Source organism: Callithrix jacchus, chromosome 12 (assembly GCF_049354715.1).
Source record: "Callithrix jacchus isolate 240 chromosome 12, calJac240_pri, whole genome shotgun sequence".
NCBI lineage: Eukaryota > Metazoa > Chordata > Mammalia > Primates > Cebidae > Callithrix > Callithrix jacchus.
Genome location: NC_133513.1, coordinates 37,992,408 through 38,136,586, shown reverse-complemented (window position 1 = coordinate 38,136,586; position 144,179 = coordinate 37,992,408). Strand labels below are relative to the sequence as shown.

The 144,179-nt window shown below is 40.0% G+C and overlaps 3 protein-coding genes and 3 pseudogenes across 4 annotated transcripts; 4 read left to right on the top strand and 2 right to left on the bottom strand.

Annotated features, from left to right (window-relative positions):
- Nucleotides 1-17,935: 17,935 nt before the first annotated feature.
- Nucleotides 17,936-19,490, top strand: OR13A1 (olfactory receptor family 13 subfamily A member 1). The gene has a single exon (XM_002756112.5). It carries the CDS (start codon nt 18,050-18,052, stop codon nt 19,049-19,051), a length of 1,002 nt encoding a protein of 333 aa, XP_002756158.1. The 5' UTR covers nt 17,936-18,049; the 3' UTR covers nt 19,052-19,490.
- Nucleotides 19,491-34,689: 15,199 nt separating this feature from the next.
- Nucleotides 34,690-95,062, bottom strand: LOC103791130 (serine-rich coiled-coil domain-containing protein 2). Its single transcript, XM_078345293.1, is given in 21 exon segments — nt 34,690-36,081; nt 37,590-37,752; nt 46,831-46,997; nt 47,890-48,003; nt 48,768-48,819; nt 51,653-51,688; nt 54,791-54,891; nt 61,384-61,418; nt 63,011-63,058; nt 63,429-63,488; nt 63,885-63,944; nt 64,328-64,387; nt 72,462-72,535; nt 72,538-72,657; nt 73,867-73,957; nt 73,959-74,043; nt 74,045-75,318; nt 84,032-84,129; nt 85,638-85,746; nt 91,682-91,779; nt 94,846-95,062. Coding segments are annotated over 10 exon segments (1,845 nt in total). The 5' UTR covers nt 75,280-75,318; nt 84,032-84,129; nt 85,638-85,746; nt 91,682-91,779; nt 94,846-95,062; the 3' UTR covers nt 34,690-36,081; nt 37,590-37,752; nt 46,831-46,997; nt 47,890-48,003; nt 48,768-48,819; nt 51,653-51,688; nt 54,791-54,891; nt 61,384-61,406.
- Nucleotides 89,468-95,698, top strand: LOC118146254 (uncharacterized). The gene is made up of 4 exons (XM_078346850.1): nt 89,468-89,531; nt 94,551-94,714; nt 94,853-95,405; nt 95,568-95,698. Exons 1-3 carry the CDS (start codon nt 89,468-89,470, stop codon nt 95,303-95,305), a joined length of 681 nt encoding a protein of 226 aa, XP_078202976.1. The 3' UTR covers nt 95,306-95,405; nt 95,568-95,698.
- Nucleotides 95,699-96,813: 1,115 nt separating this feature from the next.
- On the top strand, nt 96,814-98,179 carry LOC144578634 (SERPINE1 mRNA-binding protein 1 pseudogene; annotated as a pseudogene).
- A 21,875-nt stretch (nt 98,180-120,054) lies between these two features.
- On the bottom strand, nt 120,055-121,550 carry LOC144578633 (nucleolar protein 4-like pseudogene; annotated as a pseudogene).
- Nucleotides 121,551-131,379: 9,829 nt separating this feature from the next.
- Nucleotides 131,380-133,286, top strand: LOC100411572 (KIF-binding protein pseudogene; annotated as a pseudogene). Its single transcript, XR_624447.5, has one exon. The product of XR_624447.5 is annotated as a KIF-binding protein pseudogene (transcript).
- The last annotated feature ends 10,893 nt before the right edge of the window (nt 133,287-144,179 follow it).

Sequence of the window (144,179 nt, the reverse complement as noted above, 5' to 3'; positions counted from 1 at the left end):
TAAACAAACAAATACACAAGCAAAAAGAACTATAAAAACCTCTACATTTTAACTTTGTTTCCATACTTTTAAGATTACTGTTATTTATGTACCATATTATACTATCTATGTCTTGAAAAGCCATTGTAATTTTTTTAATCAGTTCATCTTTTTCTGTTTCTACTTAAGATATAAGTAGTTTACGTACCATAATTACAGTGTTAAAATGTTCTGCATTTTTTGAGGACTTACTGTTACCAGTGAGTTTTGTACCTTCAGATCATTTTGTATTGCTCATTAATGTCCTTCATTTCAGATTGAACTCCCTTTAGCATTTCTTGTAAGACAGGTCAGGGTGTTGACGAAATCCTTCAGTTTATTTTATTATTTCTTCTTCTAGTGCAAGTCTATTGTTCATTCCCTCTAGCAATATTTTCTTACTGTTGTTATTATACTTTTCAACCCCAGAATTTCCCTTTGGTTAATTAATTTTTGAAAAAAATATTTATATCTATTATTGGTATTTTTAAATTGATAAATTATCATCATGCTTTATTTTTAAGCATGTTTTCTTTTAGTTTTTGAACATATTGATAATAATTACTTTGAGTTTTTTTCTGCTATTTCTGACATCTTGACACTCACAAACTTAATTTCTCTTGCTTGCCTTTTTATCTGGTGTATGGCTCTGTCTTTTCTCTATCTCTGCTTGACTCGTATTTTTTGTTCAAAACTTGTTCTAGCCACTCACAATACTCATTTCTGCCCCCCTCATTATGTTACTGTTGTTTAATTGTTTATTCGTTTACTGGCCTGACTAGACTATACAGTGAAGTCTATTTCCTCCACAATGTGTGGCCTCTGATGTTGCTCCTGAGGGAGGCACAACATTGGGCACATTTTCTCTCAAACTGGAATTTCAGTGCCTTTAGTAGTGCTCTCTTTGTCTCTTTCTCTGATCTGTTCAGTTGTTTGCCTCTGGTATAATAGCCAGCTGTTAACTTCCAGCAGTTGCTAGATAATTGCTCTTTTGATTTTGACAGTTCTTTTTAGGGGCATAAATTACTCCACAGTCTGATCCAAACATATTTGGTTTCCTTTGTAGGAGAAGTTTTTAAGACAAGACTTTGATGTTTGTTTTAACTTCAGGAAGGCTCTTCTTAGCTGTCTCTTTCTTTGATTTTTATTGTATATTTCTAGCTGGTTTATGGTTTAGTTTGTTGCTTTCATTAAGCTGCCATTGACCTATTAATTGCTTACCACCAAAATATTCATTGTTTTTGACAGTGCCCTTAGGCTTGAACTTCCCCATGTTCTGTTCCAAATAAAGTCTGTCCCTTTAAGGAGACCTAGAGACTTTTCTTCTTATGGCCTACCTCTCCTCCTAGGCAGGTCCTCTACTCCCCCTACTACTTCTACTGCCACTATTTTGTAGGTGGTGGGGACAATGTCATGCTTTTCTCAGTTGTCTTCCCTTCTCTATGGGTGGGGCACTGGATGGGGCAGTAGTTTCTGTTTTTCTGCCTTTTCTGGAATGGAAACTTCACTTCTGCCATAGAATCTCTGCCCTGTGAGTGTAGTGGAGTGAGGACACTCAGCATCAGTATTCTTGGCTTACTGCACTAGGGATGGAACTTGTGCCTTAAGAGTAGAGGCTGAGTGGAAGAAGGAAGCTTCAGATTCTTGGTCAAACTTTCCTGTAATAGAACTTCCGCAATATAGAGCCAGAGATAGGGATGGGAATGCCGGTGGTCTACCCTAGACTGGGAGCTGAGGGGAGAGGGGACCCTGTTCTTTTGGCTGCACATCTCTGGAGGGGGGTTTCTGTTTCACTGAACTTATTACAGGGTAGGGAGGAAATGAACACCAAAGATTCTCACTTCTCTCACTGAGATTGGTAGGTTTTCTTGGATTTCTTCATTTGCTGTCTGCCCTTAGAACAATTTCCATATACTCCAACATTTTTGTTTGTTTGTCTTTAACTTTCACCAGACATTCTATAGAGAATGTCTGCAGAGCTCTTCAGGTCGTCATTCTATACGTGCTTGTCCCATAATTGATTTCCAACACTTACAGAGTGAATTCCCCCTTTCAAATGAAATCCTGCAAGGAAGCATATAAAAGTGGTGATTTACTGGTTGAACATAAAGTGAACTAATACAACACAGGGGTGATTGACTTTTTTCTTGTTGTTGTTTCATGTCCTGCCTCACTCTCATCCTCCAAGCCCTCGACGTAGAAGAGAACACTGTTGGAGAATCATTTACCTTTGGGTTGAAGCACCATTCTGTGCATTCACTCTTCACAGACTTGCCCTACCCATCCTCATCCATTCCCTGTTCCACCCTTCCCACACATATCAGTCAGGGTGCCATCAAAGGCACTGAACGATGAGGATATGCATACATATGAAGAGATTTACTGCAAGGCATTTGCTGACATAATTGTGAGAGCTGGCTAGGCAAGTATGAAATCCATAAGGCAAACCACTCAGAAGGCCCGGCTGGAAACTCTCAAGCAGGAGCTGATGCTGCTTTCCACAAAGTACATTTCTTCTTCCTTGGGCCCATTCTTAGGGCCTTTCAATTGACTGGTTCAGGTCCACTCAGATAATCCAGAATAATGTCCTTTAAATAGAGTCAACTGATTATAGAGTTTAATTACAACTACAAAATACCTTCACAGCAATACCTAGATCAGTGTTTGGTTGAATAATTGAGTACTATAGCCTGGCCAAGTTGACAAGCAAAACTGACCATCACACTATGCTTTAACCACTGTGAAGAGCTTCAACCATGGTCTTTCCCTAGTAGTTTACAACTTCTCATTCCCATGAAATCCTGGCACATTTCCTTCCCTTCATCTGGAGTGCTGTTAGCCTCCTCCTCTGTGTCCTGATCTCCTCCCGCACAAATGTTGCTTCTTCCATGGATCCCTTCTTGACTCAGGCAGAATGAGTTGCTCCTTTTCTGAGCTCCCAGGACCTTTGTTCAAGCCCGGATTTTGGCACATCATCACTCATCCCACCAGTATTTGCTTCTGTCTCCATTCCCCCACCATATTGAGGGCAGGGACTATGTTTTATTGGTCTCCAGCCTGATGCCAAGAGAAAGGTAGAACTGTAAATGTATCCTAGTGGGTTAAGTTTCCAGGGAGCCTACAACTTGCTGTGAAACTATGGCTTTTGTGGTTGGCAAAGCAGACAGGCAGCATAAGCCTAAGCTCAAAGAGCAACCCTAAGTTCCCCCCCAGCTGACCGCATGATCTCCTGACTCCCAGAGTGGAACTTGCTGCATGTCCACAGGAAGCCCTGGAGCCACTGCCCTGTAACTGCAGCAGGACAAATGTACTTCTTCAGCAGGACAACATAGCACTGGTCATTTTGCTGGTCAGAAAGTGACTTTCCTGACAGTCATTTTCCTCTAGAGGGTATCTTGTATGACTATGTCTTCTTTTGGCCAGCTCCAAACATTTACAGCCTATTTCAGTTTCTTCTGGCCTATTTACATAATTAAACAGAATTAAGCCCTGTCTACCACTGAGAACTAAAAAGAAAAGCTTATTTGTTGGAGATTTATAGAAAGAAAGAAAAAGAAATTAGTTGTCAAGATGCTATTTTCCCAGCTCTGCCTGGGACGGAGGAAGCTCGTAGCCCTGATAGACTTTCCCTTAGGATGGATGTTGACGGCTCCTCCCCGACCACTGCTTGTTTAGTTTTCATCTGTTCTATCCTGGGAAGAATCAGAAGAGGGATACCTCTTAAGGTGTCTCTGTAAGTTTGTAACGATACTGCTGAAAAGGTAATGAAATGTCGATTGCAGTTTCTTTTTAAAATTTTTTTATTTTTATTTATCCATAATATTTGCACATATTATGGGGTACATGTGACATTTTGTTACACACATAGAATGTGTAATGACCAAGTTATGGCATTTAGGGTATCCATTACTTCAAGCATTTATAATTTCTACATGCTGGGAACATTTCCAATCTTCTTGTCTAGCTATTTTGGAATATATGATACATTATTGTTAACTATAGTCTTCCTACTCTGCTGGCAAACATTAGAACCTAAACCTTTTATCTAATTGTATGTTCGTAGCCAGTGAGCAACCTTTTTAATACCCTCCCACCCCACAACCATTCCCAGGCTCTGATAACCATCATTCTATTCTCCATGAAATGCACATTTTTAGTTCCCACTGTTGTACCTGAGCGAGTGAAGGAATGTGCCACACTCTGAGATTGAATTATGAATCCTTTATTAAGCTGGTGAATGAGAATGGCTAATGCCCAAAGTTCTCTCGGCCCTGAAGAAAAAGTTAGGTGGCATTTTACACACTAGTTTTTTTTTTTTTTTTTTTTTTGAGACGGAGTTTCGCTCTTGTTACCCAGGCTGGAGTGCAATGGCACAATCTCAGCTCACTGCAACCTCCGCCTCCTGGGTTCAGGCAATTCTCCTGCCTCAGCCTCCTGAGTAGCTGAGATTACAGGCACATGCCACCATGCCCAGCTAATTTTTGTATTTTTTAGTAGAGACGGGGTTTCACCATGTTGACCAGGATGGTCTCGATCTCTTGACCTCGTGATCCACCTGCCTCTGCCTCCCAAAGTGCTGGGATTACAGGCGTGGGCCACAGCACCCGGCCCCAATCTTTTAAAATTTGTTGAAACTTTTTTTTGTGGTATAACATGTTATTTATCATTGGGAATGTTCTATATGCACCTGAGAAAAAGATATATTCTCATTTTGTTGAGTGGAATGTTCTGTACATGTTTGTTAGCACTATTTATAATGTCAGGTACTCTATTTCCTTATTGATCTTCTGTCTGGTTGTTCTAGCCATTGTTGTAAATGAGGATTTGAAGCCCCCTACCATTATTATGTTGCCTATGTTTCCTTTCTGATCTGTCAATGTTTGCTTCAGATATTTCTGAGCTCGGTATTAGCTGTATACGTATTTGCAATTGTTATCTTTTTGAATTGACTTTTTGTTATATAATATCCTTTTTTTGTCTTGTGACTATTTTTGACTTTAATTCTATTTTGTCTGATATCAGTATAGTCACCTCTGCTTGCTTTTTTTTACTATGCACATGACATTTACTTTTCTTTTTTCTTTTTTTTTTTTCATTTTTAGCATATGTGTTTCTTAGATCTAAATGACAGGATAAAGTTGGATCCTTTATCCTGTTGCTTGTAGATAGGATCCTTTTTACAAGGCTGGATCCTTTCTACAAATCCACTTTCCAGTCCATACCTTTTGATGCAGGAGTTTAATCCATTTAAAGTAATTACTGATAGGGAAGGACCTACTCTTGCATTTTGTTATTTCCTGTATGTTTTGTAAATTTTGTTTATTCCTTCTCTTACTGACCTCTTTTGGGTTTTGTTGAATTTTTTTGTGGTGACATGTTTTGATTCCCTTCTTGTTTTCTTTTGCATATATTCTATAGATTTTTTTATGGTAACCATAGGAATTATAAAAAAATCTTAAAGTTTTAGTAAAGTATTTTAAACTGTTAACAGCATAACTTCAATTGCATACAAAGACTATTTCTTCAAAGCTCCTACCTTCACCTTAGGTTACTTATGTCACAAGTTATATCTTCATATATAATGTATGTATTAATATAGATTTATAGTTACTTTGAAGCTTTTGTCTTGTAAATTCTGTACAAGAATTAAAAGTTCATTTATGTACCAAAATTGCATAGTACAGTCTCTATATATGTCCGTATATTTATCTTTACTGGAGAGCTTTATATTTTGTAAGACTTTATGTTACTGTTTAGCATCCTTTTGTTTCAACTTGAAAGGCACTACGGCAGGTCCAGTGGTAGTGAACTTTTCCAGATTTTGTTTATCCTGGAAAGTCCGATTTTTCCTTTATGTTTGAAGGATGGTTTTGCTGGATATAATATTTTGGTTGAATTTTTTTTCTTTCAGCTCTTTGAATATGTTATCCCCCTGCCTTCTGACTTGCAATATTTCTGCTGAGAAATCCACTGATAATTTTAGAAAGGCTTCCTTGTATATGACAAGTTACTTTCTCTTGCTGCTTTCAAGATGGTTTCTTTGTTTTTGACTTTTGACAGCTTGATTATAGTGTGTCTCATTGTGGGTCCCTGGGTTTTCTTTTCTTTTTTTTTTTTTTAAGCTTGGCTCTGTTCCAATAAAACTTTATTTTATTTTATTTTATTTTTTTAAATTTTTTATTGGATTATAGGTTTTGGGGTACATGAGCAGAGCATGCAAGACAGTTGCGTAGGTACACACATGGCAGTGTGCTTTGCTTTTCTTCTCCCCTTCACCCACATTTGGCATTTCTCCCCAGGCTATCCCTCCCCACCTCCCCCTCCCACTGGCCCTCCCCTTTTCCCCCCAATAGACCCCAGTGTTTAGTACTCCCCTTTCTGTGTCCATGTGTTCTCATTTTTCATCACCCACCTATGAGTGAGAATATGCGGTGTTTCATTTTCTGTTCTTGTGTCAGTTTGCTGAGGATGATGTTTTCCAGATTCATCCATGTCCCTACAAACGACACGAACTCATCATTTCTGATTGCTGCATAATATTCCATGGTGTATATGTGCCACATTTTTCCAATCCAGTCTATTATCAATGGGCATTTGGGTTGATTCCAGGTCTTTGCTATTGTAAACAGTGCTGCAATGAACATTCGTGTACATGTGTCCTTATAGTAGAACGATTTATAGTCTTTTGGATATATACCCAGTAATGGGATTGCTGGGTCAAATGGAATTTCTATTTCTAAGGCCTTGAGGAATCGCCACACTGTCTTCCACAATGGTTGAACTAATTTACACTCCCACCAACAGTGTAAAAGTGTTCCTTTTTCTCCACATCCTCTCCAGCATCTGTTGTCTCCAGATTTTTTAATGATCGCCATTCTAACTGGCGTGAGATGGTATCTCAATGTGGTTTTGATTTGCATCTCTCTGATGACCAGTGACGATGAGCATTTTTTCATATGATTGTTGGCCTCATATATGTCTTCTTTCGTAAAGTATCTGTTCATATCCTTTGCCCACTTTTGAATGGGCTTGTTTGTTTTTTTCCTGTAAATCTGCTTGAGTTGTTTGTAAATTCTGGATATCAGCCCTTTGTCAGATGGGTAGACTGCGAAAATTTTTTCCCATTCTGTTGGTTGCCGATCCACTCTAGTGACTGTTTCTTTTGCCGTGCAGAAGCTGTGGAGTTTCATTAGGTCCCATTTGTCTATTTTGGCTTTTGTTGCCAATGCTCTTGGTGTTTTGTTCATGAAGTCCTTGCCTACTCCTATGTCCTGGATAGTTTTGCCTAGATTTCCTTCTAGGGTTTTTATGGTGCCAGGTCTTATGTTTAAGTCTTTAATCCATCTGGAGTTAATTTTAGTGTAAGGTGTCAGGAAGGGGTCCAGTTTCTGCTTTCTGCACATGGCTAGCCAGTTTTCCCAACACCATTTGTTAAACATGGAATCCTTGCCCCATTGCTTGTTTTTGTCAGGTTTATCAAAGATTGTATAGTTGTATGTATGTTGTTTTGATTTGCTGTTGCAATCGGCTTGCCAATATTTTATTGAAGATTTTTGCATCTATGTTCATCATGGATATTGGCCTGAAGTTTTCTTTTCTCGTTGGGTCTCTGCCGGGTTTTGGTATCAGGATGATGTTGGTCTCATAAAATGATTTGGGAAGGATTCCCTCTTTTTGGATTGTTTGAAATAGTTTTAGAAGGAATGGTACCAGCTCCTCCTTGTGTGTCTGGTAGAATTCGGCTGTGAACCCATCTGGACCTGGGCTTTTTTTGTGAGGTAGGCTCTTAATTGCTGCCTCAACTTCAGACCTTGTTATTGGTCTATTCATAGTTTCAGCTTCCTCCTGGTTTAGGCTTGGGAGGACACAGGAGTCCAGGAATTTATCCATTTCTTCCAGGTTTACTAGTTTATGTGCATAGAGTTGTTTGTAATATTTTCTGATGATGGTTTGAATTTCTGTGGAATCTGTGGTGATTTCCCCTTTATCATTTTTTATTGCATCTATTTGGTTGTTCTCTCTTTTCTTTTTAATCAATCTGGCTAGTGGTCTGTCTATTTTGTTGATCTTTTCAAAAAACCAGCTCTTGGATTTATTGATTTTTTGAAGGGTTTTTCGTGTCTCAATCTCCTTCAGCTCAGCTCTGATCTTAGTAATTTCTTGTCTTCTGCTGGGTTTTGAGTTTTTTTGATCTTGCTCCTCTAGCTCTTTCAATTTTGACGATAGGGTGTCAATTTTGGATCTCTCCATTCTCCTCATATGGGCACTTATTGCTATATACTTTCCTCTAGAGACTGCTTTAAATGTGTCCCAGAGGTTCTGGCACGTTGTGTCTTCATTCTCATTGGTTTCGAAGAACTTCTTTATTTCTGCCTTCATTTCGTTGTTTACCCAGTCAACATTCAAGAGCCAGTTGTTCAGTTTCCATGAAGCTGTGCGGTTCTGGGTCGGTTTCTGAATTCTGAGTTCTAACTTGATTGCACTATGGTCTGAGAGGCTGTTTCTTATGATTTCAGTTGTTTTGCATTTGTTGAGCAGTGCTTTACTTCCAATTATGTGGTCAATTTTAGAGTAGGTGTGATGTGGTGCTGAGAAGAATGTGTATTCTGTGGATTTGGGGTGGAGAGTTCTGTAAATGTCCACCAGGTTTGCTTGCTCCAGGTCTGAGTTCAAGCCCTGGGTATCCTTGTTGATTTTCTGTCTGGTTGATCTGTCTAGTATTGACAGTGGAGTGTTAAAGTCTCCCACTATTATTGTGTGGGAGTCTAAGTCCTTCTGTAAGTCATTAAGAACTTGCCTTATGTATCTGGGTGCTCCTGTGTTGGGTCCATATATGTTTAGGATCGTTAGCTCTTCTTGTTGTATCGATCCTTTTACCATTATGTAATGGCCTTCTTTATCTCTTTTGATCTTTGTTGCTTTAAAGTCTATTTTATCAGAGATGAGAATTGCAACTCCTGCTTTTTTTTGCTTTCCATTAGCTTGGTAAATCTTCCTCCATCCCTTTATTTTGAGCCTTTGTGTATCCTTGCATGTGAGATGGGTTTCCTGGATACAGCACACTGATGGGTTTTGGATTTTTATCCAATTTGCCAGTCTGTGTCTTTTGATTGGTGCATTTAGTCCATTTACATTTAGGGTTAATATTGTTATGTGTGAATTTGATACTGCCATTTTGATTCTAAGTGGCTGTTTTGCCTGTTAGTTGTTGTAGATTCTTCATTATGTTGAAGCTCTTTAGCATTCAGTGTGATTTTGGAATGGCTGGTACTGATTGATCCTTTCTATGTGTAGTGCCTCTTTTAGGAGCTCTTGTAAAGCAGGCCTGGTGGTGACAAAATCTCTGAGTACTTGCTTGTTCGCAAAGGATTTTATTCTTCCTTCACTTCTGAAGCTCAGTTTGGCTGGATATGAAATTCTGGGTTGAAAGTTCTTTTCTTTAAGAATGTTGAATATTGGCCCCCACTCTCTTCTGGCTTGTAGTATTTCTGCCGAGAGATCTGCTGTGAGTCTGATGGGCTTCCCTTTGTGGGTGACCCGACCTTTCTCTCTGGCTGCCCTTAGTATTCTCTCCTCTATTTCAACCCTGTTGAATCTGACGATTATGTGCCTTGGGGTTGCTCTTCTTGCGGAATATCTTTGGTGGTGTTCTCTGTATTTCCTGCAATTGAGTGTTGGCTTGTCTTGCTAGGTGGGGGAAATTTTCCTGGATGATGTCCTGAAGAGTATTTTCCAGCTGGGATTCATTCTCTTCGTCCCCTTCTGGTACACCTATCAAACGTAGGTTAGGTCTTTTCACATAGTCCCACATTTCTTGGAGACTTTGTTCATTCCTTTTTGCGCTTTTTTCTCTGATCTTGGTTTCTCGTTTTATTTCATTGAGTTGGTCTTCGACTTCAGATATTCTTTCTTCTGCTTGGTCAATTCAGCTATTGAAACTTGCGTTTGCTTCGCGAAGTTCTCGTATTGTGTTTTTCAGCTCCTTTAATTCGTTCATATTCCTCTCTAAGGTATCCATTCTTGTTATCATTTCCTCGAATCTTTTTTCAAATCTTTTTTCAAGGTTCTTAGTTTCTTTGCATTGATTTAATACATGATCTTTTAGCTCACAAAAGTTTCTCATTATCCATCTTCTGAAGTCTAATTCCGTCATTTCGTCACAGTGATTCTCCGTCCAGCTTTGTTCCCTTGCTGGTGAGGAGTTTTGGTCCTTTCTAGGAGGCGATGTGTTCTGGTTTCGGGTGTTTTCCTCCGTTTTGCGCTGGTTTCTTCCCATCTTTGTGGATTTGTCCGCTGGTCGTCTGCGTAGTTGCTGACTTTTCATTTGGGTCTCGTTTGCGAATTCAACGCGGGCTCCAATCCTGGGTTGTTCTCACAGCGCCATCTTGAGTCCCCTCTCCGGGTTTTCTTTATCATTTTTTTTGTTCATATCTTCTGGTGATGAATTCCTTTAACTTTTATTTTTGTAGAATATTTTTCTTCTTTATTTTTAAAATATTTTTACTGAGTGTAAAATTCTACATTGACAGTTTTTTTTTCAGTACTGCTTAGTGTTTCTCTATGTTTTCTTGCTTACACTGATTCTATAGAAAGTCTTCTGTAATTCTGATCTTTGTCTCTTTGTACTTAATATGCCTTTTTTATTCCGACTGTTTTTAAGATTTTATTTTTTACTGATTTTAATCACGTGGCTTGGTGTGAGATTCTTTGTATTTATTGTGCTTGGGGTTAATTGAGCTTATTAAGTCTGTAGGTTCATATTTTTCATTACATTTGGTAAAATTTTAGCCATTATTTATTCAATTTTTTTTCTGTTCTCCTCCCATTTCTCATGCCCTTATGGGTTCTAATTATATGTATATTAGGCTATTTGAAATTGTCTTACAGCCCACTAATGCCCTGTTCTTATGGTTTTTTTTTTTCATTTGTTTTTGATTTGACAGGTTTATTATAATTTCTTCTAATTCACTAATTTTTTTTGCAATGTGTAATCCACTGTTAATCTAATTTAGTGTATTACTAATTTCAGGCATTGTAGTTTGCATCTCTAGAAATTCAGTTGGTCTTTTTATATCTTCTCTGTCTCTATTTAATATGCTAAGTCTTTTCTCTAGCTTCTTGAACATAGGAAACATAGTTATGACAATATTTTGTTTTATTTCAACTTTTATGTTAGGTTCAGAGGTACATGTGCAGGTTTGTTATATAGTAAACTCATGTCACAGGAGTTTGTTACATATTATTTTGTCACTCAGGTACTAAGACTAGTACCCAATAGTTGTTTTTCTGTTCCTTTCCCTCCTCCTACCCTCCACCTTCAGATAGGCCCCAGTGTTTCTTGTTCTTCTCTTTGTATGACAACTATTTTAATGACTCTACTAGTTCTCTTACTTTTGTCATTTCTGAGTTGATTTTAATTTAATTTTCTCACCAAGGCTATATTCTCCTACTTCTTTGAATATTTGGTAGACAAAGTATGCCTAGTATGGGAACTATATCAAGACCCTGTGGCAATATGAATACCTAAAAGAAAATAACAGTGTTTACCAGTTTGCTCTGAGCCTTTCTTAGCTCTTTAGCTTGTTTCTTAAGAACCTGAACAGGGTGGGGCTCAACCAGGACTGAAGTTAAAGATGTAGAAAGATTGAGGTGAGAAGGAATGAAGTTGAGGAGCTCTGATAGGGTGATGTTTCTCTTCTTAAGCACATAGGAGGCAAGCCAAAGATAATATGATTTGAAGGTTGAAGGAGAATGTCTTGAGAAATATGAAATGTACCCAAGGCTATGGCTGGGTGAAAGAAATAACTGAAAAGTATTAAAAGGATTTCTTTAATAGCCGGTCCTAGCTAAGGTTAGGGCATAGGCCTAGGAAAATTAGACAGTGGTATTGCTCAGGCAGGACTCCTCGTAACATTCTCTAGATCCCTAAGTTTTCTCAAGTTTCCAAGCATTTCCTTAGCCGGCAAGCCATCTCACAGCACAGATCCTACTCTCTTTCAGTCAGTCATTAAAAAACTCTGCAAAGCATTCTTCTTCATTAAACAACAACTTTTGGGGATCTGCATAACTTTTCAGGGTTCTGACACTTCGTCATTCTTTCTGACCTCATAAGGATATTAGAACTCTTAACTTTGTGTCCTTGATTTTCTCTTTTAACTTTCAGTACTAGTCATTTGCTTGTTTACCTCTTTCACTCTCTTCTTTTCACTTCCACTCTTCTTGTTTAAGTATACAATCAACCCTTTCGTCTTCCTCGAACCTCAGTTCTTGGGAGTAGCATATACAATTCATTCTTCCAGTCTTTTTACCTAAGTCCCTTTTCTCTAGTTCTCTTGCATATTTGTGGCAATTGTTAGTTTTCTTTTCCAAAAATTCATTCTCCCTTTTTCCTATACATATATCTTTCCAGCTTGACCACATTTCCCACTTTCCTGGCAGTGAGGTGAAGCAATTTAATCAAATTATTGTCCATAAAATATGAGCAGAAGTTATGTGCACAATATCTGCCTTACTTTCTTAAAATAAATGACTTTTTTGAGCTTTCTGTATTGTTCCTTTTTACAAGCTAAAATGTTGAGGTTATGACAACTTTTATGGTAAAGAGAATCATGGCATAGGAGATCAAGAATCATGGATTGAAGAGGAACCTAAATTCCTTAATGATTTAATGGAGCACTACAGCATCAGTCTGGAAGCTACCCCACAACTTATGCATGTTTTCAGATTGTTGAGCAAATGAGAGAAAATGAAGCCACCATATATTTGGGCCTCTTTGTTTTAACAGTTTAGCTTTTAACCTAACACATGTTTATTCCTGAATGTTAACATTAACATCACAGGAAGGGAATGCCTTGTTCATGGAACTTTTATTTTGTTGAAATAAAGGTACTCTGCTTGGGATTAATACTGCCGAGGCAGAATTTTTTTTTCTATAATTATTTCTATCGATGACCCATTCGTAATGAACACTAATATGGTTTCTAAAAGTGATTAATCTACATCATCTTGTTTAGTCCTTGCCAAAATTCTGAAGGTAGGTATAATTATTCCCATTCTATGTGTTAAAAAATTGGGATTCAGAGAGACTATGGACTTAAACAAATTTATGCAGCTATTTAAGAAACAGAGCGAAGTCTCTAAGTTATTAAGGAACTATTTAGTTTAGTGCTGCTTAGGAAAATTAGAACTGTTTGAAGTACCTTTTAATAGTAAACTCATAGATATTTAGCCAGCTCTCTGTTTGCTAAATAATATGGAAGAAAAAGCATATATCTACATCGATCCTGAATTGGGAGAAGAGAAATAAAACATTGCCAACCCCCTTTATTGTGTACTGTGACAAGGCGGTAGGGCTTTTTGTTATTATAATTGAGTCTGGGAGAGGTTAAGAGATTCACCTAAAGTCACATGACCAGTAACTTTCAGAGATTTTACCCTAGGTCTGGAAACACTCTGAAGCCCATGTTATTGCCTCCAGATCCTGGTGGGGAACCCCTGAATGTGACAGAGACTCAGCAGACAGAGTGGTCCTTTCCTTCCAGGGAGTCAGGGAAGTCTTGGTAGAGGAGGTAGAGTTAGATCTGGGTACAATGTGGATGAAAAGAGATCATGTTGGGATAAGATCCAAGCTGTGCATGAGGGATAGCGAGAGGCCAGGTCTGTTAAGAAGGGTGGTTTATACAGAGGAGCATGGAAACATTTGCTCCATGCCTCATCTTCCATGGATAGTGGTCCAGAAATGCTAGCTGCCTGACTGACACTTGTTCACTCTGAGCACCTGATCCTGGGTCTGCCCTGCCCCGGATTCTATGAGCTGGGACTGAGAATGTGTCCTGCTGTCCCTCCTCTCCTACTTTGGTCTACACCCTTTTCTACACATTTGATTTGGAAATCTGAATTGGCCTTTCTGTGAACCCCAGTGATAGACAAGTCCCCAGTAAAGAGGCACTTAATTGCTCCTTCAGGGTCCACTTAGAGTAATAGCTGTGAACAGCTCTCCCTAGTGTGTCCCATGGGCAGTGACAAACATTGCTAAAGATGAATCACAAATTCTTGGCAAGGCCATCATAAATATGAGAAGAAAACCTTTGTCCCTTCTAGACTGATCTTATCACAGGTTGCACACTGCCTCAATGTTGCCATGTTTCCATTCTCAGTTGTGCTTGGCAGAGAGAGGACAGCCATACACAAAGTCTGGTCACTCCATAAAGGTGAAATCGTTTTTTTTTTTCAAGGTAATTATGAGTCTTCTGAGGATGGTAATTGAGTGACATTTAAAAAATGAGGAAAGTTCTACTCCTAACTCTCTCTGCTTAATTTGCTTATATAAAAGACCTAATGGTTTTTGCTGAGTTGACCCAGAGTCAGTAACATTTGAATAATTCTCCCTGTGTGTTATTACCATTTGATCAGTAACAGAACAGCAGGGTAAATGGGATTCCAAAGTTGCCTGAGAGTTTAGGGTTTGCATTCCACACCCCAGCCTTAAATATGATCATATAAATTCTTGGTTGATTTTTCTTTTTCATGGCTTTTCTTTGACATTTGATGGGGCTGGATTTATGGAGGCAACTAACAAGTTACACAGCAACAAATTCTGGACTGTGGTCCCACAGCCTTGAACCTAGATACTAGCTGTGTCACTAGTATGCTGTGTGACCAGGGTAAGTTACTTAAATTCATTTATGACTTTCCAAATCAATAAGTTGGACAAGGTCATCTTCAAAATGTCTTTCAGATTTAAGCCTGAACATCTGATATTCTGGCATGTTCTGATTTTTAGTTTTCTGTTCTTGGAGCATGTCTACAATATAAACGGCTACCTTCATATATAATAAAAGGACATTAATACACTCTGTGTATTTAACATTGTTTTATACACTCTGTGTATAAAACATTGAGTTTTAGAGAAAACTCAATGAAATTACCTTTTTAATTTCAGAGATTTTTAGGGAAATTATTGTTATTCCTTTAAAGTGATAAATATCATTCAGGATGCCCGTTTACCCGACTCAGAAGCTTGAGTGCCAAAGGGTTTGATAAATGTGGAAAACAACCACTGATTAAATATCCTCTTGGCCTGCCGGTGAGGTGCCCTTGCATTATCTGAATGCAGCATGTATTTAAACTTGCCAATTGTTACCTGAAATTGTGTTATTTTCACTCACACACTTAGTAATAATCTTGTAATGCTTGCTGAGAATTGAAGCAAATGCCCTGTGAAACTCAAGGGAGCAAGGTCTTTGATATTTTCAGAAGAAATGACTTGCTGAGGCTTTCAAGAGATCTTTTGGTCATTCTTGTGGAAAGAGAGAGGGAGCCCTGATTTTTTGATCTTACTATTGAGTGGTTGGTTGAGAAGACTATTCTCCTGTCCTGAAAATCACAGTGAGTGGGTAATTGCCAGAGGGTTAGTTTGTTCCCTGAATGTGAATGTGTTTATTGAAATTTCCTTGTGATCAGCAACTGTTCAAAACACCCATTTGTGTTGCTTTTTTTCTAATCTCACTGTGGAGCTGAGTTAAGAGAGAGATTGGCTTTAAGGTTTCCTTTATAATAGGTTTTCTCGCTCCAGGAAGGATACATGACAGGCCCTGCACACTGCTGCTTGGTAGGCATTCAGTGATGGATGCGTTTGCCATCTCCCAGGTACAGCTGCAGTTGTGCTGACCCTGCTGTATTTGCAGTGTGCACTTGGAGTGCACCATGATCTTGTGATGTGTGGAGAAATCTGGTGGCTAGAATTCTAGGGAGGAGGACATCAGTGGGAAGTGCAGAAACTTCACACTGGGACATTGATGAAGGAGATCCAGTTCCATCCCTAAGTCAAAAAGGAGTCACTCACTGGGCCATCACAAGAGCAAATAAAGTTACAGTTATTTCTTCAGATTCACAACTCACTCTTTTTGTCCTAAACAATAATGAAATCAGTTAAAGCATATTGTGTTTATTACATCAACTCAGTTATTGAGCTGTTTTGACACCTTGCTGCTGGAAGATACATAGATGAAACACCATCATTTCCATTGATTCTGACCAAATCCCACATTCATACAGCCTTATTGCTCCGAGTCATGGGGATTTTATGCTCATCTATTCAAAAAACTGTCTTTACCTTATTAAAAGGTGATATGACCTGAACTTGAGGTGATGTTTGGTCATTTTGTGTAAACCTTTTAATATTTTAGTGGTAAATACATATCTTGAATTTTGACAAAAACAGAATTAAATGAACATATTTAAAATGGACATCTTCCAAATCTTCATTTTAAAAATAAACATATTCCAAATGTTCATTTTAAAAATGAACTTAACTTTTAATGAATAAAGAGTTGAAAAGGCAAAACCAAATGTGCACTATGCTGATTTTATCTTGAGCAGTACAGAATGTGCAGTATCTTAATATAAGTCATTCTGCTGTTATTCATACTCGCCTGTTCATTAGCATTATTTAAACACACACATTTGCGTGGCAGGGGGCTGGGTGCCAAGAAGGGATGTCCAGAGATAAATGGGCATATGTGTTAATCTTATAGGACACAGTCGAGTAACCTGATCAACCAGTGATGTGTATTGGGTTCTAGGTTAGAAGTCAGTATTTGAGGGAACACAGAGGAAAGTTCTTTTCTTCCCAGGAAAGGGATGCCCAGAAAGAGGGGGCTGATGATGACCCTGGTTCATGAGAAAAAGGGCATTCCTGGCTGACGGAGTAGCAGGAACAAAGCCAAGAAAGCCCGGAATAACTTGCATCAGCCCGTCTGGGAGTGCAGGGCATGGCTGGAGTTCTGGCTTTAAGTTGAGTGGGAAGAAGGACTGGAGAGGAGGTGGATTCAGGAAAAGTCATTGGGAGCATTTATTCTTTCAGCGATGGGGAGTCCTGGAAGAACTGTTGTAAGAAGGATCATGTGTGATACATCTGCCTTTTAGAGATGTCATTCTATAGAAAAAGTAGAAAATACAGAAAAGCAAAGATCAAAGAAGTGAAAACAATCACTGTTCAAGCTCTGGTCTGGCACTCACCAGTTGTTTTACCTACAGGTGCATATACAAACATGCTTTGAAAATGTATTTTTATTTAAAATTTTTTCTATCTCAATTTCAAAGGGAACAAACCTGCTTTTTTTTTTTTTTTTTTTTAAAAATGAGATTCTTTGTACACATCATTTTAAATCCCTTTTCATTCTCTCTCTTTTTTTTAATTAAAAAAACTTTTTCGAGGCAGAGTCTCACTCTGTCACCCAGGCCAGAATGCAGCTTAGTGGTCTCAGCTCACCACAACCTCACCTCCCATGTTCAAGCGATTCTCCAGCCTCAGCCTCCCAAGTAGTTGGGATTACAGGTGCCCACCACCACCATGTCACGTTAATTTTTGTATTTTTAGTTGAGACAGGGTTTCGCCATTTTGGACAGGCTGATCTCAAACTCCTGGCTTCAAGTGATCTGTTTGCTTCAGCTTCCCAAAATATCATTCTCTTTTTAAAAGCATCAATAAAACACTTCCAAAGCATTATTTTGATAGTCATACAGTAAATTTATGTTACATCAATATACCATAATATACTCATATTTGAAGGTATAAATTGTTTTAAAGTTTCACTATTATAAATAGTGCTGCTCTGACAACTTCAGGATGCTTTTTAGTATTTTCTTAGGATAAATTTCTAGAAGAGAAACTTCTGACTCAAATGGAATACATTTTTAAAGGCCTGCATCTTTGCAGCCCTTCTGATACTAGTCTATATTATGCTTTTCTATCTTTGTCAAATCATGGATGATCAAGAATGGATCATGGATTTAATTTGCACTTCTTTGAGGCTGAATGATGCTCATGAGTTTAACTGGCCAATTGTATTTATTTATTTTATAAGCTGAGTGTTCCTGCCTTTTTTCTTTTGTAATATTGGGGCATTTATCTTAATCAACATGCCCTAATGCATTTCTATCATACATGCTGTGATGGGAGGTATGGAAGAAACATGGGAACAGCCTTTCTCAGGACATCTTTTGTTTCTCCCACTAACTCCAAAATCACATGAAGCTGTGGATGGAGATTCACCTGATAGTCGCAGAAACCCCTCCCAGCCCAGGGACCATGAGTAACCAGACACTGGTAATTCATCCAGAATACCGGGTGCTCTTATTTAGCTGTTTCCTCTTCCTCCACTCTGGGGCCCTCACAGGTAACGTTCTCATCATCTTGGCCATCACCTTCAACCCTGGGCTCCAGACCCGTATGTACTTTTTCCTGTTCAACTTGGCTACTATGGACATGATCTGCACCTCTTCTATCATGCCCAAGGCGCTGGTGGGTCTGGTGTTGGAGGAGGGCGCCATCTCTTACCGGGGCTGCATGACCCAGCTCTATTTCCTCAAGTGGGCTGCATCCTCAGAGTTACTCCTCCTCACGGTCATGACCTATGACCGGTACACAGCCATCTGCCACCCACTGCATTACAGCAGCATGATGAGCAAGGCATTCTGCAGTGGGCTGGCCACAGCCATCTGGCTGCTCTGCGCTGTCAACACGGCCATCCACACTGGGCTGATGCTGCGCTTGGATTTCTGTGGCTCCAGTGTCATTACCCATTTCTTCTGTGAGGTCCCTCCACTGCTGCTTCTCTCCTGCAGCTCCACCTATGTGAACAGTGTCATGATTGTCCTGGCGGATGCTTTCTATGGTATAGCGAACTTCCTGACGACCATTGCATCCTATGGCTTCATCATCTCCAGCATCCTCAAGGTGCGGACTGTAGGGGGAAGGCAGAAAGCCTTCTCCACCTGCTCTTTCCACCTCACAGTGGTGTGCATGTATTACACTGCTGTCTTCTATGCCTACATAAGCCCGGTTTCTGGCTACAGCACCGGGAAGAGCAAGTTGGTTGGCCTGCTGTACACCGTGCTGAGTCCTACCCTCAACCCCCTCATCTATACGTTGAGAAACAAGGAGGTCAAAGCAGCTCTCAGGAAGCTTTTCCCTTTCTTCAGTAATAACTTCTATCTTCTGAAGTTCTTATTCTTGGAGATTGCAGTTTAGTGAGGTCTGATGAACAAATTTCTGGACTGGGAGGCAAATAGACTTGTTTCTTCTTCCCCAGCAGAAGTGTGCAATGGATGTGCTGGGAGTTCTAGTGCCCCAAGACTGAATGATGGGGGTATTGTCATAGGTGTGACCCAGCAGCTTCTGAGACACAGGATCTCATGGTCTGACCCCATGGTGGTGTCAGTGCTGAGTTGGCAGAGAAACAGAGCTCCCTTGGAGGAGAAGCGTGTTCCTTGTGTTTTCGACTCGTAGCCATATCAAACGTTTTCCTTTTGTATGTACAACACTTAGGGTATAAATTCTAAAATCACCCTCTGAATTTAGGTGTGTGGGTCTAAAATGTTAGGCAGGGTTGTCAGACTAAAGCATTGTTTTCAGGTGACCACTGGCCTCTAAGAACCCTACCCACATTATCTTACCTCAACTCTTTCCTCTGAAGCCACTTGGACTTCAAAAATAGTTTGATTTTAATGCAAACGGTTATTTCTGTTTTTCTCTTTTCTTCTTACAAACAGTTAAGAGAAAATGTACTATTAGGACCACCCATTGCTTCCAGGGTAAAAACTCCAACTTTACCACCTAAAAAACAGCCTGAGATTTTATCGCTCCTTGACTTTGTTCTCAGATTCTGAGTGTCTGACTTACCTAATTGGCCTGGGGCAAGGACATCTTCCATAAGTCAGCTCTTATAAGTCACATGGCATTGTAATAAAGCATTGCTATCCTTCCATTGTTTCTCATAAAACTGGGTGGATGAATCCTCCATGTCTAATGAAGGCAGGTCTTGTGCTTGTGCTCCATGCTATTAATAAACTGCACTGAGAGTAGAGTTTGATATTTGATTTAGAAAGGATGATTCTTCATCCAGTATTCTCATTATCATTCATCAGAAGCTCATTGATTCAAGTATTTGATGAATTGTGGCTGTTGTGGCTTTGGCACGTAGATTGTTACAGACAGTTTAATCTCTTCTAACAGAGTTCTGACTCCCAAATAACATATTGAAACCCTCAGAGGTCTCAGAGACTCTCCAATAAACAAGGCTTTGGAAATGATCACAAATGACTCTGTGTGATTACTCATAGATTTTCAACATTAAATCAAGAGTATTATTTATAGTGTTATTCATCTTAGTGTTATTTATGGTGTTATTCATTCTTATCATTTTTTACATTTTCTATATTTTACAACAGATTTGAAAAATAAAAAGCAATTAGACATGCATTGAGAGTTTAAGAGAGCTTTAGTAATTTAGCAAAATAGAAATAAGACTTGATTGACATTCTTACAAAGCTGGTATCTAATTAAACAGACTTGCACCCATGATGATGAATATTAAAAAAAAAAGGCATAAAGAGTGTTGCATTTCAGGGGATCTGGCAAGATGGCCATATAGGAATAGCTCTGGTCTGCAGTTCCCAGTGAGATCACCATAGAAGGTGGGCGATTTCTGCGTTTCTGAGGTACCCTGTTCACCTCATTGGGACGGGTGAGGCAGTGGGTGCAGCCCACAGAGGGCAAGCAGAAGCGGGGTGGGGTGTTGCCTCACTCAGGAAGTTCAAGGAGCCAGGGGCCTCCCTCTTGCAGCCAAGGGAAGCCATGAAGGACTGTGCTATCCAGCCCAGATACTACATTTTTTGCATCATTTTTGCAATCCACAGACCAGGAGACTCCCCCATGTGCTTATACCACCAGGACCCTGGGTTTCAAGCACAAAACTAGGTAGCTGTTTGGGCAGCCACCAAGCTAGCTGCAGGAGTTTTGGGTTTTTTTGCCCCCATTGGTGCCTGAAACCCCAGTGAGACAGGACCATTCACTCCCCTGGAAAGGGGGATGAAGCTAGGGAGCCAAGTGATCTTGCTCAGTGGGCCCCACTCTCATGGAGCTCAGCAAGCTAAGAACCACTGACTTGCAATTCTCGCTGCCAGCACAGCAGTCTGAAGTCAACCTGAGATGACTGGCTTGGCAAAGCGGCTGTGGCCAGACTGCCTCTCTACAGTCCTCCTCACTGGGCAGGGTATCTGAAAGAAAGGCAGCAACCCCAGTCAGAGCCTTATAGCAGCCCCAGTCAGGGCCTTATAGATAAAACTCCCATCTCCCTGGGACAGAGAACCTGGGGGAAGGGGTGGCTCCTGTGGACTTAAATGTTCCTGCCTACTTGCTCTGAAGAGAACAACAAAAGGATCCCGACAAGGAGGATTCGCCCTGCACAGTGCTTGAGCTCTACTAAGGGAAGACTGCCTACTCAAGTGGGTCCCTGACCTCCATGCTCCTGACTGGGAGAGACCTTCCAAAAGGGCTTGGGAGCTCCAGCTGGCATCAGGCCAGTGCACCTCTAGGACGAAGCTTCCAGAGGGAGGAATAAACAGCAATCTTTGCCATTCTGCAGCCTCCACTGGTGATACCCAGGAAAATAGGTCTGGAGCGGACCCCCAGCAAACTGCAGCACACCTGCAGAAGAGGGGTCTGACTGTTAGAAGGAAAACTAAGAAACAGAAAGCAATAAGATCAACATCAACTAAAAGAACCCACACAAAACCCCCATTCAAAAGTCATCAGACTCAAAGAACAAAAGTAGATAAATCAAAAATAATTATCAATTATTATTGATAATAAAAGACTATGATGGAAAAATTTGAGGGACATATGTAAGGATTAGAAAAACACACTTTGTTCAGCTAGCAGAACCCAAATTTTGTTCACCCTACGTGTATATAAGGATTTCCATACAACTTTGTGTAGGCTTGTTTTTCTCATATTTGCAATATTCACATTGCTCAAGGAACTGACAAAGCAATACCAATGAACTGAGTGACCATCACTTTTTTTAGCTTTTAAAATTTTTAAACCTTAGTAGTCTGAGATAGTGGATCATATTTGATAATCTACTTTGAAACAAATGGAAAAAAAGGTTTTTAATACCTAATTTTAGATTGCATTCCAGCCTGGGCAATAGAGCAAGACTCCTGTTCTCTCTCCCCTTTTCTCTTTTTTTGTTTTTTCTTTCAAGACAAAAAAAAGTATAGCCAGTTAATGTAAATATTGAAATTGATAATCTTCTATATAGTTTAGTGAAAATATGTCCAAATGGGTAAAAAACGTGAAACTTTAGAAAAGAATCATCCTACAAAGAACCAAATGGAAATTCTATAAATTAAAAATCCAATATTGTAAAGAAAGAATTATTTGTTGGGCAGATTGAACAGAGAAGAAAGAATGAATGAGTCCATAGAGATCAATAAAAACTATCCAATCCAAACACGAGGAAAAATTTAAAGGCCTCTAGGAACTGTTTAACAATACTAAATAATCTAACATATATGCAATTAGAGTAACAAAAGGAGCAGATATTAAGACAAGGGAAAAAGAAATGTTTGAAAAGATTATATGCAGAAGTTTCTTCAAATTGATAAAAGACATCAAGAATATTAGAAGCTTTTTCTTTTTCTTTTTTCTTTTCTTTTTTTTTTTTGAGACAGAGTCTGGTTCTATCGCCAGGCTGGAGTGCAATCCCAGCTCACCGCAACTTCCGTTTTCCGGTTTCAAGGAATTCTCCTGCCTCAGTCTCCCGAGTAGCTGGGACCACGGGTACGCACCACCATGCTAATTTTTTGCACTTTTTAGTAGAGACGGGGTTTCACCATGTTGGCCAGGATGGTCTCTATCTCTTGACCTCGTGATCCACCCGCCTTGGCCTCCCAAAGTGCTGGGATTACAGGTGTGAGCCACTGCTCCTAGCCTAATTTTAACAATTTTTAATGGTATGATTCAGTGGCATTAATTACCTTCAGAGGCCATCTTCAGAACCTTTCCATCATCCCAAACTGAAACTTTGTAACCATTAAACAACATCTCCTCATTCCTTCCTTCCTCCAGCCCCTTCACTCACTGTTCTGTTTTCTGTTTGAATTTCACTACTCTAGATACTTTTGTAAATGGAATCATACAATAATTGCCTTTTTGTGTCTTGTTTATTTCACTTAGCCTATTGCCTTCAAGGCGCATCCAGTTGCAGCATGGGTTAGAATTTCCTTCCCTTTTAAGACTGAATAATCTTCCCAGTGAATGTCTTTACCGCACGTTGCTTATCCGTACATCTGCTATGGACGTTTGGGCTGTGGGGAATAATGCTGCTGTGGACACTGGTGTGTAAATACCTGTGTGAGTCCCTGCTTTCAGTTCTGTGTCTATACCTAAAAGTGGAATTGCTGGGTCAAATCATTCTGTGTTTAATTGTGTGAGGAACTGCCATACTGTATCACAGCTGCTGCGCATCTTACATCCTTCTAGCAATATGTACCAGGTTTCCAATTTCTCCACAGCCTGGACCACCCTCATTATTCCGTTTTTTTTCTTTTTTTTTTGGTTGGTTGGTTGGTTGGTTGGTTTTTTAAAAACAGGCACCCTAGTGAGAGTGAAGTTGCATCTCGTTGTGATCTGCATGTCAGTGATGACTAGCAATGCTGAGCATCTTCCTGTGTGCTTATTGGCCATCCATAGACCTCCTTTGGAGAAATGTTTATTCAAGTCCTTTGAATCAGGTTTTTTTGTTGTTGAATTGTAGAAGTTCTTTTTATATTCTAAATATTAAACCCTTATCAGATAAATCATTCACAAATATTTTCTCTCATTCTTTAGGTTGTTTTTTCACTCTGACAGTGTCCTTTGGTGTTTTTAAATTTTGATGTTCAATTTATTTTTTCTTTTGTTGCCTGTGCTTTTGGTGTCATAGCCAAGAAATTACCAAATTATTGTTTAGTTTTAAAAAAATATGTTATTTATGTGATCTTTTGGCTGACACTTGTCTCTAGTGATTGACGGCTCTTCTTGAGGGTGGCGTTTTAATATGCAAATTTGATGTCACTCTCCCAATCTCGTTCCGTGGCTGCCCTTTGCTTCTAGGCCACCGCGCTTGTCTGGCCTCACTGCTGCTCTGGCCTCTACCTTCCTCTAGGGCCTCTCTTCTGCTGCCTCCTGCTCTGACTACAGTGGCCCTTCATCCCTCAGTGCCCTTGCCTGGGACCTCAGTACCTGCAGTTCCCTCTGCCTGGAATATGGCAGCTCCTACGTTTCCCTCCCAGCCTCCACCTGGTGCCACTGCTCCTTCTGATGGTGGCCCCTGAGACCACTGGTCAGTGTGGCCTTCCCTGGACCTGCTCCTAACTCCCCTGTACTCCTCCACACTCTTCTCCAGTAAACTAGTGGCACTCAATTGTGCCGTCCAGGGACCCCTGGAAATTTCATGACCCTGTCAGCAGCTGGGTGAGGTCCAGTCAAGTGTGTTTCATGACAGTATGGAGACCTTATTGACTTCTTTTGGCTGGAAGCAGAAGTGTCTTGCAGGGGGACAGTCCGGCTGTGTTAGATGTGACAGCTTACACAACAGAGGCATTGCAACTTTTTCATTTTTTTTTTTTTGCTTCGGAAAATATATCTCACAAAAATATGTGACTTATGTTGCCAAGTAATGGGATTGCTTCTATTATTTTAAAATAAACTAATAAATCTCTTAAATGTTTCTCAGTTTTATTTTTTGTTGTTATGGTTCATTTTCTTCTCTTTGCCCCAGCTCTATGAAGGTATAATTGACTGTGAATAGCCACTGCACTACAGCCTTGGCAACATGGGGAGACCCCATCTCTAAAAAAATAAAATAAAAAAGTTGTCATATAGTGACATCAGTTTTTCTTGAATCATAAATCCTATTAGAGTCTATTAGATTTGTTTTCCTTGTAGATATCCTGCACCCACATAAAAGCTGCATTTTTTCTCTCTCTCTCTCTCTTTTCTTCCTTCCTTCTTTCTTTCTTTTTTCAGATAAGGCATCACTCCCAGCTAGAGTACAGTGGTGAGATCTTTGCTTATTGCAACCTTCACCTCTTGGGCTCAAGTGATCCTCCTGCCTTGGCCTCCCAAAGTGCTGGGATTACAGGCATGAGTTACTATATCAGGCCAAAAGCTTCATTTTCAAGACAAGATAAAAAGGTATTTGGCAAAAAGAGCAAGGTTTCACATCTGCTGGCATGGCTGCAGTCATTGTGAATTTCCTTTTCTTTCTTTACAAGGGTTCTTAGGCTGGATCATTTATCTTGAAATGGTGGGAAACTGCAGCTGCAGGCCTTCGTCTACAACACATGTCAGTCAATCCACCTTTCGCTTGTACTGCCAAGACTTTTCTCTGCTTCGTGGGAGCACATCCAGCATCACCAGTGGCACTTTGCATCCCATTGTGTTCTTCAGGTTTGCGGTGTTGCACTAAACATAAAAAATACATAAGAACCACGAAGGATCATGCTTCACTGTGATACACAATCTACAGGAGAGACCGGTGCTCCGCGGAGACGGCTAGTGTCACATGGCAGTTGGAGTGAACACTCTCGACACGAGCTTACTACAATGGTAGCAGGAGTGGCGGTAGAATTACTCCAGTGGTACAGTGTGCTCCCATTAATCTGTGCAGTTAGGACTTAATACTGCACCTTTACATTTGTTTATGTTTCTCTTGACTGAATGGCACCATGTACCATGTTTGTGTGCATTATCTGTTTATAATAGATTTCTTTATATTTTATGGTAATAAATGATAAAAATAAACTAGCGTCCACATATATTTCATGCATATTCATGACATATCTTTTTCTTTATTTTTCCTTTTTTTTGAGATGGAGTCTCACTCTGTCACCTAGGCTGGAGTGCAGTAGCGCAATCTTGGCTGACTGCAACCTCTACCTCCTGAGTCCTGGTTCAAGTGATTCTCCTGCCTCAGCCTCCTGATTAGCTGGGATTACAGGCACTTATCACCATGCCCAGCTAATTTTTGCTTGACATACCTTTTTCTTAACCTTTTCAATGTTTCTAGAATACAAGGTTCATCTACAAGTTTCTTCAAATGGTTACAAATCTCCAAAAGATGTTTCAGGATCTTTATTGAAAACAACCTGGGCCAGGTGTGGCGGTTCATACCTGTGATCCCAGCAATTTCAGAGGCCAAGGTGGGAGGGTTACCTGAGTCCCAGAATTTGAGACCAGCCTAAGCAACATAAGGAGACCCTGTATCTATCTAAGAAGATTTCATTTAGAAATTTTTTTAAGAAAATAATCTGTATATAGATGGACCCATGTAGTTCAGACTTGTGTTGTTCAAGGGTCACCACTGTACATGTGGTGACTATATGAAACAGATGACAAAAAAAGTTAGTCTTATTTCCCCATGTGATCCCATTATAAAGAGGTGTTTAGATCTGAGAATTTTCACACATGTGAGGTTCCACAGTCAGGATGCCGAGGAGCGGCACCCCGCTTGCTGGAGTCCAGCCCTCCCCACCAAATCCTGCTGACTGGTGATGCACCTTCCATTCCTGACACAGAAGTTCATATGAGTGAAGACACACAGCATGGGATCTTTGTAACTGGTTGCTTTCACTAAGAATCATGTTTTTGAGCTCCATCTCCATTGCGCTCTGTATCAGTGGCCTGTTCTCTTCGATTGTGGAATGGTGTTTGCCTGCATAGGAAGACACAGGTGGTTACCCCTTCATCAATGGGAGGACGTGTGGTTGTGTCCAGATTTGGGCGATTATGGATGGAGTTGCTATAAACATTTGTATAGAGGTTTTCATGAGAACACAATCTTTCCTTACTGCAGAAAAAATAGCTGTGGGACTGCTGGGCATGTGATTTAACAGAGCTGTCAAACTGCTTTCTGGTGGCACCTCACTATCTCATTAGGGTTTGATTTGCATTTCCCTAATGACTAGTGTTGACAGTCTCTCATAGGGTTACTCTCCTCCACATAGAGTGTCCTCTTTGGTGAGGGTCCAAGTCTTTTACCCACTTTTGTCTGGATGATTCTCTAACTGTTGATTTTGAGAGTTTTTGTATATGTTGGATACTTTCTTTGTTGGATGTGTGGTTTGCAGATATTCTCTCCCAGCCTATAGCTGTCTTTTCAGTGTCTTTTGCTATATTGTTTTATTTTGATCAAGTCTAATAATGGATTTTTGCTTTTATGTGCACTTGGTGTCTTGTCTAAGAACTCTTTCCCTAACCTCAAGTTATAAAGATTTCTTCCTATGTTTTCTTCCAAAACTTTAAACACACACACACACACACACACACACACACACACACACTGGAATATTATTTCACCAGATAAATGACCTCCTGTCATTCATGGCAACATGAATGAGCCTGGAGGACATTATTAAGCAAAATAGAAGACACAGAAAGATCTTCTCATTCATATGTGGGAGATAGAATAATTTTGAACTCATGAAAGTGGAGAGTAGAGTTTGGGCATTAGAGGCTAGAAAGGGTAGGGAGGAGAGAAGGCTGGGGAGAGGCTGGGTAACATACAAAATTACAGCTAAATAGGAGGAATGAGCTCTGTTCTGAAACACTGTAGAGTGAATGTGGTTAACAAGAATTTATTGCAGGTCAGGCGCGGTGGCTCACGCCTGTAATCCTAACACTTTGGGAGGCCCAGGTGGGTGGATCACCTGAGGTCAGGAGTTCAAGACCAGCCTGGCCATCAGGGTGAAACTCCATCTTAAAAAAAAAAAAAAAAAAAGAATTTATTGCATAGTTTCCAGAAGCTAGGAGAGAGGATTTCAAATGTTCACAAAGCAAAGAAATGAAAATGTCTGAGGTGATGGATATGCTAATTACCTGATTTGATCATTTACACATTGTATACACATATGAAAATATCACCCTGTATCCCATAAACATATACAATTATTACATGCCCACTAAAAAGGAAAGGAAAGAATTAACTGTCACAGAGATGAGCCCAGGAGCTCATAAACAGCTTTCCAAATTCCCCGTCCTGAACTCCTCACATGCGATGATCTCCCTGGTCCTTGCCAGCTCCTAGGAGCTCATCTTTTCAGAGCGCCACCCAAGCAAGGGGATTATTTACTTCACTCTACACCATGCTTGCCGTGACCATGGCGTCAAGCAATAAAAGGGCAGAAAGAGTGAGAAAGCAGTGGAGTATGCCCACCTGCTTAGGCCATTGCTCTACTTATCAGAAATGAGGTGCCAGTGGGCTATGAATACTGAGGCACAAGAAAATGGAGTAAAGAGAAAAGAGTTTCTTGCACACTCTCTATATGGTAGGGGACTGACCCCTGCTCCTCAGCCAGATCAGGAAGGCTGTCCTGAGCCCTGTCTTCTTGCACCCAAGTCCACTTTCGAGTTCAGACCTCCTTGAAGACAGACTGGGAGACACCAGAGAAGGGAAATGGTAAAACTCAATGCCAGCTCAGTGTTACTTAAAATTTTTTTGAGACAGAATTTCACACTGTCACCAAGCTGCAGTGCACTGGTGTGATCTGGGCTCACTGCAACCTCCATCTCCCAGGTTCAAGCCATTCTCATGTCTCAGCCACCTGAGTATCTGGGATTACAGGCATGTGTCACCATCCTTGGCTAATTTTTGTAATTTTAGTAGAGATGGCATTTCACCATGTTGGCCAGGCTGGTCTCAAACTCCTAACCTCAAGTGATCCATCTGCCCTGGCCTCCCAAAATACTGGGATTATAGGCGTGAGCCACCATACCCAAACCCTAGAACAGTTTTTCTTCTTTTCTTTTTTGCTAAGATGGAGTCTCGCTCAGTCACCAGGCTGGAGTGCAGTGGCATGATCTAAGCTCACTGCAACGCTGCCTCCCAGTTTCAAATGATTCTCCTGCCTCAGTCTCCTGAGTAGCTGGGACAACAGGTGCACACCACCACGCCCAGTTCATTTTTGTATTTTTAGTAGAGATGGGGTTTCACTATGTTGGCCAGGATGGTTTCGATCTCTTGGCCTCTTGATCCAGCAGCCTCAGCCTCTCAATGTCCTGGGATTACAGGCATGAGCCACCATGCCTGGACAAGATTTTACTCTTGCATTTTAGATGTGGGAATACAACACTGTCAGTGGAGATGTATTCCAGTAAGAAATATAAGACATAGGATAAAATGTATTCGTAGAAATTCTAATAGATTTGATTTTAGTTATACTCACCCATAGTTTTAATCAAGATAAAACAGATGGCAGGAGATAATTATTTAGCTTTGCCAATATAAATATAACAGAAAAACTAATTGTCATACTTCTCCCATTTGTTCCATTATATTAGAACTTTGGACAATGTTTGATACTCTGTGTTATACTCATTTTCTTAAATTTTATTTAAAACTTTAAAAATAATTACTATTATTTTTTGAGTGGTCGCACACACACCTGTCCTGCAGCTGATCTTTCTGAGACCCATCCCTGCCACCTCACCCCCAGCTGGGAAGCCAATGGAATTTGGCCCCAATAAGTTTTAGTTCAGGGCCCTAAAACTAGCCTCACCTGAAAGGGACAGAGGAGTCTGGGAAGTCTTCTTTTTCTTTTGAAAGAAGAGAAGGAAAGAAAAAAAGAAAAAAGAAGTGAAGGAGAGGAAGAAAGAGGAAGAAAAAGAGGGAGAGAGAATGGGAATATTGCTTTATTCTAAAAATGGGTATTAATAGTGGCCGATCAATATTTTGTGTATTTAAAGTGGAGAATGTATATTTTGTGTATTTAAAGTGGAGAGCTCTGTAAATATTTATTGTTTACTTGTTCCAGATCTGAGTTCAAGTCCTGGATGTCCTTATTAATTTTCTGTTTTGTTGAGTCTAAATCTCTTTATGGGTCTTATGTATCTGAGTGTTAGGATCGTTAGCTCTTATTGTTGTATTGATCCTTTTACCACTATATCCTTGTTGCTTTGAAATCTATTTTATCAGATGCGAGAATTGCAACTCCTGCTTTTTATTTATTTTTGCTCTCCATTTGGTTGGTAAATCTTTCTCCATCCCTTTGTTTTGAGTCTTTTTGTATCTTTGCATGTGAAATGGGTCTGGATGTAACATTCCGTTCGGTTTTGGCTGTATCTTTTGATTGGGGAATTTAGTCGACTTAAATTTAGGGTTACTGCCATTTGATGTTAATTGCCTATTTTATCCATTCGTTGATGTAAATTCTTCTTTATGTTGATGCTCTTTACTTTTTGGTATATTTTTGGAAAGGCTAATACTGGTTGTTCCTTTCTATATATAATGCTTCTTTCAGAAGCTCTTGTAAAGCAGGCCTGGTGGTAATAAGATCTGAGTACTTCCTTGTTCATAAAAGATTTTATTTTTCCTTCAATTGTGAAGCTTAGTTTGGCAGGATATGAAATTCTGGGCTGAAAGTTCTGTTCTTTGAGGATGTTGAATATTGGCCCCCACTCTTTTCTGGCTTGTAGGGTTTCTGCTAAGAGATCTGCTGGAAGTCTGATAGGCTTCCCTTTGTGGGTAACCTGACCTTTCTCTCTGGCTGCCCTTAGTATTTTCTCCTTCGTTTCAACCCTGGTGAATCTAACGTTTATGTGCCTTGGGGTTGTTCTTCTTGAGGAATATCTTTGTGGTGTTCTCTGTAAAAATTATTATTAAATTGATTTGCCAAATATCTCAACATCACAGCAATTTATCAAATGTATCTCATGTTTCAAAATCCTTGTTTTAGAATCACATCAAAATTATTTAAAATTTAACTTAATATGTGTCACAAAATATGCCAACACAAAGTATTGAATGGTTGACTTGGTAATAAACCTAATAATAAATTATTAAATTACATAACTTTTATCTCTAGTGACTTCAAAAGGAGCAATTCAGTAGAAATGTTTCAAAAAATCATTTAAAAAATACAATGAAGACATGAAACTTGAAACTTCTATTTTTAAAAAAATTGTCAAGACAAATTTCTTCAGACTAGAATAAATACTCATTTATTTTTATTTTTATTCTCTCACAATCATGGAGAATCAGGCCAAAAATAGAGTTAGAAGTTATTCAAGAATGTCAGATCTGCTTCAAGTTATTTTTATAAGATAGATAGAAACAAATAAAATCTTTGTTTTTGTAAAGGAGTTTACACAGGTTTTCTTTAGACTATAAATAAGAAAACGGGAACCATTTTCTACATATGTTCCAAGTAATAAGTCATATTAAATGCTCAATCAGTATTTCTTCAATAAGAAGCCAGCACTAGTATCAAGTGTTAGAAATAAAAAACATGAAAATTATTTCAATTATTCATCTTGAAATAAAATGTAAAGAACTATCTTTTCTGTTGTGATGATTCTTCGTCGGGTAGGGATGAATGAGGAGGCATAAATGACCAACGGAAAACATTCCAGAATAAACACAGGGTCCTTGTCACACCATCATGAAATACTAGGCTCACAGACACTTTGAAGGGTGAGAAAAATAAAATTTATTAAGGATAAAAGGATAAAGAGGAACCAGGGACCCTCAGCAGAGTGAGAGCTAGCCTAGGCTTCCTGCTTCACAGATTGAATTCCAGGTTTTATACAGGAAAGGAAGAGGCCAGGCTCTCCACACAGAAAACAGCGCGAACTTCCCGAGGCTCCACTCCAGTGCCCACTCCTCCCAGTGTGCAGGCCTGTTGGAGGCTCTTTGATGACTCCTTTATACTCAGCCACCTTATTCCTCTCTCTAAATGAGTACATCCAACTGCTGTTAGAATAAGGATGCTGCTTCCTACTATGAGGAACAGTTTTGGGAAAACAGCACTCAGAGTCCCCTCAGAGGCCTATCTAAGGGTTTCTGGCAAAAGGGGTCATTGTCCAAGGCTCCAGCTGCTTGACCATTCAACCTTTGATGGCTGAAGGTGAGACAACACACACCAGATTATTAGAAAACATGTATCAAAACAAATTGAGCCGGGTGCGCTGGCTCATGCCTGTAATCCCAGCACTTTTTAAAGGCTGAGGCAGGTGGGTTGCCTGAGGTCAGGAGTTTGAGACCAGCCTGGCCAACAGAGTGAAACCCTGTCTCTACTAAAAATAGAAAAAATACAAAACACTACATGGGCATGGTGGCAGGTGACTAAATCCTAGCTACTAGGGAGCCTGAGACAAGAGAATCTCCCAAACGTGGGAAGTGGAGGTTGGTGAGCCAAGATTCACCACTGAACTCCAGCTTGGGCTACAAGAGAGAAATTCTCAAACAAAACAAAACAAATCAAAGTGAATCAAAATAAGGAGAGGGGTAAAGACAACTTTCAAGGCCTTTTACCAGTTTGCACAGGAGAGGGAGGCCACTGGTAAAAAGAAACTTGGCCCTTTGGCCAGCAAGTTGACCTTCTGGGTTCCCTTCCCCTGAGCCCAATCCTAAGCCAACCAGTTTAAGGTTTGAAAACATAACTTTTCTCAGTTTGGAGGATACATCTGAGGAAAGTGTCCCATAGTATAGAGACAAAATTACCTCTCTGTAAGACAGGACAGAAGAGGAGAAAGAAAAAGATATTTTTTCGAAGGAGTCCCAGGGGTTCAGGATGGATTTCAAAAAGGTACAGATGGAAGATGGATGGGCAGGGGAGCAGGCACACCTGGTTTCCTTCTCTTCCTAGCAGATATACCCTGGGTATGTGAGGAAGAGGTATTCCCTCTTCTGTCCTTGCATCCCTGAGTCCCAGCAACCTTGGCAGGTGCCACCCAGAGGTGCCAAAGCAGCTTGTATTCATGAAGCAGGGAGGGCCTAGGGAATAGCAATTACCCACTCTCACCCATGTCTCTAGCGCACCTACTCTCAGCAGCCTTGGAGTTAACTAGACCTCATTTATGCAACGGATACTACTCACCCATGAAAAGGAACAAAATAATGGATGCAACTGAGACCATTATTCTAAGTTAAGTAACTGAGGAGTAGAAAAGCAAACATCTTAGGTTCTCACTCCTAAGTGGGAACTAAGCTATGAGGGTGCAAAGGCATAAGAATGATACAATGGGTTCTGGGGCCTTGGGGGAAAGGGCAGGAGGTGGATGACGGATAAAACAATACACATTGGGTAGTGTACACTGCTCAGGTGATGAGTGCACCAAAATCTCAAAAGTCACCACTGAAGAACGAGAAAGCAGAAACTGTTTTCTACATATGTTCCAAATAATATTAAATGTTCAGTTTTTCTTCAAAAACAAGCCAGCACTAGTACCAAGTGTTAGAAATAAAAAACATTAAAATTATTTCAATTATTCATTTTGAAATAAGAACTATATATTTTTTTGTGGTGGTGAGTTTGTTGTGGTGTAACCAAACACGTGTTACCCCAAAAACTACTTAAATAAAAAAATAGAAAAAAATTAAAAGTCTACGATAGAGAAAGAGGTCTCATCAATCTGTAAGTCATATTTCTGACAGCATGCCAAATAGATTTGTGTATTTGCATGTTGTGTATACAATATTTCTCTACTATAGAGAGCTCTAATTCATTGGCTTAAAGAAAAATACAAGTACGTTGTTTGTCAACCATTTTATCAATAAAAAGACTAGCCAAATGCTTTTTCACATTTATGTGACTTAAGTAAAACCTTTTATAAATAAGCTGGCTTTTGAATTATTGAGAAAGTATTAGAAATGCTGTGAAAATTCCTAGCATCGTTCTTTGCATTTGTTGATCACGTGATTTCATGCTTATTCCTGCAGAATACGATGAAGATTTGTTATAAGGGTTATAAAACTATACAACCCGGCCCAAGACAGAATGGTCTTTGCTTGTGTAATTTTTGATAAAAAAGACATGGAATAATTTGGCTTAATGAAAACATCTACATTCTGAGTTATTGTTAAAATACCCTTATATTTAACCTTAAGAAAAGTATTTAAATAGGGTGGGCACAGTGGCTCATGCCTCTAATTTGGGAGTACATCAGGAGGCCGAGGGGGGTTGATCACTTGAAGACAGAAGTTTGAGACCAGCCTGGCCAACATGGTGAAATACTGTCTCTCCTAAAAATACAGAAAAAATTAGCCTGTGTGGTGAGCACCTGTAGTCCCAGCTACTTGGGAAGCTGAGGCAAGAGAATTACTTGAACCCAGGAGGTGGAGGTGGCAGTGAACCCAGATTGCACCACTGCACTCCAGCCTGGGCAATAAAAGCAAAACTGTCTCAAACAGAAAAGAAAATTACTTAAACACCTGAAATTCACAGCTATAAAAATGGTTAACAGGGAATTTACTTTAAATAATGACTTTCACTGTTTTCATCATCTAGATAAAACATTAATCTAATAAATGGTTATAAACAAACTTGTCATATGATTTGGTATCTAAGGTTATTAACAGATATGAAGTAGCTGGATAATTTCCAACTCAAAAAATGTAGGAAAACATTTTTTAAATGTTCTTATTAGGAGGTCAATATCTTTGTCTAATTCAAAGCTTTTATAAAAGTTATGTATAAAATGAGGTAATAGGAACCAGGAAATAAGAGAAGAAACTTAAAGATATAAAAAAGTATTTTTGATAAAGGTGAAAAAAAGCAATTTTATATAAGAAGGAATCTTGTGTGGTAAATTTTTTGTCCTAAAATAAAATGACCAGGTTGTTCAAGAAAGAAAATATTTAGGCAAAACAGAAAGTCTAAGCATGTTGTGAATCATCTATGTAAATTGATAATAAGATTAGTTATGGAAACTTCACCTTTTTTTTTTTTTTTTTTTTAGAAAACAGAGTGATATAATTTAGTTGAATATGAGTAAGAAGAAAATCCTAATAGTCTTTCCAGAGGTGGGTCTTTTATATTAACAAAATTACACAAATACAAATTATAATTGGTTAAAACAAGACTTTATTTAAAATATTTAGTCATTTACTCATGAGATAGAGTTTCACTCTGTCACCCTGGACTACACTGGTGCAATCCTGGTTCACTGCAACCTTTGCCTCCTGGGTTCCAGGAATTCCATCACAACTTTGCTCAAGTTTCTCTCCTTTCCCCAGCTCCTGGACTCTGCTCTGCCTTCAGTCTGAGCCAACATACAAACCCCGTTTATGCCCATCCTAAGAACAGGCTGACTTCTGGCTGAAACATTCCCTGAGCTTGAATCTGATTTTGCCATTCTCCACTCTTCCTCCCACCTTCCTTCTAATCTTGCTTGCTCCTCCATAAAAAACACAGCCCTTTTCTGCCTTTTATGAGATGCTTGCAGATCTGATGCCTGGTGATTTCCCCATTGTAATACTCCTTTAGAATAAAGTCACGTCTTACCTACATCAGAATTTATTTGACAATATCTAGAAACAGCCTCAGGACAATAACAATTATTCCCTCAAAGAGGACATCACAACCCCCCTATTCTCAACTCTGATCATGTCTGCCTATGCATTCCCAGCTTTCAAGAGCTCTGTAGCTTCTCTCAGTATAAAGACCCCGTCTATGGCTGCTGCAAGCAGGCTGGGACACCTGAAGGGGAGGACCCTCAGGAAGAAAAGATTGTGCTATTAATGAACTCTTTTGACATGTCTGAATACGAATACTGCAATTTGGGGAAAAAAATGTTTTTAAAAAAACAAAAAAGTTATCTTTTAAAATCTAAAAAATTTAAATCATTGTTTTAAAAGCCTTACACAAGCCGGGTGCCCCTGTAATCCCAGCTACTTAAAACATTTAATTAAGGAGGGAGGCCAAGGCAGGAGAATGGCTTGGACCCAGGAGGTGGAAATTGCATTGAGCTGAGATCACACCACAGCCCCCTAGCCTGGCAACAGAGACTCATCTGAAAACAAAACAAAAAAAGCCTGACACCATTCACAGCTATCAGCCGACACACTAAGCAAGCATCTGTGAGTGGGCAGAAGGAGCCTACGCTTTGGAGTGGTTTCTATAACTCTGTTTACATTAAAAGAAACAGAAGGGTGAAGACTGTGTTGTTGCCCTGACAGGGTCTCATTCCTTATTATAAAGGGCAATCTTAGTTGTCTTTGAGTTAACTTAAATTGAGGTATTTCTTCTTTTGAAAATACAAACTTCTCTAGTTATTTAGCAGGAGAGGTGGTATTTTCCTGTCTTTTTTGGTGAGGGGTTCAGATGTTACAAGACCCCTCATTTCTTCCTTCAGGAGAGGATGGCCTTGGTGCGCTGAAGAGTAGTTACATCATCAACGCTCAAAGACCTGGTGATGCCAGTATAGAACACTTCGTATTGTTCCATCCTTGATAAAGCCTAAGAATGTCAAATAGAAAAGAGGTACAATTTTAAAAAGGGTTCCATCCTTTTAACAATCACCACTGATGGGAAGCCACACATGCAGATCCTTTAGCTAGTTCAGCTACAGCTACTTTGGCTGAGGTTTACACGCCCCCTTCTGGCAGCTTACTTAGGCCATCTCCTTTCAGGGCTAGAATTAGATTGTGGGAGCAAAGGGGAGCTTGCTTTATTAAGTTACTTAAAAATTGGGCTCCCCAGAATGTCACTGTATTGTGACAGGCTTCTAACAGTATTATCTGTTACCTGTGCACTTGTGCCTTAAAAATAATGAAAGCACAGTTTTGCAAAAAGTTAGTTTATTAACCTATTCACATTCTACCCAATCTATAAGTTATTATATACTCACAGAAAATTGTAACCGGGCAGGCATGTGCTGAATTGTATTGAAATGTCATCAAAGTCTAATGATTAGGCGTCAAAAGGCACTACTTTTATGCTTATGGTAGAAAATTGTATTATTTTAAAATACTTCCACGATGCCACAGAACATGCCTATTTTAAATGTTCATCCTTGTCAGCTGTAATTTTGCTGTGTACTTACCAAAAGTCACAAACCATAAATATTACTTTGTTCCATCAAAGTTATCATTTTCAGTAAAATCCTATGTACTTCCTGCAGCCAGTACTTGAGACACGCATGCCTCATACTGTCTAAGTGCATGTCTCTTGGCTTAGGCACTAATGGTTTCTCTAACATGCCCATGGGACTGACTGCACTGTGGAATACACAGTAGAAAATGATAGAAATTTGAAAACCGGTAACAAAAAGTGGTCAAGAGTGGTAAGTGCATTACGTATGAAGACATCATTAGAAATACAATGGCAGGTCGGGCGCAGTGGCTCAAGCCTGAATTCCGAGCACTTTGGGTGGATCACGAGGTGGGTGGATCATGAGGTCAAAAGATCGAGACCATCCTGGTCAACATGGTGAAACCCCGTCTCTACTAAAAATACAAAAAATTAGCTGGGCGTGGGGGTGTGTGCCTGTAATCCCAGCTACTCAGGAGGCTGAGGCAGGAGAATTGCCTGAACCCAGGAGGCAGAGGTTGCGGTGAGCCGAGATCGCGCCATTGCACTCCAGCCTGGGTAACAAGAGCGAAACTCCGTCTCAAAAAAAAAAAAAAAAAAAAAAAAAAGAAATACAATGGCAAGAAATCATTTCTGTATATTATTTGCAAGGGCAAAGGTTCAAAACGTTCAAATTCATTAAGAATAAATTTAATTTGATTAAAACATGCTGAATTACGGCCACAAAAGAGATAACATCTATAATTTCCCAAAAATGTGAATCCTTAGAAAAACCATAAGAGATACAGGAAATAGAATGCCAAAAGGTTAATAAGCTCTTCAGTATGTTAATTTTGAAGCTTTCCATTTTTCTAATCACTACTTCATATGACATAGTCATAAATGTTGGCACTGGTGTTTGACTCAAAACCCACTTAGTTACTTCATAGCCTTACCTGCAGATCCCATGCTCTTTGTGTGTCAAGAAGGTAAATAGGTGAACCCAGGCCATACGTATATACAAGGTCACGAAGATGGAAGTAGTATCTGGTATAAACGCTTTTAGAAACGTTAGTATCATAATTAATTAGCTCCAAGAAGTTCATTTCCAACTTTTTCCTGGGGAAGGAGAAACCCAACAGAACAAACACAGGACCATGTTAGTTCACTGGGCTGTCTTCAAAAACATTATTCTCATGTAAGAAATGTGGTAAGGCTATCATGTGCTCTAGTTTATTAGAATTCATGAAATAACGCACACTGGACAGAACCCAATCTAGTGAAGAAATACAAGAAAGAGTGCAACTTTCCCAATTCCCTTTGAAAACTCAGAAAAAAACCAGTACCCAAAATGAAACATGAATGTAAAAAATGTTAATAAACTTGATTTTCCCTATGTTCCTTTTCAAAGACATATTCACATTTAACATGGAGAAAGATGACATAAACTTAAGAAACATGGTAAAGCCTTCACCTTTTTTATTTCTCTGAAAACATGAAAGGATTCAATGGGAAATTCCTTATAAATAGAAACATGTGTTAAGGTCTTCAGTTGTTCCAGTTCCACATGAAGATAAGCACTCATTTCTGAAATAAAACCTATGAATGTATAGAATGTAGAAATGCCTTCATTTACATGATATTTTCTCCAAGACCCATGATAATACACACTGGAGACAGACCCTATAAATATAAGAAAGCACCCTGGTAGATTACCAAATACAGAAAAGTTTACAGTTTTAAGAATTTCTTCAACATTGATGTGAAAACTTTCCCTAGAGGGAAATCCTACTCATGTTCATAAATTGAAAAGCCTGATGCAAATTCATTCTTGTATAATCTTCAAAAAGATACATAAGTACATGTTACCCTACTTCTATTTTGTTTCTCAGTGATTCTTCATTTGAAAGGTTCTCTGTATTACTTCCACTTCTTTTGCAAGAAAACACTGAAGATACAATTTTGTAGATACTTTTTAGACAATACTATATGCATTTAATAGCAGTTGTTTTTATTAAGTCAGGTAAAAAAACTTTTCTCTAGTTATTTAAAAATATCACACTGAGCTACAAGAATGGCTCCAAATTCTGTTTTGAAACACTTGGAAGTAGGTTCCTACGCTAATGTCCAAACAGGGCACAGCTGCTTGCAATCCATTCTGAATCCAGCACCCCAAGATTGGGATGAGGAGAAAGACCTCCTCTGTACTTGTGCAGCTGACTCGGGATCATTCTTGAGCATTCTGTTGTACAACTCAGACTTCATGGTCACTCCCAAGATACCACAATAGTGATCAGATGACAGAAATGATGAATGCCATTTATTAGCTGTCACTATTATGGGACAGGAATACTCTTTACACTTCCAATGGTAGAAAGATCAGAGAGAGACATCTTGGCTAAACTAAACTCATTTTATGAGATGCCTTCTGGTAGGGTGCCAGCCTTACACAGTTTCTCCTGAGTTGAGTTAGAAATGAAACCCCAAGGTGCTCAGCATCTGTCACCCCTGGCCACAACAGAATGTGGGGTTGAGTTGAATGCACTGATTGGGGAACAGGCTCGAAGCAGCCCTCTGCAGCATAATTATTCACCTGTCCTGGCCAAAGGTTGTTTTTATTTTTCTGAGACAGGGTCACCCAGGCTAAAGTGCAGTGACATGATCCTAGCTCACAACAGACTCAACCTCCCAGGCTCAAGTAACCCATGCACCTAAGTCTTTCAAGGCTTGGAACTACGGGCTGGTTCCACTTAACTGGGCAATTTTTAAAAATTCCTTTTGTAGAGACAGGGTCTCACTTTTTGCCCAGGCTGGTGTTAAACTCCTGTGATCAAGTGGATACTCCTACCTTGGCCTCCCAAAGTGCTGGTATTACAGACATGAACCACTGTATCCAGCACTTGGTCAAATGTTTAAATAAATACAAAACAGGAGTAATCTTATCACTCTCATAGTAATCACTGTGAAGACTTAATTGCATAAAACAATATCTCAACAGCACACTTGGTTTCTTGCTTTTAATGTTTCAATGTTTTATCCACTGGCTAAGTCAACAAATGCTTGAAGTTCTCCGGTATGGAAAGCAGTTAGGATATAAGCAGACATGAGGTTTTCTCACTGGTTTCACTAAAAACCCAGCTGAAACTACTTCCAACATTAATTTCCTATTCAAATAACCACAAGGCTATGATGGGAATGTCAGTCAGATATGAATAATCAGCTGACCAGGACTTAATTTACTATAGGAACATATGCACTTCATAATCTCTTTTGTGTATTTCCATAAACATATTTTAACTGTGTAAAATATGGTATTTCATAGAATGATCGTGTTTATTAATAGTAGTTATTGAAGACAACAGTTATCCCTACAGAATATGTATCTCCTTAGTTTTTTTTTTTTTTTGAGATGGAGATTCGCTCTTGTTACCCAGGCTGGAGTGCAATGGCGCGATCTTGGCTCACCGCAACCTCCACCTCCCGGGTTCAGACAATTCTCCTGCCTCAGCATCCTGAGTAGCTGGGATTACAGGCATGCGCCACCGTGCCCAGCTAATTTTTTGTATTTTTAGTAGAGATGGGGTTTCACCATGTTGACCAGGATGGTCTCGATCTCTTGACCTCATGATCCACCCGCCTCGGCCTCCCAAAGTGCTGGCATTACAGGTGTGAGCCACTGCGCCCAGCAGTTTTTGTTTTTAAATGGCTGAATCGCATACCCTTTATAAGCACGGCAAATTTTTGAACTAGAAGCTGCTCGGTTTAACTTACATGTATATGTGTGTGTGTCTGTGTATATATATGTTTATCAATAATGTTTTTAAATTTTATTTCAATCGTTTTTGAGAAACAGGTGGTTTTGGTTTCATGAATAATTTCATTAGGAGTGACATAAGAGCTTCTGGTTCACCTACCACTTGAGCAGTGTACACAATATGTAATCTTTTTTTTTTTTTTTGAGACGGAGTTTTGCTCTTGTTACCCAGGCTGAAGTGCAATGGCGCGATCTCAGCTCACCATAACCTCCACCTCCTGGGTTCAGGCAATTCTCCTGCCTCAGCCTCCTGAGTAGCTGAAATTACAGGCACATGCCACCATGCCCAGCTAATTTTTTGTATTTTTAGTAGAGACGGGGTTTCACCATGTTGACCAGGATGGTCTTGATCTTTTGACCTCATGATCCACCTGCATCAGCCTCCCAAAGTGCTGGGATTACAGGCTTGAGCCAGCACACCCAGCCCCAATATGCAATCTTTTATCCATCACCCCCCCCCGCCAACCTTCCCCCTCTAGTCCCCAAAGGCCACTGTATCATTTTATGACTTTGGAGTCTCATGGAGAATACATATTTGGTTTTCCATTCCTGAGTTACTTCACTCAGAATAACGACCTCCAGCTCCAACCAGGTTGCTGTAAAGGCCATTATTTCATTCTGTTTTATGGCTCAGCATTATTCCATGGTATGTATATTCGACATTTTCTTTGCCGATTAATTGATGGGCATTGATGCTGGTTCCATATTTTTACAATTGTAAACTCTGCTGCTATAAACATGCATGTGCATTTGTCTTTTTCATATGACTTCTTTTCCTTTGGGTAGATACCCAGTGTGAGATTGCTGGATTGATGGCAGTACTGTTTCCACAGTGCTTGTACTAGCTTACATTCCCATCAGCAGTGTAAGTGTTCCCTTTGACCAAATCCGTACCAGCATAGATGATTTTTTGATTTTTTAATTATGGCCCATTCTTGCAGGAGTAAGGTGATATTACATTGTGGTTTTAATTTGAAATTCCCTGATAATTAGTGATGTTTCTGAAGAGAAATACATCCTAACAAGACTAATCGATGTTGAAAAGTTTGAAAAAAACCTGATAGACACTAATTTTTAAAAGGTTCAATTTACAGTCAAAAAGAGACCATTATAAACAATCAACAGTAGAGGGACAAGATAAATGTGCATTAAACACTTTGTTGTAATGTTTTTCAATCTCCAAAGATCATGAGCATAGCTCCTCTTCAGAGCATAGCTCCCGATGCTTCTGCGTTCACCAATGGCACTATGTAGAACTGGTCATCTTGGGGCTGGCCTCTGTCATCACTGTCTCTGGAGTGATGGACACCTGCACATTTCTCTGTGTATTCTCTGACCTTGGAACTAGAGCTAGAGCCCCGCCAGATTAGCTGTAGGTCTTGAGATCAATTTAACTGCCACTATAGCGGAGCTAAGTGTTTCTCATTACAAATTTTGCTCCCTTCAAGAAACCAGTTTACAAGCTGGGCACAGTGGCTCATGCCTATAATCCCAGCACTTTGGGAGGCTAAGATGGGTGGATCATCTGAGACCAGGAGTTCGAGATCAGTGTGACCCATGGAGAAACAACATGGAGAAACCCATGAAGAAAGAAATTAAATAATAACATTAGTAGTCTGTAATTGCTACATAATAAAATTTACTCGTTCTGTTCAATATAAAACCTAACCCCTAGCTCTGCTTGAAATTAACTAACTCCCTATCAAATCTACCTTATCTACTCTCCCTACTTTTTCAGCAAAGTTCCCAGGCATCTCAGGACTCCTGTTTTTCTTGCAGACCAGCTGCAAGGTCACGGGGTAATATAACACCAAAGAATGTGCAACGTGTTTCTGAAAATGCAATTTTCAACCATAACATACATCACAAGACATGTCACAAGTTAACTGTTCTTTCTCTGGCTTCTGTAAACCTGTTAGTTGCTATGTCATCCTGGCTGTATAACAAATCAAGCCCTGTCTTTGTTAGGCTCTCAGCCTGGGGATGCAAATCCGCCGAGCTGGTGGCCACCTCAATAAAATCCTCCTGTTTCACCCATTGGTCGCTCCAGGCTCCTGAATATTATGTAACACCCCATCTCTACTAAAAATAGAAAATTAGCTGGGTGTGGTGGCACATGCCTGTAATCCCAGCTACTCAGGAGGCTGAGGCAGGAGAACTGCTTGAACCCAGGAGGCGGAGGTTGCCGTGAGCCAAGATCCCCCCATTGCACATTGTTGCCTAGGCAGCAAAAGCAAAACTCCATCTCCCTCCCTCCCTCCCTTCCTCCCTCCCTCCCTCTCTCTCTTTCTCTCACACACACACACACACACACACAAACACACACACACACATTCACTCACACAAAGAAACCAGTTTACAAATTGATGACAGTAGTGATTAAGAGAACTTTAGCTTCTGCAACTTTCAAATGACGTTCATTTTCTGTTAAATCCTTTACTAAAATGGCTACTAGCAATATCACCATGACAATTCAGTTTATACTATTGGCAAAGTGGTAACTTAGCAGCCATTTGAACAGCAACCAACCATCACTAGTCTCTTCTTGGTTACAAGAAGCCTCATTTCAACTGTAAATATACACTGTGGTAATTCTGAATGAAAGTCTTTAAAAATTTTTTGGGGTAGATTGTAGGTATACATATTTATGGGGTATATATAATTATTTGATACAGGCCTATAATGTGTCATAATCATAGCAGGGTATATGGAAAATTAATCGCACCTCAAGCATGTGTTTATTTATTTATTTATTTATTTTTTTACAAATAATTCAATTATACTCTTTTAGTTACTCTAAAATGTAAATTAAATAATTCTTGACTGTTGTCACCCTGTTGTGCTTTCAAATACTAGATGTTATTTATTCTTTCCAACCAAATGTGTGCACCTATTAACCATCACCCCTTACTCCTCTCATCCTCCATACTACTTTATCAGCAGCTGCAAACAATTCTCCTACTCTATATCTTCATGAGTTAAATTATTTTAATTTTTAGTTCCCACAAATCAGTGAGAATAGGTGAATTTTGTCTTTTTGTGTCTGGCTTAATTCACTTAACATATCCAACCATGTTGTTGCAGATAACAGGATCTCATTCTCCTTTGTGGTTGAAGAGTGCTCCATTGAGTATATGAACCATTTTCTTTAGCCACTCATCTGTTGATGAATGCTCAGAATGCTTCCAAATCGTGGCTGCTGTGAATAGTGCTGCAACATACATGAGAATTGCAGGTATCTCTCTGACATACTGATTTCCCTTCTTTTGGGTTTATACACAGCAGTGAGATTCCTGGATTATGTGGTGGCTCTATTTTTAGTTCTGAGGACCTCCAAACTGTTCTCCATAGTGGCTGTATTTAAATTACATTCCCACTTACAGTGTACAAGGGTTACCTTTGCTCTATATCCTCACCAGCATTTGTTATTGCCTTCTCTTACAATAAGAGCCATTTTAAGTAGGTGAGATGATCTCTCATTGTAATTTTGATTCGCATTTCTCTGAACATCAATGATAGTGATGTTGAGTATCTTTTCATATACCTGTTTGCCATTGGTATGCCTTTCTTAAGGAGTTTTCAAACACGTCTCACTTTGTCAATCAGGTTGGAGTGCAATGGCAGAATACAGCTCACTGCAGCCTTGACCTCCCAGGCTCAGATAATTTTCACACCTAAGCCTCCTAAACAGCTGAAATTACAGGCACATGCCACCAAGCCGCCTAAAGTGTCCTCTTTTCAGAAAGGTCTATTCAGGTATTTTGCCCATTTTAAAAATCAGATTATTTTTTTTTCTATGGATTTATTTGAGCTCCTTAAGTATTCTGGTAATTAATCCCTTGTCAGATAGTTTTCAAATACCTCCCCCCATTCTGTGGGTTGTCACTTCACTTTTTTCACTGTTTCCTTTGTTGCGCAGAAGCTTTTTAACTTGATGTGACCTAATTTGCCCATTTTTCCTTTGGTTGCCTGTGTTTATAAAACATTATGCAAGAAATATTTGCCCAGTCCTATATTGTGGAGAGTTTTCCCAAGGTTTTATTTTAGTTTTGTATTTGAGGTCTTAGATTTAAATCTATTTTTAGTTTTCTAAAAGACAGAGATACTGCACTACCCAGATAGTCTTGAACTCCTGAGCTCAAGCCATTCTCCCATCTTGGTCTCCCAAAATGCTGGGATTACAAGTGTGAGCCACCACGCCCAACTTAGATTTACATCTTTAATCCATTTTGATTTGATGTTTGTATAAGCTAAGAAATAAGGGCCTGGTTTCATTCTTCTGCATGTGGATATCCAGTTATCCCAGCACCCCTTACCGACAGACTGTCATTAACCCATTGCATGTGCTTGGCATCTTCATAGAGAATGAGGTCACTGCAGATGTATGAATTGGTTTCTGGGTTTCTATTGTGTTTCACTGGGCTACGTGCCTGTTTTTAATCACAGTGCCATGCTGTTCTGGTTACTACAGGTTTAGAGGGTAACTTGAAATTAGATAATGTAATTCCCCCAGGTTTGTCTGTTTATGCTCAGGGTTGACTTTGGATATTCTGAGTCTTTTGTAGTTGCCTGTATATTTTAGGATTCATTTTTTTTACTTCTATTTCTGTGAAGAATGTCATTGGTTTTTGCAGAATTGTGGAGGTTCCACGTTGGTAATCTGAGATCAGACCTGAAGGAATTCTCTAGATTAATGGGCCCAGACTCACTTCTTCACTTACTTTCCCACAAATGAAGTCTGTCTCTCTGTGCTAAGCTGCCTGGAGCTGGGAGAGGAGTGATACAAGCACCCCTGTGGCCATGACCTCTGGGACAGCATTAGGTCTGTCCAGATGGCACTAGGAGTTGCAGTTCTTGTGACCTAAACAGTCTTTCAGGTTTATTAAGGACCCCAGACTATTTTATCCCATGGCAGCCAGGCTTTCATCACTCAAGTTCCAACCATGGAGATGAATAATTCCCCTATTGTTGGGGCTAGTCTAAATGTTTTTTCTTTGGGTGCATTCAGCTTTGTTTTGCTTTCTGCTATGACAAGGCAGGACTGAGTTCAGGCAAAGTCCTGCAGCTGCTGTGCTTTCCCTTCCCCAAGCATGTAGCCTCTCTCCTTGCCACAGGTTCAGTGGTGGCATCAACAATTCAAGACGGTCTTTTCTACGCTGTTCAGTCACATCATATGAACATTTAAATAATTTTCAGTTCTTATGGAGGTGCTTTTTTATTTAGATAGTTGCTAAAGTTGTTATTCCTGTGGGGAGCACAATTGGCAGAGACTTCTATTTGTGACTGCATACATCCTGAATCACAGTCTTATCTGGAGTAATAGGCAAATGTAAAAACAAACAAACAAAAAACCTGAAATACTAAAACCTCTTGCCACAGCCTGAGGATCTTCATCTTCATACGCTTCATATGCTTCCATGTCATCAAGAGGTGTTCCTTCAGATTTTCCTAAGTGTCATCCACAAAGCCATTTTCGCTGTCTAGCGGACACTGTGAGAGCATGTCCTGGAAATGCCTCCCTGGCACACCCTACCAACCAGCTCCAAGACCCTTCCCTTTACAGCAGTCATGAGGCCAGACTGAAAGACCCATGAAGCTCCTGTTTCAGTGTCATGTTGCTGTCTATGAGCAACCCTCATGATTTAGAAAGATTTCTTGCATTCTCACAGATAACTTGGGGCCCTTCAAGTGCTGCTGTGGTTGCATTAATGCCCTGGGAACCTCCTGAGTGTGGTGAGCATTGGGTGATGCCCCAGCAATGTTTCTCAGACTGCCTGAGGGGAACACTGGAATTTCTAACTCATCAGCCCAGTGATGCAATGCTCCTAATGGGGAGAAAACGGGCACAGGGAACTGTGGCTATTCCGTATCTCAAGGTTTCTATAAAACGGATCTTTAGAGAAAAGTGGGAGAACACTGGCAAACGCAAATATGCAATGTATGGCTCAGGGTGAAGCTATACTTCACAATGCAGAGGCCCCAGACCTGTCAATGGGCAAACAATTATTTCAAAGACCAGATGTCCGCTCCTCACAAAGAGACTAGAACTTGCAGACAGCTTGTAAAAGCCGTAAGAAAATTGACTGTACTATTATGTTTCTCATTGTACACTGGTAAGGTATTTGCCAAAAACATTCACCAGAAAAATACTTTTTCATTTATGAGATTATTACAATGGCAATTTACCAAGACCCAACAATGAATAGTGAAAAATATGAACTATTCTTCTAAAACTGGGGAGAAAAAAAGAGTGGTGTTTATGCCCATTCTTATTATCTGCATAATGTAACCTTTAAAAGTATTTCTCAAAGTGTTGAAGTTTATGGGAGCAAATAAAGTATTCAAAAATGGTTAGAAAGTTCACAAAAACCATACAAACTTACAGATCGTTAACGGTAGTTTTCTCAAAGCGCCTGCATAAGTCCCTGTTGCACACAGCCACATTGCTCCGAACCTTGATGACAACAAGAATGGCTCCGAGGATAATCCTCCTCCAGGTGGCTGAACAAACGTAGATATGAGCATACTGTATAAGTCGTTGGATGTACACCTGCAAAACAGCATTGGCCTTTGATTTAACTCAGTTTAAGTGCTGTGATAAGAACTCTTATGAAAAAGCAGAATACTTCTGGTTTTGACCAGAAAGATGCCTTTTATTCTTATGTTCGACAAAGACTTTGTTTCATCAGGTTAAGTAAGGGGCCATATCACAATCACAGCCCAAATATTTCTGCTACCTACTCTGCCCACCAAGGTAGATTAACACATCCAAGGAACAATGAACTGAGGGCAGAAGCTCTCAATCACAACATACATGAGAATTGCCTGGGGATACACCCTGGGACTCAGCTTAGACCTACAATGGCATGCATTCCTGCCCATGAACCAGATGGTCTTGTTACTGTTCTTCATTCCAAGCCCTCCACATGCCCTGGATGTGAGCACACTGCATGTGCATGTGTGCACTGAAGTGTGGGGGGAGAAATCAGAAATCCCTCCTGCTGCCTTTAATGGCAATTGTTCTGTAATCATAAACCCAAGGCAATATTTAAGCCATAATGATGATTCAACTCTAATGTGTGTATTTCCTGTCATAAGTTTCTCTTAAAGTTCTTAGATAATTTCAGAAACCTATTTTCACTTAAAATCAGGAACATACTACCCTGTTTACAAGATCAATTTCTTTCTTTTTTTTTGGAAATAGAGTCCTGCTCTGTTGCCTAGGCTGAAGTACACTGGCTTAATCTTGGGTCACTGCACTCTGCCTCCTGAGTTCAAGCAATTCTCCTGCCTCAGTCTCTGAAGTGGCTGGGACTACAGGGGCATGTCACCATGAGTGGCTAATTTTTGTATTTTTGGGTGAGACAGAGTTTAACCTCGTTGGCCAGGCCGCTCTACAAGACCAATTTCTAAAGATGCTTTATAAATAGGAAATATCTTACCATACTTATGATGGCGTCAGCAACCTTTAGCCTTTTTACATATAACACGGTACGTATAAATTTGTAAATCATTGTCTCTGAAGGATCATACATAATGTATTCTTCTGTTCTGTGCTGAAAGAAGAAAGGATGCAATGTAAGTATCCATTGAAGAGAAAACCTGAAGTACTCTTAAGACAGCAGTGTTCACATTTGTGCCCATGTACCATTTACAATGATTTTGATTGGTGAGAAGTCTTTCATTTTTTACAATATGAACAGTGGGATCTTAAAATACCATAAATAATTTAATACTCATCAACATTCACTTAAAAATCATATGAGCTAAAGGGCAGAAATTTTTTTTTCTTTTTTACTCTTTGCCCCACATAATTCTGTCTAAATGTAAGCTACCCTTAGGCTTTAATGTCTTACTGATGGCATGTCATTCTCTGCAATAAACTTTGAGAAAATACAGTTTCCTGTAACCATGAGGCTCTAAGCCTACGCTGTTAAAAACAATAGTCACTAGCCACATGTGGCTATTATGTACTTGAGGAAGTAAATTTAAAAATTTTTATAACATGAAGGTTGATATAAATTTAAATTATTTTTAACTCTTCATAAATGTCATGCTTCTGTGTTAAAAGTATTTACATATACTCATATTGCTTGATGCTACTAATAACTGTCTTTGTTATTTTGATAGATTTACTCATACTAGTTCACTCACTAAACAGAGCTACAGATCAGTTCTTATTCTAACACATTCTTTTTACAACACCTAAGAGGACTAAATGCAACACGAAATGGGGAAAATTTAAAGACAGCTTTGACATCAGCATGAAAGAAATACAAGTCTATGATAAAAATACAACCTCAATAAAAGTGCCACTTACTTTCAATGGGTATACATGTTCATCAAATACTTTGTAAGACAGATATCCTTCTCTATAAAATAAGAATGTGCATTACTTCAGAAACTGTTAATATCTTAGCATAATACCTGTTTAGTATAAAAATGCCTCCTATGTGCTTTGGTGTTTACTTCACCAAAGCAAACAGTTTTTACAAATTCTTCTCCTGGATCCCGCCCTGCAGAATGTTTTCTGACCTCTTCCTCAGCACATCATATCCTGCACTGTGAAGTCTTTTCCACAATAACCAGTCAGAACTGCCTATAGGTATCGACCCTCCCTAACAGGCAATGGCAATACACCAAACATATTTTCTCTCTTCTTAACCACACACTGAAACACAAGCATGTTTTACAAAGCAGTAGTCGTGGGCAATAAAGTCTTTAGAACTTTCATAAATGTAAACGTGATTCCGATTTCCTAGCCTCCTTTCTTTTTAGTCCTCTGTAGTATACTTTCATGATGAATTTATTTATTTTCTGTTGTTTGGATTAAAAACTCATCTGCCCTTTTATTTTAAAAGAGGCTAGTCTGATTAACTTTAAACTTTGTAAAACTAATGCATTGTGCCTGTGTGATAAACCAGTGGTTCTCCAAATATACTCTGTGGACCTCTGGGGATCCCGAAGACCCTTTCTGAGAAAACCTAAGAGGTCAACACTGTTTTTTTCTTTGTTTTTTGTTTGTTTGTTTTTGTTTTTCTGAGATGGAGTTTCACTCTTGTTGCCCAGGCTAAAGTGCAATGGTGGGATCTTGGCTCACTGCGACCTCCGTCTCCCAGGTTCAGGTTATTCTCCTGTCTCAGCCTCCTGAGTAGCTGGGATTATGGGGTGCCTACCACCATGCTCAGCTAACTTTTGTATTTTTAGTAGAAATGGGGTTTCACCATGCTGGCAATGCTGGTCTTGAACTCCAGACCACAGGTGATCCATCTGCTTGGCCTCTCAAAGTGCTGGGATTATAGGCCTAAGCCACCGTGTCTGCTGAACACTGTTCTGATAATCATACTAATTCAATCTCAGAAAGTTGATACAATTTTTTTTTTACTTGAGAAAGTAATACAAAGACACTGATGACTTTTTCATAAACACCAGCCATAACTGTATAAAAGCAAAAATGGATAAAACTGCTGGTTTCTCAGCCTAAATCAAGGAAGTGGTACCAATTACATTGATGGTAATTCTGTTCTTTATTGTCCCTTACAGTTAAAAAGCAGTCTAAAATACTTAAGAATGTCTTTGTTGAGGCGGTAAAAATTAATGGTGTTACTAAATCTTGACATGTCTCTTCAATATTCTGAATCAGTAGAAAGCTAAGAAGAAGCACTTCTGCTGACTGCAGTATGGTTGTGTTTAAGAAAAATTCATGATTTAATTGTGAGCGGAACAATCACTTTTTTCACAGATCATCATTTTTATTTAAAAGTACTACTGTGCCGGTGCAATGGTTCACACCTCTAAAATCCAAACCCTTTGGGAGACCAAAGCAGGTAGATGGCTTGAGCTCCATCAGAAGTTCAAGAGTAGCCTGGAAAGCGTGGTAAAACTCTGTCTCTACCAAAAATACGCAAAAATTAGCCAGATGTGGTGCCACACCTCTGTGGTCCCAGCTACACAAAAGTTTGAGGTGAGAGAATTGCTTGAGCTGAGATCATGCCAATGTACTACAGCCAAGTGACAAAGTGAGACTCAGTCTAAAAAAAAAAACAACTACCATTATCAAAAATAAATGAATATGTGTTCCCAATGATAAATTAAGCTTTCCTGAGGACTTTGAAAATCTCGCTCCTTCTACTGTCGGCTTGACAGCTTTTCAACACTTAAAGACTTTTAAAATAATATTGGTGGTTATAAGTGATTTTTGACACAATAAAACATAAACCAATATATTCCAAATAACTAACGCATGATAGTATAAATGCAAGTATGGGGGAAAAGATCCACTTACCATGCAAGACAGATTAGTGAGAACTGATTTTAAAAAGTAGCACTTGTCAAGTTTTCACTTATTATTAAACACCCACAGCTGTCTCAAAGCTTGAAAAATGCACCTTTTACCAACTACATATTTGCATGAGATTAGGTCATGTCATTGCTTCCCTTTTTTGACTACAGGCATGCACTATCAAGCTCAGCTGTTTTTTGTATTTTTAGTAGAGACGGGTTTCACCATGGTGGTCAGGCTGGTCTCAACCTTCTGACCTCAAATAAATCTGCCTGCCTTGGCCTCCCCAAAGTGCTGGGATTTCAGGTGCCTCCCACCACACCTGGCCATCTTATTGCTTCTTAAAGCAAATTGCAAAGAAAGACTTAGAGAATCCAGCTGTCTTCTATTAAGTGTGACATTCGGGGTTTTCAATAATATAAATACATGACACACTTTTTACTCTACTTTTTGTTGTAGAAAATCTATTTTCTCATTTAAAAATCTATGTTAACAATATTGTTCTCAAGGAGTATTTTCTGTTGTCACAACCTGGGTCATGAGTTACTACTGACATCTACTTGGTATAGGCCCCCAGTGCCGCTAAACTTTCTGCAATGCACAGGACGGTCCTTGTGACAAAGCGTTATCTAGATCAAGATATTAACAGTGGTAAGGCTGTGAAATCTAAACTAAAAATATATTTTGAAAAAAAATCTCAATTTTATAGTATAAAATTAAAATTAAATATAAATACATACTCTTTGAGATTCCCAATCATTTAAGAATTAAAAGTGTTATGAACCAAAGAAAACACAAATAATTTGCTTGGATATTTTAGTAGGCCCGATACAGCTCTCAATGTCCAGAGCTGTGACCTAAAGAGCTTCATAGCTTGCAAAGTAATTAGCCAGAATAACAAGACAGTTTTTTTAAAAGCTCACCTTTTCTTGATAAAAAAATATAAGTCCCAGGCGACACTGTGGAAGGAAAAACATTCAATATAACAATAGATATTATCAATTGTTAGGTCTGAAGACATTTTTTTTTAAAAGGGTGTGGTGGAAACTCTCCTAGAGGCCCTGAAATTAAAACCTTGTCGTTCAGAAAAGTATCATAAAGGCACTTTGTTTTCATTTCTTGGGTTTTAGCAAAAATATGAGAATAAAAATGCAAGGCAATACAATACCCTGTTAGAAAACATGTTTCTGCTGATGATTATAATTTATAAATAATAACATATTTCCCTGTTATATGTTCTTCTACCCACAAAACCTTTAATCACATGCAATTTATTTTATGTATTTATTGTGTGACCCAGAGTCTTCCTCTGTTGCCCAGAGCAACCTTGGCTCACCACAACCTCCACCTGCCGAGTTCAAGCAATTCTCATGCCTCAGCCTCCCAATTAGCTGAGACTACAGGTTGGTGCCACTATGCCCGGCTAATTTTTGTATTTTTAATAAAGATGGGGTTTTGCCATGATGGTCAGGTTGATCTCAAACTCCTGGCCTCAAGTGATCTGCCTGCCTCAGCCAAGTTCTGGGATTACAGCTTGAGCCACCACACCCTGACTCATGCAATTTATATCTATGGCTTTTGCATAATTATTAGAAAATATATCAGTAAACATAAGCTCACATGACATCAATAATAGGTACAGCAATCCTAAAATAAGCAGTGCTAACAAGGTAGTGTAGCACGATACAGTGTAATATCAATGGCAGGTATCTTCAGTTAGTTTAACGAAATATTTATGAACACACAAAACTCTTCAGATATATGTAACTGTATTCCTAAGTTACCCACTGATGCTCTGTTTCAGAAAACAAGAGGTTCTCTTACATAAGTTATGTGCTTCCATTTGCCCTCAGTGTCTACAATGAGGTTCAAAATAACTGAGGGAAGGCAAATCTCAATTTTAATAATAGGTCAATACAATATCAGCACTTTTTAGAAAGCCTGTAACATTAGCACTTCAGAGGGATACTTCTATAGTGTGTTAAGTAGTTTTCATCGCTGAAAAAATTTTAAAATCACAGAATTTGAAGTTATATGCTGGACAGGACCAATGACCTTACAAGACATTTAATCCAACACTAATTTTACAGGTCAGGGAAACAAATCTTAAAACTGACTTGCCCAAGGTCCAAATAGGAGCAGTTTCTTGCCCTAAACTCGAATTAGGCAGTGGCTCTAAATTTTGCTGCACATTAAAATCACCTGAGAAGACTTAATAACTGCCTCATTTTCAATAATTAGCATTGGATATAACTTTGGCCATCAGGGTTGCTGGTAAAAGTTTCCCAGGTGATTTCAATGTGCAGCAAAATTTGAAATGATTGAGTTGTGATGAAAATCAGAACCTTCTGGAATGCTTTTCTTCACATAAAGATGCTATGTTTTCCTAAAAGGCTTCTCAGTGCCTGGAGAAAGAGGGAAAGTGGAGATTGGAGGATACATGTATTTATTTGCAGACATGTATTTTGAAGACAAACTTTGCAAAAGTGATCCCAATGAGTTCCACCTATCCCACTGATAACAGTGCACTACTAATTTGTGATGAACGTTTTTCAAAATCTTTTCCTGAAGCCAATTTGCCCTATTAATTTGCTCAATAAACCTCTATTTCACCAAGAGTGAATACACCAAATGATCATCTCAAACTTGCTGATGGCAAATTAAAACTTACTTTACTTTTAAAAGTAGACTTCTAAAAATTAGAAGAATGAGGAAAAAAGCATGAAATTTGTTTGAACAAGACTATCTTCAAAGCTACTTTGGCATGCTATGCTAACACATAAAAATCGCTTGCATTCAAAAGCAGCCAGGGACTTTAGCCAAAGTAGTTTTTTTGTTTTTATGCTCAAAGATTTAAGAGACAGCCAGGTGTGGTGGCTCATGCCTGTAATCCCAGCACTTTTGGAGGCAGAGGTGGGCAGATCACCTAAGATTGAGAGTTCAAGACCAGCCTGACTAACACGGAGAAACCTCAACTCTCCAAAAAAACAACAAAAAAACCAAAATCAGCTGGCTGTGGTGGTGCATGCCTGTAATCTTAGCTACTTGGGAGGCTGAGGCAGAATTGCTTGAACCTGGGAGGTGGAGGTTGTGGTGAGTCAAGACAGTGCCATTGAACTCCAGTCTGGGCAATAAGACAAGAGGAAAACTCCATCTCAAAAAGAAAAAAAGAAAAGAAACAAGAAGAAAAAAATTGAAGAAACTTGGCTGACTACAGACATTTAGTGATTACTCAATAGGTCCCAAAGCTCAGCACCTAAGACATAATTTGATTCCAATTTGTGCTGAAACAAAATTTCATCTCAACTATTGTTATAAGGGAGGGAGAAAAGTGACATTATTATGAGTGTAAACCTGCCATTTTTAATTAAAGTAAAAGTTACTGAAAATTGAATTTGCTAAAAAGGCTAGTGCATTCAAAACAAAATTGTTTATAAGATAGCTAGTTATATTTCTAGAATGAAAAGAAAACTTAAATATAAGGACATTAATATTCTAAATTAGCACGTTGCAAACTGTGCTCTAAAAATCAACACTCATAACCAAGGAGATGATAATAATGTACCATGGACAGCCCCTGTGGTGATGGTGTTGGTGGTTGTTCCTTTTAAAAAATAAACTTCATCCAGAGTGCTCTCAAAGTGCATCTTTGTGGCCCATGAGGAGCTCATGCACGATGGGAGAAATTCAAATGCAGATACACTGTGGTGCCAGAGGAGAAAAAACTGTTCCTTCTTCTAAGACTAATGTCCAAAGTAGTACACATTGACTGAGGCCTGCAACGCATTGAAAAACTAATTTTTCATAAAAAACATTCAATAAAGACAACCTATTCTTCTCACTGCATTCAATATTCTTTTAAGGCATAAAAAAAAGCAACACCTTTTCTGAAATTGCTTATTTGCTAAGAGATTTTTCCTTCCACCATGATGTAGAAGATGAAAAGAGAAATTGATACTTAATATTTAGAATCTGGTATCAACATAGAGTTGACTCCAATTTCTTAAACTGGTTGAAAAGGACAATCAAATGGCTGAAATAATTTTAATAGTTGTACTCACGATTTTAGTGTCGTTTCAAAATGAGGGCAGCTGGCTGTGCTGTCTTCAAGGAAAATTGTCGAGCATGAACTGAATTTCAAAGACAAACGATCCATATATATCTAAAGAAGAAAGGAAGGATAAGGTAAACTTATCAAAGTGTGTTTCTTTTTTCTCAGTTAAAATGTCAAATGACGAAGCACTAAGATATTTCTTACACTCCATGAACTGCCTGAGTGTGATATCATGTGCACTGTATAGAAAAACCAGTGGAGGCTCTTAACTTCCAGAGGTGATATTGAGATATGGGTTAGAAAATGCTGCTCTTAATATGCTACCTGTCATCAAACCTAACAAAGATTTTATGAATTCTCTTTCTAAATAATGACAAGAGTTTAAAATACAATTTCATTGTTTTTTCTACCATGATATAAAGCAGCTGAGAATTTCTATTAATTTATTACAATAAAATGTATTGTATTAAATAATACTGGTACAAGAGAAATTTATTGTAATGAATACACGACTAATGTATTTACAAACTTACTAATCCTACTATTATTTCAGGCAATATGGTGACAAAACAGGTGTTTCACATTCAGAGATTCTGTGTGCCAGGGTTGCTAGGCCACCACCAAGTGAGGAAGCCATAGGTTTCTCTAGTCCTGTTTTCTTATGTGGAGGATAAAAAGATTATCACTGAAATATTCTCTCACACCCTGAAAACAGATAACAACTTAAAAAATTTAACTTTCACTTCATGTTTAAATAAGACTGCCATGACATGACTCAAATGAAACTCTCAGAGAATACTTGCCATTCATTTCAAAAGTTGATTGATTTCATTCTATAAATCATCTGACCTGTACCTAGGCATTTTCCTGCTATACCCTTGCTCTCTGCCTAGAAGACTGTTTTTCTCTCTCCTTGTTTCAGGACGCTTGATTCCCTCTACCTTCTTGGATCTTTCTGCCAGCAGCCACACACAAAAAAAGTTTTGTTTTTGTTTTTTTATACACTAATTAATTTTACCACTGGTTACAAGATACTAATTCTTGCCGAGTATTTCCCTCATGAGAAAGTATGCCTCTCCATAAGAATAAGGGAGGGCTCTTACTCTTTCTACCTCCAGCTGCTGAGCACAGAATTTTGAATAAATCAAAAACTTAAACAAGTATTTAATAAATTAATTCAGTTATAATTTGGAAAATAAGTCTTACTAAACTTAATTACACCAAAAACACTCCTAATGGTTTACTGTTTATAGGTATTATTTAAGGTAGTGAACAAAAACAAACAAACAAAAAAAAAAAACAAATCATCTAACTGCAGTCAGCATGAATAAAGAGTGTGAAATTTTATGATCTTTAACAAGAAGTAGAAGGGGTTACATAGTAGGTTAACAACAAAAACTAGAAAATAATTACACCTAGTAATTTAGTAAGTCAAAACCAAAGGCTTACCATCAAAGGTCCATGTAGAGGTCTTTCACTTCCTTGGTTAAGTCTATTCCTAAGTATTTTATTTTATTTTTTCAACTATTATAAAAAAGGCTGAGTTTTTTATAACTCTGTTATACCCTCAGCATTCGCGGTTAGGGTATAACAGAGTTACTGATTTGTGTACGCTAATTTTGTCTCCTGAAACCTTACTAAATTCATTTATCAGTTTCTTGGAGCTTTCTCGGGGAGTCTTTGGGGATTTCTAAGTATAAAATCATATCAGCAGCAAACAGTGACAGTTTGAATTCCTATTTACTGATCTGGATGCCCTTTATTTCTTTCTCTTGTGTGATTGCTCTGGCAAGGTCTTCCAGTACTATGCTGAATATAAGTGATGAGACTGGGGCATCCTTGTCTTGTTCCAGTTCTCAAGGGGAATGCTTTTAACTTTTCCCTCTTCAGAATTATGTTGGCTGTGCGTTTGTCATAGATGGCTTTTATTACATTGGGGTATGACCTTTGTATGCCAATTTTGCTGAGGGTTTTCATCATTAAAAAATGCTGGATTTTGTCAAATGCTTTTACTGTGTCTATTGAGATGAACGTGTGATTTTTTTTTCGAATTCTGTTTACGTGGTGTGTCACATTTATTGACCTGTGTTATGTTCAACTATCCCTGGATCCCTGGTATGAAACCCATTTCATCACGGTGATCTTTTTAATATGCAGTTGGGAAGGACAAAACATTGCTGAATGAAATGATGGACACAAACAAAAGGAAAGACATCTTTTGCTCATGAATGAATATTGTAAAATTCATTCATGAGCAATATTGTAAAATATTGTAAAAACGAGCATATTGCCAAAAGCACTCTACAAATTCAATGAAATTTCCATCAAAATACCATAATCCTTCTTCACAAAAGTAGAAAAAAATAATACTAAAAGTGATATGGGACCAAACAAGACTCCACATAGCAAAATCAAAATTAAGCAAAAACAACAAATCTGGAGGCATCAATCACATTCCCTAATTTCAAACTATACTATAAAGCCATAGTTACTAAAACAGCACGAAACTGTTATAAACACAGGCACATACACCAATGGAACAGAAGAAAGAACCCAGAAATAAACCCAAAAATTTATAGCCAAATGATCTTCAACAAAGCCAACTCAAATATAAAGTGAAGAAAGCAAACCCTATTCAACAAATTATGCTAGAATAATTGGCAAGCCATATGCAGGAAAATGAAACTGGATCCTCAACTATCACCATACACAAAAATCAACTCAAGATGAATCAAGCACATAAATCTATGCCTGAAACCATAAAAATTCTAGAAGACAACCTTGGAAAAACCCTTCTAGACACTGGCTTAGGCAAAGACTTCACGACCAAGAATGCAAAAGCACATGCAACAAAAACAAACAGGTAAGACTTAACTGAAGAGCTTCTGCACAGGGAAAGGAATGATCAGCAGAGTAAACAGAAAACCCACAGAGTGGGAGAAAGTCTTCACACTCTTATATATCTGACAAAGGGCTATTATCCAGAATCTACAAGGAACTCAAACAAATTACAATTTACCAATTTCAATTACAGAAATACGCAACCAGCCCAAATGCCCAAAAGTCAATGAAGGGATAAAAAAAGTGACATACGTGCATATATTTTATATACATATTATATATATGATGGAATACCACTCAGTTACAATAAGGAATAAATTAATGGCATTCCCAGGAACCTCGATGGAATTGGAGATTATTATTCTAAGTAAAGTAACTCAGGCATGGAAAACTAAACATTGTATATTCTCTTTCATACATGGGAGCTAAGCTACAAGGATGCAAAGGCATAAGAATAATACAACAAACTCTGGAAACTCAGGTTTAGTGGATACTGATCAGGTGATGGGTACACCAAAATCTCACATATCATCACTAAAGAACTTACTCATGTAACCAAATACCACCTGTTCCCCCCAAAACCAACCGAAATAAAAAATAAATAAACTATAGCAATCTTCTCAGCAAACATAAATAAAATAAAATAAAAACTAAAGTTTATGTTTTTCTCTCTCCTTTTTGGCAGGACAAATTTTAGGCATGTCTTTAAACTATTAATAACTTTTTTCCTTTTTCTGAGACAAGGTCTGACTTTGTCACTCAGGCTGGAGGGCAGTGGTGCAATGATGGTTAACTGCAGCCTCAAACTCCTGTGCTCAAGCAATCCTCTGCCTCAGCTGCCTGAGTAGGTAAAACTAAAAAGATATGCCACTATGCCTGGCTAATTTGTTAGTTCACCATTTTGTAGAGAAGAGGTCTTGCTTTGTTGACCAGGCTAAAAATAAATGTATCTTAATTAACTTAAATATTTGTAACACTGTGAGCATTCATGAAAAGAGCTCCATCTATGTTATGAAGTAATAAGATAATATGACAGCATATGAAGTTTGAATGATAATAACAAACAAGGCCTTAGAAGACAACTGTAACAAGCTTATTATAGATACATCACTAGCAAATTGTCTGGGTTAATATCATTAATGATATTAAAATTAAACTTTGATTTGCACTTTAATGTAGGTCCTAAATTTGGATTAAATATAATAGATTGATCACAAACTTATTTCCTCTCCCTCTAGACATCTCATTAGTCACAAGATAAAGGTGAAGAGAGAAGGTTGAAAAGAGATAATTTTTAATAAATGCTGAGGCATAAAAAGTAGATAAAAAAGTGGTAAATAACACAGAAACACAACTATGATGCCTCAAGAAAGTAACTGGAGGCCGGGCAAGGAGGTTCACACCTATAATCCTACCACTTTGGGAAGCCATGGAATTCAAGAACAGCCAGGCCAAGATGGTGAAACCCCATCTCTACTAAAAATACAAAAATCAGCTGGCTGTGATGGAAGTTGCCTGCAATCCCAGCTACTCAGGAGGCTGAGCAGAGAATTGCTTGAACCAAGGAGGCAAAGGTTGCAGTGAGCTGAGATGTCACCACTGCACTCCAGCCCAGGTGACAAACCAAGACTGTCTCAAAAAAAAAAAAAAAAAAAAAGAGAAAGTGACTGCAACAGAAGCAAGTAGTTTGTCTTGTAGAACTAAAGGTGGGCTGTGAACTTAGAGGCAAATAGCACTTTAAAAAGTAGTTCAAAATGTAAAACAAAGCCACCAAGGTCAGTTGAAAATCTGTGGTTAGAGACTCACATCCACCTATTCTCCCATATGATAAGAAACTTAAGTGTGTGTTCCCTGGATATACCAAACCTGAGAATTTCTGGCTCCCAACTACCAAAGATTAAACCTGAGATATAAAGAAAACTATATACCAAAAATGGAACTCCAACTTGCTTCCCTAACTCTGCTTTTGAATAGCAAGTAGCCAGGCAGAAACTTGGAAGAACATTCTCAAGTAACTAAACTGTCTTGAATAAAGATCCCCAGGTAATACACTGAGGTCTCCCAAATGAAAAGCAAGTTGCTTCCACAACCTCACACTGAGTGCCATCAGGTAACAGAAGTCCTGTTTCCAAATCAAGCAAGCAAGCCAGGGACCACCACACATTGGAGTAAAGCCTCCAACAAGAGAGACTGAAACAACACACACAGAATTCATGGGACCAGTCAAAATCGAGAGCAAAACTTTTTTTAAAATGTTAAAACACTCTGAAAATATATGTTAAAAAAATTGAAGGGAAAAAATTGAAAACCAAAGCAGGTCTACTGGTCTAAGCAGCATAGTGCCTGAGTAACACGAGTATCAGAAAAAAGGAACAGAGAAAATAAAAAACATTCTCAAAAAGAGAGACTCTGCAGACTTAGTAGCCTCAGTAAAATGAAAAGATCCCCGCCAGGCTGTTATTATTAAATTTCAGAATCTGAGATAGAAAAGCTCCAAAAACACATAAAAACATGGTTATAAATAACGTATCACGCAATGGCAGTAGATTCAAAAATAACAGGGTGATGAGAGCACAATTGCAGAATATCTTCAGAACCATAAAATTTAAATTCGACCTAGAAGTTTACTCTCTATCAAGAAAGAATTTTAAGACTGGTCATATCTCTAAACATCTCTGCCCAGGAACGTGTGCTTAAGTACAACTAGAGAGGATAACAGGACAGAAGGAAACACAGAATCTAGAACTCACGTGATCCTACACAAGGAGGCAGTTATGTGAGATTCCCAAAAGACTTTAAAGAGATAGCACAGATAGACTAAGACATCAAGTATATCTAGGTAAAGCCACTCTATACTAAACTAGAATGACAAAAGGCCAAAAAAAGGCTGCCCACCACCCGCCAAAAACAAAGAGGAACAGATATGTTTTAGCAGATGGAAAATATCTTTGAAAGGCATGTGATAAATGCTACAACACTTGAGTGTGTAAGGGGGGGAATCAGCTGTTAAAAAACAGGCAAATGAATATAGTCAGGAAATCAGCTTCATGCTAAAAAATAATGGATGTAAAATGTAAATTACATGTAAAATATAATTTAACAATAATTATTATTTTTCAATAAAGTCACAGACCATCCAGAGGCTACGTATTGCATTTGGCTGGATAAACCAGCATAGGCCAGGAAAAAAAGATGATCCAGAGAAAGTGCAGAAGTGCTCAGGTTTCAGAACTGTTTCAGAGAAAGGATGAAGAAATATGTAATAAAGAGACACAGTGAAAACAACATATAACTCAGCAGTGAATATTTGGATAGTCATAATCATGTCAATATTACTGATTGAATTAAAAAGTGTGCTACAATTGAAAGAAACAGAGGGAGAAAAATAAGGTCATGGTTAGCAAGAGAGATAAGCTTTCACCTGCTGTGACAGAGGGTCAATAGACCATACTGACAATTAACTTAGCTCTTCTATTTTTGTTGTTTCATTAAAAATAAGACTAAATATTTAAAGCAGGTCTTTATACCACAACCAACTATTGAAATTTAACTTAAGTGTCAGAAATCCTTAAAAGGTGGGCACACTAAGCTGAAGACTTTTTGAAATAAATTTAATAAAAAAGTAGAAGAGATTCAGAAAATCCATGAAACGAGGTCCACTCTACCACCACTGGGTCCCCATTAGAATAAAAAGTAATCAAGAGAGACATACTTTTGTATCAAACTATCAATTCCTCAACTTTTTGACTGTTTACTTACATGGTTTCTACGGCTGTTTTCTCCTATTTCTTGTGCTAAGAATAAAAGAAAAAAGGTCACTTCTGACACAAATAATATAAAATAAAAGTAGTTGTTAACATCTTACTGACTACTCCTATGTACAATCAGAGAAAATTCCATTTAAAAAAATTAATTTCAACAATTTATAATTTAAATTCTCTGGAATGAAAAATCTCATAAAGTAAAATATAAAAACTCAGTTTTATTTTTTGACCTAGGTTACTTTCTGTTTTGTTAAATACGAGTGAAATAATGCTCATGTAAAAAAAGGCACAAAAATTAGGCCAGATAAAAAATTTAGCTAACTAAAAAATTTAATTGTTGCATATATGAGCCATGATCCCTTAGTATTCTCCCATGCTGGATTTACATATAGCTTAATTACCAGAATCTAAGAGCTAACAGCTCTAAGAACTACTTGCTGGCCAGGCACCTATCTCTAGATGCATCAGAATCCTGGTAAGCCTCTCCAACCACAGTTAGTGGTCATCTACTAATATGTCGCTACAAAAAAAAACAAACAAAAATGGGGTTTTTACACAACTGAAAAGTAACCAATCTTAAATTTAATCTTTTGTTTGTTCTTTTTTTTTTCTTGATATGGAGGAGTCTACCTCCGTCACCCAGGCTGGAGTACAGTGGTGTGACCTTGGCTTACTGCAACCTCCACCTTCAGGGTTCAAATGATTCTCCTGCCTCAGCCTCTGAGTAACTGGGATTAGAGGTGCACCATACCATGCCCAGCTAGTTTTTGTTTTAGTAGAAACGGGGTTTCAGCATTTTGGTCAGGCTGGTCTTGAACTCCTGATGTCATGATTCACCCACCTCCACCTCCCAAAGTGCTGGGATTACAGGCATGAGCCACCACACCCAGCCAAATTTAAATATTAAAATAAGTAGACAAATTTGGATGTGGTGTTCTGCAGCAAAAAAAAAAAAAAAAAAAAAAAAGGCGAAATAATAAAAGCTTCAGGAGGGATTTGGGCCATGCTTTGTTTCTTTGTTTCTTACACTGCCTCCACCTTTAATGCCGGAAGGGCCTTGTAGGCAAACATTCCTATCACTGAAGTGTGAGGGACATGGAATAGCTTTTTTTTCTGCTTTCATGCTTTCCAGGTGTGATAAGCCCATGTCTCTGGAAGGAAGTGGGAAATACACCTCTGATATGGATATGTCTCTCTCTCCAAATCTCATGTTAAAATGGGACCCTTAATGCTGAGGACAAGGCCTAGTGAGAAGTGTTTCGATAACAGTGGAGCATTCCTTATAAATGTCTTGGTGCCATTCCCATGGGAAGAAGCAAATTCTCATTTTGGTATTAAACCAATATGAGTTTTTCTTTTTATTTGAACAAAAGTGTTTTATTGAGAGAGAGAGAGAGAGAGAGAGAGAGAGAGAGAGAGAGAGAGAGAGAGAGAAACAGAGAAGAAAGCTTCCACAAGAGAGAGTGTGTGGAAGTGGGACCCCAGAGGGAAAATCCAGGAGGGGAAGGAGACCTCCGACTATGTCGAATAATATGAGTTTTTCTAAATAGTTTTTATAATCCATCTGATCAAACAAGATTTTTCACTTTTTCTTGGCAGAAAAAACAATGTTGTCTCACTACCTGTTTGGGATTTCCTTGTTTCAGAAGGGTTGGACTCCAAAGCCCTATCTATACAGAGAAAAAAGAAAAAATACATAATCACTTATAACAATTTATTAACTCATTTATTCAAAAAGAAAGCCATTTCTACCCCTACTTTTATTCCATTGGGAAATGGACAAAGAATTAAACATAAAGATAAATCTAAGACTCCTCCACTACATGATAAAAGGATGGAAAAATGTATAAACAAAAAGTGAACATGTTTTCACTAACATGATAAGCAAAGTACATCACATGTTAACATAACACAAGTGAATACGTGAAAATTTTAAAAATATCAACCAATATGAGTTCTGCTAAACTCTTTCTATTATACACCTCATCAAACAAGAGTTTTCACTGTTTTTCTTGGTGGAAAAAAACACTGTTGGCTCACCAACTGCTTCAGATTTCTTTGTTTCTGGATGATCAGAAGGGTCAAACTCCAAAGCCCCATCTATACAGAGAGAAAAGAAAAAATATGTAATCATTTATAACAATGGATCAACTCATTTATTGGACATGGAAGCCATCTCACTACTTCTACTTTTATTCTTATCCATTGGGAAAAGGGATAAAGAATTAAACATAAAGATAAATCTAAAACTCCTCCATTACATGACAAATTGTGTTGATAAAAAGTTGGGAAAATGTATAAACAAAAAGTGGACATATTTTCACTAACATAAAAACGAAAAAAAAGTATATCTCATGTTAAAATAGCACAAGTGAGTATGTCAAAATTTTAAAAATTTACACCAATATGAGTTCTGCTAAACACTTTCTATTATACACCTCATCAAACAAGAGTTTTCACTCTTCTTCTTGGTAGAAAAAAACAATGTTGTCTCACCATCTGCTGGATATTTCTTTGATTCTGGATGATCAGAAGGGTTGGATTCCAAAGCCCTATCTATACAGAGAGAAAAGAAAAATATGTAATGACTTATAACAATTTATCAACTCATTTATTCAACAAGGAAGCCATCTCACTACCTCTACTTTTATTCTTATCCATTGGGAAAAGGGACAAAGAATTAAACATAAAGATAAATCTAAGATTCCTCCACTACATGACAAATTGTGTTGATAAGATGGGAAATTGTAAACAAAAAGTTGAAATTTTCACTAACATAACAAGTAAAGTATATCACATGTTAAAATAACTCAAGTGAATAAGTGAAAATTTTAAAAATTTAAACCAATATGAGTTCTGCTAAACACTTTCTATTATACACCTCATCAAACAAGAGTTTTTACTCTTTCTCCTGGTGGAAAAAAACAATGTTGTCTCACCAACTGCTTGAGATTTCTTTGCTTCTCGATGATCAGAAGGATTGGATTCCAAAGCCCTACCTATACAGAGAGAAAAGAAAAAAGATGTGATCATTATAACAATTTATCAATTCATTTATTCTACAAGGAGGCCATTTTAATACCCCTACTTTTATTCTTATCCATTGAAATGAATGTATAGAAATAAGACGAGGGCAGATAAGGTGGCACATGCCTGTATTCCCAGATACTCAGGAGGATGAGAAAAGAAAATCCCTCAAACCCAAGTCTGGAATTTAGGCCAGAGTAACATAGTGAGACTCTTTTTTATTTAAAAAATAGAAAGAAGTAAATGTTCCCTTTGAGTTGTGTAAAATCAACTTTGCATAAAATAAATCAAGATGGCAATACATTTTAAAAGCAAGGCCTATTTTATAGACAAAGTATAAGATGTATTCTGGAGTTTAAAAATTTTTTAAAAAGTAAATTCAGCATATTTGTCACTTCCATGACATTCTGAAGACAAAAAATATTAGCTCTGTTGAGCAGCTGTCTTCCATAGTCATGTGAGATCTCTGTCTTCATTTCTTCATTAGGAATAAAGAGGGAGAACATATACAAGTCTTTTTTGTATTGGAAGGGGCCAAAAGAGACATACATAAACTGTATTGTAATCCTAAAGAATAGCAATAAAGAGCCTTTTTTGTTCACTAATCCAACACCACCCATCTATGAACTGTTGTGTAAAATCACTCACAGGCTTTCCTTACACCAGCAACCAGAGTATAAGTTTACACAAGTACTTACACATTTTGTGTATAAAGGTATAATCAATTCACATATTTGTTTATACAAAATTCTTAAACATCTTGAAAAGTGAGTATAGTACTCCAAATTACAATGTCACATTCATCATGAATGTTAATTATTCTACCTCTGGAAAAAACTAAGAGCCAAACCAATGTTGGTTTTTTTGTTTTGTTGCGTTTTTTTTTTTTTTTTAAGTTCTGAGATACATGTGCAGAATGTGTAGCTTTGTTACATACGTATACATGTGCCCTGGTGGTTTGCTGCATCTATAAATGCATCATTGAGGTTTTAAAACCCACATGCATTAGGTATTTGTCCAATGTTCGCCATCCCCTTACACCCCACCCAACAATGAACCCCCCAGTGTGTGATGTTCTCCTCCCTGTGTCCATGTGTTCTCATTATTCAACTACCACTTACGAGAGAGAATATGTGAAGTTTAGTTTTTGTTCCTGTGTTAGTTTGCTGAGAAAGATGGCTTCCAGCTTCTTATGCTTTACTTTCTTTTTTTTTTTAATTTTTTTATTTTTTTAAAGGCTAGTCAAGTGAAGCAGTGGGAGTGGAGAAGGAACAAAAAAATCTGTAACTGGTTGTGCTTTACTTTCTTATCTTTGAACAAGATTCTATTGTCAGGTGGAGGAAGGAGAAAGGGGGAGCCATGGCAGCAAACACTCTTCCACAGTTTTAAACTTCAATCTTTATGTTACATGTTAAAAGTCTACATTGACGTTTCATGTCTTTTGAAAGTTTTGACCACGAACCATCCCTACCTCTCTTCTAGAACAAGAAGGTAAATAAAGTCTGTTAAATCACCAGAATAAATCTAGAGACACATTTTGTGTTAAAGTAAGAATTTTAAAGTCATCAGAGCCTCATAGGTAAACTCCTTTGGAGGAAAACAAAAACCCATTTTTCTGCAGCCCTGGCCATGACATTTCATACCTTTCACAATTATTTAAGCACCCCTCCCATTTTCTTTCCTTTTGCATTCAAATTACAGTTAGAAAAAAAAATAATCACCTATCAAGGTAACTTAAAGCAACCCATTAAGAATATCCTATCATCTCTCCCATGGCAAACTTCATTCTGATTTCAAAGAAGAAATCGCCAAATACTTCAGTATGAATTGTCCTAGGATTTAGCTACTTTAATGAAGGAAATAATTAGGCACTTACCTGGTTCCTTCACTTAGGTACCATCTGGATAGGTACAAAAAAAAAAAAATGAGATGGCTACTGGAAAGTTGGGGTATTTGAGTTTTTATTGAAAAAAGGAAGAGATATTAAAAGAAAAAGCCTCAACAAAATCCCACAGAATAAACAGAGCTACAGACAAGCAGAGACATAAATGGTCCCAGGCCAGCCTGAGAGAATGAGATGAGGGAGCAAGAACTGGGTGTTTGGGAGGGGAGGAGAAAAGAAATTGACTGGACTCCGTGAAGAAAGACTAAGTGGTTGAAAAAGGAACACAAGGCAGAACCAGCCTTTGTTTCTGACCAGCCCTGGAAAAGCTGGCTACAGGCAAAAAGGAGCCTGGGGTAGGGAATGGCCCCCAGAGGACCTTGAAGACAAGAGCAGCCAGAGGGGTGGCCAGGGCAGATGGCACCGTCACCTCCTTACCTTCAGGCATCTCCCCATCACAGATGTCATGCACAGGAAGGCCCTCACCAGCTTCAACAGTCAACTCAGCAGGTTCTATGGCAGCAGCAGTGGGTGCTGCTGCTGTCGTGTCCTCAGCTGTTGCTTCACAGATTTTACACTCTGGAGGACACCCTGAAACCTCATCATCGTCCGACTTGGGGCACACACAGCAGCACAGTATGTTCCCCATGGGGAACCTCTACTCCTGTCTGCTGCCACCTGTGCCTCCGCTCACAGTGTTGACCAGGCACTCCTGCTGCCCTAGGCAGAGGCTATGCCGCACTTTCAGAGATGGTCTTGCTCACTGCTCACCTGCCCACCCCACAGCCCGGCCCCAGCCGGGGCTCGGGCCGAGGCCCGCACCCTGCTGCCTCCTAAGTTGACTTGTCTGGGAGGGTCAGAAACAGCTGACTAATTTAATAGGTTGGGAACCTAACGAGCGCTGAGTGATACAACTGTCTGAAGAGTACAAAAGGAGCTATTACTCCTTCTGCAGTCAAATACAGACTGAAGCCCACTGGCCCAGGTGGAAGCCCAGGCACGTGACTCACAGTGCCCTGCCCCACACCTCACAATGCCTCACCCTGGCTACCACCCCTCCCTGTTGCCCGGGCTACCCCACCCTGTGGCTTATGATGCCACTGCTCTCCTGGCCCCTCCTTCAGTGCCAGTGGAACTAAGGTTTTCATTCATCACCCACCAGCTTCCTGAGCTTTTTAGTCCTAAAAACAGGGTGGCTCATTACTGGAAGCCATTTTCCTCTAGGAGTTCTATATACAAAGTGGCAGTTAGCAGAGTGGGTCCCATTAGCAACCAGTTTAACTTTTATTTGTTGACTCAATGTAGATAAACCTGAAATATTCCTCTCCTGTCTTTCAATGAGTGGTAGTTTTTGTCTGCAACTTCACCAAAGCAATCCCTGGGGCCCTAGCTCTACTCTCACAAAGGAGTTATGACTGTGTGTTTTGAATGACACCTTAGAACCCATCCTGCCTCCACCTCCTTCTCCAGAAAATAGAAACCTAACTTGTCCCCCCAAGCTCTAAAGTGCTGAAACTTACCAACTTCCTTTTCTCCTCTGTTTCTTCCTTCCATGGCAGGGACTTTCAGATTTTCTCTCTTTTACTAACAAACTTCTAAGTATGACTTTGTTATATAAAATCAAGAGCCATTAGGTGGGTTACCAAAGTGTGAGCATGTGGAGGAGGAACTGTCAAACACATATAAAACCATCAGATCTCATGAAAACTCACTCACTATCACAAGAACAGCATATAAGAAACTGCCCCCATGATCCACTTACCTCCCACTGAGTCCCTCCCTCAACATGTGGGGATTATAAAAATTACAATGCAAGATGAGATTTGGGTGGGGACATGACCAAACCATATCAGAAAGTACAGGTAGAAGTCAAGCTTGGAAGGGAAGTGACATTATAGACTGGCATATTTAAAAAATAATAATTTTTTTAATGTAAATTTTAAAATGCCTCCTCTTCATTCAACATTGATGAAGTCCCTTCTACATGCCAGACACTGTATGTGTGAAACAGTCCCAAATTTCAGTGAGGGTAGGCAGATACACAAAGGCTTAAGAAGTTCAGTTTTCTGAGATCACACTACTGGACAGTGTAGGAATCTGAGATACAAACCCACCTCTATCTGACCCCAAATTTGATACTGCGGTGATTTCAATTTTATTCTGAAAAATTGAGTCATTGAACCATACAAAGGTGAGGAGTCTCTGTCAGATGTGTGTGTAGTGGTCTGTGTAATAAGGAAAAACTGAAGGAAGCAACAGACCAATTAAGAGACTATCTAAAGGAAGACTGATGCAAAAGGCAGTGGCAGTGACAAAAGTGAGGGAAAAAATTTTGTGATTATTGGGGAGACAGAATAGGAAGTACTTGGTTATAAGATGTGAAAGCAGAAAAGTAGAGAAAAAGCAGGGCTGCTCGGGCTCTGTTGGGGAAGACCGGTTACAGAGTTGTACCTTTCTCCTGGCAGAGAATGTAGGAAGAGAAATAGATAAGGAGGAAATGACAGTTTTTTACGCTCAGTGTCACATTAAAATGGAACTCTCTGGTCAAAGTTGAATATAAATCTCTGTAGGCTAAGTCCATTTGTGACATCCCAACGTATGTTTTTAAAAATAACACACATACTAAATCAAACCATTTAGAGTAATGGGAAATTTCCTAAAATTTACATGCTAAGTATATCACCATTTTTTCTTACTTTCATGGAGCAACTCTGAATCTATGGTTAGAGCAAATGAGGGATCTTACAAAAAATAAAACTAATATTTTAAATTTAAAATTCTATTGTCCTCAGCGAATAGAGAAAGCAACTGAAGCCATGGGCATGGAAGTGATTGCCCTGAGAGGTTGTGTATACTAAGAAGAACTAGAAAGAAAGAAGACCTGGAGAATAGGGGGATATATACAACATTAAGCAAAGCTTGCAAAAGTGAGCACTTGGAGTCAAGAGACTGGCCTTTGAATCAGGAATGGCTGCTTTGGGAGACACTAGAAAAAAGATAATGTCTGATTTCATTTCTGTAACAGCAGCACCTAGCTTTTACACTTTTATAGTAAAACACTGAAACATATATTCATGATATTAAGGTGTGAAAAAGCTTCAGAGTTTAAAAAATTGGTAATAAAGGGAAAACCTATATAATTGGACAATATCAAAATTGGTAAGTTCTATCACCAATAGACACTATTAAAAGATTTCAAAAGCAACTCTCAGTAGAAAATATAATCTACATATATAATATGTAAATACACACATGTATACAAACATCTACATATTGAAACAAAATATGATTTCTATCCAAAAATATCAAGAATTTTTACAAATCATTAAGAAAAAATACAAATAATCCAACAGAAGACATATGGCCCAATAAACACATGTCAAGGTGCTCTGCGAGAAGTGATCGAGAAATACAAGACAAAATCTCAATGCAATACCACTATACCCACTCCAGAATATCAAAAATGCAAAAAGGCAGAAAGCACCAAGTATAGAGAAGAAGGTGAAATTTCTGGAACATTCATTTACAGCCAATGAAGAGTGTAAACAGGCACAATCATTTTGAAAAACTGACAGCATCTTTATACATCAGCATAGCCTATAACCCTATAAAATGTATAGGAATCTCTCTCCTACACATTTTTCCAACAAAAATGAATAAATGTTCACCAATAAAAGCATACATCAAAATCTTCACAATAGTGCATACTCTAATAGCCAGAAACTGGAACCAACCTAAATGCCCATAAACAATAAAATAAGTTGTAGTATTTTCACATAAATGAATATGATACAACAAGAATAAAGAAACAATAACTCACAAATACATAATATTAATGAAAAGAAGCCAGACAAAAACAAGTACATGTTTATGGTTTCATTTATATAAAGTTCTTGCAGAGTAAGAGAATGACTGAAAGGAACAGGAAGGCACTGTTTCTTTAAAAAGGAAGACTTACTATAAAAACAATGTCAGCAGAAATAAATAGTGGATGGAACTAAACTGTGTCAGAAGTGACACAGTTGATGTACATTCTAGTGAAAGCTCCTTATTTTGACCTGGACTGGAAGAAGCAGTGTTGTAGAGACCAAGAAAAGTGAGAATATGCTAAAGGTCTTTAGGTTAAGTTAGAGATACTATTTTGAACTACTTTGGCAAGGGGGTGGGGAAGGACAATTTAAATAAAAATAATAAGATGGCAGAATAAAGTCCAAGTATATCAAGAAATGCAAAATTAAAACCTTAAACTCACTAGTTAAAAGAAAAAGACAAATTGAAAATCTTAACAAAATAAACTATTTGCTATAAGTAAAAGGGTTGATAGTAAAAAAAGGGAAAAACATAAATAAAACTGGTAAGGTTTATTGATATTTGGAAAAAAAGAAGTCTGAAAACAAAAAGCACAATTAGAGAAGATCACTAAATAATGATGGGAAGTCCAATTCACCAAAAAAAAAAAAAAAAAAAAAAACAAACACAAAAATTCTGAACAGGTACACATCTAACAAAATAAGCCTAAAATTTATATAACACAAAAAATTCACAGAACTTCAAAGCAAAAATGGTAACTCCAATATCACTGTAGGAGAATTCAACACACTGTTCTCAGCTTTTGCCATCAATTCTCTAACCGTTCTCAGACTTTGTCTTCTCTTTAGATCAGAAACACTGTCTTGTTCCAAAGCACAGAATGAATGTTTTTGTTGTTTCCCATACCATATACATAAACCTACTGAACAAGGAGGAAACTCATGGATCTGAAGGACTAAAGGTCAATCCAGATGCATTCTGAACTCTTTTAGAGATAGCTATTTTGTGATTAAATAATAAACTCAAGATTGTTAGCCTCTAAAAGCTGTCAGGTACTAAGTGGTACACTGCTGCCATCTGCTGGACACTGTTCATTTGCACGTCAATTATGTTTGCCTTAAAAGTCCTAGTAAGACGAAGGTCTTAAACTGTCACCTTTTCTGAGCCTCCTTTATCTACTGAGATGAAGATACTCTCTCTAGATTAAATGGTTGTATACAAGGTGTTGATAGAGGTTAAAGAAACGTTTGTGCTATTTAAGCCTCTGGTAACAATTACTTTTTTAAATAAAGGGATTATAGGAGTATAGAAAATTATACTGCCTGAAATCCACTTGGAATTTAATATATCCATAAAGACTACCAATTTGCCATACAACTATTGGCAAATCATATTTCATATACTGACTAATGGCAATGAGTGACTTTAAACATACCAATTATACTTTACCTATATGGCATATTATCCACATTACTTGCTGTTTCTTAAAATATACGCATATAAATTCAAGGTAGGTCTTCTAACACTTGCCCATACCTGGTTCCCTTGCCTTTCAGGCACACAGAAAGATTACACTTCCTGTTTTTAATACTTAGGTGGAACCACATGATTAGTTCTGGTCAACAGATCCTGAATGGAAGTGCCAAGTCTTGCTTGCAGGCCAATGCAAGTAATTATATGTGTGAGACCCTCTGGCACTCTCTTCCTCTGCCATAGTGAAGAGACCTCAAAAGATGGTCAACCCCCAAATCAAAGCAGCTTAGATCACTAAAGGCAGCTGCCCTAGAGAGCTGTCCAGACCCACAACAGACTTTCTAAGAGTAAAAAACAAACTTTTACTGTGTTATCACACTGAGAGTTGGCACTTCAATGTTGCCCCAGTAGAGCACAGGACAAGGTTTCTCAACAGCAGCAGTACTGCCATTTTAGGCTAGATAAATAATTCATTGGGGTCTCTGTCCTGTGTACTGTGGGATGTTAAACAACATCCCTGCCATCTACCCAATAGAAACCAAGAAGCCCTCATCAATATGACAATCAAAACCACCTCGTCATTGATCTCCTCCCCACTATCTTTGAGAACCACTGGCACAGATTAACCTACTAATATAGTATGTACATATTTATGTATAAATGAATATATATGTAAACATGTCGAGTATATTTAAGTCAAATGTCTCACATTCTCATGCTTTATTTCCTACTAGGGTCAGATATTTTATAGGCTCTTAAGAAATACGAATTCTCATTTCTCAAAGTAGTAAACTCATAAATTAAAAAAAATCAATTATAGCACAAGTCTCTCTATAATAGGGTATACAAAACATCCCAAGAGTATATAAATCCATATATACTATGCTGTTCATTTCAGAGGACTCATAGCTCGCAACCGGATGGACATTTCCAATGGATTCCAAGCCTCCTTCATCCACATGTATGTTCCATCAGAGTTAGTAGACAGAGAGAGTACAAATGAAGAACAAGCTCTGTAGTCTGTATCCAGTGAAACCAAATTATTCCCAGAAGTATATTTTGTACATTCACTCCTGTCTTCATTTCATTTAAAGAGAAAAAAAGATTATTGATTCACAAAAATATAATTGTTTCTCATGTCCTAAAAATCTAAGTGCGAATCATTTGATACAGCAGAAAAGCTGGCTGAAAAAAAGCACTAATAACTGTAGCATTTTCTATATCCTAAGCAATGAAAACATAAAGAGGCAAAATCTTAAAAATAACCTACTGAAATATTTTCTAATAGACAAAAAGAAAATGTACTTAGTCATCTTTCACTTCTGTAATATTTCAAAAAATGTAAATAAAGCCTCATATTCCTATGTTTCCCAAGATATTTATTTTTAAACATTAACCAGGAAACTCCTTTTCCTCTGTGTACACTATTTAACTTCATAAATAATGTAGGGTACTCATAACTGCCTCCCTATAAAGAAATAAAGTTGTTCTGGCAGTCACTTTTAGAAAACATACAGACAATCAAGGGTTTGTACATGCATCTCTATGCACTGATCTGATTATACCAGGGGACAAACTGAACAAACTGAAGGGATTGGACATACCACATGTCTATATCCAATCCCTTCAGTTTGTTCTATTTTCAAGCATATGGGCATACAAACACCAAATACATTTTCTCCAGCATTTAGTAACAGGATAATCAAACATAAGAGGAAATGTTTACCAGGTATTGTTTCACTTTCTTCAGTTTAAAAAATAAATAAAGCTCCCTCTGGATGTGTATCTACAAAAATTGCTAAACAAGAAAAATTTTTTGATTAAAAATATCAATCAGATTAGACATAACCTATATTATCTCATTTACCTTGTGGTACAGCTTTACTTGTAACAAATAGCAATGATATGCTACCCTAAGAGAAGAGATGGTTTGATGACTGTCATACCACTGGATGAGGTAAGTAGGGGAAAAGTCATTTAGAAGTACTGTGAATACTAAGCAGGAATAAGCCTGTGTATAACAGTCAAAGAACAACAAAGATTAGGAGTGGTTTTATTAACATTGTTTTAGATATGGTGAAAAATGGGGCAAAAGTCACAAGGATATGGTGAAAAATGGAGCAAAAGTCACAAGGAAAATGAATGTTACCCCACTCCAATTTTGTCTAGATCCATCCCTCTGTATAACTTATAGGACCTTGAAATCTATCTGAAGATAATCCTAAATGTAAGTTCAGTTATATTATCTAAAAGAAAGCAAAGAGACTTAAGGTTCGTAATATTTACCAGAGACACTTATGTCTATCCATTCATCAGTTTTACTGAGGGCTTTTTCATTTTCCTTGGGGGAATCAAATATATCCTGTGGTGGCACATTTTTCATGTTTCTCTTCTTTGAGAGACATTTCCTCTGAAGTTATTCTAGTTCTGTTAGAGTCTTCTATATCTATAAAATAATCACTAGTCTTCACTTAAATCATTCTTGTCAGAAGATGACAAGGAAGACAAGGAAATGTCATCCACATCATCACTCAGGTATCTCATTTTAACGTGTTTCATGCTCTGGTTGTTTTTCGTTCTGTAACTTTCATTTTCAGTCAGTTCTTGGTCCTTATTAGTAGCGCTGTTCTCAGCCAAAACTATAGCATCTTCCTCTACGTATGTGTCAGCAGGTGAATTTTGATTTCCATCAACTGTGATAGTCCCAGAGAATGGAGATTGGCTAGATTTCAGTAGAGAGAGATAAACCATTCTATAGCCTAAAGTAGAAGTTACACCTGAACCATTTGGTAAAGCCAACTTCTTTCCACCAGCAGCATAAGGCCTATTAAACCCATACCCCAAATGTTCACTCCCATTGAGTACTTCTGACTGCCGGGAATTTCTTGTTAGCATACTTGACTGTAGAGGCACTCTAATGGATAGCTGTTGGTTTTGATAAGGCTTTGTAAGATCCACAGCTCTATTAAAGGAATGTGATCTGGTTATAGATGAAGGTGGAAGGAATGAATTCTGAATGGAATGTGAAAAATTTTGTGACCTTACCATTTTTTCACAATTAATAGGTTTACTACTGTCTGGGGACCGAGCTAAGCTTTCACCAGAACTGCTTCCGGTGGCACAGGAGTTTGCTATAGGCCTTTGCATGCTACTAGCCGACCGGTTTCCATAAAATCCATTCAACTGTGATTTTGGAGTATTGACCGAAGAATATGAAGTCCTTCCTAGTAATGTGCCTTTGATAAATTTACCCAAATTAGATGGTCCAGAAAAAGACTTTTGGTTTAACTCCTCTGTAGATGACACTAACATAGTGGATGGCTTTGCTAACTTTGATGTGAATAACAAAGCACTTTTCAAACCTCCCTTTACCCCATTTTTATCAAACATTCTGTGAGTAGTAACATGTTTTTCAGGATCAATTATTTTATCATGTGAATTTTGAGTATTGTTAGGCTCTTCGGCACCTTGTGCACAAAGTTGGTATTTATTTGCTTTTCTCCAATTAAATGAATGAGATGATGAACAATCAGAGCCATTATTTTTTATGTAACTTTTGATGTTATTATTCTTGGAAGTTCCTAATAAATTAACAAGTGTCCCATTTGGCATTGGCTGCAATGTACTTCCTATGGATTTTGTTCCATACTTTGGCAACTTGGAACCCAAAAATGTCTTGATTTGTGTTTTTTCTTCCATGAGCTATAAGGTGCATTTGTTCTTAAAATTTCTCAGAATCTGTGAAGAGAAAAAAGAAGTACATCAAACATTCCTAAATAAGGATAATTACTTAAATTATTATACAATATGATACTTATACTTTTATATGCAGAAAAGCTCAAAAGCTACTCATGATTTCTATAGAGTTCCTAGCAATAATGAATGCACTAATTAATAACTTTATGTTGGAAGAAAATAAAGAACTTTTTTTAACTTTTACAAATGTATGCTATGAATGATGACCGCAAAATCCAGAAATAATAAAATTAAACTACCAAATTTGACTATGTAAAAAATAATACTTTCAGAGTACTTCTTCCAATTTCCAATCCAAGTAATTTTTTCAATTTGGGTAATAGTCTGTCCTTTAAAAATAAGAACATATGGAAAGCCATAGCCAGCACACTCAGGCAAGAAAATGAAATAAAGGGCATTCAGATTGGAAAAGAGGAAGTCAAACTATCTCTGTTTGCCAATGATATGATTACATATCTAGAAAATCCTACAGACTCCTTCAAAAGATTCCTAGATTTCATAAATACATTTAGTGAAGTCACAGGTTGCAAAATCAAAGTACACAAATCGGTAGCACACCAACAATGACTAAAAATCAAGAACTCAATCCCTTTGACCACAGCTGGAAAAAAACAAAACAAAACAAAACAAAAAAAAACCTAGGAATACACTTAACCAAGGAAGTAAAAGATCTCTACAAGGAGAAGTGCAAAACACTTCTGAAAGAAATCACAGACCATGCAAACGAACGGAAATACATCCCACACTCATGCATTAGTGGAATCAATATCATGAAAATGACCATGCTGCCAAAAGCAGCCTACAGATTCAATGCAATTCATATCAAAATACCAATATCATTCTTCACAGAATTAGACAAAACAATCCTAAAATTCACATGGAGCCAAAAAACAATACAAACAGCCAAAGCAATCTTAAACAAAAAAAACAAATCTGGAGCTATCACATTACTCGACTTCAAATTATACTACAAGGCTACTATAGTAACCAAAACAGCATGGTACTGGTATAAAAGTACATACATAGAGCAAAGAAACAGAATAGAGAACCCAGAAATAAAACCAAATATAACCAACTGAACTTTGACAAACCAGACATAACAAAAATTGGGAAAAGAACACCTTATTCAATAAATGGTGCCAGGAAAACTGGATAGTCACATGTAGAAGAATGAAATTGAATCTCTATCCCTTGCCATATACAAGATGAATTTAAGACTTAAATCTAAGGCATGAAACCATAAAAATGCTACAAAAAAACCTAGGGAAAACTCTTCTAAATATTAGTCTAGAAAGAGAATTTATGACTAAGACACCAAAAGAAAATGCAACAACAACAAAAAAAGGGACCTAATTAAACTAAAAAGCTTCTGCTCAGCAAAAAATAATCAGAGTAAACAGACAACCCCCAGAATGGAAGAAAATATTTGCAAACTATGCATCTGACAAAAGACTGATATCCAGAATCTATAAGAAACTTCAACTAATCTGCAAGGAAAAAATAAAATCATCCCATTAAAAAGTGAGCAAATTACATCAATAAACATTTCTCAAAAGAAGGTATACAATGGCCAAGAAACATGAAAAAAATGCTCAACATCACTAATCATTAAGGACATGCAAATTAAAACCACAATGAGATATCACCTTATCCCAGCCAGAACGGCTATTACTAAAAAGTCCAAAAACAATAGATATTGGCATAGATGTGATGAAAAGGGAACATTTATATACTGCTGGTAGAAATATAAATCAGTAACACCTCTATGGGAAAAAGTATAGAGATTTCGAAAGAACTAAATCTACCATTTGATCCAGCAATCTCACTACTGGGTATCTACCCAAAGGAAAATTGTATTTAAAAAAACACCTGCATTATGTATGCTTATTGCAGCAAAATTCAAAATTGCCAGATGTAGAACCAACCTAATAACCCATCAACTGATAGATAAGTGAATTAAGAAAATGTGGTGTGTGTATATATATATATATATATATATATATGTGTATATATATATATACACCAAGGAATATTACTCAGCCATAAAAAAGAATGAAATAATGTCTTTTGAAGCAACATAGATGGAGATGGAGGCCATTATTCTAAAGTAAAGTAATTCAGAAATGGAAAACCAAATACCACATGCTCTTACTTATAGTTGGGAGCTAAGCTATGTTATGCAAAGGCATACAGAGAGGTATAATGGACATTGGAGACTCAGAAGGGGGGATGGTGGGAGGGAGATGAGAGATTTTTAAAAAACTACATAATGTAGTAAGGTATAATGTACACTATTTGGGTGGCAGGTGCACTGAAATCTAACCTCACCAGTATAAAATTCATTCATGCGACCAAAAATCACCTGTTTCCTTAAAGTCTGTGAAATAAAAGTTAAAGACCATATATTTTTTTAAATGTATATAATCTTATAAAAGCTAGAAGACACTTGAAAACACTAATTACTAAAGCCATGGGAAGTATATAGGTAAATAATGTAACAGTACCAAAAAAATTCTTTTGGCATTAAGGGTTCAGTAATAAGCTGTCAATTTAGGCAACTATCTCAAAAGAATTTCCATCTAGTAACATAAATACACACTATAGTAAGTGCCAGCTTGAGAATTATAAAAATTAAATAAAGTTGATTTGTCCACTAATCTCAATCTTACACAATTTATTTTATTTTTTGAGACAAGGTCTTGCTCTGTCACCCAGGTTGGAGTGCAGTGGTATGATCACGGCTCACTGCAGCCTCCACATCCCTGGCTCAAGTGATCTTCCCAGCTTAACCTCCCAGGTAACTGGGACTAAGGGCACACAGTATCACATCCAGCTAATATTTAAAACTTTTTTTTGTAGAGAAAGAGTTTAACTATATTATCTAGGCTTGTCTTGCACGCCTAACCTCAAGCGATCGTCCTGCCTTGGCCTCCCAAAGTGCTGGGATTAGAGGCGTGAGCCACCGTGCACAACTTGTATTTATTTTAAATATAACACAAAACTACAAAAACAAAAAGGTTCAATGCACACAAAAGAGCATAAACTAGAAACCACTAGTGCTGTCTATTTCAGTAACTTTTTAATAAATTATGACATATCATGTGATAAGATTATAAAGATGAGCTACAAATATAAAATGTTTGTCCTAATATTAATAAAAATATATGGTCACCATATGCTCACTGTAATTATGTAAGAATTCTGTAAAAACACGAGGGAAAAATGGAAATTTAAAGATGCCCTAGGGTCACTGATGTTTTTAATGTAGTGTATAATATTGTCTTTAATTTTGTTTTGTTTTTTTTTAAGAGGCATGGTCTTGCTCTTTCACCCAGCTAGAATGAAGTGGTGCAATCACAGATCACTGCAGTCTCAAACTGCTGGGCACAAGTGATCTTCCTACCACAGCCTTCTGAGTAGCTAGGACTGACTACAGACACATGCCACCATGGCCAGCTAATTTATTTTTACTTTTTATAGAGGTGGGGCCTGCTATATTGTCCAGGCTGGTCTCAGATTCCTGGGTTCAAGTAATCCTCCCACTTTGGCTTCTCAAAGCGTTGGGATTGCAGGCACAAGCCACTGCACTGAGCTAAATTAAAAAAACTTTTTTTTTGTTGCTGTTGTTTAGATGGAGTCTCACTCTGTCGCCTAGGCAGAAGTGCAGTCGCATGACCTCAGCTAACTGCAACTTCCGTCTAGTGGGTTCAAGTGATTCTCCTGTCTCAGCCTCCTCAGTAGCTGGGATTACAGGTGACCACCACGCACCCTGCTAATTTTTAATATTTTTTAGTAAAGACAGGGTTTCACCATGTTGGCCAGGGTGGTCTTGAACTCCTGACCTCAGGTGATCCACCCACCTCAGCTTCACAGAGTGCTGACATACAGGCATAAGCTACCATACCTGGCCAATTTTTTTTTTCTATTTCACTTCTTAAAACATTTTCTTTTTTATTGCATTTTAGGTTTTGGGGTGCATGTCAAAAACAGTTGCATACATAACACACGGCAGTGTGGTTTGCTGCCTTCCTCCCCATCACCTATATCTGGCATTACTCCCCATGTTATCCCTCCCCAACTCCCCACCCACCGCTGTCCCTCCCCTATTTCCTCCCCAACTGACCCCAGTGTGTGATGCTCCCCTCCCTGCATCCATGTGTTCTCACTGTCCAACATCCACCTATGAGTAAGAACATGTGTTTGATTTTCTGTTCGTGTCAGTTTGCTGAGAAAGATGGTTTCCACGTTCATCCATGTCCCTACAAAGGACACAAACTCATCGTTTTTTTATGGCTGCATAGTATTCCATGGTGTATATGTGCCACATTTTCCATGTCCAGTCTATCATCAATGGGCATTTGGATTGGTTCCAAGTCTTTGCTATTGTAAACAGTGCCGCAATGAACATTCCTGTGCATGTGTCCTTATAATAGAACGATATATAATCCTTTGGATATATATCCACTGATGGAATTGTTGGGTCAAATGGAATTTCTATTTCTAGGTCCTTGAGGAATCGTCAGACTGTCTTCCACAAAAACTGAACTAATTTACACTCCCACCAACAGTGTAAAAGTGTTCCTATTTCTCCACATCCTCTCTAGCATCTGTTGTCTCCAGATTTTTTAATGATCGCCATTCTAACTGACATGAGATGGTATCCCAATGTAGTTTTGATTTCCATTTCTCTAAGGACCAGTGATGATGGGGATTTTTTCATATGTTTGTTGGCCTCATGTATGTCTTCTTTTGTAAGGTGTCTGCTCATATCCTTTGCTCACTTTTGAATGGGCTTGTTTTTTTTTTTTTGTAAATCTGTTTTAGTTCTTTGTAGATTCTGGATATTAGCCCTTTGTAAGATGGGTAGATTGCAAAAATTTTTTCCCATTCTGTTGGTTGCCGATTCAATATAATGACTGTTCAACCCTGGCCTAATAAGTAGAATTCCTATAATGCATAAGTGTTATTAATTATGTCAAAAGTAAATATTTAGAAAATCACACAAATGTTCAAATAAAGATAGTGGAGTGAAAAAGGACTAAAGAATGTCCTGTTACCCACTAATATGATATAAATGCATATACATATGTATATGTGATTTTTTTCCCACCAGAAACCCAACAGCTACATACAATAATACAAAAAGCTATTTAAGCTAAGAACCTATAAACTTTAAAAAGAAGTAGACAGAAAAAAATCTGTATGATACAGTATGACTGGTAGCCTGATTACTGCCTGCAAGCAGCAGTGAGAAAGTAAGGTGAACTCAAAAACTTGAAAATTTTAAGAAATACCTCATTTGGATAGGAAAATTTGATTTGTCATGCCCTAGAGAAGTTGAGGAAAACATCTTGAGCACAGAGGCTTCAAAACCTAGGCAGAGGCATCACCAGGATCTGCCAACCTCTAAGGCCGTATACTGAGTTGAGGGAAAGATCTGAAGAACATAGAAACATATTACATCCTTAGTAGTATGAACTGAGACTGGTATAGGACATTTAACACAATCGAAGGAGATGGGAAAGTGTAGGGCCACAGAAGGGCAAAACCAAAGTCTTGACCTAGGTATCCAAATTAAGCCTGAGCAAGACAAAAAGAAATGGCCATACAACATATAAACAGTTTCTTGTAACACAGAGCAACCTAATAAGAACATGCATCTAATGAAAGAAAAGCCCAAAGATGAAAAGACAAAACAAATAAATTGAAAGGTTCTGGTTAAGGAAACCATTAAGAAGAACAATGAATGGGGGGGAGGGAACAAAAAAAAAAAAAACTAAAGACTTAGAGAAAAATCTCAAAATAACAAGAGTATTGAGAAGGCCAAAATGGTGGATCACTTGAGTCCAGGAGTACAAGACCAGTCTGGACAACTTGGCAAAACCTTAACACTACAAAAAAATACAAAAATTAGCCAGGCATGGTGGCACACACCTGTTGTCCCAGCTACTCAGGAGGCTAAAGTGGGAAGACAGATTGAGCCCACGAGGTCAAGGCTGCAATGAGCCATGATCACATCACTGCAGTGTTCCAGCCTGGGTAACACAGAGAGACCCTGTATCAAAAAAAGAAAACAAAGGAAGGATGGAAGGAAGGAAGAGAGGACAGAAGGAAAAAAGGAAGGAAACAAAAAGAAAGTTAAAAAAACATATTGCAGACAAAAAAAAAATGACAAAGAAATCAAAAGAATTAGAAAAAAAATCTAGGACAAAGGCTGAACAGAAAGATAATTAGTATCCCTCAAATAGAACAATTAATTAAATGGAAGAGAAAAGGCAGAAGAATATAATGGAAAATATCCCAAAAATGAAGGTGAAAAAAATCTATACAAGGAAAGAAAAAATATACCAAATCACAGATGGAAATAGATATCCTAGTTAATAAAATACCAATAAAGAAATAATTATCCAGAAATACAAGCAGACAAAAAAAATCAACTTTAAATTTTTTTTAACTTGGAATATACAAAGGAAGTCACTAGATATCCTCCCAAAGAAATGCTGGGGATTCTAGAAATAACTTAACCCTATAGGAATCACATTAATTTTACCTTTAAAATTTATTCTAAATTCACCATTTCCATTCCAGAATTTTAGTTCTTATGCTCATCATTATTTCCAAGGATTCCTACATTTATGTCAAGATTCCAACCTTACTTCTATTTAAACTCAAGAGTCATCTTCTTAAAGCACAGATCTGGATCACATCATTCTACTGATTAAAAAACATGTGTGAGACCAGGAACAACAAAATAAAACCCAAAACCCATTGTACAGGGAGGACGCTACTCTATTTGCTTCTACCTTACCTTTGTTATGTACTTAAGCCAAGATACATTATTTGTCATTCCCCAAAATCCATCCTACACTTTCTATCTTCTATGCCTTTGCTAAAGACCACTTTGAAGATTCTATTAGCCTCAAAGTCCAAAATCACCACATACACCAATGTTTTCCATAAAAATTAATCTTACATCATTCTCTATTCTCTTCACAGCAATAATATAGCAGAGTCTGTCTTCTAATTATGTGCCTGTCTGTTTGACCCACAGGAATGTAAACCTGCTGAAAACATAAACTGAGTCCTATATACGATACTTTGAGGCCAGCTACAGGACTGCAAATTTAATAGATCCTCAACTTATAGGTAAATTAATAATGTCTTAATGAACAATATAAGTAAGGAAAGACTAAAAAAGAACTTTGTTTTGTGAACCTATGATTGACTGGTAATAGCTCCCTTGAGCAGTATGTTGAAAACGAGTCTGAGGCCAGGCAAAGTGGCTCACACCTGTAATCCCAGCACTTTGGGAACCTGAGATGAGAGGATCACTGGACCTCAGGAGTTGAAGATCAGACTGAGCAACAAAGTGAGACCTCATCGTGTCGCTGCACTCCAGCCTGGGTGACAGAGCAAGACTCCATCACAAAAACAAAAATAAAGAAAGAAAAATAAATTTAAAAATAAATTAACATTAAAAATTTTTAAAAAAAGATTCTGAGGTCAAATCTAGCTTCTGAAGTAGTCACATGATCAAGCAGCAATGTTTGCCAGGAGCAGAACAAGGGACCGTGGCAATATCCATGCCACACAATGGTCTTCTTCATTTTTGATAATGGTCTTTTCTACGAAACATACTCCCATACCCACAACCACTTTCAGTATAAACATAAGAAAACTGGTAGTGACATGACATATTAGGGTCATTTTGTAAATAAATAACTGACACATGTTAAAGATGAAAGAGCCCGAGAGTCAGAAAGGCTTTAATTAACATTTCCCTGCCTGTCACAAGTAGACCATGGAAAGAAAATTCTATCCTTTCCCTTCTCTGTATCTCTATTTTCCTGCCTAAGATGAGGGTAATGCATGTTATCTCCCAAGAGCATCCTAAGTCTTAACTTAAAGGCACAAGATGAGCTCAAAAAACAGATAAACTGTTACTAGTATTTGTGGCTGTACCACTTTGTGGAGGAAAGGAATAATGTTAGAACCTGAATGTGCTATTCTCTATTAAGAATATTTATTGATTTCCAAATGTACAAATAATTTCAACACAAATGCTATCAATCATCTTGAACTTTGGTCTTAAGATAAACTAGTCTGACAGCTCCACTATAAAGTTTACGTTATGAATATTATCACTTCATTTGATGAGCTACCTACTGTCTTCAAATGTTCATGAACCTTTCCCTTACATTTGCTTATACTTTTGAAGTAAAAAATAAACATTGTTGAGTCTGCCTCATTTTGGTAGCCATGCTGACTTTCATGCACTTTACCTAATTTGTAATCTGTTAGGTCTCTAAAAAATGCATTCATTAACAATTTGAAAAAACATGTTCCCTATATCATCTAATGATATAATCTTCTATGAGACACTTTAATACCATCTGTGAGCTTTAATTTAATGGTGAACTAAGACTAATATTTGGTATAGTACTTGGAAATGTCTGAGTCTTTTTAGTTTCTGGAAAAATAATTTTTTAAAAGTATAGTACATTGATAATATCGGTATTTCATATTTAAAAAATTTTTTTCAGGCCAGGCATGGTGTCTCACACCTGTAATCCCAACACTCTGGGAGGCCGAGGCAGTCAGATCACCTGAGGTCAGGAGTTCGAGACCAGCATGGCCAATATGGTGAAACCCCATCTCTAGTAAAAATACAAAAATTAGGCATGGTGGTACACACCTGTAATCCCAGCTACTCAGGAGGCTGAGGCACAAGAATCGCTTGAACATGGGAGGCAGAGGTTGCAGTGAGCCGACATCACACCATTGCACTCCAGCCTGGGCAAAAGAGCAATACTCCACATCAAAAAAAAAAAGAAAACTACTAATAAATGCCTTTTTTAAAAACTGTAAATCAGGTTTCTTGCTTTTAAAAAGAATCTACAACTTAATAAGGGAAAAGCAGAAGCAAATATTAAGCACTTACATGACAGGTACCAAGCTTACCACTTCATCCTATTGTTCAATCTTCATAACATTATAAGGTAGTAGATTTCATCCCATATTAAATAGCTAAAACCAAGATTCAGAGAGGCTAATATACTTGTCTAAAGTCACAAACTCATACACTGTCAAAGAGAATTCAGGTTCAAGTTTACCTGATTCCAGGGCCAATGAAAACCGCCTTCATGACAAAGGAATGAAATACAGTCAATGAGCCACATAATGATGTTAGTCAATGATAGACTACATTTACAACAATGATCCCATGAGATTACAATGGAGCTGAAAAATTCCTATAACATAGTGACATGGTAGCCATTGTAACACTGTAATGCAATTACTTTATTTTTTACATATTTAGTGTATCCTGTGTGTACAGTGTTTATAAAGTCTACCCTAGTGTGCAATGATGTCTTAGGCCTTCACATTCACTCACCACTCACTCACTGACTCACCCAGAGCAACTTTCAGTTCTGCAAACTCCATTCAAGTGCCCTATACAAGTATACCATGTTTTCTCTTTTATATACTGTTTTTATTGTAACTTTTCTACATTTAGATAAACAATTCTGTATCATCGTGTCACAAGTGCCTGTAGTATTCAGTACAGTAACATGCTGTATAGGTTGGCAGCCTATCAGCAAGAGAGTATACTATATAGCCTAGGTCTGTAGTAGGCTATACCATCTGGGTTTATGTAAGTATACTCTATGCTGTTCGCAGAACGACAATGGCCTAAGGAGGCATTTCTCAGAACAGATCCCGTTCATTAAGCAATGCATGCCTGTATTCTGAGAAGCTTACTGACAGCAAGGGACAAGAACGAAGGAAGGGACTGAATAGCTAGTGTCAGAGGAGAAGCATAAAGACTGCAAAGGGCCTAGATATTAATTACAGACATTTTACAGAACAGTAAAAGCCGTTACTTTTCACACTCCTTTCATATCCATTACCTCATCATCTGAGGAACCACCCACTCACTTTTCTTTAGTTTTTCAAATAATTTTTTACAAGGTATAAATGGTCTGCACTTTAGGGATTTAAACAGACATAAATTTGTTACTAAGTACAAGAGCAATTAACTGAACAACAACACTGATGACTATACATGTATAAGCAGTTACTTCTGAAATCTGCTTTCACATTCAGATAACTAGATCAGAATTTAAAGTTTTTTAAATTTTTTTAACCTTATGTTACTCAATTACTTCTTTCTTATTCCCTTTCACATTTTTCCTGGCTGTCATCTGCGGCATAAGTTGATTCAAAGCCTTGATGATAGCAACCAAATAAGCAAAATTGATAACTTTAACCAAAGTAAACATTTAAAACAGTGCACTTACTTCCAGATTCTTCAAGGCTTTAAAGAGGACATGCCACGCTCAACACAAAGCCTCATTATTATATCAATTTGGCCTTTCTGTTCTCCAGCTATGACTTCATTTTCACTCACTTAAATGGAATTCAAAGTAACTTGTAAAAGTTAGGCTCAAAAGGAATTTGTGGTTTAACAACATTAAATAAGGTTATTATACAGATCCAATGTATATTACTTCCTGAAATTTCAATTTAAAAAACAAAAATACTAAGAAATAAAAAGAAACCAGAAGTTCCCCTGACTAAACAATAAAAATTTGTCACTCCAAATTTTACCAGTTGGCACAGGAACACAAACTCAAATACCTGTAGGGCATGCAAATGTCATTAATATGCAGAGGGGGTTAGGAAAAGATGACACATGCCAAACTACATGAATACTAAGCCATATACTGCCTTTTAAAATAGTAGAGAGGTATAACAATTAAGTACAGCATTTTACAAACACTGGGTCAAATCAGAGCAAGCAAACCTTTAACATTTCAGTCTATATAAGATCTGCTTGAGAAAAGTTCTCTAAATTAAATTAAATTAAATGGGCATAAAGGACTGGGCTGTAGGAGCTCCAGCATCAGGGAGAAGAGTAACAGGAGTAATATTAACATAAATGGAAGACTACTAGGCCATAAATTCACTAATGGCACATACTGGGTTTGATTCGCCAGAACACATTACTCAACCCCAAGCTTGCTCAGTACATGACAAACAATAAATACCTAATGAAACATTTTGTAAAGAACTACATACATTAGAATTATAGTTTCATAGAAAGATATTAGCGGTAGTTTTTACATAATAGAATATAACATGGCAATGAAGACCTAATTATTGCTATATGTAACAGTACAGATAAAACAGGATCCTTTAAACAGGATCCAGAGACTTGAGAGGAAACTGGTGTGGTTCCATTTATATGAAGGTCAGATTTCCATTTTCGGTGTAAAAAGCTGCAATTAATATCACTCTTACCTAAAAACCTGGAAAAGCCAGATAATCTTAAAAATCATAACCTTTCATAAGCCCATCAGAAAGCTGGTATTATAAGGCAGCCAAGTTGACCAAATTCCAAAGGGAGACAAGCCCCTCCAAAAAGAGATGGGACATTTACGGTTTCACTTTTGGCTGAGCATAAGAGACAGAAATGACCACAATAAGGAGAAGTAATAAGCTAACATTTTAATGTCGGCTTAAAAGCCAAGTGTGGATTAGCACAACAGCAAGCTCTTCCACATGGACCTCAACTTAGTGTTCAAGAGAAAAATATGGGAAAGCCCCCTCTTAATGGCATACACATGCAGGAGGTGATCAAAGGCTGCACCAGGAAAACATAAAGCCTCTCACTTTCCTGCCTCCTCCTGTCCTCTGAAGCAAAAGCCTTATACTACTGGGGAAGAAGAAGCAAGACTTCTCACCCAAAAACAAAAGAAAAAGTCCACTGCATCTGGGGGAAACAGAATGGAATGTGAGATGTTCAGTTATTCATTTATGTGAGTGTAAGGTCACAAACTGATTAATTATAATAATATGTGTTAGAATAGAGCAGTGGTTCCACAGTGCTTGTGTGTATCAGAATCACCTGGAAGACTTCATTAAAACATGATCTCTGAACTCCACTCCCAGAGTTTCTGAACCAACGTATCTAAGGTAAAGCCTTAGAAATATGTATTTTTAACAAGTGTCCAGGTGATGTTGATTCTGCCAATCTGGAGTTCATATGTTGAAAATCCCGGGGATAGAGATTAACTCTGCAGGGGGTGGCTAACTGAAAAGGTGTTGACTGAGAAGTTGGCAACGTGATCTGGATGGTGTAAAATTCACCAAGACTGCATCATTTAAGATGTATGCATTTTACTGTATGTGAGTTATACCTCATTTATTAAAGTTTCCCTTAAATTACTTCATAACAATGTCATCTAATTGAAATATTCAGGAAATTGCCCTTTAAGGGATACAGAATAATTAGTCTGTGGTTTAAGCCCTATTCTAGGGTGGTCAACTCAAAACTATATTTTGTGTTTGGCATTCCTCCTGGCTATAACCAAAATGCATTTCCTGAATATGTGTTACATATAATACCCAGGACCAGGTGAGGACTTAACACTAAACAAGCTTTTCATAGTTGTGTACTCTACATGTTAGATCTAGCCCAAGGAAACAGCAAAGAGAATGAAGAGAGAAGAGATAGCTCACCAAGACTTGACAACAAATGGAAAATGAAAGATAAGAGAAGTCTGGATTACTCCCAGCTTTATAATTTGGGCAGCTGAACGACTGGCAGTATCATTAAGTAAAATGGGAAAATGAGCTGAATAAATGAACAAGAGACAATAAAGACAGCTGGAAAATAAAAGGTATAAAAGAGAAACAGGGCCAGGCATGGTGGCTTACAGCCATAATGCCACCATTTTGGGAGGCCAAAGTGGGTGGGTCACTTAAGGTCAGGGAGACCAGCCTGGCCAACATGGTGAAACCCCGACTCTACTAAAAATACAGAAATGAGCTGAGTGTAGTGGCAGGGGCCTGTAATCCCAGCTACTTGGGAGGCTGAGGCTAGAGAATCGCTTGAGCCCAGGAGGAAGTTTGCAGTGAGTGGAGATTGCAACACTGCACTGGGCGACAGAGTGAGACTCCACAACAAAAAAGGGAAGAAGGGAAAGAAAGGGAGGAGGGAGAGGGAGAGAGAAAGGGAGGGTGAAGGGGAGGGAGAAAGGGAGGGAAGGAGAGAGAAACAGGAGAGTGATGCTTTGGAAGACAGTGTCAAGAACATGGGCATGATGGTCTAAGGTTTACAGTGGGTTTAACAATTAGGAACTATGTCAACAGATACAGTTTCAGTAATTAGAGGAAGCAAAAGTAAAATGCTGGGAAAGAATTAGTACAAAATCAAGGCAAATAAAGAATGTGTGAAATGTGCTTGGAATGGAATACAGAAGAGTTTTGCTGAATGAAAGGTTCATGTAGCAGAAGATAAGAAAAGTCTAAATCAAGGGCTTTGAATTCTAGATTTTATTTTTGGAGTTCATTCTGTGAACAGAAGGAAAGGCATGTAACTTTTTTTCCTTTTTAAGACAATTTTCTGATGACAGGGTGCAGGAGGAACTGGAATGACAAGAGTTAAAGTAGGACTAGCTACTAAAAGGTCTTACAATTACCTAGGCATAGTAATGAGGACCTGAAAGAGATTGGCAGTAGCCAAAGTAAAAAATAAGAAATATTTGAAAGAGATATTCTTTATCCCCAGGCTGCCTTTGACACTGTGATATGATAATGTATTACATATATATTTGGTCCCTGCCCTGGTTCAGGACACACAGCTCCTAAAACCCGTGGAATCTCCAAAGTGATGAGTGTCTTTTGTATGCTAATGAGGACTGACCACAGGATGGAAGCTGGTCATCAGAAAGACCAGGTCATGAGTACAGGGTTGGGACTTTTCAGCCCCATTCCCCAACCTCCAGGGAGGGGAAGGGGACTGAAGGTTGAGTTCATCACCAATGGCCAGTTATGTAATCAATCATACCTATGTAATAAAAGCCTCCATAAAAGGCCAAAAGGACAGGGTTCAGAAAGCATATGGATTGCTGAATACGTGGAGATACCTGGAGAGTGGTACACCCAGAGAAGGCAGAGAATCTCCACGCCCCTTTTCATGCCTTACCCTTTTCATCTCTTCCATCTGGCTGTTCATCTATATTTTTTGGAATATGCTGTTTAATAAATAGGCAAACATAAGTCAAGTCTTTCCCTAAGTTCTATGAGCTGCTCTAGCAAATTAATTGAACCCAAGAAGGGGGTCATGGGAACCCCAATTTATGGCCAGTCAGGCACAGGTCATCATCTGGAGCATGCATCTGAAGCGGGTAGGGGCAGTCTTGTGTTATCCTTATCCTAAAGGATTTAACACTACAGGAGGACAGTGTCAAATTGGGCTTAAATTATAGGACATCCAGTTGATCTTCACTGGAGACTCTGGTGTCAGAATTGCTTAGTGTGTGGCAAAATAATCTCCAAACATTTAGTGTAAATGGAGCTCTGTGACCAGGTGCTGTGGCTCACTCTTGTAATCACAGCACTTTCAGAGGTCGAAGTAGGAGGATCACTTGAGGCTAGGTGTTTGAGACCAGCCCATGCAAGATAGCAAGACTCTGCCTCTTAAAAAAAAAAAAAAAAGGAGTTACAAAGGCCAGGTGTGGTGGCTTATTCCTGTAATTCTAACACTTTGGGAGGCCAAGGTGGGAGGATCTTAGAGGCCAGGAGTTTGACACAAGTCTGGGCAACATGGCAAGACCTCATCTCTACATAAAAATGTTTTTAAAAAAATTTAGCTGGGCATGGTGGCACACACTTGTGGACCCAGCTACTTGGGAGGGCACATCAATTAAGTCCAGGAGGTCGAGGCTGTGGTGACCCATAATCAAACCACTGCACCCCAGCCCGGGTGACAGAATAAGACATTGTCTCAAAAAAAAAAAAAAAAAAAAAAAAGTGTTGTACTGAGTGTTATGAGAGAGTAGAAAAAACACTGGACTTTTTTTCCCCCATCTTTTTAAAAATTTATTTATTTTACTTTAGGTGCATACTATATCTGGCATTTCTCCCCATGTTGTCCCTCCCAACCCCCCACTGTCTCTCCCTTATCTCCCTCAACTCCCTCAGTGTGTGATGCTACTCTTCCTGAGTCCACGTGTTTTTGTTGTTCAACACCCACCTATGACTGAGAACATATGGTGTTTGGCTTTCTTTTCTTGTGTCAGTTTGCTCAGAATGATGGTTTCTGGATTCATCCAAGTCCCTACAAAGGACACTAACTCATCATTTTTTTATGGATGTGTAGTATTCCAATGTGTATATGTACCACATTTTCTCTGTCCAGTCTATCATTGATGGGCATTTGGGCTGGTTCCAGGTCTTTGCTATTGTACATAGGGCTGCAATGAACATACGTGTGGATGTGTCTTTATAGTAGAATGAATTGTAGTTCTTTGGGCATATGTCAAAGAGGAAAAAAATAAAAACAGAGGAGAAAAAAAATTCAGACAAAAATAGAGATTTGGGTTAGAAAATAAATAATCAACAAGTCTTATTATTTGCTAATGAAAAGAAATATTTAATAAGTATAAATTTCCTAAGACACTTCAGGATATGACTGTCTTTAAGAACACTTTTTAAATTGCTCATTTGTATATTCTGTACAAACTGAATGATGTAAATTCCCAATCAAATGGGTCAATCAAAACTGGATCAACATTATATAATTATTTGCTTTCCTCATTCATTCAACAAAAAATTTATTGAGTGTCTATAAGTTGGGGGCAAGAGGAACCTGTCATGAAAGCAAACAGTAAAATACAGCAACTACTACAACAAAATAACTGTAATGTTAACAGGAACACAGGTAACAGAATATAATGAAGGATAGATGGAAGAGGCATAATGAGCATATGTCTAGCAGCTTTCTAGGAAGAAAAGGCATCTATATGGGGCTTTTAAAAAAACATGAAGTGATGGCTAGGTGCAGTGGCTCACGCCTCTAATCCCAAAATGTTGGGAGGCTGAGGCGGGTGAATCACCTGAGGTCAGGAGTTCAAGACCAGGCTGGTCAACTGGTCAACATGGTGAAACCCCATCTCTACTAAAAATGCAAAATAAATTAGCCAGGCATGGTGGCATGCACCTGTAATCCCAGGTACTCGGGAGGCTGGGGAGGCAGAGGTTGCAATGAGCCAAGATCTCGCCTTTGTACTCCAGCCTGGGCAACAAGAGTGAAACTCCATCTTAAACAAACAAACAAAAGATAAAAGTGATTTAATAAGAAGATGAATGGTATTCTATTAAAAAAAAAAAAAGGAATAGTGGCCGGGCATGATGGCTCATGCCTGTAATTCCAGCACTTTGGGAGGCCAAAGTGGGCAGATCACCTGAGGTTGGGAGTTCGAGACCAGCCTGACCAACATGGAGAAATACCATCTCTACTAAAAATACAAAATTAGCCGGGCATGGCGGTGCATACCTGTAATCCCAGCTATTCAGGGGGCTGAAGCAGAAGAATCACTTGAACCCGGGAGGCAGATATTGTGGTGAGCTGAGATCACACCATTGCACTCCAGTCTAGGCAACAAGAGCGAAACTCCATCTCAATAAAATAAAATAAAATAAATAATAATCAAGGAATAGTATGTACAAAAGCAGAGAGATGTCTAAGTATTTCTCATTATCATGGAACCTCCTCTTGGAGGACTGACTACCTGTATGCTAACAAAAAATCTGGTCTTTATTCTATGGTCCTATGGTAAGAAACATCACGTGTGCATTAGATTCCCTTAGGGAGGCAGGGCACGGTGGCTCACACCTGTAATCCCAGCACTTTTCCCAAGGTGGGAAAACTGCTTGACATTAGGAGTTCAAGACCAGCTTAGTCAACATAGCAAGATATCCTAGGAGCACTCCAGATCCCCTGAAGCATGTGCAGACAAAAGGTGGGTAAAGAGGCAAAAAAAGAAAACTAACTTCTGCAAAGAACAGGGAGCCACAGATGACTTTTTAGCAAAAACAGAACTGGACAGACCTGAGTTTCAGAAATCTAAAAGTCAGGAACATGGATCACAGGCTAAGGTAAATCTGGAGAAAGAGCAATGAAGAGGGTTAAGAAGCAACTGCAATGATGCTCCAGCACTAAATACTGACTACTACTCACTCAAACATAAATGAACCACTAAAAGAGGCTTATAAAGTGCTATAACTGTAATATGTGCTTTCTTTTAAAAAAAGTTTTTTGTTTTTTTTTTGAAGACGGGTTTCATCATGTTGGTCAGGCTGGTCTTGAACTCCCGATCTCAGGTGATCCGCCCACCTTGGCCTCCAAAGTGCTTGGATTACAGGCATGAGCCACCGCGCCCGGCCCCAATATGTGCTTTCAACATAGTTTCTTAACTCATCTCAAACATCAACTCAATACTCATAAACAATTATGGTAAAATTCAGTCAGATATATTTTAAAAAAAAGAAGGGTGGGGCCGGGCGCGGTGGCTCATGCCTGTAATCCCAGCACTTGGAGAGGCCGAGGCGGGTGGATCACAAGGTCAAGAGATTGAGACCATCCAGGTCAACATGGTGAAACCCTGTCTCTACTAAAAATACAAAAAATTAGCTGGGCATGGTGGCGCGTGCCTGTAATCTCAGCTACTCGGGAGGCTGAGGCAGGAGAATTGCCTGAGCCCAGGAGGCGGAGGTTGCGGTGAGCCGAGATTGCGCCATTGCACTCCAGCCTGGGTAACAAGAGCGAAACTCCGTCTCAAAAAAAAAAAAAAAAAAAAAAGAAGGGTGGTGAAGAAGGGAAGCCATCAAAATTTCCCTGGAAGGCCAGATGTGCTGGTTTACGCCTGTAATCCCAGCACTTTGGGAGGCTGAGGTGGATTGATCATGAGGTCAGGAGTTCAAGACCAGCCTGGCCAAGACGGTCAAACCCCATCTCCACTAAAAATACAAAAATTAGCTAGATGAAGTGGAAGGCACCTGTAATCCCAGCTACTCAGGAGGCTCAGGCAAAGAATTGCTTGAACCCAGGAGGAGGAGGTTACAGTGACCCAAAATCATGCCACTGCACTCCAGCCTGGGCAACAGAAAAAAGACTCCATCTCAAAAAAAAAAAAAAAAAATTCTGTGGAAAAGTTGCTCATTTGTTCTTCAATTTAATATTTATTTATTTATTTGAGACGGAGTTTTGCTCTTGTTACCCAGGCTGGAGTGCAATGGCGCGATCTTGGCTCACCGCAACCTCTGCCTCCTGGGTTCAAGCAATTCTCCTGCCTCAGCCTCCCGAGTAGCTGGGACTACAGGTGCGTGCCACGACGCCCAGCTAATTTTTGTATTTTTAGTAGACACGGGGTTTCACCATGTTGACCAAGATGGTCTCGATCTCTTGACCTTGTGAAACAGTAAAGAGTTTTCATAAATTAAGAGAAGCAAACAGTAATGAAGTCCAAGAGAAAGAACACTGATTTCAGGCAAACACTCAGGAATATTTACATCGTTATCACATACTGATGACGGATAAGATGTTTTGCACCTATCTTTTGCAGGAGAGCATCTTAAGTTCCTTTTGGTTAAAGAGTAGCTGCCATCTCTAAAGTCTCCAGTCTAAAAGAGGATGCTCTAAAAACACTGGTCAAATTTATAGGCTCTGCTATATTTTAATGCTCGGGGAAAAAAGGAATGCCTTTCTTTTTTTCTATTTTTTTTTTTAAGACGGTGTTTCATCCTGTTGGTCAGGTTGGTCGTGAACTCCCGACCTCAGGTGATCCGCCCGCCTTGGCCTCCAAAGTGCTTGGATTACAGGCGTGAGCCACTACGCCCAGCCAAAGGAATGCCTTTCATATGGCCATTTTGAAAAGCTTAAAGCTCAATTTCTCATCTATAGGAGTGAGCAACCAACACTCTAAGCTGAGACCACAGAGTCCTTGCATCAGTCATTTCCACCGCGCTAAGGCCTAGTCTGGGAGCAGCCAGCCTCATTGGCCGCGGAGCCCACACACATGAATATGCAATTATTGAAATGAAAACTAAAGCTTTGCCACCAAGGGCCACCACGAAGGAGTCCTTTCATTCCTCCTTTTACTTTCGCAAGAAAATACAATATATACATAGAGAACACAATTCAGGAAATGCCAACTGGAAAAAATAAAAAAGTAAACTGTATGAAAATACATGTCTAAAGAGAAGAGAGAAGATCTGAACCTACGCAACGGTGTGCCCCGCCAAAGTTGCACCTCAGGATGTGTTTTAGGGTGTGTCTTTGATTTAGCCCTGTAATTAATAAAAAAAAAATCCCACTCCTTCGGGGCGCCCCGGTACTTTCCTCATCCACCCTCACAAGCTACCAGGCTCTGAAATCACTGAGCACCTCAGTCTCACCCTGATTTCCACTGAAAGCGGCGCCCGCGGCCCGAGGCCCCACGCAGTTACAGCCGCAGGGAGGACGTCCTCCGGCCTCCCTGGTCCGCGCCCTCCCCGCGTCCGAGCGGAGCTAGAGAGGCTCACCCTGGAGGTCGGCGGACAGGAGGGCAACACCACCTCAGCCAGGGAGTCCGGGCCTCCGCCCCGGCCGGACTGCGCGCCAGGTCCTGGCCTGCCCCCGGCCACCCCGGGCCCGACTCCGGCCCTGAGACCCGCTCTCACCGTGTAGAGGTCGCGCTGCCTCCTATGCCGAGGCCCGGCAGCAGGCCGCCGTGACCTGCGGGCCCGAGGACGGAAGGAGAGGCTAGGGCCGCCCGTGACACCTCCGCCATCCCCGCCGCTGGAACCGCAGCTCCCAGCATCGCGTCCACGGTCTGAGGTAGCACCGGACTCCCAAAACCGCCGCGCCCCTCCCTCTAACGGCGGCGGCCTGGACTCCGCCCTCCAGGGTCCGCGAAACGCGCTAGCGCAGCCCCGCTCCGCCGAGGACCCGTACGCAGGCGCGAGCCTCACGGGGCTACGGTGCCCGCCCCACCCCCTGATCCGGCTTCACCCCGCCTCTGGCCCTGCCCCGCCCTTGCGCCGTGCTTTCCCAAGCTCCGCCCCATTTAGGGCCCCGCCCCCTCCACTGACCTTGCCTGGCTTCCTCCTGACTCAGGTTTTTGCTCGGCCCACTCAGTGACGCCAGTCTTGCAGTCGACCTCACCTCTAGCCGTCCCTTGGACTACATTTGCTGTTCGACCGTGGTTAAACCTGACAGCTCCTTCTCCAGGATGTGAAAAGTGAGGAGCGGTCTGAGCATTGGGCCTGACTGAACCACGCACCTGCCTTCCGCTTCAAAACACAGGATCTTGCTAAGGCTGAGGGGAAGGGGCACCTCAAATGTTGATCTGGTTTTCTTTTTTTCTTTCTTTCTTTCTTTTCTTTTTTTCTTTTTGAGACAGAATCTCGCTCTATCACCCAGGTTGGAGTTCGGTGGCGCTGTCACAGCTTACTGCAGCCTCCTGGGCTCAACGGATCCTCTCGCCTCAGGCGTGCATCTCCACGCCTACGAAATAATTACATCTAAGACCACACTGGTCAAAATAAACTATCACATATTGACCTAAGTACACGGCTAATTTTTATATTTTCTTTTTAGAGACGGTGGGGAGTAGTCTCACAGGCTGGTCTCAAACTCCTAGGCTCAAGCCGTCCTCCCACCTTGCCTTCCCAAAGTGCTGGAATTACAGGCGTGAGCCACCGCTCCTGGCCAATGTGGTTTCCTTTGCCAGAAACCAGGTCCTTTGGGGCGTCCATCTTCCAGAGGCCATCCCTTCTTTTCTTCCTCGACCACGTCCAGCCCTGCCCCGGAGAGCCCTCAGCCTGGAAGCCTTGAGGGCCTGGCCGGCTGTTTAAAGCGCTGGAGCCGCCCTTATCGGGTTGTAGATTTGAAGTTCTCTTAAATCCTTGTCCGCCCCAACAGCTCAAAAAAAATTATCAAATTTAAATCAAGGTAGAAGAGATCTGAAATGCCTTTTTAAAAGAAACTGTTGGCCAGGCACAGTGGCTCACGCCTGTAATCCCAGCACTTTGGGAGGCCAAGGCAGGTGGATCACCTGAGGTTAGGAGTTGAAGAACAGCCTGGCCAACGTGGTGAAACAGCATCTCTACTAAAAATACAAAAATTAAGGCCGGGCGCGATGGCTCAAGCCTGTAATCCCAGCACTTTGGGAGGCCGAGGCTGGTGGATCACGAGGTCAAGAGATCGAGACCATCCTGGTCAACATGGTGAAACCCCCGTCTCTACTAAAAATACAAAAAATTAGCTGGGCCTGGCGGCGCATACCTGTAATCCCAGCTACTCGGGAGGGTGAGGCAGGAGAATTGCCTGAACCCAGGAGGCGGAGGTTGCGGTGAGCCGAGATCGCACCATTGCACTCCAGCCTGGGTAACAAGAGTGAAACTCCGTCTCAAAAACAACAACAACAACAACAACAACAAATTAGCGGGGCACGGTGGTGGCACATGCCAATAATCACAGCTACTCGGGAGACTGAGGCATGAGAACTACATGAACCTCGGAGGGAGAGATTGTAGTGAGCTGAGATTGCACCGCTGCACTTCAGTGTGGGTGACAGACTGTATCAAAAACAAACAAACAAACAAACAAACAAAAAACACAGAAAGAAATTGTTAAGCGGCCCGGCCATCTTGTGGGAAGAGCTGAAGCAGGCGCTCGAGGCTCGGCGCGGCCCGCTGCAATCCGTGGAGGAACGCGCTGCGGAGCCACCATCATGCAAGGGCACTTACAGGAAGGCTTCGGCTGCGTGGTCACCAACCGATTCGACCAGTTATTTGACGACGAATCGGACCCCTTAGAGGTGTTGAAGGCAGCGGAGAACAAGAAAAAAGCTGGCGGGGGCGGCGTTGGGGGCCCTGGGGCCAAGAGTGCAGCTCAGGCCAAGGCGCAAATCAACTCCAAGACGGCAGGCAAGCAGCTGCGCAAGGAGTCCCTGAAAGACCGCAAGAACCCGCTGCCCCCCAGCGTTGGCGTGGTTGACAAGAAGGAGGAGACACAGCCGCCCGTGGCGCTTAAGAAAGAAGGAATAAGATGCGTTGGAAGAAGACCTGATCAGCAACTTCAGGGTGAAGGGAAAATAACTGATAGAAGACCAGAAAGGCGACCATCTCGTGAACGAAGATTTGAAAAGCCACTTGAAGAAAAGGGTGAAGGGGGCGAATTTTCAGGTGATAGACCGATTATTGACCGACCTATTCGAGGTCGTGGTGGTCTTGGAAGAGGTCAAGGGGGTCGTGGGAGATGGATTTGATTCTCGTGGCAAATGTGAATTTGATAGGCATAGTGGAAGTGATAGATCTTCTTTTTCACATCACAGTGGCCTGAAGCACGAGGACAAATGTGGAGGTAGCGGATCTCACAACTGGGAAACTGTCAAAGACGAATTAACTGACTTGGATCAATCAAATGTGACTGAGGAAACACCTGAAGGTGAAGAACATCATCCAGTGGCAGACACTGAAAATAAGGAGAATGAAGTTGAAGAGGTGAAAGAGGAGGGTCCAAAAGAGATGACTTTGGATGAGTGGAAGTCTATTCAAAATAAGGACCGGGCAAAAGTAGAATTTAATATCCAAAAACCAAATGAAGGTGCAGATGGGCAGTGGAAGAAGGGATTTGTTCTTCATAAATCAAAGAGTGAAGAGGCTCATGCTGAAGATTAGGTCATGGACCATCATTTCCGGAAGCTAGCAAATGATATAACGTCTCAGCTAGAGATCAATTTTGGAGACCTTGGCCGCCCAAGATGTGGTGGCAAGTGAGGACGAGGTGGATGTGGGTGTGGTGGACGCCCAAACCGTGGCAGCAGGACCAACGAGTCAAATGCTTCTGCTCCTGATGTGGATGACCCAGAGGCATTCCCAGCTCTGGCTTAACTGGATGCCATAAGACAACCCTGGTTCCTTTGTGCACCCTTCTGTTCAAAGCTTTTGCATGCTTAAGGATTCCAAATGACTGAGAAATTAAAAAAAAAAGAGAGAGAGAGAGACTGTCATTCATACCATTCACACCTAAAGACTGAATTTTATCTGTTTTAAAAATGAACTTCTCTCACTACACAGAAGTAACAAATATGGTAGTCAGTTTTGTATTTAGAAATGTATTGGTAGCAGGGATGTTTTCATAATTTTCAGAGATTATGCGTTCTTCATGAATACTTTTGTATTGCTGCTTGCAAACATGCATTTCCAAACTTGAAATATAGGTGTGAACAGTGTGTACCAGTTTAAAACTTTCACTTCATTTGTGTTTTTTAATTAAGGATTTAGAAGTTCCCTCAATACAAACTGGTTTTAAATATTGGACATATTGGTTTTAATACCTGCTTTGCATTTTCACACATGGTCAACTGGGACATGTTAAACTTCGATTTGTCAAATTTTATGCTGTGTGGAATACTAACGATATGTATTTTAACTTAGTTTTAATATTTTCATTTTTGGGGAAAAATCTTTTTTCACTTCTCATGATAGCTGTTTTATATATATATGCTAAAGCTTTATATACAGAAATATCAGTATTGGTTTACTAACCCTTGCTCCTTGCATGATTCATTAGGTTCAAATTATAACTTAATTACATTTTTCAACTATATTTACTTTTTAAATGCGTGGCTTCCCATTTTAAAATCTAAACTAGACATCTTATTGGTGAAAGTTGTTTAAGCTACTTATTGTTGGTAGACAAATCCTGTCGAGTGAAGTAGTTTTATAGGTATGGGTTTTTCCCCCCTCCACCAGGGTGGGTGGAATAAGTCAATTTGGCCAATGTGTAATAGTTAAACTTTTCTGTAAAATAAGTGTCTGGCCAGGCCAGGTGCGGTGGCTCACACCTGTAATCCCAGCACTTTGGGAAGCCGAAGCGGGTAGATCACGAGGTCGAGAGATGGAGACCATCCTGGTCAACGAGGTGAAAACTCGTCTCTACTAAAAATACAAATATTAGCTGGGCATGGTGGCACGCGCCTGTAGTCCCAGCTACACGGGAGGCTGAGGCAGGAGAATTGCCTGAACCTAGGAGGCGGAGGTTGCGGTGAGCCGAGATTGCGCCATTGCACTCCATTCTGGGTAACGAGAGCGAAACTCCGTCTCAAAAAAAAAGAAAGAAAAAATAAGTGTCTGGCCATTTGATATGATTTCTGTGTGTGAAAGGTCCCCAAACCAAAATGGTACATCCATAATCAGCAACCATTTATCTTTCCTTGTTCTAAAACAAACCAAAGGGCACTGGTGGTAGGGTGAGGTGGGGAAGTATTTTAATTTTTGGAATTTGGGAAGCAGACCACTTTATAAGGTTGGAACAGCAGCATCATCCATGATGTATAAACCAAAATTCCTTAATGTTTCTAAATTTCCTAGATTGCTATTATTTGGTCCTGAGTATTTGTTCCACAGAAAGTGGTAATTACCTTTTCCCTCTTCCTCCATTAGAAAATTAGATTAATAATGGATTCCTTTAATAGGAACATCACCACTTATTATAACATACATGGAGGGAATGATGAATAAAAAAAGTTTTCTAGGATTAAAAAAAAATTGTTAAAATTACTTAAAAATTGATGCAATAAAAGATACTTAGATACTTGAATATTTTAAGTATATTATTTCATATTTTCTTTCTTTCTTTTTTTTGGGGGGGGGTGGAATGGAGTCTCGCTCTTGTTACCCAGGCTGGAGGGCAATGGCACGATCTCGGCTCACGATCCCAGCCTCCTGGGTTCAGGCAATTCTCCTGCCTCAGCCTCCTGAGTAGGTGGGATTACAGGCATGCGCCACCATGCCCAGCTAATTTTTTGCATTTTTAGTAGAGACGGGGTTTCACCATGTTGACCAGGATAGTCTCAATCTCTTGACCTCGTGATCCACCCGCCTCGGCCTCCCAAAGTGCTGGGATTACAGGCGAGAGCCGCCGCGCCCGGCCCATTATTTCATATTTTCAAGGAAAAACTACTTACCACAAGAAAACTGTGAATTGGAAAAATAACTTGTACTAAGAATACTTGAAGAATTCATCAAATTAATAATGAAAAGATAATTGTAATTTTGAAATGGGCAATAGCACTAAATAGACACTTCACAAAAGAAGACATGTAAATGAGCACATGAAAAGTTGCTTAACATCATTAGTCACCAAGGAAATGAACATTAAAGTTTAATGACACCTCCCATCACATTAACATATAAGTTGGCTAAGAATTTTAAAGGACTGACAACACCAAATGTTGGAAAGAATATGAAGCCATTGGAACTCTCTCATATGCTGCTGGTGAGAGTTTAAAATGATAAAACTATTTTGAAGCTCACTCTGTCAGACTTTAATAAAGTTAAACATGTCCTTGCTCTGTGATCCAGCAACTTCAGTTTTAGATATTTACTCAGGAAAAATAAAAACATAGGTTCACAAAATGACTTAAGTGAGGATGTTCAACAAGGCCAAAACTGGAAATAATTACTTGTTTATGAACAGGTAAATGGATAAACAAATTGTGGCATACAAGATAAGAGTAAGTCGGCATTTAAAAGGAATGAACTACTGATATATGCAAGAGAAATCAGACAGTAAAGGGTACATACTGTATTATTTCATTTGTATAAAATTCTACCACAGAAAAAATTAGGCTATGATGATAGAAATCAAAATAGTGCTGCCTCGGGGGCAGATGGGAAAATGGTAAAGGAAAAGTGGCATGATAATTGTTTCTGGGGTCTTGGAAATGCTTTCTGTTTTGATTGACATGGTGGTTTCATTGGTGTATAAATTTGTCAAAATTCATTGAAGTATTCAAACAAAAGTTGTGCATTTTTATATAATAATTATAGCTCAATTAAAGAGTATTATTTTTGGCCAGGCATGGTGGCTCATGCCTAAAATCTCAGCCCTTTGGGAGGCCTAGGTGGGTGGATTGCTTGGAGACCAGCCTGGGCAACATGGTGAAACCTTATCTCTACAAAAATTAGCCAGGCATGGTGGCATGCACCTGTGATCCCAGCTACCGGGGAGGTTGAGGTGGGAGGATCACTTGAGCCTGGAAGGTTGAGGCTGCAGTGAGCCATGATTGCACCACTGTACTCCATCCTGGGCAGAAAAGCAAGAACCTGTCTCAAAAGAAGAAAAAACAGTATTTTTTAAAGTCTATTATTTCCTCACTGGTTTAACATTTGGCTATGTCACCTTGATATTTAATATTGATATATTGTCATGTATTACATTTTTTTGTTGCTGTTGAGATGAAGTCTTGCTCTGTCACCCAGGCTGGAGCACAGTGGCACGACATCGCCTCACTGCAGTGTCTTCCTCCCAGGTTCAGGTGATTCTCCTGCCTCAGCCTCCTGATAGATGCCATATGACCATAATTTTTTTAAGTCATGTATTACCTTTTCAAATTCAATGTAGTCTATTTTTGTATGTTAAGATTTTGTATATATTGAGCCATTGTCAAAATGTTTTAAATATAGAAACCGAATAATATATTTTAATATCTGGTAAAGCTAGCCCCCAGCCTCACCATTTCCTTTTTATTTTTATTTTTCCAGAAGTTTTCTGGTTATTTTTGTTCTCTGTTCTTCCAAATCAATTTTATAATCAACTTATCTAGTTCCAGGTGAAAAGGTAGATGGCATTTTTATGGGAATTGCTTCATATATATATATATTTTTTATTTTTTTGTAAAGACATCTCACTGTTAATTGGGCTGGTCTTGAACTCCTGATCTCAAGCAATCCTCCTGCCTCAGCCTCTCAAAGGGCTAGAATTATAGCATAAGCCACTTTACCAAGCTGCTTTGCATTTTAATTGGTTTTATAATACCTCATATAAAACCTCAACTTTCAGGGCACAGTGGCTCACACCTGTAAACCCAGCACTTTGGGAGACCAAGGTGGGTGGATCACCTGAGTTCAGGAGTTTGAGACCAGCCTGGCCAACCTGGTGAAACCCTGTCTTTACTAAAAATATGTAAATTAGCTGGGCATGGTGACATTTGCCTGTAATCCCAGCTACTCAGGAGGCTGAGGCAGGAGTATCTCTTGAACCTGGGAGGCAGAGGTTGCAGTGAGCCGAGATTGCACCATTGCACTCCAGCCTTGACAACAAGAGGGAAGCTTCTTCTCAGTAAAAAAAAAAAAAAACAAAAACACAAACAAAAAACCCCTCACCTTTATGAGATTGAGTCTTCTTATCCAACACCTTGGCATGCCTTCCTATTTTTTCAAATCCATTTTTGTGTTTTCAGAATTATTTCATGGTTTTCATCTTGTGGACGTTATCTCTTATTTTTATGCCTGGTATTTGGTATGCTGTAATAACGGGGTCTTGTTTTCCATTTTGTTTTCCGTTTCTAGTTTGTATATATGAATTTCTTTGGTGTTTGTATGTTAATTTGATTTTAAACATTTGGTACTTTACTACATTATCTTGTTTGTATGAGTCTTCTCACCAATGCTTCAAGGTTTTCCAGACATAATAATGACCTCTGAAAACAGCATTTATTGGTTAATGCTGACAACTTTATGTTTCTTGGTATAGGATATAGTGAAATCTTTGTTTTCTTCATTGTTTTAGCAGAAAAGCTAGTAAGATGCTGACTTCTCGGCTATGACTCATTTTTTATCATGTTAAGGATATATCTATCAATTCCTAGCTTACTGAATGTTTTGTATTTTAAAAAATACGCAGATTGAATTTGCCAAATGCCTTTTCTACATCTGCAGAGATGATCACATAGTAATGAAACACATTGCATTCTTAAATTTCAATTTGACATTGAAACACTGCATTCTTAAAATCAACCCCACTTGATCACAGTGCATCTTTTAATCTGCTGTAAGAGTCTATTTTGAGTTTTCTGCATTGAAATTCTTTTTTTTTTTTGAGACAGAATCTTACACCGTCATCCCAGCTGGAGTGCAAAGGTGTGATCTCTGCTCACTGCAACCTCCACCTCCTGGTTCAAGCAATTCTCCTGCCTCAGCCTCTGGAGTAGCTGAGATTATTGGCACCGCCACCACATCTGGCTAATTTTTGTATTTTTAGTAGAGATGGAGTTTCACTATGTTGGCCAGGCTGGTCTCAAACTCCTGACCTCATGATCCTCCTGCCCGGGTGTCCTAAAGTGCTGGAATTACAGGTGTGAGCCACTGTGCCCGGGTTTGCATTGAAATTCTTAAGGGAGAATTGTCTGTGGTTTTCTTTTATTGGAATAAAAATCTTTGAAGTTTATTCCAAACTAATCTGAAATGTATTGGAAGAAGAACAATGCAATCTTTGTCAGGTTGGGGGATTAATATTATAAGTGCTTCCTAAAATGAAATGTCCTGAAATAATTTAAGTAACAATGGAATTAGCAGATCTTTAAAGATTATGCAGAGTCCTCTGTGATATCATTTGGCTTAGTGTTTCTTTGTTTCTGTGAAAGAACTATTCAGCTTTTCACTTCCTCCTCAGAAATTAGTTTGTTTAGACTTTGTTTCTACTGGTTTCAATTTTACTAAGTTGTGTTTGTCCAAAACAAAATATCTATTTCTTCTAAATTTTCACACTTATTTGCACAGATTTTGCAAAGTACTATTTCTTAAATTGCTTTCTGTTTTTTATGCTATTATTTCTATATTCATGTATTTATCTTTTACTCCATTTAAAGCTAAAATTAGACAAGAGCCTGTGTATTTTTTCTGCTTTTCAAATATCTAGCTTTTAAATTTACTATATTTACTTTTCTGTTTTCCAAATCATTATTTGTAATTTTATCTTTGTTAATTGTGTTTTTGCTTCTCTTGGTTTACTTTGTCATTTTGTTTTCTATTTTGGACATTAAATTTATTTATATTTGTGCTTTCATTTTTATTGCACCAAATACTTAAAGCCATACATTTTCCTGTAATAACTGCTCTTTGGGAAAAACTTTCAAATCATGCTTTTCCTCTGCTTTCACTCCACCACAGCAATCCACACAGAAGGTGCCTGTGACCAGATATGTGACCTTTTCCCCACCAACAAGCAGCAGACATCAGTTGCATATAATCCAATTCCATTGTGATACTATTTACTTGGAGATAGTGTCAGATCTCACAGTTTGAGGGCTCTCAGTCCCTTAGACAACTCTCTCTCCCATTCGACACCCAGTGGCAAGTTGGAGACTCTGGGACATCTCAGTGATGGGCTTCAAGTGGCTGGGCATGGTGGCTCATGCCAGTAATCCCAGTGCTCTGGGAGCAGGAGGATCACTTGGCAACAGGAGTTTGCCACCAGCCTGGGCAACACATTGAGATCCCATGTCTATTAAATTTAAAAAGTTGGGGTTACTGTGACTCCCTCTTTGGGTTTAATTTACTGGAGTGGCTCTTAGAACTCAAGGAAACACTTATGTTTAATGGTTCATTTTATTTTATTTCTGAGACAAAGTCTTGCTCTGTTGCTCAGACTGGAGTGCAGTGGCGTGATCTCGGCTCACTGCAACCTCTGAATCCCAGGTTTAAGCAATTCTCCTGCCTCGGCCTCCAGAGTAGCTGGGATTTCAGGTGGTGCCACCACAGTCAGCTAATTTTTGTTGTTGGCCAGTCTGGTCTCAAACTCCTGACCTCCTGATGTGCCCATCTTGGCCTCCCAAAATGAGGGGATAACAGGCGTGAGCCACCATGCCTGGCCTGATTTTTTTTTTAAAGGACGTAACAAAGGATACAGATGAAGAGATTGTGTAGGCAGAGGTATGCCCAATGGTTGTGCCATTGGCCAGGAACCTCCAGGTATTCAGCTACCTGGAACCTCTATGAACTCAGTCCTCTTGAGTTTTTATGGAAGCCTCATGACCTCAGCATTCTTCCCCAGAGTGTGGAGTGGAATCCTCTCTGGAATAAGGGTCTTATGATCCACAATCAGAAATGAGGAAAGATTAGCTTCCTGCCTTGGGGCAGGTGAAAGAAGGACAGAAAGTCAGAGAGATTCTGTTTCCTGAGACCTAACACACCCAACATTGTAACAGAAGACTAATAAAGGCTATGGGAGTTATGAGCCAGGAACTGTGGACGACGAACAATATACATATCATAACAACACAACTGTTTTAGCATTATCACAGAGATTACATATCTTGTTTTTATCATTATTTTCAAGAAATTTTATAATTTTATTTTTTTTGTTTTCCAAAGAGCTGCTTAAAAGAGTATTTGTAAATTATCAGGAAAAAGGAAATTTCAGATTCATTAATTTCTAGTTTTACTGCATTATGATCACAGAATGCAGTTTTAAATTTCTTTTCTTTGGAATTTCTTGAGATTTTCTTGGTGGGCTAATATTTGGTCAATTTTCATGAATGTTTTATGGTCACTTAAAAAAGAAGGTAATTTCTCTTTTACAGAGGAAGAGAATTCAATATTCTTTGGTAGAATTCAATAGTGTTTGAATTCTGTTCCTCTGTGAAAGAGAAATTGTTTGTAGGATCTGTTATTTTGCCCTCCCCACCTAAGGACATATAAGAAACCGAAATTGCAAGACACTAGAGGATAACCTCTAACATGGAAGATAGAGACCTAAGGAAATAAACATGAAAGGTCCTGGAAACTGCAAGAACACGATGCCTCTGATGCTTCCTTCCTAAAAACTACGAATGATATGTCCGAGAAATAAAAAAAATATGGTATCCATGAAGCAAGAATAAATGTCATAAAAAACACAAAAGAGTCCTTGGAAATGAAAAAGATATAGCAGTGATGACAACTTAATAGAAGGGCTAGAAAATAAAGTTGAGGATATCTGCAAATGGGAGCAAACAGAAAAGAAGATTGAGAATAGGAGAAAAAGATCTTGAAAGTTTGCCAAATTCCTGGGGCGCTAAGGGGAAGCCCCTCCCTGGCAGCTAAGCTGTGAGGAGGATTCCTGGTGGGACATGGGTTTAAGGAGCTTCCTCACTGGGCCGGGCAGGCAGGGTACGTGACCAACACTGCAGACTCCTTTCCCACGCTGAGCCTGTGCTGGTGAGTTGCCTCTGGGTGCAGGATGCCCCTTCTCTGGTCTAATATCCCTCCTGGGCACTTGTCTAGAAACCCCTAACGCCCCCTTTTCCATTCAGATCTATTCCAGGCTGTACACCGAAGATGGGACCATTGACCAATGTCCAGGTTCCCAGACTCAGGACCCAGAGACCTCAGCCCTGTTCCCTACTCCCAGTCTTGTCTTAGGATGCCAGCTCCAAATCTCTCTAGTACTATTTCTGCAAATACTCATTTTGCTTCCTTTCTCTCATAATAAGGCTTAAAGTCCTTTCAGGTAAAGCTTCTGGAAAAGGAGCTCTAACTGTTAACAAAGAAAAAGTATGTCTTCCCTTTAAGTTAAGGAGAGCCCACCAGTCTTTAGAAACGCAATGACCGATCTCTACTTCTACTTATGAGAGAGGAAATGAGTCCATTCTTTCCAGATGAGTCACTATTCCTGAAGGTAGACAGAAGGTTACTTGTTAAAGCAGCAATATACAGGCTTCATTTTTATACCCTAGAAAAAACATGGAATTCCATGTGGCTCTTTTTTTTTTTTTTTTTTTTTTAGACGGAGTTTTGCTATTGTTACCTAGACTGGAGTGCAATGGCATGATCTCGGCTCACCGCAACATCCGCCTCCTGGGTTCAAGCAATTCTGCCTCAGCCTTCCGAGTAGCTGGGACTACAGGCACACACCACCATGCCAGCTAATTTTTGTATTTTTAGTAGAGACGGGGTTTCACCTTGTTGACCAGGATGGTCTCGATCTCTTGACCTCATGATCCACCCACCTCGGCCTCCCAAAGTGGGATTATAGGCGTGAGCCACCGTGCCCAGCCCCATGTGGCTCTTAAATGCAGTAAGTTTATGTGTACTGACCTGGCAAACTACCAGGAAGTATCTCCCCCGACCAAGACGGGGTCTTGCTCTGTCGCCCAGGCTGGAGTACAGTGGCTTGAGGTCAGCTCACTGCAACCTCCACTTCCCCAGGCTCAAGTGATTCTCTGGTCTCAGCCTCCTGATTAGCTGGGATTACAGGTGCCTGCCACCACACCCAGCTAATTTTTTGTAGAGACGGGGTTTACCATGTTGCCCAGGCTGGTCTCAAACTCCTCACCTCAAATGATCCACCCAGCACGTCCTCTGAAAGTTTAGGGATTAGAGGCGTGAGCCATCACCCCTGGAAACTAGCAGAAGGTATCTTTAAGTAAAAAAATACCAAAAAACCAAAAAAAATGAATTTCCCTGTGCTGGGAAGAGCACAGCCTGATCATGTTGCTCTAAATCCTGGCTCTGCCTTTTCTCACTTCCATGTTGTGAGGCTTTGGGCAGGCTACTTTATTTCTCTGTCCCCCAGTTTTCATATCTGTAAATGGGGATTAAATTAGATTACTATGAGAATTAAGTGAGTTTACTTATGTAAGCCTGGCACATAGGAGGTGCTAAAAAACTAGATATTAAAACATACTCCTATAATGTGAAAAATTTAAGATGTTACCAAGAAATAGGCTCACTGTCTGATGCACATATAATACAATACTAGGGCACCAGCTTTTGAAAAATTGAAAGGCTTTTTTTTTTTTGAGTCAGAGTTTCGCTCTTATTACCCAGGCTGGAGTGCAATGGCATGATCTCGGCTCACTGCAACCTCCGCCTCTTGGGTTCAGGCAATTCTCCTGCCTCAGCCTCCTGAGGAGCTGGGATTACAGGCACACGCCACAATGCCCAGATAATTTTTTGTATTTTAGTAGAGACGGGGTTTCACCATGTTGACCAGGATGGTCTCGATCTCTTGACCTCGTGATCCACCGCCTCGGCCTCCCAAAGTGCTGGGATTACAGGCGTGAGCCACTGCGCCTGGCCAAAAAATTGAAAGGCTTTATTGCAAGGTCAACCAGCAAGGAGATAGAAGGCTGGACTCAGATTTGTTCCCCCCATCTGGGAGTTAGTTCAAACTATTATTTGTTGTGGTTGAGACAGGATCTCACTCGGTTGCCCTGGCTGGAGTATAATGGAGTATAACAATCAGGCTCAAGCCATCCTCCCACCTCAGCCTCCTGAGTAGCTGGGACTACAGGCACATGCCACAACACCTGGCTAATTTTTAATTATTATTATTTTTTTTGAAATGGAGTTTTGCTCTTGCTGCCCAGGCTGGAGTGCAATGGTGTGATCTCAGCTCACTGCAAGCTCTGCCTCCTGGGTTCAAGCAATTCTCCCAAGTAGCTGGGATTACAGGTACCTGCCATCACACCAAGCTAATTTTTATATTTTTGGTAGAGATGGGGTTTCGCCATTTTGGCCAGGCTGGTCTTGAACTCCTGACCTCAGGTGATATGCCCACCTTGGCCTTCCAAAGTGCTGGGATTATAGGCATGAGCCACAGTGCCTGGCCATCTTTAAATTTTTTGTAGAGCCAAAATCTCACTACATTGCCCAGACTTCTCTTGAACCCTGGGCCTCAAGTGATCCTCCTGTCTCAGCCTCCCAAAGTGCTGGGATTATAGATGTAAGTTACTGTGACTGGTCTAAAAAAAAAAAAAATTATATATATATATGTATATATATATATATAAATAGTTATTTTTCTTTTTTGAGATGGAGTTTCATTCTTGTTGCCCAGGCTGGAGTGGAATGGTGTGATCTCAGCTCACCATACCTCTGCCTCCCAGGTTGAAGCAATTCTCCTGCCTCAGCCTCCTGAGTAGCTGGGATGACAGGCATGTGCCACCATGACCGGCTAATTGTGTACTTTTAGTAGAGACGGGGTTTCTCCATGTTGGTCAGGCTGCTCGAACTCCCGACCTTAGGGATCTAATCGCCTTGTCCTCCCAAAATTCTGGGATTACAGGCATGAGTTACCGTGCCCGTCCAGTACATTAAAAAAAAAAAAAAGTTATATATTTTCATTTTATTATTATTATTAGTCTTCTTCTTCTTCTTCTTTTTTTTTTTTAAGAAACTCAGTCTATCAACATGAATTTTAAGAGAATACAATTCAGCCCATAATGGCAGGGAAAGAGAAATTCCTTTATTTGACTATAACTAATCTGGATTTTTTTTCCCCGAGTCTCTATTTGCTGTTTTCGAGAAAAAATAATTATAAAACGCTAACCTACTAAAAACTTGGATATAGGTGATCTTCGGAGTAATACCGAATACCGTTTAAGAAGTCTTCAATCAGCCAGGCATGGTGGCTCACGCCTGTAATCTAGCACTTTGGGAGGCCGAGGTGGGTGGATCACCTGAGGTCAGGAGTTCAAGACCAGCCTGGCCATCATGGTGAAACCCCATCTTTATTTAAAAAAAAAGAAAGAAAAAGAAGTCTTCAATCAATTTTGGATAAAAAGGCCCAAGATTTCAACGGCTGCCTTCATTTTTGCTTTTCTTTCTAAGAAATATATGGAGAGAGGTTGTAGCTTTCAAAACCTTATGGCAGCATTTGGGAGAAGTTGTGCTCCTGTGCTAGGAAAAAGTAGAGAGCTGACCAGCTGTTTTGGGACAAATGGGCATGCCAAAAGTCCATGGGACTAGGTAATATTTAAAAACAGAACAAAACAAAACAGAACCAAACAAAAACTATGGCAGCAGGGAGAAATGGGGGTCATCAAGTGGGATGTTTCCTCCTTCCTCTGGTTGTTGAAGCAGTATCCCCTGCCTACTCTTACAGGCAGAAGACTCCAGTGACAGTGACAAGAAACGTTTCTGAGTAGCTCTTCCTGGATGCTCAGCCTCATTCTCAGCTCTTGCAAACACAGTGGACCCCTCTTAGGTCTGTCTGCCATCCCACTCCATCCCATCCTGGGAAGCTGGCCCAGTAATGGGCCAGGTAAGAAAGGGATGATGGATGATCCCCAGTCTAGGAGAACTGAGGACATTGTGGAGAGGACTCGCAGTAGAGGAGGTAGGGATTCCCAGTTGCCATGCCGAGGATATAGCAAATATGGCTTATGTGAGCTGGCATCTGCCTCAGCCTGACACTGTGGATAGGGCTCAGAAGCAGCTTCTCTAAGCAGTATGGACACCCTAAGTCAACTGGCAGTCCTTGAGCACTCCCCGACCCATTGGACTTAGAGCGGGGCAGGGGATCAGGCACCAGCAACCCAGAAAGGCTTCTCTCAAAAAACTATGAAAATTGCCCTGGATCTTTAAGCTGGGTAAACACGCCCATGCCCTGCCGCCCAGTGGTGGTGCGGGGGATGGGGAACTATCAGCATAGTGACCCAGTGCCACCTCCCTCATTTCTTCCCAACTGGCTCCTATGCCAATTCTGCGTCCAATTTCCCTGATACCTGGGACCAGCTGTGGAGAGGAATCTCATCCTAGGTCTCTGGCCAGTAGCCAGTTCTTCCAACAGAGATCAGAGGAGGTTGAGTGTCTCTGAGGAGTAAGCGGCCTGCTCATGGGAGAGAGGCTGGAACTCTGTTCCTGCCACCATGGGTCAGCAGGTGTTAGCCTGAGGTTCTATGTGCATGTAGGTTTCCATGGGGTCAGCTGAGTAACCTGGGCATACTAGAATCCAACCTCCTGAAAGAACACTTCCAAAATCCTCTGTATCCCTCTGCTCCATTCTACATGCACACTCCACACTCCTCTCTCTGGCTCATGTACCAAGTAGGGTGAAAGTTTCAAGCTGAAGTATTTCCTACAGGTTGGAAAGGCAGGAAATCAGAATAGCGAACACCTTTAAAATCAACATCTATAAATTAACCATTGCCATTTTTGGCAGCAGAGGTTCAAAAAATATACATTAAAATCTATTTATTTTCTTTGTTTCTTTTTCCTTTTTTTAATTGCATTTTAGATTTGGGGATACATGTGAAGAACATGCAAGATAGTTGCATAGGTACACACATGGCAGTGTGATTTGCTGCCTTCCTCCCCTTCACCTATATCTGGCATTTCTCCCCATGCTATCTCTCCCCAACTCCCCACCCCCCGCTGTTGCTCCCCTATTCTCCCCTACAGACCCCAGTGTGTAGTGGTCCCTTCCCTGTGTCTATGTCTTCTCATTGTTCAACACCCACCTATAAGTGAGAACATGCGGTATTTCATTTTCTGTTCTTGTATCAGTTTGCTGAGAATGATGGTCTCCAAGTTCATCCATGTCCCTACAAAGGACACAAACTCATCATTTTTGATGGCTGCTTAATATTCCATGGTGTATATATGCCACATTTTCCCAGTCCAGTCTATCATCGATGGGCATTTGGGTTGGTTCCAGGTCTTTGCTATTGTAAACAGTGCTGCAATGAACATTCGTGTGCATGTGTCCTTATAGTAGAATGATTTATAGTCCTTTGGATATATACCCAGTAATGGGATTGCTGGGTCAAATGGAACTTCTATTTCTAGGTCCCTGAGGAATCGCCACACTGTCTTCCACAATGGTTGAACTAATTTACACTCCCACCAGCAGTGTAAAAGTGTTCCTATTTCTCCACACTCTCTCCAGCATCTGTTGTCTCCGGATTTTTTAATGATTGCCATTCTAACTGGTGTGAGATGGTATCTCAATGTGGTTTTGATTTGCATTTCTCTAATGACCAGTGATGATTAGCATTTTTTCATATGTTTGTTGGCCTCATGTATGTCTTCTTTTGTAAAGTGTCTGTTCATATCCTTCACCTACTTGTGAATGGGCTTGTTTTTTTTCTGTAAATCTGTTTTAGTTCTTTGTAAATTCTGGATATCAGCCCTTTGTCAGATGGGTAAACTGCAAAAATTTTTTCCCATTCTGTTGGTTGCTGGTTCACTCTAATGACTGTTTCTTTTGCCATGCAGAAGCTGTGGAGTTGGATTGGGTCCCATTTGTCTATTTTGGCTTTTGTTGCCAATGCTTTTGGTGTTTTGGTCATGAAGTCCTTGCCTATTCCTATGTCCTGAATGGTTTTGCCTAGATTTTCTTCTAGGGTTTTTATGGTGTTAGGTCTTATGTTTAAATCTTTGATCCATCTGGAGTTCCTTTTTGTATAAGGTGTAAGGTAGGGATCCAGTTTCAGCTTTCTGCACATAGCTAGCCAGTTTTCCCAACATCATTTATTAAACAGGGAATCCTTTCCCCATTGCTTGTTTTTGTCAGGTCTCTCAAAAATCGGTCTTTTTCCCTTTTTTAAAATAAGAGGTAAGGGCTTGCTCTGTCACCTAGGCTAGAGTGCACTGGCATGAATATAGCTCAATGCAGTCTTGAACTCCTGAGCTCAAGTGATTCTCTCACCTCAGCTTCTGGAGCAGTTGGGATTGCAGGTATGCACCACCATGCCTGGCTAATTTAAAAAATTTTTTTGAGAGACAGGGTCTCACTATGTTTACGAGGCTGATCTCAACCTCCTGATCTCAAATTATCTTCCCACCTCAGCCTCCATACGTGCTGCAATTATGGGCATGTGCCATGGTGTCAGACCTTAAAATCTATTTCTGAGTGGATGGTAGTTCATTACTTAGGATAGATAGAGATTTAAATTAAAAAAAAATCAACATAACAGAAGCTGTGACGAGATCAGAATCTATTTCTCCCCCATTGAAAAGTCATGATGTATGTGGTCTAAGGTTGGTATGACGGCTAGATTCCTTTAAGTTTTTTTTTGCAGTCCCTCATTCCTAGACTCTGGCCCTTGACAAAGATTCTTTTCTTAGCCAAATTTTACTCAAATGCCTCTGAATTCTTTTTCTTTTTCTCTTGAAACAGGGTCTTGCTCTGCCCCCCGAGCTCAAGCAATTCTCCCACTTCGGCTTCCCAAGTAGCTGAGACTATAGGCATTCACCACCATGCCCAGCTAATTTAAAATACATATATTGTTGTAGAGACAGAGTCTTGCTATGTTGCCTAGGCTGGTCTCAAACTTGTGACTCAAACAATCCTCCCACTTTGACCTCCTGAAGTGCTGGAATTACATGGGCGAGCCACTGGGCCCAGCCCCTAAATTTTTTTAACCACGTCTGACTTTTAGACTATTATGTTTGTCTCTGCATTGAATTGGGGGGGAAGAGGCTAAATTTTTAGGCAGTGATAATTACATAACCCATTAAGAGGTCCCATGCTTCAGACTTACATGTATGAAGAAGGAGTAACAAAATTGAGATACCATGCAGCACTGGGCCCTGAGAAGGATGCTGACTGTTTGTTGTGCAAAGTGACCTCTTGTTTATCTTAAAAGAGAAGCATGCATATTAAGAAGGAAGGATTGCTGATTTGATATTGCTGATACTGATCCTAGTGGTATAAATGCCATTTATCTGATATGGCTGGGAAGGTTTTGTGAATCTGGGCTCCTTGCCAGACACCAGCACGTTATTGTTGAAAGTCCTCGGACTCCCTTGTAGGAAAAGCCATTTCCCTTTTCAGCTCAGCTGTTCTGTAGTAGACATGAAAAGTTCTGTGGTTAGAATGGCTTCATTCCTCTCCATCACTGGCAGGAAGGCCAGGTAGAGGGATGGGGATGGTGCAAGTCCCTGAGGGCAGGCGGGCTGGCGAGCAGAGGGTGCCTCTTGCTAGAAGCTGCAGTACAGAGGGCAGAGGTTTGGAGGCAATCCCAGCATGGCCCAAGACATTTTTTCCAAGAGTCAAAGCCAAAGAAAAGTGATAGTAATAACAAGAATGAGCCACTCTCTGGGCACTGAAATGGAGCACTCTCCAAGCTACAATGTCAGTGGGGAAATGCCAGATACAGAGCAATCTGTGCAATGTGCACAGTCTATATAGAAGAAAAGGAATATGTGTATATACATAAATATTTATAAGTTCACACATCATCTTTGGGAAGATACTTAAGAAACTGGTAACAGTGGTTACTATAGAGGAAGATTCCATTACTATGAGATGTGGGTGAAAGGGGACTTAATTTCCACTGTACATATACCCTTGTGTAGCTTTATGGTGCTGTACCATCTACATAAAATACCTATTCGTATTAGGATACTAATACAGATTAGAAAATAAGAAAGCATGACTGAAAAGTACCAGAATCAGTGGTTGAAGCAAACAGGCTTGAGGGAGGAAAGAGCAGGCAGCTTTGGGAACCAACAACTTGAGATGCAGAAAAGCCAGGAGTGGGGACCACAGTGTGATGTGAATAAGCTAGGAGAGCAGTTGGGTGAGTGAGCATCAGAGAGAGGGAGCTGTTCTCTGGGGCTGAGCACTCATGGGATAGGGGGATGGGAGGAGACAGGTAAACCCCACCATAACTCACTTAAAATTGTCCAGAAAAATTCAATCTTGTAAAATGTATGGGATAATGTTACTGAGAGGCTAATGAGATGAAAAGATACAGGACACATCCTGTAATTGTCTTTTTTTTCCTCATCATCTAGAATCATTAAGAAGTGAGATGGCTTTAGAGAGCCAAATTTTATCATTTAAAAAAAGTTTTTTATTTTTTTAGACCCAGGGTTTTGCTGTGTCACCTAGGCTGGAGTACAGTGGCATAATCATAGCTTACTGTAAACTCAGCTTACTGGGCTCCAGTGATCCTCCCACCGTAGACTTCTGAATACTGGGGACTACAGGTGCATGCTACCAGGTCTGGTTAATCTTTTTTTTTTTTTGAGACGGAGATTCGCTCTTGTTACCCAGGCTGGAGTGCAATGGTGCAATCTCGGCTCACTGCAACCTCCACCTCCTGGGTTCAGGCAATTCTCCTGCCTCAGCCTCCTGAGTAGCTGGGACTACAGGCACGCACCACCATGCCCAGCTAATTTTTTGTATTTTTAGTAGAGATGGGGTTTCACCATGTTGACCAGGATGGTCTCGATCTCTTGACCTCGTGATCCATCCGCCTCGGCCTCCCAAAGTGCTAGGCTTATAGGCGTGAGCCACCGTGCCTGGACCTTTTTGTTTGTTTGTTTGAGACAGAGTCTCACTCTGTTGCCAGGCGCCAGGCTGGAGTGCAGTGGCACTATCTCGGTTCACTGCAACCTCCGCCTCCCAGCTTCAAGCAATTCTCCTGCCTCAGCCTCCCAAGTAGCTGGGACTACAGGCGCACTCCACGACACCCAGCTAATTTCTGTATTTTTAGTAGAGACGGGGTTTCACCATGTTGGCTAGGATGGTCTCGATCTCTTGACCTGGTGATCCGCCCACCTTGGCCTCCCAAAATGCTGGGATTACAGGCTTGAGCCACTGCACCTGGCCTGGTTAATCTTTTAAAAAAATTGTCATAGGCTATGTGTGGTGACTCACACCTGTACTCTCAGCACTTTGGGAGGCAGAGGTGGGAGGATCACTTGAGCTCAGGAGTTCAAGATCAGCCTGGGCAACATAGTAAGACCCCATCTCTACAAATATTAGAAAAATTAGCCAGGCATGGTGGCACACCCCTAGTCAAAAGACTACCGGCTACCAGGTGGCTGAGGTGGAAGGATCTCTTGAACCCTGTGAGTTCAAGAGGCTACAGTAAGTCATAACTTTTTTTTTTTGGTAGAGACAAGGTCTCGCTCCGTCTGCCAGGCTGGTCTCAACCTCGTGGCCTCAAGTGGTGATCCTCCTGCTTCAGCTTCCCAGTGTGCTGAGATTACAGCCATGAGCCACTGCGCCTGGCCAGGACAAGTGTTTGTAGTTGGGAGTTCCCCAATCCATCCAGGTCCTGGCTGTATTTGGTGCTATCGCTAACAAAGATTCTGTCCTCGACCAAACCTGAGTCAGGCTCCTCTGACTCCTCCTCTTGACTAGGTCCCCACCTTGGCTTCTGTCTTTGGACCACTTAGTCCAGCACAATCCTAAGTCAGAAATGTCCCACCTTGGTATTTGATTACTCTCAGTATCTGATCAAATTCCTCACCTCCCATCCCCAATTCACATTATTTATCATGCTGTCCTGCCTTCAGCAAACAAGAATCTTGTTAAGTCAAAAAACCAAATGATAAAAAGTGCTGGTGAGGATATAAAGAAAAGAAAACTCTTGTGCATTGCTGGTAGGAATGTAAATTGTTATTGCCATTATGGTAAATAGTATGGTAGTTTCTCAGAAAATTAAAAATAGAACTACCATATGACTCAGCAACCCCACTTCTGGGTATTTATCTAAAGAAATTGAAATCAGGATCTCAAAGAGATACCTGCACTTCCATTTTCATTGCAGCATTATTCACAATAGCCAAGTTGTGAAAACAACCTCCACATTTCCATATGAATGAATAAGGAAAATGTAGCATAGATGCATCATGGGATATTATTCAGCCTTAAAAAAAAAAGAAAGAAAATACTACCATTGGGACAACATGGATGAATCTGGAGGATATTATACTAAATGAAATAAGCCTGACACGGAAAGATAAACACTATCTGATCTCACATGCAGAATCTAAAATAGTCAAACTCAAAAAAATGGAAAGTGGAATGGTGACTTCTAGGTGCTGGAGGAAGTGGGAAGTGGGGAGGTGATGGTCAAAGGGTACAAAATTTCAGTTAGGAAAAATAAATTCTGGACATCCACTGTACAGCTGATGCCTATAGTTGACAATACTGCATTGTATACTTAAAATTTTCTAAGAGGGTAGCTGTTACATTAAGTGTGTCTACTACACATATACAAACATGCACACACACACACACACAAATAGCAATAATAATAATAAAGGCAGTTGGAGGAAACTTTGGGAGATGATGGATGTATTCATGGTGTTGATGATACTGATAGTGTCACGACTGTATATTCATCCCCAAACTCATTGAGTTATATATATTATATATGTACAGTTTTTTTCATGTCAGTCATATCTCAATAAAGTGGTTTTTCAAAAAAAGATATTTTTCAGTTGGCCTAGCAAGAGTCACCCTAGTTTTGATGCTTCCTCTGAGGAATTTTCCATCCACTGACTCCCATTTCACTCAGCTAAACATCCCATTTGTCCTTTTTGTATTTAGAGTGGAGCTTGATCTCTCTCCTCCCCACTGCAAAACTTTCAGTGCAGTAACTCCTCTTGAGAGAAGCCTTCCTACCATCTTTAACAAGTGTCTTAAGTAATTTTTCTTTACTACCTGCTAGTACATGACTACCTCAACTGAAATATGGGGCAATGCTAGGTTATGAGGCTGATTCAGACATCCAGGACAGAAGCAATAATCTCAGATGAATTGGTCCATTTTTATGCTGCTATAAAAAACTGCCCAAGACTGGGTAATTTATAAAGGAAAGAGGGTTAATTGACTCACATTTCAGCGTTTTCTGGGGAAGCCTCAGGAAACTAACACTCATGGTGGAAGGAAAGGGAAGCGAGGCAGCTTCTTCACAAGACGGCAGGTAGGAGAAGTGCCAAGGGAAGAGGGAAGAGCCCCTCCCACACCATGCGATGTTGTGAGAACTCACTACCTGTAGGGTCCAGCCCTGCAGGGTCCCGTGAGTCCCTCTCTGCTGGTATGGAGATGAGAAACTGTGGAAATAAAAGACACAAGACATCAAGAAAGAGAAAACAGAGTTTGGGCCCACGGGTCCACTACCTGCCAAAGTGCAGAGTCTGGCAGTGGCACTGAGTATCTGGATGCTCCAACTTTTATTGAGTACAAAGCAGGGGGCAGGGAAGGTAGGGTGAGGTAATGTTGGCCAGTGATAGGGTCAGGTAAATCACGTGTTTTGGAGATAGGGGGCCCAGGACTTTCAAGTAGACCAGACGAGGAGAAAACCTAATGCGTCAGCCCTCTTCAAATATTTGTCAGAAATATCAAGGACAATAAGATTATGTTACTATTATTAATTCTTATTTTCTGAGAAAAAGAGAAACCAGGTGCAGAAGCAGAACTTGAAAGTAGACATGGAACGTGCCCGCTGAAGCCAGAACCACACAGAGACAATTAAGTCCCCGGATATCTGTGGGCCTCGCTGACAGCATCAGACCTGTCACAAGAGCTTGGAAGAGAGGAGTTTTCTCCTCACTCTCTTGAGGAAGGAGATGACTCGGCCATATTGGATGTCTCCTTTCCTAGCTGGCTGAACAGTGGGGGGTTTTACAGCGCTGACACTGTCTCACAGCCGAGGTGTCCTCCAGCAGCCCTTATGCAGGCATGACAGAGGACTTAGAGCATCTTGTCTTAGGATCAAGACAATGTCTTTTCCAATGTTACTTCAGTCCAATACTTCATGACCTGAGGCTTATTAGTAAGATTAAAGATTATATGATTATATAGATGTATATATTTATGATTACATCTGAACAGCTATGTGATTATTTATGATTACATATATACAGGAATAACTATATAACTATATTTCTAATTCTTTTCTAATTCTGTGTTTATATGAGACATCCTGAGGCTTCAGACCCTTTCCTTGGCTCTTGCAGGGTTTCCTCCCCCAAACTACCAGGAGTAGAGCATGAGAGGAACTGGCCCCTCAATTCAGTTACTTCCACCTGATCTCTCCCTTGACATATGGTGATTATGTGGATTACAATTCAAGATGAGATGTGGGTGAGGACACAAAGCCTAACCATATCATCAGGAATCTCGAGGCTGGTTGGTATCCAGTTGATGGAGGAGAATGGGTCAGGAAAACCCCAGGAAGTTGGTAGTCATTTCACTGCCTCTTCATTTCACTGCCTAGTCTCTCCTTCTCTTAACGTCCTCCTTCCTCTGTGGAAGAAAAGGATTTATTTTTATTTATTTATTTATTTATTTATTTATTTTTGAGACGGAGTTTCTCTCTTGTTACCCAGGCTGGAGTGCAATGGTGCGATCTCGGCTCACCGCAACCTCGGCCTCCTGGGTTCAGGCAATTCTCCTGCCTCAGCCTCCTGAGTAGCTGGGATTACAGGCACGCGCCACCATGCCCAGCTAATTTTTTATATTTTTAGTAGAGATGGGGTTTCACCACGTTGACCAGGATGGTCTTGATCTCTTGACCTCGTGATCCACCCGGCTCGGCCTCCCAAAGTGCTGGGATTACAGGCTTGAGCCACCGCGCCCAGCCCGAAGAAAAGAATTTAGACTCGCCTCATTTGAAAAGGAAGAGACAGTAAAGAGGAGGAAAGAAACAAAGCACAATCTTGATAGATCTAAATGTGCACTGTCTCCAAATTCACATTGTTTATGGCTCAAGCTACAGCAGGGTTTCCATGTCTTTGGAAATTAAAAGACGGTGATAATGCTACCTGTTGAAGTAATGGAATACAGTCAAACCATATAAAAAGGTAAGCTTCTAGGCTGAGAGCAGGGGCTCATGCCTGTAATCCTAGCGCTTTGGAGGCCAAGGCAGGTGGATCAACTGAGGTCAGGAGTTTGAGACCAGCCTGACCAACATGGTGAAACCACGTCTCTACTAAAAAATACAAAAATTAGCTGGGGGTAGTGGTGGCACCTGTAATCCCAGTTACTTGTGAGGTTGAGGCAGGAGAATCACTTGAACCCAGGAGGTGGAAGTTGCAGTGAGCCACGATTGAGCCGTTGCACTCAAACCTGGGCAACAGAGCAAACAGTCCATCTAAAAAAAAAAGAATAAAAAATAAACCTCTAGTTTGAGATGTTTCATTATATAAGAAGAAAGATGAGAGGTATGGTGCTAATGGGCAGAAAATGGTGGAGGTGGGGGTGGCAGAGAGGGCCTCTATGGTAAAAACAGCACCTATGGCATGGTTCTGTTTGTACATTACATACTTCCTTTTTTTTTGTACAAACACAAAAGAATCCATTTTCAGAAAAATAAATTACTAAGGGGAGAGGAAGAAAGGGTCCACTTTGTTTTTCTCAATAAATATGCTCACCTAAGACTTGAAAAGTAATGATCGGGGGTGGGATTCTAACATCAGGGTCCACGAAGGTGATTCTAAATAGAGCTGCAGCCTCAGCACCTTGTCAGGGGAGACCCCAACCATTCCAGAGTTGTCCCGTTGGCCTCTTCCAAGCAGGTCAGAGCACCCCTGTGGTGAGATTCCAAAAAAAAAAAGGGTCCTTGTGCCCAAAGTGTCAGGTGCTTGGAGTGTGGCTAGAAACAGCTCTTTTGGATCCCACCTCTTTCAAAACACAAAATGTACCAAGTGGTGAGGCAGGAAGCTGGGTCCAGGCTGGGACAGCCTCCTTCCCTAGGACAGTGCACTCCAGGTCCAGTGGGGTCAGTTCTGCTGTAGGATGAGGTTTTCCAGTTGGTCTGCAGAGCGCAGCAGGAAGGCAGCAGACTCCCGGTAGCCCGAGATGAGCTGCCGCACGGCGCTGATCTCCGTGGGGCTGAGCTGAGCGGTGGGCACGGGCCTGCTGGTGCTGGTGCTGGAGGGGATGGGCGTGGGGGTGGTGGAGGTGGTCGAGGCTCCGCCTTTCATGTTGAGGTCGGTGGGCCCATTACTGTGGCTTCCTGTTTGGAGGGGACGCAGGGGGCTGCAGGTTGCTGCTCAAGGCCCAGTACCCGCCGTAACTGTAGTTGAGGCTGCCATTGGCGTACACAGGGTCCTGGGAGAAGGAGGAGGCGGGCAGTGAGTAGGTGGAGTGGGTGATGGCTACGGAGTCCGGCGAGTGCTGCTTATCCAGGGCTACGGGCTCATCCCGTGAGGATTGTTAGAACTCCAGGCGCATCCGCTTGGCTGCCTTTCTCGTCTCGCTCTCAGAGGCAGCTGCCAGAATGTTTTCTGTCATGGCCGAGGTCAGGTGGGGTGGCGTGGGTCTGGTCATCTCCATGCAGTTCTTCTTCATGCGGCGGCAGGACTTGAGGTACGTGCCGATGCGCTTGCGGGCTCACTCCTGGAATTCGGGGAACTGCCGACTGCCCGACTCAGTGATAGCCTGGATCTTCTTTTTGGGCTGCTTGGAGATGGGCACACCAGAGTCTCGTCCACAAAGAGACGCACAAACATGTTTAAGGCCTTAAGGCGCTCAGGGTCCATGCCTTCAGACTCGTTAATCTTGTCATTGTTCTCATGGGCATCGTGGTCATCGTCGTCGTCATCTGCCGTGGAAGCCAGGCCTATGTCAGGTCCTAGGGGCAGCCGCTGACCTCGGTCTTGATGGAATCGTAGCTCCCAGGGCTGTAAGAGGGGGACTCAGGGGTTGGTCTTCACCCCGTATTTGACGCGGCTCCGCAGCCCGTCAGTGCCGCAGCCGTCGGAGGGGTAGGAGGGTGTGCCGAGCGCCGTGGCTGGTGGGAGCTTGTCACACAGGTTGATGAGCTGGTCCTCCGCTGCTGTGGTGAAGTCCATGGGGGCCACGGCACCGCTGCCATTCATCTCGGGGAAGGCAGGGTCGCCCTGCGTGCTGCTCGAAGTGGATGAGTTCAGGGTGGGGGAGCCATTGCCGCTGGTACCCTCGAAGGAGGAGTCATAGCCCTCTTGACTGTGGAGGTTCTGCGGTCTCCGCATCCTCTTGTCCTGGCTGGGGCTCATGCTGGAGGCCAGGTGCAGGTCAGCTGACATCCATGTGGACGCGCACATATAAAAATCCTCGCTGCTCACAGAAGTCTCATCCTGGGCGGGAGGCGAGGCGGAGACGGGAGGTCGGGATCGGCGAGTGAGCGGGGCGGGCGGTGGTGACAGCCCCACAGCTCCAGCTGCTGCTGCTGCCGCCACCGCGGCAGCCCGGGGAGAGGGGCTGGCACCGCCGCGGCTCCTCACTGCCCGGCCCGGGGGCGGGGGTGGCCAGGAGGAGGGCCCAGGCTAGCAGCGACGGCTGCGGCGGCGCCGCGGCCCTGTACATTACATACTTCTATGCGAGTGTGAAATATATCTTTTTTTTTTGGTGGGGGGGACCAGTTTCGCTCTTGTTACCCAGGCTGGAGTGCAGTGGCGCGATCTCGGCTCACTTCAACCTCCACCTCCGGGTTCAGGCAATTCTCCTGCCTCAGCCTCCTGAGTAGCTGGGATTACAGGCACGCGCCACCATGCCCAGCTAATTTTTTGTATTTTTAATAGAGACGGGGTTTCACCATGTTGACCAGGATGGTCTCGATCTCTTGACCTCGTGATCCACCCACCTCGGCCTCCCAAAGTGCTGGGATTACAGGCTTGACCCACCGCGCCCGGCCGAAATATATCTTTAAAGTTCAAAATGATAAAAACAAAAGAAACTTTCCATTCAAGATGCAAAAACAAACAAAAAACAAAAAACAAGAAAAAAATTTACAAATGAAGAACATAACTGTAGGAGATCAGAATATGCTACCCCCAAATAAGACTGTAGGAAACCAGAAGGTAGAGCACCAAATATGCTTCTCTGGCATGAGGATTATTTTGAGCTGATTATTTTCAGAAACAGTGGCCACAGGAGAAGCTCCGAAAAAGAGTATAAGTTACTTTTTGGTAAAGGAAATTTAAAAGTATAGAGAAAATCTCCATTCGTAAGAGTGTCTTCTTCTCTGTACCAGGAAAAGAAGGATGGCTCTGAATCACGAGATAGGCAGCCACAGAAAAGAATGAAATCATGTCCTTTGTAGCAACGTGGATGCAGCTGGAGGTCACTACCTTAAGCAAATTAATGCAGGAACAGAAAACCAAATGCTGCATGTTTTCACTTATAAGTGGGAGCTAAACACTGGGAACTCGTGGACATTAGGATGGCAGCATAGACACTGAGGACTACTAGAGTGGGAAGTGGGGTGAGGGTTGAACTAATATTAGGCACTATCCTCAGTACCTGGGTGATGGGATCAGTTGTATCCCAAACCTCAGCATCATGCAGCATATCCATCTAATAAACCTGCACATATGCCCCGAATCTAAAATAGAAGTTGAAAAGCTGAAAAAACAAAAAAAACAAAAAAACAAAAAACAAGAAAAACTCTACTAAAAATATATTTTTAAGAAACACACAAAATACAAAAATTAGCTGGGCATGTTGGTGCATGCCTGTAGTTCCAGCTACCTGGGGGGCTGAGGCAGCAGAATCACTTGAACCCAGGAGGTGGAGATTGCAGTGAGCTGAGATTGTGCCACTGCACTCCAGTCCAGGAGACAGAGCAAGACTTGGTCTCAAGAAAAAACAAACAAACAAACGAAACCTCAAATACTCTAGTCCATGGAGAAGGCTCCAACTTCAATCTGCGTAACCTCACCTGGTCACCTGGTTTTCTGATCACCTTCCCATAGCTTGCCTCCCTCACACCTTTCCTTCTTGCTTTGTTTTAGCTTAAAGCCATGTCTTTGATGTCTTCACCTCTGTGTATTAGATATATGTGTTAATAAACTTCTGTTTGTTAATCTTCCTTTTAATACAGGATCCCAGAGAAAACCTAGAAGGGTAGAAGAAAAAATATTTTTCTTCCCCTATATGATAAAGGTAACAATTATTGAGTCTGAAAATAGGAAAAAAGTAAAATTAATAAGTAAAACCAAAAAAGCAGCATGAAAAAATAGACAAATGTCTGGCAAATGTAATGAAGAAAAATAAAACATGATTACTATGTTTACCAGAGACATTTTGCAAACAATAAACTATATATTTTTAACATTCTATGAATTATATTCCCCAGAAGCCACTGTGCCATTATGGCCCCAGGGAAGGTGGCCAAATGTCTAACACACACACACACACACCCCAAAATGCGGCATTAACAATGAAGGAGTTTCTTCCGAACAAGAGGGGAAACAGAAGAAAGGCTTTCCGGTTCTGGGAGGATTGTGAGGAGTAAGAAAGAGATGCATAGGATGTCAGATTACAGTGTCCTTGTCTACCTCTCTCCACATTCAGGTTTAATGTTAAAATGGAGGAAGATGGCAGATAAAAATTACTTTGGAGCAAAAGCCTGAAGTAAGGGGCTTGTGTTTCTCCTCCCAGTTGGTGCTTTGGAAGGACCTCTGTAAAGGAGACTCCACATCAACACGGGGGAGAGGAGGCAGCATTCGATGTCCCCAGAGGAAGGGCTGCAGGAAGCACTCCCCGCTTCCCCACTTGTTTCCCTTGTGGAAATGCAGGAATCTAGGATATATCTCTTAAGCTCTAGTAATGTGTAGGGAGGGAGCTCAGTTGAAAGCCAGTAACCAGCCAAGGTACTACCTTGGAAAGAGCAAAGTGATTCTACAGCAAGGCTGTGGTGGAGACGTAGGTGAGGGTATTCAAAGTGTGAGGTTGGAAATTGCCTCACCTGGGAGCTTGTTAGAAGTGCAAACACTCTGACCCACCCCAGACCTACTGATCAGAATCTCTGGGTGTGGTGCCTAGGAGTCTGTTTTCACAAACTTTCCAGGTGATTTGCATGCATGCTGAAATCTGAAAGCACTAGTCTAGACAGGCCAGGAGGCTGATGATGAAATGGTCTAGCTTTGGAGGGCTTGCAGGAGTGTGCACAGGGAGGCTCCCATGAGGCCAAGGTGCCTGCTCCACTCCATGGCCAGATGTGACAGGGGACACAGCTGGGACGCCTGCTGAAGACATCTGTGCTTCCCATCAGCCCAGAGGCTGATTTCAGAAGTAGGAGACTGAATATTGGCAGAATAATATGAGACATAAACCAGACGAGATAGCTAAACTTTTAAATGGCACATCTAAGTGTTTCTCATTATTATACACAGTAGAGATTGTCCTGTGATCATTACAGAGAGATTTAAAAGCTATACTCTTTGGACCTGAGTAGACAGAGAACTTTTTTTCTCAGCACACACATAAAACTTGGAATAATAAAATGCTGTTTGTGATGGACAATGGGTACTAACAAGGAGTAATGCAAATGTGAAAAGGAATACTAGGCAGCCGTTAAAAATATTGTTGACTTTTTTCTTTTCTTTTTCTTTTTTTTTTTTTTTTGAGACGGAGTTTTGCTCTTGTTACCCAGGCTGGAGTGCAATGGCGCGATCTCGGCTCACCGCAACCTCTGCCCCCTGGGTTCAGGCAATTCTCCTGCCTCAGCCTCCTGAGTAGCTGGGATTACAGGCACACGCCACCATGCCCAACTAATTTTTTGTAGTTTTTAGTAGAGACGGGGTTTCACCATGTTGACCAGGATGGTCTCGATCTGCCGACCTCGTGATCCCGCCTCGGCCTCCCTGACTTTTTTCTTAAATGGAATAAGAAAACTGTAAATGATCTATTCTTTTTTTTTTTTTTTGCTATAGAACACTAGAACTCATACTTCCTACTTGCTGTGCTTTTTTTTTTTTTTTTTTAAAGGGGAAAAAAGAAAAAGAGGGAAAAAGGAATATTACTTCATTCCTAAAATGGGTTTCAATAATGGCCGATCAATATTTTGAGTGTTTAAAGTGATTAATGCATATTTTATGTGTTTAAAATGGAGACCTCTATTGTGTTTATTTGTTCTGGCTCTGAGTTCAAGTCCTGGATATCGTTATCAATTTGTTGTCTCGTTGAATCTAAATCTCATTATGTGTCTTATGTATCTGGGTGTTAAGATCTCTTATTGTTACATTAATCCTTTTACCCTTGCATCCTTGTAGCTTTGAAATCTATTTTATTAAGGGTGAGAATTGCAACTCCTGCTTTTTATTTATTTATTTTTGCTCTCCATTTGGTTGGTTTTTTTCCATCCCCTTGTTTTGAGTCTTTGTATATCTTTAGATATATCGTTAGATTTTGTGGATAATGTATATTTTGTGTGTTTAAAATGGAGAGCCCTATTGAGTTTATTTGTTCTGGATCTTAGTTCCAGTCCCGGATATTGTTATCAATTTTCTGTCTTGTAAATGATCTATTCTTAACTGGTAAAAAGAAAACTACAAAAGAGTATCACAAAACAAATTTTTGTAAGGAGTTACATGTGTATGTCATGTACAAATATATTGTGTGTGTATGTGTATATATGCATGTGTATGTGTATTATTCATATGTATATACACACATGCGAAGGAAAGAGATTTGAAATATATACACCAAATATATTGTGGTTATCTTTGGGGGAGAAGGTAATATTCCAAGTAGCTTTTGTTTTCTTTTTTTGCCCATACGCATTGTTTATTTTTTTCTTTAATGAATATGAATTTCTATGTGTGATTAAGTTTCATGAAAATTGTATAAGGAGATTTATTAACGTGAACTTCAGGAAAAAGAAACCCTGTATTTAAAATGAAGATGGCAGCCAGGTGTGGTGGCTCATGCCTGAAAGCCTGGCACCTTGGGAGGCTGAGGCAGGCAGATCACCAAAGGTCAGGAGTTCAAGGCAAGCCTGGCCAATATGGGGAATCCCTGTTTCTATTAAAAATACCAAAATTAGCCAGGCTTAGTTGTGTGTGCCTGTAGTTCCAGCTAGCTACTTAGGAGGCTAGGGCAGGAGAATTGCTCAAACCCGGAGGCAGAGATTAAAGTGAGCCAAAATCACACCACTGCACTCCAGCCTGGGCACCAGAGCAAGACTCTGTCTGCAAATAAATGAAAACGTATATAAAATAAAATGAGGATAGCTTATTATTATTATTATTATTATTAGAGACAGGGTCTTACTCTGTCATCCAAGCTGGAGTACAGTGGCACAGTCATGGCTTACTTCTGGCTCAAATGGTTGAGCTCAAGGGATCCTTCTACCTCAGCCTCCAACTAGCTGGGATTTCAGGCACCAGCCACTTAATCCGGCAGGGATTGCTAAAAAACAGTAATAGCTAGAATGTATTATGTGCTTACTTAGCAGCAGGTCCTGCTTTGAGCACTTTGCAGGTGTTTATTTAAATCTCACAGGTGCCCTGTGAATCAGGTGCTCTTATTACCTCATTTTACAGAGATAGAAGCTGCAGCTGTGTGTCCCCCAGTGAAACACAGTTGGAAAGTGGCAGAACCCAGGTTCTAGCCCGGAAAATAGGATTGACGCACTTGCACTCTTAGCCAGCACAGTGTTGTGTTTTAGATATGCCGTTAACATGGTTTAGCCACATGATAAGACCAGATATCATTTACACCAAATTCCAAAAGATACCTACTGCAAAAAAAAAAACCCCACAAGATAATGTTAAGTGGAAAAAGCCATATACAGAGCTGTGTGAAACAGGAGAGTTGACCTGGCCTTCCCCAGTGAGGGCCAGCTGCCTCTCAGGTGTGGAGGTAGAGAGAAGAAGGTTCTGACCCATGGTTCGGGAGGGATCCTCTCTGGGGGTCCTCAGCATCAGGAGCTCTTCCCTGCTGGATGGCTGGAAAAGCATGACCTGCTGGGTGGCTAGTCTCTGGGCCCTGGCTGCTGCTCATCCTCCAAGGCAGCACAGGGACGGTAAGGCAGTACAGGAGGCCCCTCTCCTCCAAGCCCCTTCCAAGCCCCAGGACACCTGCTTCCTACAGCAGCTATCCCAGAAGGCACATTTTCATTTTACAGATGGTTGGGGAACTTTTTCTTTATAGGTGTATAAATTTTTGGTAAATGTTGTGTACAGACATGGCTAAGAGTACTAATAGGAGGCACGATGATGAATGGTGGTGAGGTGATGATGAAGATGCTGCTGAAGCACTGCTTTGTGCCACCTCTGACCACACCTCATTGCTCCCCGGGCAGACACTCAGACTTGCAGTTTATTAAATTTGGGCATTGCCTGTTTACCTCCTATAGATTGTGATTTAGCTCTCTTACCTCACCCTCCCCTCTCTTCATTCTCCCCATGTAACTCTATTTCTATTTTTGGTTAAATCAATAAACAGAGGCTACCTTATTATGTACACATTGACAATGTTCTTTGTAGGACTAGGGAGTGCGTTTTGACTACATTGTCCTTCTTGTACAGCTTAGCTCTGTGTCTTTCCTTTCTAATGTCCTAACATTCTTTCTTTCCTCCCATTAGACAATAACCACAAAAACCAGGTCTCTGTGGTATCAGATACAGAGTTATTGTTTTTTTTTTTTCCCAGAAGACAAAGCTCCCTTCCAGTGGCCTCTGTCTCCCTACTACAATCTGGGCTGTCCCAACATCATTTGGGGACTTTGATTTGGGCAGTCGAGGAAGATTTGCCTAATTGAAGGTAGTGATTAGCATTTCTCCCCAAAATCCAAAGAGATGGCAATGGGCTGGCTGGGTGCGGTGGCTCACGCCTATAATCCCAGCACTTTGGGAGGCCGAGGCAGGTGGATAACGACGTCAAGGGATCGAGACCATACTGGTCAACATGGTGAAACCCGTCTCTATTAAAAATACAAAAAAATTAGCTAGGCATGGTGGTGCGCGCCTGTAATCCCAGCTACTCAGGAGGCTGAGGCAGGAGAATTGCCTGAATCCAGGAGGCGGAGGTTGCGGTGAGCCGAGATAGCGCCATTGCACTCCAGCCTGGGTAACAAGAGCAAAACTCCGTCTCAAAAAAAAAAGAGATGGCAATGTGTTGACAGGCCTCTCACAGAGGGTGTAATTGAGGGCATGTCCCAGATCCAGCCTCCCTGTGGTGATGCATCTATTAACACCTCCATTCTGTGCTGGGCCCAGTGGCTTGCACCTGTAATCCCAGCACTTTGGGAGGCTGAGGCGGGTGGATCACAAGGTCAGGCATTTAAGACCAGCCTGGCCACCATGGCAAAAGCCTGACTCTACTAAAAACACAAAAATTAGCCAGGCATGATGGCGCTTCCCTGTAATCCCAGCTACTCAGGAGGCTGAGGCAGAACAATTGCTTCGACCTGAGAGGTGGAGGTTGCAGTGAGCCAAGATTGTGCCACTGCACTCCAGCCTGGGCACAGAGCAAGATTCTGTCTCAAAAAAAAAAAATCCTCCATTCCCTCTTGGGCAGCAGAGGCCCCCTGTCTGAGCAACAGGATCTCCTGTCCCACTTCCATCCCTTTCTATGGCTCCAGTGCCTTTCTCCTAGTTTGAGTCTTTCATCTTGAGCAGCCCCTGGGCTTCAGCAGAATGGTCAGGAAGCCCCCCAGTGAACACAATACTGTGGGTTCTGGGCTGGGAGAGACTTTGGCACTCAGATGCCAAGAGTCCAGGTGGACACTACCACTGGGTCAACTTTTCTTGGCAAGATCCCCCCTAGTGTGACCCTCAGGCTCTTCTGCCTCCTTAAAATATGCACCTGTTACGTCAAGCATCGCCACCCACATCTCCCAAGGACAAACACTAGGACCAACTGTCAGGGACCGTGCCCAAACCCACAATGAGGAAGGAGCCCTTTCCTTAACAGCTTCATAATTAGGAGCACACCTCCCTTTTTCCTGGGAGTCAGTACAACACATTGTTACGCTGTGCCTGTGTCCTGTTTGGCTTGCTTCCTGCCTTTTGGGGCCAGTCCGAAAAATAAAAAGAACACATTATGCTTTAGAGGAGGCTCCCTTGGTTACCCTGAGAGAGGCTGTGAAATGGCCCTTCCAAAAAGACCTTCATTATATTTTCAGCGAAGAGCCTTTGTCCTCCCAAGTCCTTCTGAAGGAAAGGGAGCTAATAGCCAAGGACGTGTTACGTGTTTCCTATTTTATATACAGGTGGTAAAAACCAGGCTGGAAGAAAATATACCAGTATTTTAGCAGTCGTTATCTCTGAATATGAATGTAGAAGTGATTTTTTTTCTTTTTTATGCTTTTCTGCATTTTTCTTTCTTTTTTAATTTTTTGCCTATTTTCTCTTACTTTTTCTTTCTCTCTCTCTCTCTTTCGTTCTTTCTTGCTTGCTTTATTGATTTCCTTCTTTCTCAGAGTCTTGTTCTGTCACCCGGGTTGGAGTACAGTGGCAAGATCTCGACTCACTGAAAACACTGCCACCAGGGTGCAATCGATTATAGGCATGTACCACTATGTCCACCTAGTTTTTGTATTTTTAGTAGAGATGGGATTTTGCCATTTTAGCTAGGCTGGTCTTGAACTCTGGGCCTCAAGTGATTTGACCACCTTGGCCTTGACAGCGCTGAGATTACAGGCATGAGTCATTGTGTTTGGCCCACTTTTCTGCATTTTTCTAATTGCAGAAACTATATCTATTTTTGAAACTATGCCTACCATCTGTCTGGGCACCATGGCTCACACCTGTAATTTCAGCACTTTGGGAAGCAAAGGCGGGCAGATAACTTGAGGTCAGGAGTTTGAGACCAGCCTGGCCACTGTGGTAAAAACCCATCTCTACTGAAAATACAAAAAAATTAGACAGGCGTGGTGGCACATGCCTGTAGTCCCAGCTACTTGGGAGGCTGAGGCAGGAGAATCACTTGAACCTGAGAGGTGGAAGTTGCAGTGAGCCAAGATTGAGCCACTGCATTTCAGCTTGGCTGGGTTTCTCAGACAGGGGGCCTTTGTTGCCCTGTAGTCCCAGCTACTTGGGAGGCTGAGGCAGGAGAATCACTTGAACCTGAGAGGTGGAAGTTGCAGTGAGCCAAGATTGAGCCACTGCATTTCAGCTTGGCTGGGTTTCTCAGACAGGGGGCCTTTGTTGCCCAAAAAATGGAGGGTTTTTTTTTTTTTTTGAGACAGTCAGAGGGAGACTGTCCCAATTAAAAAAAAAATGAAAGAAAGAAAATAAGAAAGTATATCCCCATGAAATGCCATTTAACAAATGTTTTAAAAATATTTAAATCTGTAACATAGTAGGAGTAAGAGGTCATCTTGAGTTTGAACTGGAATCAGATCTATGCGGACACATCTACCACTGGTGTGCTGGGAGCAGAGGTCTCCTTTGTAAGGATGGGCACTCCAGAATGTCAGAGATGGTTAGTCACAGCTGTTTCCCCAGCACCTACGGCAGTAGGCACTCAAAATATGTTTTTAAAACACACTAGTGAGTGAATGACGGGGGAGGAATTCCTGCACATTGAGCCTGAGGCAATCAGGAGCTTAGTGGCCAGGGAGGCAGCCAGAGTAGGCGTCCCTCGCTTTGTCTCCCAGCCCAGCCTTTAATGTCGTGGGAGAACAGGATGTTGTGAGGAAAGACGGAAACAAACGATCTTGCTTTAGAGCTGCATGAAGAAATTGCATCACAAACCCTACCAGGCTAGCAGAAAACTTCTTAACAGAAATCTTTCAAGCCAGGAAAGATTGGGAACCTATTTTTAGCATTCCTAAAGTAAAATAATTCTAACCAAGAATTTCATATCCTTCCAAACTAACCTTCATAAGTAAAGGTGAAATAAAATCTTTTCTAGACAAGAAAGCACTAAAGTAATTTGTCACCACTAAACCAGACTTTTAGGATATACTTAAGGGAGTTCTGATCATGCAAACAAAAGAATAATACCTGCTACTACAAAACACACTTAAGCACATAGCCTGCAGACACTGCAAAGCAAAAACACAATAGGAACTACGAAGCAAACGGCAGACAGCTTTATGACAGAATCAAAACCTCAAATATTAATATTAACCTTGAACATAAATGGTCTAAATACCTCACTTAAAAGGCACAGAGTGGCAAGCTGGATACAGAAACAAGATCCATTCATCAGCAGTCTTCAAGAGATCCATTTCACACATAAAGATACATGCAAGCGAGGCAGTAGAGGCCGCTATGGCGAACGTTCCGTGGGCCAAAGTCTGCGAGAAATTCCAGGCGGCGCTGGCCCTGTCGCTGGTGGAACTGCATAAAAATCCGGAGAAGGAACCGTACAAGTCCAAATACAGCACCCGAGCGATGCTGGAAGAGGTCAACGCGCTGCTCGGCCCGGCGCCTGAGGACGAGGATAAGTCGTCTGAGGCAGATGACCTCCCGGGGGCGGATGACCACGTCCTGGTGCTACCGGCTGAGGTGGTGGAGCCCGAGGGGCCGGTAGGCTAGCCAGCGGTGAGGCTGGGGGTCATCGAGCTCCATCTCGAGGTGAACCACATCGACACCGAGGAGCTGTCGGCGGGGTAGGAGCACCTGGTGAAATGCCTGCGGCTGCTGCGCAGGTACCGGCTCTGGCACGACTGCATCTCCCTCTGCATCCAGAATAACCTGGGTATCTTGTTTTCTGAAAGAGAAGAAATTGAAACTACACAGGCTTACCTAGAGTCAACAGAAGCACTATATAATCAATATATGAAAGAGGTTGGGAGTCCTCTTTATCCAACTGAATGTTTTCTTCCTGCAGAAGAGAAACTTACTGAACAAGAGAGATCAAAAAGATTAGAAAAGGTTTATACTTATAACCTATATTACCTAGCTCAAGTCTACCAGCATCTGGAAATGTTTGAGAGGGCTGCTCACTATTGCCACAGTACACTACAGCGCCAGCTTGAGCACAATGCCTACCATCCTATAGAGTGGACTATCAATGCTGCTACCTTGTCACAGTTTTACATCAATAAGCTATGCTTTATGGAGGCCAGGCACTGTTTATCAGCTGCTAATGTCATTTTTGGTCAAACTGGAAAGATCTCAGCCACAGAAGACACTCCTGAAGTTGAAGGAGAAGTGCCAGAGCTTTATCATCAAAGAAAGGGGGAAATAATAAGATGCTGGATCACATATTGTTTGACTTTCATGCAGAATGCCCAACTCTCTATGCAGGACAACATAGGAGAGCTTGACCTTGATAAACAGTCTGAACTTAGAGCTTTAAGGAAAAAAGAACTGGATGAGTAAGAAAGCATTCGGAAAAAAGCTCTGCAGTTTGGAACTGGTGAACTGTGTGATGCCATCTCTGCAGTAGAATAGAAAGTGAGCTACTTGAGACCTTTAGATTTTGTAGAAGCCAGAGAACTTTTCTTATTGGGTCAGCACTATGTCTTTGAGGCCAAACAGTTCTTTCAGATTGATGGTAATGTCACTGACCATATTGAAGTTGTCCAAGACCACAGTGCTCTGTTTAAGATGCTTGCATTCTTTGAAACTGACATGGAGAGACAGTGCAAGATGCATAAACGCAGAATAGCCATGCTAGAGCCCCTAACTGTAGACCTGAATCCACAGTATTATCTGTTGGTCAACAGACAGATCCAGTTTGAAATTGCACATGCTTACTATGATATGGATTTGAAGGTCGCCACTGCTGACAGGCTAAGGGACCCTGATTCACACATTGTAAAAAAAATAAATAATCTTAATAAGTTAACACTGAGGTACTACCAGCTCTTCTTAGACTCTCTGAGAGACCCAAATAAAGTATTTCTGACCATATATGGGAAGATGTTCTTCGCCCCGCCATGTTAGCAAAGTTTCGAGTTGCCCATCTCTATGGCAAAATCATTACCGCAGATCCCAAGAAAGAGCTGGAAAATATGGCAACATCATTGGAAGATTACAAATTTATTGTTGATTACTGTGAAAAGCATCCTGAGGCTGCCCAGGAATTAGAAACTGAGCTAGAACTTAGTAAAGAGATGGTTAGTTTTCTCCCAACAAAAATGGAGAGATTCAGAACCAAGATGGCCCTGACTTAATCCCTGCTTTTAAAGAAAGGAAATGTGTAATATTGAGGTGATCTTTTTCCCTAGTCAAATTGGCCCAATTCCATTGTGATATTTACCTTTATAGCCAGGTGAGTGCAGTTTGAGCTTGAAATACAGTAAACTGAGTGTTTGCTAGGATCCTAAGGAACATAAAGTTAATTAATAATTTACACTGAACTATGTAAATTGCCTTTTAAAGACATGTGATTTTTGTATTTTCAATGCTTGTTTCTATTTAAATATAAACCTTTTACCCTCAGTTTTTAAATGTAGATTATTTGTTGGCTAGTACTTGATAGATTCCTTGTAAGAAAAAACGCTGGGTAATGTACCTGGTAGACAAGGCTGTTACTGTATTAAAATTGAAAAAGTAACTCTGTAGTTACTCTCTCTAAAATATTTGATTTCCTAAATTCCCCCCACCCAAAATCTTTCCCTTTTGAAAATACTAAAAACTAAGCTATATTATAAAGTGTAAAATGGTTTGTCTCAATTATAGGAGAAAAAGGCCTTGTTGGAAATCAAATAAACTGACTTATTTCACTAATAAAAACTTCCATTTCCCCTTAAAAAAAAAACAGATACATGAAGGCTCGAAGTAAAGAGTTAGAGAAAGATCTACCACAAAAACAGAAGACAAAAAACAGTCAGGATTGCTATTCTTAGATAAAACAGACTTTAAAGCAACAACAGTAAACAAAGAACACGAGATAATGATAAAAGGTACAATTCAACAAGAAGACTTAACTATCCTAAATGTATAGGCACCCACCATTGCAGCACTCAGATTCATAAAACAAGTACTTCTAGACATAAAAAGACTTAGAAAGCCACACGATAATAGTAGGAGACTTCAACACCACACTGACAGCATTAGACGAATATCAAGGCAGAAAATAACAAAAAGTCTCTGGGCTTAACCTCAGCACTTGACCAACACAGGGCATAATAGATATCTGCAGAATCCTCCATTCAGCAACCATAGAATATACATTCTTCTTATCTGCACACAGAACATACTCCAAGATTGACCATATGTTCAGCAATAAAGGAAGTCTCAATAAATACAAAATAATCAAAATATCAACCGTACTCTCAGACCACAGTGGAATAAAAATAAAAGTAAATACCAAGAAGAGCTCTAAAAACCACACAATCACATGTAAATTAAACAACTTGCTCTTCTAAGTGACTTTTGGGTAAACAACAAAATCAAGGCAGAAATCAAGAAATTACTTGAAGTAAACGAGAACAGAGATAAGACACAACATACTACAAAATCTCTGGAATGGAGTAAAAGCAGAAGCAGTGCTCAGAAGAAAGCTTATAGCACTAAATGCCTACCTCAAAAAGTTAGAAAGATCTTGAACTAATAATCTAATATTATGCCTACAAGAACTAGAAAAACAGTAACAGGCCAGGTGCGGTGGCTCATGCCTGTAATCCCAGCACTTTGGGAGGCCGAGGCAGGTGGATCACGAGGTCAAGAGATCGAGACCATCCTGGTCAACATGGTGAAACCCTGTCTCTACTAAAAATACAAAAAATTAGCTGGGCATGGTGGCGCGTGCCTGTAATCCCAGCTACTCAGGAGGCTGAGGCAGGAGAATTGCCTGAACCCAGGAGGCGGCGGTTGCGGTGAGCCGAGGTTTCGCCATTGCCCTCCAGCCTGGGTAACAAGAGCGAAACTCCGTCTCAAAAAACAAAACAAAACAATAACAAACTAACCATAAAGCTAGCAGAAGAAAATAAATAATCAGAGTGGAACTGAGTGAAACTGAGATCCAAAACTCCATACAAAGAATAAAAAATCTTAAAGTTCTTTGAAAGGATAAACAAGGTCAATCAACGCCTCGTTAGATTAACAGGGAAAAAATAGAGAAGACTCAAATAAACACGATTAGAAACAACAAAGATGACATGGCAACTGACTCAAAGAAATTAAAAAGATCCTCACAGACTATTATGAACTCCTCTATGTACACAAACTAGAAAATCTACAGGTAATGAATATATTCCTGGAAACACAATCTCCCAAGATTGAAACAGGAAGAAGTTGAAACACTGAGCTGACCATACACATTCTGAAATTAAATCAGTAATAAAACCCCTACCAATAATAAAAAAAAAGTCAAAAACAACGGTTGTTGGTGAGGCAGCAGAGAAAAGGGACTGTTTACACACTCTTGGTGGGAATATTAATTAGTTCGGCCACTAAGGAAAGCAGTTTGGAGATTTCTCAAAGAACTTAAAACTACCATTTGACCCAGAGATCCCATTTCTGGGTGTACATCCCAAATAAACCAAATCATTCTAACAAAAAGACGCACGCATTCCATGTTCATCACAGCCCTCTTCACAATAGCAAAGTCACAGAATTAACCTAAATGCCCATCAATGGTAGACTGGATAAAGAAAATGTGGTATACATATACCATGGAATACTACACAGCCATAAAAAAATTAAAAATCATGTCTTTTGCAGCAACATGGATGGAGCTGGAGGCCGTTATCCTAAGGAAATTAAAGCAGGAAGAGAAAACCAAATACTTCATGTTCTCACTTTTAAGTGGGAGCTAAATACTGGGTACTTGTGGACACAAAGATGGCAACAATTAACACTTCAGACTGCTAGAGGGGACATGGAGGAAAGGGAGAAAGGGTTGAAAAACTTTTGGATACTATTCTCAGTACCTGCGTGATTATATCATTCATACCCCAAACCTCAGCATCACACAATATACCCAGGTAACAAACTTATACATATATCCCCTGAATCTAAACTAAAAGTTGGAAAATTAAAGGTAAAAATAGAATAGAATAGATATTCTCTTTTGTTCCAAAAAAATGAAAAATAAATTACTGACACATGGAAGAGCATTAACAGATCATAGAAACATGTTGATAAAACAAAATAAGCCAGAGAAGAAAGAAGCCCATGCTGTATTCCACTGAAGAGCAAGCACAATTAATTTTTGATGATATAAATAAAATGAATTGTTTTCCTCTGGTGTGTGCTATTGATTGGGTAGGGACAGAAGAAAATTTACAGTGAAATGGGAATGTTTTATAGTTTGAGTAGTAGTTACATAGCTTTTTACATAAATAAAAATTATCAACCTGTACAATTAAGATTTGTGTATTTTACAGTATGTAAATTATACCTCCATAAAGAAAATGCCACATTAAAACAAATAAAAAAAGGAAAATAAGAGAAAAAGCAATGACAATTTCAAAAAAGTATTTCTGTTGCTTAAGCCTCTCTTTCTCAATATATGTAATTAAGTATTTTACAAATTGTATAACCCTGGGACAGTCATGCCCAAATCTACCTCTGAAGACTTTCACAGAGGACCATGTTGACTATTGAGAATAGTAAATATGGCAGTATGTTACCATATGCAGTGAAATGGTAATTACAATATATTTCTGCTGAAATTTCCCATTTTAAACAGTGAACAATTAAATAACATCCTGAGAATCTGTTGCAATTTTAGTTCCTGTTTCCTTTTTTCACACGCCACTGATGACAGGTGATTCGTCCTTCCAGACCTTGTGTGCCTTCATTGGTCATAGCAAGTAATCCTGTGCTACCCGCGGAAATTTAAACATATTTTCATTTATGACTGCAGTGATGCTCACCTACTCAGCAGGAAAGTAGCTAACAATGTCTATAAGCAAGTAAATTTGGCCTTTGTGATCTCCTTTTCCTGAGTCTGTTTTGGGATGGATGCATGTCCAACCAAATTTGATGTTCATCATAACTGACTGTGTCATCATGTTCCATAGAATTAATAAGACTATGTTCAAGAATTCTAAATAGTTACACCAGCAAATGCTAATGCATATTTGGGGCATTTTTGTTATCTTAATGTCTAGGATTTATCAGCCAGATTGCCATAGGGGAAAACGAGGACTCTTACTCCTCCAGGGTTTGGAAATTTCTGTCTTCATTGAAAATAACTGACCTTAACAATTTCCTATTGATTTGACATAAGGCATCCATTATTGACTTTTTATGGAAAAGGTCTAGCTTTTCCCTTTTTCTTTCCATTAGCCTAGGAGAAAGGTCTTGGTTCGTTGGAAGAAAAGAGAAGCATATGATCACAGAAATTATATTTCCTTTGAGCTGCTTCTTGGTGAGTACTTGACCATGGGGATGAGATGGTTTGCAATCTAATGGGTTAAATATTTAAACCAGAGGCTGGTCTAAGAGGGAAGTTGAAGCAATGGGTTTGGCCAAATCAAACAAGTCAATCAAATACAATTTGATTATGGTATCTTATTCACTAGAGCACTAATTTCCAGCATATGACCAGACTCCTTCCCAAAGATTGTACATCAGTTCATCTGGTTTCTACCTAGGTTTTGGCTTTTTAAAACAATTTATGGTCCTCTAGGGATTGCAACGGGCATCCAGGCACAATTGTAATTCCACCACAATCTTCCAATGTAATAATAATATGCCCAAAATAAGGAGTATTGAAGAGTAATTTATGACTAACAGCAGAAGAAAACACTTCCATTCTGCTAGGTTGGTAGAATAAGAGGAATACCTATTCACCTGTTATATGCCTATCCATTGAGTCTGAACAACAAGGTTATGTAATGATTTTTTTCCCATCTTTAGACATTGTTTCTGTTAAATTCATGGACTGGGTAGTTATGAGATGCTATGATAGTGAGCTTTAAGATTCACTCTAGGGTCTTGAGTAAAGACAACTTTCCCAGTTGTCTTTCTGTGGACCCCATGAAGTTCATTTCAAGCTAAATGAACTTCAGGAAAATAATTGGGTTGGAGCACAGTAATAGGAACACAGCTTTTTCATGTTTCCTATTTTCAGAGGGCTAAAGTCAATGTATAGGAGGGCTTTATAGAACACATGTCATATCTGAAGTGTCAAAATTAAAACTGTGACCCCATGAAAAAATGTTATCTGGGGGGTGACAGCCTTCATTGTTATTCGTTTGTCTGAGAAAAATAATGATTTTTATTTTGCATTGTTCACCTTATGGAGTATTATTCAAAAATATTATTGTCTAGAAAACTTAAATTGCACATAAAAATTGTTCTCCAAAACAAACCAAAAAATAAACCTTCAGTGTTTATAATTTAATAATGCAAAATGTTCACAATAATAAAATAAAATGTTCTGAAAATAGAAAATGATTTCTCATTCAGAATAGCAACTGTAAGCAGTGCTTTAAAAAAAATTTGGCCATCAATTAAGTTATTTGGTCTTCAGTGATATTTTTTACCTAGAAGATCGAAAAGGGTTGATGACAGATGCAGACATGGAGATAAAGATGGAGATGAGAACTGGGACAGCAGTCCAGGAATTTATCCTGGAGGAGTTTCCTGCCATCCAGCCCCTGGGGTATGTCCTTTTCCTGGTGCACCTGCTGGCATTCATCATGGGAAACACATTCCTAATCACCATTACCTGGCTGACCATCACCTCCAGACACCTATGTATATTTTACTCAGCAGTTTCTCCTTCTATGAATGCTGTTTTATGGCTGCAATTATTCCTCAGCTGCTGATCATCTTTCTTTTAGGCAGGTAAACTGTTTCCTTTGCTGCCTGTTTCATACAAGCCTTTGCCATTATGTTTCTGGAAGCTGCAGCCTTCCTCCTCATGGCTGTGATGTCCTGGCTATTTGCAAGCCCCCACATGACCCCACCATCATGAGGCTGAGGACTTGCTTCCTCCTGGTCACTGCCGTGGGCTTCACTCTCCTCACTCATCTGGTGGCGAAGGTTTCCCAGTTGTCTTTCTGTGGATCCCATATCATCCCTCACTTCTTCTGTGACCTCAGCCCTTAGAAAGAATTCTTGACTTTCAAAGAGTATTGGGTGATTTAGATTGTTATATCTGAGAAGGCTTGACTATAAGCTACCCTAGGGGTTATGGTCTGTTAAGGACAGGTATGTCTGTGTCTCTTATGTTTCCAAAAAAGAACTTACATAATTTTAAAACGTCCTAAAGACAGGGAATTCCTGAGAGTGCTGACAATGGGAACCTTCATCTCTGGATGTAGAACTCTGAGCCACATTCTAGTAAACCCGCAATCCAGCTGGAAGAAGTGACCATAAGAACCCATAAGGGAAGAAGACTCAGCTGTTCTGTCAAGATGGAATTCTGAGCCTAAGCCATAGCCAGTATCCCAGTGAGCAAAGTGTGGCTCCCAGAGAGTGGGTTTCCTTAATTTGTACTGAAAACAAAGAGAAATTCTCTAAAAAAAAAAAAACAACAACAAAAAAACCAACTGTTTATTTTGGGATAACTGTAGATTCACATGCAGTTTTAAGAAATAATAGGGAGAAATCCATGTCCCATTTACCCAGTTTCCAGACAGTGGCAACATCTTGTAAAATATAATATAATATTACAGCCAGGATGTTGACATCGAGAAGATCATGATTCAAAACATTCACGTCACCACAAAGTTCCCTGTTGTTGATCTTTTATATCCACATCCAGTTCCCTTTTGCTGCAACTGCTAATCTGTTCTCCATTTCTAGAATTTTCCATTTTAAGAAATGTATGTATATGTGTGTGGGGGTATATATATATATATAATATAATAATATATATGTATAATTATATAATATTTAGCCATTCAGGTTGGCTTTTTTTAGATAACATAATTTTTTTTTCTTTAAATAAGTTTGTTTATATAATTGGTATTTATTTCCACTGATATCATTTTCAAGAAAGCACTATGAAATTCTTCAAGCCCATGTACTTTTCAGATATCTCTTTCTCTCTTTCTACTTCTCTCTCCTTCTCTCTCCCTCCCTGTATTTTTGTAAAAGCTTTTTCTAAAATTTCTTTAATTAGCAAACTAGTACCTGATTCAGAATAATTGATCTGTTTTTGTTTCTTTTTTAACTTTGTTACTTTATGTCACGTAATTTTTGAATACTGAATATCTTTTCTCCCCCCCCACCCCGCCCCACAGGCTTTTCTTTTAATAAGCATTCATGAAAATTCATTAGAAGGTCTCATATGAAAAGCACCAAGCTAACAAATCAGTTCTGAATTCAATTTTACAAAAACATCTCTCCTCTTCCATCTCATCCCAATAATCCCAGTTTATCTCAAGGTGGACAGAAACAGAAAAGGGTTCTTTGACATAAAAATGTATTTAAAAGCCATCATGAGTGGAACCTATGGTAACAGCGTGTGACGTGGCCGGCAGGACAGGAAACCCACAGGGCCACCATGCCAGGCCTTGGTGAGCAGGCAGGCACTCCAGATCGGCACAAGGCATGGACTTGTTCATCAGTGGTGCAGGGACACCTGGGCAGCTAGCTATTTGAAATTTTAAAACTAGGTTTCCTGGCTCACATTTTATATCAAAAAATTAGAAGTAGATCAATGATTTCAATGTGAAAATGAAACCCATAAAAGTACTAGAAGAAAACATGGAAAAAATTTCAAACATAATCTCTGAGTGGGGAAGAGTACTCTAACTAGGACACAAAACTTAGAAGCCAAGAAAGACTGATATTTTAACTACATAAAAATCTACATGGCAAAACCAAAGCAAAATCAGAAGGCAAACTGAGGAAATGCTTTGCAACACATCACACAGCCCCAAAGTTCTTAATGAGTAGAGGTCCCACAGTTGAATGCGAAATACACCAATAAGACAAGAGAAAAGTGAGCAAACGATATGGACATAGAATTCACAGAAAAGGAAAAGCAATGAATTCTTGAACATATAAAAAATGCTTGATACTGCACTCCTAAGAGAAAGGTCTACCACTTTTTCATGTAGCTTGACAAAGTTCAAAATGTTTGCTAACACAGTGGGTGGGTGAGGAGGGTCTGGGAAATACGCATTCCCATGAGCTGTGTGGGAAAGCAAAACGACGCCAGTCCCAACAGCAACTTTGCAACATCCATCACAATAGTAACTGCACAAACACCCAGGCTCAGCCACTCGAATCTTTTCTATATGTAATCATGCTTTACATTCTCTTTAACCACTATAAAACAATTAGAGAATCTAAAATTATGTTTCTATCCCTAAACTTTCAAAGTTCACAGCATATGTAATTTTCTGAATGACATCTGTTGGTGCTTTATTAAGCAAGTTGTTAATGTTATGTAGCAAACGTAGCAGAAATGTCACTAACATTTTAAATTGTGCTCTAAAACATGTAGATATTATAAACTAGTGATGACTTCTCTCTCATTACTGTCCTCACTTATTTGTGATACTGCAGAGTCTTAATGCGCCTCTTCTGCTCTCAGTTCCTGCCATTTATTTCTGGTATGATCATTTTGATTTACTATTATTAGTATGAGGTAATGATTTACTATTATTAGTAGTAGTATTAATATTACTATTATTAGGTCATTATCATTACCTGTTACTAGCATAGTTCCAGGAATGTACTATTCACTTTACAAAATGTTAATTTCTTTCTTTTGTCATTTTATAAAAATATATCTGTCAAATATTTACATATATATTCAAATGCTTATACATAAAGATATCTTCAAAAGGCTCGGCTGGGCATGGTGGCTCACACCTGTAATCCCAGCACTTTGGGAGGCCAAGGCGGGTGGATCACCTGTGCTCAGGAGTTCAAGACCAGCCTGGCCAGCATAGTAAAACCCCATCTGTACTAAAAGTACAAAAATTAGCTGGGCATGGTGGCATGTGCCTAAGGTCGCAGCTACTTGGGAGGCTGAGGCAGGAGAATCACTTGAACCCAGATACAGAGGTTTCAGTGAGCTGAAATCGCACCACAGCACTTCAACCTGGGAGACAGAGGGAGACTCCATCAGGACAGCAGAACTGCATTGCAGTGGGCAAGCTCCGCTGGACATACAGAAATTGTTGAATTTTTGTTGCAACTTGAAGTGCCAGCGACTGATAAAGACGATGCAGATTGGTTTCCTCTTCATATTGCGGCTTCTGCTGGCCAAGATGAGATTGTAAAAGCCCTTCTGGGAAAAGGTGCTCAAGTGAATGCTGTCAATCAAAATGGCTGTGCTCCGACCTAGCGCGGTGGCTCACGCCTGTAATCCCAGCATCTTGGGAGGTGGGTGGATCACAGAGTCAGAAGTAGGAGACCAGCCTGGCCAACATGGTGAAACCCTGTCTCTATGAAAAATACAAAAATTAGCCTGGCGTGGTGGTGGGCGCCTGTAATCCCAGCCTGAGGCAGGAGAATCACTTGAAAACGGAAGGCGGAGATTGCAGTGAGCTGAGTTCGCGCCACTGCACTCCAGCCTGGAGACTGCATCTCCAAAACAAAACAAAATGGCTGTTCTCCCCTACATTATGCAACTTCCAAAAACATGCATGAGATTGCTGTCATGTTACTAGAAGGCAGGGCTAAGCACCATTATGAGGCTACAGCAATGCACAGGGCAGTAGCCAAGGGGTTTGAGGAGTATCAAGGTTGGTGACACCTCCACATGCCAGAAGAGTGATGCACCCAACTCCATGGGAACAGAAGCTCCTGTCCAGATAACATAATTCTTTAGAGATTCTTCCAAGTCGTTGTGAAACTACCTTTGCAAACATATCCGTGAAAAAAATTATAACAGTGAGAAAGCTAACCCACCTTTCATCTTGCCTTTCCCTTAATTATTCCTGGGCTTTGGGCCAAGCTAACTTTGGAAGACATTTGTAGTTTAAGTAATAATAACCCTTCCCCCAAACTCAACCATCTCTGTAAAGGTAATGAGAAGTCATCAGGCGAGGGGGTGGAGAGGAGCCTGATTCTGCTAAGGTACAGACATAAATTGCCAGCCATTCCTTCAGATTACACCACTGTTGTAGATTGGCCTTTCAAGATATCAGTTCAGGTGTTTTTTTACATGTCTGAAACTCATAGTTTCACCTGGGCCCCATTACTCCATCTGGACCCACCAAGCCTGCACCTGTGGCCCCACCTAGAAGCGATTTAGCATGCAGGAGAACAGCTTTGATCCCCTATAATTTTGTCTCTGACGCAACCAATCAGCAGCAAGCCTAGCCACTGCCAACTCTTCCCCCAAACTGCTTTTGAAAACCGCTAGCCTAGGAGTTTTGGATGAGACTGATTTGCGTCCTAACTCCAGCTTCCACACTGCGTGGGTTGCCTCATGTTTATTAAACTCTCTCTTTACTACAGTGCTGTGGTCTTTATTTGCACACTAGGCAATCACGGAATGAAAAAAACCCAACACTCGTTGGCCGTTACAGTTGCATGTGTCAATAGTTCACTCCTTTTTAATAGCTGAATATTATTCCATTGTAATAATTTACCTGTTGAAGACATATGGGCTATTTCCTGTAGTTAGCTATTACTAATAAATCTCTGAACATTTACATACAGGTCTTTGTATGAACATAAGATTTTGTTTCTCTTGGATAAATGCCTAAGAACACAATTGCCCGGCTGTATGGTAGTTGCATGTTTAATTTTATTAAAAAATGACAAATTGTCCTCCAAAGTGGCTGCAACATTTTACATTCCCACCGGCAATGCATGAGTGATTCAGTTTCTTCACATTCTCGGTAGCATTTGGCATTACTATTCTTGTTTCGTTACAATTAAAAGATTAAACATTCATTTTCAAAAACTACCTGTGGGTGAGGAAAAACAAATGGCAGATAGGAAGCAGGACTAAGTTGCAGCTGCCACTCAGATGGACAGAGCAGCATGTGGAGACTCACATCGTGAGCTCTTGCTCCAAGAACTACCACAGGAACGTACCAGGAATGTCAAGAGAATCCATGGACCCGTTGAAGGAAGTGGTTTACCCTTGCAGGCCCTGTGAGACAGCAAAAACTGTGGGGACCCAAAGTATGAGGGGGAATGTCTTCACCCAAGCACACATCCTCACTGGATAACCTGAAGATCCAGTTCAGATAAGATTTAACCTTACTTGGAGCTGAGATGAATTT

Coding starts and splice junctions, on each gene's coding strand:
- LOC118146254 (XM_078346850.1), top strand. CDS start 89,468: ATGGGAACCCCAATTTATGGCCAGTCAGGCACAGGTCATCATCTGGAG. Junction 89,532..94,550: donor GGAGCATGCATCTGAAGCGG/GTAGGGGCAGTC, acceptor ACAAGCTACCAG/GCTCTGAAATCACTGAGCAC. Junction 94,715..94,852: donor TAGAGAGGCTCACCCTGGAG/GTCGGCGGACAG, acceptor CTCACCGTGTAG/AGGTCGCGCTGCCTCCTATG.
- OR13A1 (XM_002756112.5), top strand. CDS start 18,050: ATGAAGCTGTGGATGGAGATTCACCTGATAGTCGCAGAAACCCCTCCC.